Raw genomic sequence first — 144179 nt, forward strand, 5'->3', positions numbered from 1 at the left:
ACTGTCTGGATGGAAAAAAAAATATCAAGCCTTCAAATAATTCTTCCTCATAGTTTAGGCTTATTTTTGTGACAGACATCTAAGTAATTTGGTAGTGGCAGATGCTGAGCAATAGAGAAGGGAGAAGATTAATACATGCAGCAGATTAACACATGGGGCAGATATTTCACAGGAATTAATGTTGATTTTTTTTAAAAAAAGGGAATGGTAACACAGCTAGAATTCCTCAGTTGGATTATCTATACAGTTCAACGGAGAAATACCAAAAGATATTCCATGAAGGCAATATTCAATATGCATAACATGTCACATTTCATGTAACAAATAAAACATTTTCTTGAGTAATAAACCATAAAATTAGGTCATGCAAACATGCTAGGAAAAATATACACAAGTCATGCTACAGAGATAACTGAATTCTTATTGACACTTCATAAATTCTAGTCTTTCTTCTCATCTTTTGGTTTCTAAAATCATTCATTTGTTGTAATGATTCGATGAAGATCATTGTTGACTAAAACTAAACCATAAAGGAAACAGAAAACAAAACTTGCTCTTAAATCATACAAGGATAGATGCAAACATCTATTTAAGCCCAAATTACTATGAGCAGCTAATTAACCTGTATGGGGTAATGGAGAAAGTGCAGGGAGACTGAGCAGAAAGACTGAGGTTCAAATCCACCTTCAATTGTGTAAATTCATGTGGTAAATTTAAGCCAGGCATACTTTCTTAGCCTAGAGTATCTCTACAGGATTGCGGTGGAGATACAATCAAAACTGGGAGTACCAGTATGTAGGTCACCTTCAGTGCCTAGAGGAAATAGAGGATGTAAACGTAATGAATAAATAAATAAGCAAATGAATTGCAAAACAGAAAATATATCTGCTGCACATCTAAGATATCTAGCTCTCTATCCTTGAGAGAATGAGTGTTGCAATGTCCTTTGGTGAAGGCAGTGAGCAAAGTTTAATAATGAAAGAGGAATAGGATTATTTTGTATTTAGCTTTGGAGGACAGAATGCAAACATAGGAAAAACCTGACCCTTTAGGCTTCTAGGTGAAGAGGAAAACTAGCAGATATCATTTTGGCACTTTGCTGTTGAAATTTCCAGTCCATCTGGAATCAACATAAGCCCCAGCATCTAGTTTGGAACAGACATTTTGCTCTGTGCTGGGGCTTCAAGGTCAAGCAAAGAATTCTTACCTTCCCTCATTTTCCAACTCTGGGGGAAATGATAGTCTGTTTCTCATCTTGCAGAAGGATAGAATGCAATGCTATTGACTGCTTTCCATGTCTACTCATAAAGAATTTGGGGAAATTAACCGTGAATTTGCTGTTGCTTCTCAGCTGCCTGTATTTTAAATGTTTTTCTTATTGTTTTAATTCTGTTTTAATTCTGTTCACCACCCAGAGTCCCTTGTTGGGATGAGTGACCTTATAAATTGAAAAACTAAGCTCTACAAGTAAGAGTGAATGGCTTCAGGGAGCACAATAACATTTGTTTCTGAATAATACGAATAAGATTGCACATTGCGCTGCATTTGGGGCAGCAAATCTGGACCTTCTGAAATCCACAAATTGGGATTTATCTGTTTTGAGCCAGAGGATGTTTGTTTTCTTTATCAGTGTTAACTTTAACATGAAGCATGGCATTAGAAATCCCAAACTGATGTTTGTGTAAAATATTTTAATCCTAGGACTAAAAGACAAATAATGGGCATATCTTGTGAGGAAATTCTCAGAATCCAAGGAAAAAGAGGAACAAGCCTATCCAGGTCAATATGTGGAGCTCCTCAGAGCCTTCCTCTGACTCTAATGTCACTCCAGGCCCGTCCTCCTCATCTGATTCCTCAGACTCAGCTGCTGGATCTACTGGCTGGTGAGGAATCACAACAATTCCTTCTGATGGCAAAACTATTGAAATACAATCTTTTCACCATTAGAGCCTATATAGGGCACAGCAGGAAGTGGTAAAGCAGCTTGAAAATTCCCAATTGTTTAATGAATGACTTCTTATCACATAAAGACCCAGCTCAGGATAGTGATTAAACCAAGGATGCTGTAAGTTCCAAGGATAAGAACCAAGAAGTTCTAGGCTTCTCTTAGACACAAAGACCAGCTTCATGCCTTTCTCAGCCCAACTCACCTCACAGGGTTGTTGTTGTGGAAAAAATAGGAGGAGGAAGGAGTATTAGGTATGGAATAGAAAATGAAGAACTAAAGTGCTCTGAGACTTTGGAATTCAAACAGAGAAGCACCTGACACATAACATCCCAGATTTAACAATTGTCAGTAAGAAAAACAAAAAAGTCTGGTTAGTGAATGTTGCAGAATCTAGAGACAACAGAATAGAAGAGGAAGTACTGGAAAAATATCACTAAATACAAAGAACTGCAAATAGAAATAGAATGACTATGGCAAAAGAAAGCAAAGGTAATACCAATAGTAATAGGTACCTTGGGTGTAATCCCAAAGCAAATGGAACAGCATTGGCATTGACAAATTCACCATTAGTCAATTGCAAAAGACAGCTTTACTCAGAACAGCTTACATCCTGCAACAATACCTCTAATACCATCAAACATCAACATCTGTCTACCCCAGGCCCTAGCGAAGGACTTGATAGATTGATAAAAATGCCAAATCCAGTCTACATTCTGGCTGATTGTGTGACAAACCATAATAGAGTTATAAATAATTCTAAGTTGTTTAGAAGAACCCTATAAAATGAAAGGCAGGACAGCCAAAGACTTGGGAACTGTGACTTCATGCTTTTGTATATGTATTACTGCAAATAGTTTCCTATCACTAACAATTTATTTTTCTCTGTTTCCATGAAGTGAACGATTACGTATGACTGCAGGGCCAGCAGAGTCTTTATCTGAATGGCATTTTGGCTGTCTTCTATTGAAAAGCTGGAGGAAATATTCTCTGCAAATTCTCAGGATTCTGAGGTCTGCAGAGAAAAGGATGATCACTGGCTAGCCCCAGACTGCTTTGAAAGAGTATTGTGTAGAACTGATATGATTTGGGAGCAGAACCAGTCTAAGGGAACGAGGGGAGCACCATTGTTCTCAGAGCTGCATCTGAAAAATTTCTGATTCTATAAGATCTAAATCTATTGTGTTATGGTGTGTGGGAGTGAGGGAGTGTGTGCGCATGCACACAAACATACACACTTAAAAGCAAATGCAAGTCTGTGGATTAAAAAAATACTGTTTAAATTACAGCTGAAATAAATAGGATAATTGAACTTCCATGTGGCCTGTTTCACAAAACTTAGTGTTGCTCTCCCAACTATAATAAATTAGGCAGCTAGTTAGTAAAGCTGAGAGAACTTATTGCAGGAGGATGAAAGAATAAGAATATAATAAGAAGGAGGGTTGTCATTATTTAAATAGTTAAAATGGTTGTCACAAGAGATTGCTTCTGTTGCCTAGGATCAGGGCCAGAGACTGGAGTAGGAGAAAATTATAAAGAGGGAGGAAGCCAAGCCAAAGTCACAGACATTTAGCCCTCCAACAAAAACCCTCATCTATCTTCTCACTTGTCTTGTTGAGACCATGGCTCAATTGCACAAAGGAAGACCCTATAAGGTGAAGTCATCTCATGACTGGTTATTAGGGCCTCCCTGTATGTTTACAACAGAGCTGGTGGAAACTGGAGTAAACCCAACTAAAGAATTTGCCTTCATAGATCAATAATCTTATCTATTGACAATAAATGACACTCCAATAGAAAAGAAATAGATTATGCTGGGAGGTGAGGAGATTGAAGATATAAATGACCCTCCAAGTCAAGGCTTAACCATTGGAAATTCTAATGAATCATTAAGATTGGGTTTGCTAATGCTAACAGACTTTTTAGCAAACAGCATTGGGATCTAAATAGCCTAGTTTACACTTACCCACAGAACATCTCCAAGATGAAATCCTTTTTAGCAGAATGTAAGAAAGGATAATTAAGGATAGTAAACTAGAGTAAGTTCTATTTTATTGTTACAAGAGTTACTTTCCCCTTTCTTAAATTGTACCTCCTAATTTGGCTCAGCTTTAATGTCTTTATAAAGCCCAGAAGGACTGAGTCAAATTATTAACCACCACACTTCCATTGAACGCAAGACTTTTTCAGAGTTTTGTTGAAAGAAGATAAGGCTATTTTTACAAGTTTTGTTGAAAGAAAATAAGGCTATAGATATACAGTAACAGCAACTATATTGTTTTCTCTTTGGAATCCAGTAAGGGAGGGCCTCCCTCTATTCCAGTTCTATTGTGACCAAATACTATAGATGATTAAACACTTGATAAATCCAAATAAATCTATAATTAATAACCAATGAAAACAATATATCAAAGAATATTGGAGACCCCAGCATAACTGCATGACTATGAAAGGCTGTACAAACATCTCTCTTGATGCTTCATTCACACTGTCAGTTTGGTAAACTAATGATATCTGTAGAAGTAGCTATGTAATTATTCATTGGCCTTTCCTGGATGTTTTTGGAAAACAAAGAATGGGACTGGGAGTCCCCTATGTTCATACCTGGAAGAAAATGCATTAATCAAATCAGAAGCTTGGAGTGGACATACCTCAATTGGCAATGGTTATACCTCAGGAAACATATTGTCTCTCAAAGCAGTAAGTTATTGTGGAGTCCTCAATGGCTCTCTCTCTCTCTCTCTCTCTTCCTCTTTATCTGAAAGAACAGAATTAGGTTCCAGTTTACTTGAGCAACCCTGTTCCCACCTCTGTTACCCCAAAGGAGCTAAACTAGCTTTCTTCAAACCCCAAACCAGCAGACAAGGACAGGTAAACATTGATTTCTTACAACTGATCCATGAACTCCTAAGATTTCCTCACAGATTCAATCCCTGCAAAACCACTCCAAATAACTTTGCTTTATCCATTTGCTTTCCAACTTTTCCTACAATCTTTGACCATTGTAGCCCAAGGTCTCTGTGTAAGCCTTTACACTGTTAACAACTTCAAGCCTCTGAGTTTACCTCTAGACTGTTAACTCTTTATGTGCTCTCTGTTAGCTTGCCACTTGCATTGAAAACTAAATGATTATTTTACTGCCTTGTATGCCATTATTATCAAATATTTTCAATATATTGTTTTCATGGTTATTGATTACAGCTTTTATTTGGATTTATTATGCCCATTTAACCACCTACAGGTACTCCTCACTTAGCAACCATTCAAAGTTACAACAGGGTCCCCCCCCAAACAAAATACATGGAAACTGCTTGCTTTACAACCACAGCAGTTGCTTTACAATTTCCATGTTCGCTTAACAAAAGAAAAAGTTTGTAAAATCAGATTAAGTCATGTCACAACTCACTTTATGGCCATTACAACTTATGACTGTAATTGCCAAGCTCAACTACAGTCGTAAGTCTGTATTTGAGCCAATGAAAATTAGACTAGACTAGACTAGACTAGACTAGACTAGACTAGAATAGAATAGAATAGAATAGAATAGAATAGAATAGAATAGAATAGAATAGAATAGAATAGAATAGAATAGAATAGAATAGAATAGAATAGAATAGAATAGAATAGAATAGAATAGAATAGAATAGAATAGAATAGAATAGAATAGGTCTTCTAGTCCAGTCCCTTGCTCAAGCAGGAGAACGAACCTATACCATTTCAGACAAGAGACTGTCTAGTCTCTTCTTAAAAACCTTCAGTGATGGAGCACCCACGATTTCTGAAGGCAAGCTGTTCCACTGGTTAATTGTCCTCACCATTATGAAGTTTCTCTTTAATTCCAGGTTGCTTCTCTCTTTGGTCAGTTTCCAACCATTGTTTCTTATCATGTGCTTTGGAGAATAGCCTGAAGCCCTCTTCTTTGTGGCAGCCCCTCAAATACTGGAATACTGCTATCATGTCACTCCTATTTCTTCTTTTCTTTAGACTAGTCCAGGGGTAAGCAACCTTGGCTCTTTTATGACTTGTGGACTTCAACTCCCAGAATTCCTGAGCCAGCAATTGAAATCCACGAGTCATAAAAGAGCCAAGGTTGCCTACCCCTGGACTAGCCAAACCCAAGTCCTTCAGCTGTTCTTCATGTGTTTTACTCTCCAGGCATTTGATCATTTTAGCTGCTCGTCTCAACAATTTTTTATAGTGTGGTGACCCAAACTGGTTACAGTATTCCATGTGTGGTCTTACTAGGGTTTTATAAAGCGGTACTAATACTTCACATGATCTTGATTCTATGCCATTGTTTATACAACCCAGGATTGTATTAGCTTTTTTGCCTGCTACTGGATAGTGCTGGCTCATAGTCAAGTGATTGTCCACTAGGACTCCAATGTCCCTCTCACAGTTACTGTTTTTGAGTCAGGTCTCGCCTAAATGTAAAACTTTGCTTTTCTCCACATTAAAATTCATTTTGTTGGATTTTTTATTTATTTATTTATTTTTAATCCCATTTATATCCCGCCCTTCTCTGAAGACTCAGGGCGGCTTACAATTTAAGCATAAACCAATATGCTTAGCAATAGCCTTCATTCTATGTATATGCCTGCTTATTAGGGCTTTCCCCCCCCCCCAAGCGGCATTATTACAAAGTCAGCTTATTGCCCCCAACAGTCTGGGTCCTCATTTTACCTACCTCGGAAGGATGGAAGGCTGAGTCAACCATGAGCCTGGTGGGATGCGAACCTGCACTAATTGCAGGCAGCTGGTGTTACTTAAGGAGGCATTAGCCCACTGCTCCACCAAGGCTCTGGATTGGGCCCATTGTTCAAGTTTGTCAAGATCTTTTTGGATCCTGAGCCTGTCTTCTGGGCTGCTGGCTATTCCTGCAAATTTAGTATCATCTGCAAATTTGATCAGCATATAAGGAGGTCATATCTTTCACTAATAAAGAAAGGTGCTCTTATATTTACTTCTGCTGGAATCCTGTATTTGATATATCTCCCTTTCCATTCTTTATCACCTCTGAATCAGCATCAAGACAAAGCAAAGGAGATCAATCTGGAGCCAATTTTCACCACAGATGATGATCAGTCTAATTTACTACTTTCTCTACCTTCTGGCATAATGGAGATCCACACAATTTAAATGGTGACCTGCTAGAGAAATTATTTACAAGTGGAGTATATGTTTGTGTGTGAGAGAGAAAGAGAGAGTGAAAAGGGATTTTAAAATACTGATTGATTTCTTTCTAAAATAAATCTGGCATCTCCTGGGCAAACAGCTTCAAATTGAGACAATTTGTTAAAAATGGCGCATCAAAAATCACTGATTCGGGAAATATGCAAAGTTTCAGTTAAATAGTATACTAGGAGGATTAGTATTGTCCAGCCCAATGTCTATATGAAAAGATGGTAGAAAACTGGTATAAAACAGCTTAAAACCTTGGAAAGAGGCAGTCATTTCCCCTTGTTTTTAAATAAATGTATTGATTCATATATAGTTTTTTCCCTTTACCCAATTTTGTGGATATGAAAAAAGAAGTCCACATTAGAAAAAGAGGTTGATACTTTTCAGAAATATGAAATGATTCATAACCCTAGAGGAAATAAACAATGTAAATAATTTATGACTGTGTAGGAAATGGTTCGTAAACAAATCCCTTGCTTGTTTTATAAACAATTGTAGATTTTTAAGCTGGAACATATACATGTAATTTTCCAAACATTTATATGGTAATTGTTAAAAACCATATTATTTTAAGGATTTTAATTTTATTATAGTGAAAAATCAAAACTCTGTGGTATGAAAAACAAATAATAAAAATGAGGAAATATACATTTTAGCAAATATGGGAATTGGTTTACAAATAGAAAAACCTGTTTTATAGAAAATTCCATTTGTTGAGTTGGTCTTGATGATTTCACAGTTTTAATCCATGTGGATTTTTGTTTATTTTCTTATGGTAATTTATCTGAAAATAAACAGCATGGTTAATTCATGTGCTCTAATTGTCTATAAACTTCAAAATCCTATTTGCATCCTCCTGGAGACCTTTTTTTTTCTCCCTTTCCTGATGTCTGATGGACACAGAGAGTATCAGGCTAGTATTTGGTGCAACTCTAGAAGTCTACCTTGTAAATCCATCAGAAAACTCATTTATGCAAGAATCCATCCTTTGGAGGCTATCCTTGACCTATATTTTTAGCAACATCTTACCTGATTATGTAATAAAAATAGCTCTTGATCATTAGAGAAGCCCAACTAGTACTTACTTCCAGTAAATTGCCACTGAGGAAACATTCTTAGTACTTTTACATTTCAGATACAAAGCCTAGCTCATTACTAGGCCATAAATAGTTAAAGAAGATGTAACAGAGATTGCAATAATGGTTCTTGGCCTCACTATAGAAAATGAATAATGAATCATCCAGTTAAAGAACCAATTTCTTTTAACTTATTCCTAACTTCCTGTTGAGAAGCAGTTTGGTATAGTGGTCAAGGCACCAGGCTAGAAAAAGGGAGATTGTGAGTTCGAGTTCTGCCCTAGGCACAAAGCCAGCCTAGGCCAGTCACTTTCTCTCAGCCTAGGAAGGAGGCAAGGGCAAACCACTTCTGAAAAACGTTGCCAAGAAAACTATAGGGATTTGGTTAGTAGTTTCCAAGAATCAGACAGAATCGAACAGAAGGGGAAAAAAAGCTTCCTATTATATGTTGGCAGCATGCTTAATCTACAGCAGAAATATTGTTCTTTATTCTCTAATTCTGTTTCAGCCCCCAAAGAGAAAAGTCTGGAGACTTAATGAAATTCCAGAGAGAGAAAGTTTGGAGGTTGATGAAAACAGCACCAAAAAAAATCATCTATGTTTAATAGTCATTCTCAGGCTATTTCTGAAATCCTCATGGACACAGTTGCCACAGTCACAAAATGCAATGAAAATGTGGATTTTTTTTCCTTTCCTCTTCTGTTCTTTTCTTTCTGTATTCATCCCAAAAGGATATATTGGAAGCTAAAAGGAATCTTCTGAATATGTTGTTCCCTGCCTTAGAAACTACACAAATCATTTATATTTAACTACTTTCTTCTATCTTCATTTCATTTCCTCCTGTGATTTTTCATTTATGGAAAAAATTGAGAAAAATGTATACATTCGCACAAGATACATTGCACCTGTGCCTCTCCTGAATTCCCTCTTTATCCCTCCGGAGGATCCAAATTTGCTTTGGAGCTCTGCAATTCATTTTGGAAGATTTTAATTTTTTTCAAATGAGATGCTCCCAAATTCACTGTACACTACTAATATGTGTCTGCTTGACATTGTTGAAGATCTATGCAAAGGCTAAACTTTTATTGGCTCTTTTCACCCTCTTGTTTCCTTCTCAGAACTAAAAAATATTAGAAAGAGCAGTGGCGTAGCGTGGGTTGTCAGCACCCGGGGCGGGGCAAGACAACCGGAAGCGGAAATAGAGGGGCAGGCGGGCGGTGACGTCACGGCACTGCTGAAAAGACGCGCCCCGCGCGGCGTAGACTTTCCAAGAAGAGTCGCGCGCATGCGGGATGCTTCTGGGTCCCTCTCGAGGGCGGCTGGGCGGGGCTCCGACCTGCAAGAGCCGCTGCATTCAAGCTCGCATGTGAGCCCCGCTAAATAAAGCCACGCATGCGCACGAAGCTAGGCCGGCCGGCCAGCGGGTCTGTCTTCGCTCAGCCAAACCTGCCAGGGCGCCTGCGGGGCGCTTGCGGTTGGCCTGAGCCTGGGCGGAGAGTTGGCCGCTTCTATTTATTTTATTCAGTTTATGTGGCCGCCCATCTCACCTGCCGGACGCATTTCGCTTTGCAAGAAAGAGCAGCTCGAGAGCGGAGCCAAGCCAACTCTGTGCAGCCCTTGGGGCTCCCTGAGCAGCTCAGTGCGAGCGCGCCCCCCCCAGATGTTGCGCCCGGTGTGGCCGGCCCCCCCTGCACCCCCCACGCTACGCCACTGAGAAAGAGGAATGAAATCCAGGCAAAATTTAAGAAATATACTCAAAACCATGACAAATCAACTGTTTTCTAATAGACTGTTAATTCATACTGTTGCATCTTTACATTTAAAAAGCATAGATATGAATATTTTATACATTAAAAAAGCCAGCCTATTCCTCTTCCAAATTATTTACTAGTTAGATAGGTTATTCTAAGAGTGTCTTTCTTGTGGAAACATCTGGAGAAGCTCATTTGTGACAGCTGTAAATTGTGTGATTATTGGAATACATTCAAAGGTTAAAAGGGAAAATGCTTACACTTTAAATGACTGGTAGTCATTTGTGGTTCCTATAATGTTCTCTTAGAAAGCATTATAATTAAGAAAACAGTTGTAATCCAGTTTGACAGACATTTGCAGCTGAAGTTTAACAGTGAAGACAAAATAATAATTTACACTAATAAAAGTGATATAGAAATAATACCTACAAAGTGATTTTTAAGTTAACTTTCAGTGTGCTGATAGTTTTAAATCAACTGTACCCAACAGAGAAGGGTAGCAGTGTGAAATATTAGCTCTTTCTGTCATCATATGACACCAGTTGTATCCTAAGAGAGGAAACAAGACAACATTTGTTTTCTAATTTAGCTCAATATTATTACCACTGGCTCAGAAAAATCCCACAAGCATCATGAATTACCTAGAAATCATGGTTCTAGCCTGAGAAAATACAACTACTGTCAGTCACAAGCAAAAAGAATGCACACATTGTTCTGGGAGCTGAGAATAAAGTTGGCTCCTTAATTAAGGTAGTTTAGCTTTATACTTTGCATTAAGTTTGCAACTATTAATTATCTTGGATAATGGATCCAGAAAAGCCTTGCATGAATGCAATAATATTTCTTCGGCAATAGTCTCATAATTCTTCTCTTCTAGTACCAGTTCAAAAATTTTCTTAATCATCTGTTGAATTTCTGAAAGGAACATATTGGCCACAAGAAAGGCAGACACTTCCAGAATGGCACCATTTCCAATTCCCGAATTTACAAATAGAAGTTTGAAGACAATCTATGAATGCCTTCACTGCCATTCATCTGCCAATGTACTTGCTTGAACTGTTTTACATTCACTTTGCACAGAAGGGAAGTAAAACATAGGGTCATCTTTGGAAGGCCTCTAGGTCATTTACATCTAATAGTTGGTTAAAAATCCAAAATATTTTGTCAGCACTAATATGTATGGTGGAGACCTCTTTGTACCTCTAAACATCAGAACAAATGATAAAAAGCAAATGAGGAACTAGATAATCACAACTGTCTCTGGACCTGTTTCCTACTGGCCTTTCATTAGTTAAATGAGTCTCGGTATTTAAGAGGCAGTGTTTGTTTGTTTTTTTAACTCTTCTGACTTTGAGTCTGAAGAGAATTAGACTCCCAGCTTGCAGGTCAAAAAGCAGTAAGCTCTCAGCCACCTGCAAATGATGGGTTTGATTCACTCCAGCTGTCACCAGTTCAATGATCAAGAGTCAGAGGCTGGGTTTGGGAAAGTACCAAGTCCTAAATCAGACTGCCAACTAAAGAGGGCCAAGCAGGAGAGGCTGGCATGGGTCTCAAATAAGAGAATGCTCCCAGTATTAAGTGCAATCAGTAACTGAAGTGATATAAGTTCATGGTTCAGCCCCTTCTCTTGTTAGAAGCAGATTCCTACTTCTGAGTTGTATTTCTCTAGTGTTCAAAATCCTCCTCTTCTGACTTGTGAACAGACTTTCACTTTGGCTCTGAGACTGAATTCTGTGGACTGGCTCTCTTGTTTGGCCTACAAATTGCCTTAGATTCTCACCAGCATTCGTGCCTCTGAACTATCCAAGCTAGCAGTTTGTGGCCCAACCATAATTTATAAGGCAAGAAATTTCTCTTTAAACTCTCCAAGTTTTTGCTTAAATTACTGGCTCTTAGCTCTGTGCAACTACCAGTGAAAGATTTACAACAGGCTAATAAAAGCTCTCAGAATTGTAACTGCCTTACTATGTGTTTGTGGAAGATAGGTTCTTTCCGATCCCTGTCCTCAGTTAAAAAACTGCTTTTTTGGCCTCATTGGTCAAGATGAAGGACTGCAAACTGAAAATACAAAATGGACAAATCAGCTCTCCAAGTCCACACAAAAATCAATGCCTTGCAATTACACCAAAACCAGCCAACTGCTCCAAATATCTCCTCCTCCTCATAAGTATCCAATCACTGTTTCTAAAACAGGGATAGATCCTTTGACCAGTTTCTAGCATTCCCGGAACACGACAACCTATATATGAGTCTTTGTCCTGAAGATGTTTCCACTGATCAGATCAAAAATAGCTTCATTATTAGTCTATCTGGACCATCTGCAAAAAGAACTATTCCGTTGCTGCAACAAAGCCTTCCGAAAAAACCACCTAATGCCATCTCAGAAAGTTACATCAAGGACATAGCTCAGTGGCAAACTATATAAATTACTTTTAGATAAGACCCAAGACTTAAGCGGAAATGCAGTTGCTTTAATAGATCAGTTCCAGAAAGGTCTAGCAGATAAAATCCTGGCAAATTAACAAATTGAAGAGCCTATTCATATTACATGACCTGACTTATCTCTGTCTGTTAATAGATATAACAGTGGAAAAGTTTTATTAAGTTTCTCCCTTCCTCATAACCTATCTGGGCATTGTATGGCATGGAACTCAGAACCTTAAATGATTTGTTAAATAGTCCAATGAGTGTCAAATCTCTTCCCTGCAAAGAATGCATTCCAGTTTCTATTCCAGGCATCCAGGGGGTATAAGACATAATATATGGCTTAACCCCAAAACATACTGTTTTCGTAGATGTGTTCAGAGAACAAGAGGCGGTCCAGTGTTTGGTACTCCATCGTTATGATTACCCTATCAACGTGATGGAAATTCCTAGTGATTCCGTCTACTCCCTTTTAAAGGCAACATCATTACCCCTGAGGAAATTTATCTCAAAAGAAAAACCCCACAAAAAACCTAAAGAGGGTTAATTTGTCCTTCCACATAGCCATCAGTAGTTCTGCACTTTTTAAAAGAAAAAGTAGAATGAATTGAAGCCCTGCAGTGATTACCAGGCTTTCAGTTAAATCATCATTCAATGGTGTCTTGCCCCTCATTTCTGAACTTTTTAAGAACACCTGTGAAAGATCCATAAATTGACCAAGTTAGACCTTAGGGTTTGGGGCAGGTGACTTATAAGCTGGTACAAAAGTGTAAAGAGATCACTGCTGTTTGGAATACATCTCATCCATATTTTAACATCTATCCAATAATACAATTTTGTGAATTCACAGCATGTAGCTTCCTTTCCATTTTTTTTTCTTGGACTCTGACCAATGTAAATATTCGTTTCAGTTCCTCTCTCATTCCCAGATCCCTAAAATAGTTCTTTCAGCCTTCTCTTAGTTCAGTCTGTTTCCAAAAAAAATCATCACTTTTATTTTTAATTCTTTTCATTTTACTAGATGCTTCTTATTTATCCTCACTTCTAAATCAGCTTTTATTTTTATCAAAATATCTCCATATTTTTTCTGATTCTTTAAATCTTAACATTTCTTTGCTCTTTTTAGACAATGTGCTTTGTAACCTTTTTTTCTGTAAATATCCACTATATACTGTAATAATTTTATCTTCATTTTGCAGCAATCATTCTCTGTTTTTTTCCTCTCACAGCCTCTTTCACTTCATCATACCACCCTTTTCATATTTCATATTTCCCACTAACATGATTCCATATACTTCTGTGGTATTTTGTAACATAATTCTGGCCATCCTCTAACAGGCTGCTTCCACATCCTATTTCTTTATTCCTACTTTCCATTCGCTAGGTTGAAAGATGAATCTATTTTCTACTGTAGTACTTTTTTATAATATTCTTGTCCTGGTAGGCAGCAATGACAAATGCCTGAATAAGTAGCTTCCTTACTTTAAAAGAATTTACTAAAATAATGAAAATGAACTAACCACTCTTATGACAGCAACCCATTTTTATTGAGGAAATTTAATTGATCAAATGATAAAATTGTGATCAGTCCCCATTCAAATACATTTACATTCATTCAAATTTTATTTTCAAATGAAAAATGAACAAATATTTATCAAGAATCAAGGCAATATTCCATGCATGTGATGAAGGGACTGTGGTCCATGAAAGCTTATACAGTATGCATGGATTGTGATCTAGCTGGTTTGGTCTAGTTCCTGATGACCAGTTATTTTGTTGTACTCAGCCTTCATGTCTTCCTTGGGTGCCATGCTGGCTCTTAGTGCTAAGCCTATGCATTCCCTCTGGATCAGGACCAAGTCTGCGCTTCTCAAATACCTTCTATTCTTGCAAGAGGACCCATTGTGATGAGAAACCAGCGATGCAGCTTGGAATAAAAGGACTTTTACTGATTGCAAAAAAACAATCTGTCCCCTTACAATTAAGTGTGGGATCAAAGGGAATTGAGAAGAAATACGCACTATGATAGATCTTCTATGCTTGGCAAGGGCGAGGAAGCTGGAGAACAGAAGCAGATTGTTGTTGTTGTTGTTGTTGTTGTTAGCTGCGAAGTCGTGTCCGACCCATCGCGAACCTATGGACAACATTCCTCCAGGCCTTCCTGTCCTCTACCATCTTCTGGAGTCCATTTAAGCTCACGCCTACTGCTCACGCTTTCAGAAGCAGATTAATTTTGCTTAATGGAGCATATACGAATATTTGGATAAATGATTAAGTCTCCACTGCAAATCAGTGACAGCAGGAAAAGAATAGATGGATAGAACCAGTTATTGCCTAACTAAGATAATATCCAACATATACCATGCTTGTTATCTATGACATTTTATGTGGTTTTACTCTGTAGTTTTATTTCTATCAGCATTTTTTCTGCTGTACTTTACAGGTACATAAAAATGCTTTACTTTGCTTTTGTATGCAATTTTCTGAAATTACCTTTAGAATCTCTCCCAAATATAAGCCTGGCAATGTTTAAATTCATTTCATCTTTGTTTATTTTGATTCTCTAAAATATTTTAAATAAAAGCCACTATAGTGTAATAATTAAATGTTGGACACAGTGGGAGATCAAGATTTCTAGCCATGGGAATTCCCTGGGTGACTTTGAGCTAATGCAGGTGCGAGCCGCTATGGCCTCTTTGTGATCTGTGAACTTCAACTCCCAGCATTCAATAGCTGGCTCAGGAATTCTGGGAGTTGAAGTCTACAGATCATAAAGAGGCCATAGTTGCCCACTCCTGAGCTAATGGGTCTTCTCTTAGCCAGCCTATTTTACAGGGCTGGTGCTATGGGTAGAAAAAGAAGAGTTGGGAGCATACTGTGCACTGATTTGAGCTCCTGAAAGAAAACCAGGATATACAAATACAAATTGCAATAGTAATTGCAATCTCACACATCTTTCTGCCTTTGATCCTTAGTTAAACCAATAACTAAGCAAAAAAACAAATACAGTATGATAAGGTGAGGCTGGTTTTATCTTTTTTGTTTTTACTGTCTCTAGTGATTCTGTTCGTTTGGAGAGGCTGATACAGTCACAGTGATTTTTATTATGTTTGGGATTAGTTTTAATCTCAGTTCATTTTATTGGTTATATAGACTAAGGTGCTGTGAGCTATTTTGATTGCAATGAGATCAAATACGATATAAATAAGTAAATAGTATTTAGTATTTTTGGTGCCCATTGGGCTTGAGAAATTACTTTCTGATTATCAGGAATTCTGAAATATCTTTGGCTTCACAACTGAAGAAGGGATGGTGAAGCTGGTAGAATTGATGGACAAGGCAAAGTTGATAAATTTTATTTATGTTTGGAAATCACTTTTTGATATTTTTTGTGTGAAACTGAAAGAAATGAAAAGTTGATTTGGGGATTTGATGATTAGCCTTATATAGAACTATGGAAATAATCTAGACATATTTTAACCCTAGATCTGGTGTGTGTTTTATCTATCTCTGTACTAAAGAAAATTGGAAGTCATTCTTTTTCTCTCTCTCTTACTTTTTTTCTTTTCTGCACTTTTACTCTTTCTCCTTCCTGTGATTTTTTTCCTTTTCAAATTATCTTATTCTGTTTATTTTCCAATTTTGTACCATTCAAAAAAAGATTTTTTTAAAAAACCAGGAAGATAAAGAATAGCAGTTGATGTAGGAAGCAAATACAGTCCACCTTGGCCAATCTCCCAAGAACAATGGAAGTGTTCTGTTTTTAAGGACCCATAAACAAGGAACATGTCTGCAGCTTCAGTGTATCAATTAGCTGTGCAGCATATTTCTATAACAAATAATCAATAAACCATTACCGAGGTCCTGCAAAAAGAAAAAAAACAACCAATTTCTCCTGTGAAGAATTTGCAGTGGCGTAGATTATTTTAGTGAATGGTTTATAGTTTTGAAAGAGTATCATTTACAGGAATTCTATGTGATCTTTTTGAAAGATGAGGCAGTGAAAACATTTAGGAACATTGAGAGGTTAAAAACAAACTGCAGGACTGGATATGGCTGCACACGTTCCCTGCCAAAAGACAAGAAAAGAAAGGAACGAAAGCCCAGCTGGGTAGCACTTGTGTCAGATACCATATTAGGAAAAAGATTGATTTATTGCAGAGGAGAACATTCTACCCATATAGTAAAACAGCTTCACTTAGCAACAGAATAAAGCAACATACATATCAACTGATCTGTTAAAACTTTTCAAAGTTGTCACATTCACATTACAGCATTTTAATGGCCTATATCAATATGGATTAACTTCTCGTTAAACATCTGATTAAAATTATCACATAATTATGTAATGTCCTGAAGCTATAAGAATCACTCTCTTATAGTACATGAATTTTTGGCAGATTTTCTTTTTAATTACAGTTGTGATGGAATATAAATTTAAAATAATCAACTGATCTCCTACCTCACTGTCAAAACTAGAAAACTTATAAATACCTCAGTAGTGGGAAACATGTCAGAATATCATTGCATACTTTCTTTGTTACCTCTTTTAGAAATCAATACAGAAAGAAGAATTCTCATTTCATACAACTAACTCAATACAAATGTAAATGCAACAGTATATGGTGCAAAACTAATTGGGATAGTTGGTTAACACTTTAAATATCTTAGGAAGATATGATCTGAATAGGAAGTACCATTTAAACTCAAAACTATAACAATTTTTTACTCTTTCAAAGGTGTTACTTGTAAGAAGCTAGGCATTCAAGAGAAACTATTCAAGAATGAGAGTAGAGAAAGGAGAAAATGACATAGTTTACAGAACGTAACAATTTTATATAAGTAGATAAACAGTCCTTCATTTCATTCCCAATTGTTTATCCAAAATCCTTTCTCAAGGATCAATATTTATATTTTAAAATTTCTCTAATTCAGTTATTTCAAGTACAACAAAACTTTCCTGATTTACTCCATTCAACAATACTCATGGTGCTTTTTTCACAGCTGAACTACACACCCTCTGGTTGTAGAGAACATAGATTCCTGTGTGAAGTAATGGACAGAGAGTTGGAATACTAATGTTCCTATCTCATTCGTACAAAGGTTCTTTAATGGGGGCCTGGATCAGAGACATCATTGCAGAAACCTAAACCACGATAGAATGGAAAGTATGGCATGATTGCTCTAGAGCTCAGTTTGCTTCCTTCAGAGATCTAATCTGTGTCTCGTATATCTAGAATGTAACCTTAAATCATGATTTAACAAAGCTTTATTGAATAAATCACATAGACTGAGTTCCTAGAATGCTAAACTATAAAACATGTTTTTTCAAAATACAGTCAAGGACATTATTTGATTTCCTTATATCTATGAATTTATCATTTCCTCAATTGACACAATTACTCAAAAATTCAGCAGAGATACTACTATTCCTGTTCCAACCCTGCTCTTAATACTAGCCAAGGACAGGAAAAGGAAAAGCTAGAAGATATGTATTGTTACTTAGATTAAAAGTTCAGAATGTTGTAGAAATGACAAATGAAATCAGAAAGGCATCAGAAGTAGTTTGAGAATTGATAGGTTCATATAAATTAGAATTATTCAATATGTGTTTCTGTCTTAAGAAGAGTTCAAAGGACTAAATTCTCAGAATGACTGGGCCACAAAAATATTTGGTACGGAGCTGCCTAAATGAAAAGGAAATCAGATATTTATTCTTTATAAGCTACGTAACCTAAGACTCTCCACAGGCTGGCTAGTGCAGGCATGTATGCATGCTCACACCCCCCACTCATGCTAGTACTGTTGCCTCAGGGCGTGAAAATGGGACGATAATGTGCCTTGGGGTATGAAAATGGGATGCCGCCATGCCTCGTGCTGTGAAAATGGGCTGCTGGTGCACCTTGGGGAACAAAAACAGGATGCCACTGTGCCTCAGAGCATGAAAACAGGATGCTGCTGCACTACAAACTGGGCTGCCACAGCACCATGTGGCACAAAAGTGGGATGCCGCCATGCCTTGGAGCATGAAAACAGGATGCCGTCGGACCTCAGGGCGTGAAAATAGGCACCACACAGGAATAAGGCAGGATTAGTGAGTATCACGCACTAGCCCTGCCCCATTTGTATCGCACACGTGTTCGCGGCCCCGTGCACACACGTGCGCACACACGTATAAAATGCTTCCCCCTCCCTTTCCCTCTGGTCCGCCAACTGACAAAGGTTGGTGACCTCTGCACTAGCAGCATTAATGGAGAGAATTTAACAGTAAAAACAGTGTATGCAGAGTCCAAAGCCCTTCACTTTCTCTCATAAAAAAGGAGAAATGAGTACATAAGGAGACCTTCTTAGAGGATGAGGATCCTACTAAAAGAATACTGAAGAATTAATTTGCAGAGATCCTCCTGAAAAGGCAAAATGCTCATAATATTGTTGACCTGTTCTGTATGTTGACCTAGATAGCAGTAAAGACTTACTAACATTAATTATATATGAAGGAAGCGTAAATGTATTAGTAAATATAAAACAGAGCAGCTTCATGCCTATCTATGTTGAGAAGAGGAAAATGCAAGAGAAAGACAATAATTTCTTTTGCTGTTAAATACAGACACATTTTATTAACAGTAGGTCAGGCGAGGCAAGACACAGCAACAGTCAAAATAGGCTGAAAGAGGTACAAAGAGAAGATGTAAACTTCTGTTCTTTCTGAATTCTTTATTGCCAAATAGAATTGGCTCTTCCTCCTCCTAATCACTGATTAGGATCACATTTCACTGCACCTGTTTCTTAATTCTCAGTGGCACTTAAGATCTAGCACAATATTTGATTGTTATTAAATTGATAGGAAACACTGACCCAAGGGAAATTTAATTTAATTTTATATAATTGGAAAATTGTCAGGGAAATCTATCAAGCTCCATTTGACTTTGAAAAGAAAAAATGTTTTCCAAAAACAAATGAACTAAGAGAAGGGGAAATAGTTAAAAAGGAAAATTAAAGAGATTATCTTCCAGAACAGTTTTTTCAAACTTGGCAACTATAATACACACACACACACACACACACGCACGTATATATATATATATATATATATATATATATATATATATATATATATATATATATATATATATATACACACATACATATACATATACATATACACACATACATATACATATACATATACACACATACATACATACATACATATATGCGACCCTATCTGGACCGAGATGCCCTACGCACAGTCACTCATGCGCTCGTGACCTCCCGTTTGGACTACTGCAACGCTCTCTACATGGGGCTGCCCTTGAGGACCACTCGGAGGCTTCAACTGGTGCAGAATGCGGCCGCGCGAGTTGTGATGGGGGTCTCCCGATACTCCCACGTAACACCTCTACTCCGCGAGCTGCATTGGCTTCCGGTTGCCCTCCGGGTGAAATTCAAGGTGCTGGTGATGACCTATAAAGCCCTACATGGCTTGGGTCTGGGATATCTGAGGGAACACCTGCTGCCGACATCAAGTTCCCTTCGTCCAGTGCGCTCCCACAGGGAGGGTCTTCTCAGGGTGCCACCGGTAAGAGATTGCCAGCGGGTAACACCCAGGGGGAGGGCCTTCTCAGTGGGGGCGCCTGCCCTTTGGAACCAGCTGCCAGTGGAGCTGAGGACTGCCCCTGACCTCTGTTCATTCCGCCGGGGCCTGAAGACCTGGCTCTTCGAGCTCTCTGGCCCAGGCTGAGGATTAATTTATTTTAATTGGGGTTTTATTTATACAGGGATAAATTTAATCTTTTTTAAACTTGGTTTTTAACTTTTGTATTTTTGGTTTTTAATTACCCTGTAAACCGCCCTGAGTCCTCCGGGAAAGGGCGGTATATAAATGTAATATATATATATATATTGGTGGCATTCTTATTAAATTCATTGGTTACACAGCTTTAGTCCCTGTTACCAGTTGCCAAATAGGGCCTGTACAACTTTCCATAGGGTAGGGCAGTGGTGGCGAACCTATGGCATGCATGCCAGAGGCAGCACGCAGAACCCTCTCTGTGGGAACGCTGCCATAGCCCCAGCCCCATCTCCCCCCATACCCCCATAGCCCCCTCGTCACCAGCAGCCCCCCCCCGAGGAGAGTCACTTGCAGGCAGATGATCCATCCTTTGTTCTCGTTTGATTCATTCTAACTGGTATTCTACCTTATTTCAAATCCCCAAAGTAGATTATACGCAGCAAAAAAAGCAAATATTTAAGTAAAGGACACCTCCACTTTTAGGTGGTACAGATGTGTCATCTAAGTGTAGATGTACAGTATTCTGAAGCAATACTGCAAAATGAAACAGTAATAAATAGCAAACAACACTATAGTAAAGTAAAAGGATTAAAATATACTGAAATGAAATTAAAAGTGAGAGAAGGGAAATATAATTATACAAAATATAATTTGACACTACCTTTTCCCAACATAATGCTCATAACTTACCACTTAAACAAGCTTGCAGCAACCTCAGACACATGCTCAATCTGGGATATCATAAAGTCACAAAACTTTTGAGTTATGCAAGAATTCTAATGTGCCAGCAATGAGATGAATTTCATCTGCTTAAAATGTACCTCCTTCTCAGTTCAGACTATGTCAACATACATAAGCAATTTCAAATATTACAAAAGATAAAACATCATGATCAGTAATGGAATAAACATAATTACTGATTAAATAATAGGGGTTTTCCTCCATTTTTTAAAAGTGCACAACCATTTAGCCTCAAAAAATAACTAGTGAAATTAGCATCAACTTTAAATATAGATTTTAAGAAAATCCTGAAAATTATTCCCATGCAGTGATAGGAATATTTTCTTTCTTTTTTTCCAGTTTACTGTTAAGTAATTGCTTTATTTTAAACCATATTTACATAACTCTAAGTAATATGTTAAAAAGATTACATTTAATTTGCAAGACTAATTATGTGATTGTTAAAAAATCTGGAGCACAATCATTAGAAGCCTATCAAACTAAAAATTATCAAAATTAGAATGATCAAACATATGAAAGAATAAGGCTTCCTGAGGAGGAACAAAAAGGAACATAGCCTCCACAATAAATCTTTGAGGTCATCAGTACTGTAAGATTTTTTTTAAAAAAAGATGAAGTATAGATGCACATTTTCCACAAAATGGCAGAGGGAACCATAGTGTAGCTGCATAGCTTCATATCCATATCTAGCAGTCACCATACATTTAGAAAAACTTCTCATAAATTCCTTTTTTGATGGATCACAAAGAAATCTATCAGAAGGTGAAAAGAACATAATTTGAAAAAAAAAGGAAAGAGAAGGGAAAAAACTGGCCAAAAAAAAGAAACTGCAACTATTTTTTTAAAAAAAAAAGGCAGAGTAAGTAGTGAAAACTTGATTATTTATTTAGTTACAGGTAGTCCTCAGCTAACAACCATTCATTTAGTTACCATTCAAAGTTACAACAGCACTGAAAAAGTGACCATTTTTCACGCTTACGACTGTTGCAGCATCCCCATGGGCATGTGATCAAAATTCAGATACTTGGCTCACATTTTTTATAGTGCAGTGTCCTAGGGGTCATATGATCACCATTTGCGACTTTCTGACAAACCAAGACAAAGGGGATGCTAGATTCACTTAACAACTATGTTAGTAATTTAAAAACTGCAGTGGTTCACTTAATAACTGTGATAAGAAAGTCATAAAATGGGACAAAATTAACAAGTTGGTTCTTTTCTATTTGGCTTCCAGATTTACAGATTGTATGTCATACCAATATACAACTGTGCACATTTTATTTCTGTCTACATAACTCACACTTATTTAAGAAATCGCAGAAAAGGTCCTGTTAGTATATTAAGTAATGACTATATTTGGAGGCTATATATTTGAAACTGGGTATGTCTAGTCTAGTGAAAAGAAGGACTAGGGCTGACATGATAGCAGTGTTCCAATATTTGAGGGGATGTCAAGGAAGAGGGGGTCAACCTATTCTCCAAAGCACCTGATGTCAGGACAGGAAGCAATGGATGGAAACTAATCAGGTAGAGAAGAAACCTAGAACTAAGGAGAAATTTCCCAACAGTGAGAACAATTAATCAGTGGGATGGCTTGCCTTCAGAAGTGTGGATGCTCCATCACTGGAGAATTTTAAGAAGGGATTGGACAATCATTTGTCTGAAATGGTATAGGGCAGGGGTAGGCAACCTCGGTTCTTTTATGACTCATGGACTTCAACTCCCAGAATTCCTGAGCCAGCTTGGCTGGCTCATGAATTCTGGGAGTTGAAGTCCATGAGTCATAAAAGAGCCGAGGTTGCCTACCCCTGGTATAGGGTCTCCTGCTTGAGCAGGGGGTGGACTAGATGACCTCCAAGGTCTTTTCCAACTCTTTTATTCTGTTTATTCTGAGGTTCCTAGGATTTTCCCAGTTTTAGTCCATACCCTTTCAAACCATTTTTCCAGTAGGCATTTAAGAAGAGTTTGTTTGTTTAATTTATATACTTCCCATCTCGCTATATAAAGTGATTCTGGGCAACTTACACTCAGAGAAGCTCTTCTAAATCAAACAAACCAGCTAACTTGGGCCATTTGGAAAGCTCAAAGATCTGGTCTGAAGAACAACTGGAACCAATCATAAGATCTAGATCCATTTTTAATGAAAATAAAATATAGTAGAATGTATATCTGCCACACATTATTTTTGTAACCCAAAAAGTCCTGGGGTAAAAAAAATATGTGTAATGGTATGTAATAATAGTTGAAATACTAGTAAGAAGGATTAGAATTTAAATAGAACGTGGATTCTGTAGTGTGGAAAATTTAAAGATTCAGGTACATGATAGTTCAGCTTCATTATATTGACTTTTCTAAATTCATCTTTTAGATCTTAGTTCCTGAAGATTTCCAAATGTAGGGGCAAGATTACTACCGTGTTTCCCTGAAAATAAGACCTATCCCAAAAATAAGCCCTAGTTAAAGTCCTTCCCATCTCTTCCCTTTCACTCTCCTTCTGAGCCAGACTGCTGGCACTTTCAGCCTCCTGGCCCCCTTTGCAGCTCTCACCACACAGCCACCATAGCAGCAGGCAGAGCCCCGGAGGGTTGGGTAGGCAAGCAGGCGTCCTGCCTACACTGCCCATGCCAGCTGCCCCTTCCCCACTAAAGCTGGAATGCTGCCGCATTTCAGTAGATGCCGGCCTTCCCTCCGTCATGTTTTTCCATCAGGTTTCTCTGTCGTGTTTCTCTATTGCCTTTCTCTGCCACAAAAGAAGTTTGTGGGACTAAAAAAAAAATAAGACCTTCAATCAGACGTTCCAACTTCACGAGATCTGAAAAGCAGGCTAGCGAAGAAGTGCTTGGGCATCTGGGCGGTAGTGGGCATGTTCTCTAGTCCGCAGCAGCAGAGAAATGTGACAGAGCTAGAAAGCAGGTGGCAAGGCAAACCCCCCAAAGGGGGCCAGACGCTGAAATGGGCCCATCGCTCTCCAGCAGCTGCCCAGGCCCGCCAGAGGGAAGGCCAGCATTTACTGAAATGCAGCAGCATTCCAGCTCTGGCAAGGAAGGGGCAACCGGCATGGGTGCTGCAGGCAGAACACCTGCTGACTTCAGCACCCTCCCCAACCCTCCGGGGCTCTGCCAGCGCTTTGGCCCTGGGCTGCCACCTTCCCGCTCACCTCTTGGGTGGGCTGGGCCAGGCCAGGAAAGCAGGCCCCCAGCATCCCTGGGCAAAGGCCCCCCACTGCGCCAGGAGGAGCATTCAGCCTGGCTGCCCCCACCTCGGCACCCTTCCCGCTGCTGCCCAGCATGGACAACTCAGGGCTGCCGGGGCTGGGCTGGCATGGGAAAGGCTTGCTTGCCCCCCCCTCCTGACCTCTCTCATAACTTTAGTTGGTCCGCCCTCATGCTCTGAGGTTGGCCCAATCACCACTGCACTTTGAAGCTCTGCATCTCCACCCCATGCACAGGCCCCATCAGCCCCTGTGCACTTGCTGCCTGCTGTAAGACATCCCCCAGAAATAAGACCGAATGGGTGTTTTGATCCAAAAAAAGACATAAGACCCGGTCTTATTTTCTCAGGGAAACAGGGTATATAAAGAGAAATCAGATAAGAAAAGAAAAAAGTGTCAAAATATCCTTTTACATAAGTCAGTTGGTCTGTGGGAATCATGCATCTGCACATTATGCTAACTTAAAGAAGTACAATTTCTGTCCAACATGGTCTTTATTTGAACGATGAAAAAAAAATCAGATCCTACAGAAAAAGCTTTATTAAGTTCATCTGCTGAAGAGATACAATTGCCTGCTATGGCAATAGTAACGAGATCCTCAGCATTATGCAGTTGGTGAAAGAAAATCTACCAGTGAACAATAGAAATTATCTTCCCACAATAATGAGCTTCTGCAGTGCTGATCATCCAAAGCAATCTGAGATGAGAAGGAACACAGACGCTTTATTTCATTCTGCAAGAGTGCAGAGAAGAAAACAGGAGCAGCCTCTTAATTTCTCTCACAAAGTCCTTTCATCATCTGGAATTCTACCTCAGAGTAGTCACGGCATTTTTTTCTAATTCATGGGATCAACCAAAAAATATAAATTATATTCAAACACAGAGACACACACACACACACAAACAAACAAAGCAACAGATCTCTCTCAGAGAAAATATCACAGAAAAACTGAGTTTTTCAACACTGGTTGCTTATGTTAAAAAAAAGAGCAACAACAACATTCTTATGTTGTACACCTAAGCTGCAGAGTTCATCCACCAATACACAATTGTACATCATTAGTATAGGACAGGGGTAGGCAAACTCGGCTCTTTTATGACTCATGGACTTCAACTCCCAGAATTCCTGAGCCAGCTCTGCTGGCTCAGGAATTCTGGGAGTTGAAGTCCATGAGTCATAAAAGAGCCAAGGTTGCCTACCCCTGGTATAGGAGATGCTTGCTATCAATGTCCCAATGAAGCATTTAGAGACTGTTGCTAAAAATTGCTGGAATTATGATAATCAGATTGAATCACTTTTCATTTTGGTGGTAATGCTGTTCTGTAAAGCCTAATTCCAATTTGGGGAAATGATTTACAAATAGAATGAAACAAATTGAATTCTTTCAACCTGCATTTTCGTTTTTGTTAAATGTTTCTGAAACTCTTTATTTTCACAAATATACAAATCGGCCTTGAATGCAATAGCAGATGCCAGAACATTTTTCTGTGAAAAATGAACAACTATCACTCTAAAAGAACAGCAGATTGAGATTTTGAAATATCTAATTAAAAAACATTTTTAAAGAAGCTTTAAAGATGAAATGACACCATGAGTTTAGGGGTCTGTGGAGAGCATGTTGTTCTTTTTATTATTCTGTAATTTAATTGTATTAGACTTTGCTAATTTGTTCTTAATGGTTATATTGGGAACTGTCAAAAAAAACTTACTGGGTCTATGTAGATTGAATATTAATTCATTTGCAAGCAATTTTATCCTCAATTTCTGTGGACATTCATGGCCTCTGATTAGCAGAGAAATATGGGAATTAATTGCAACCAAAGAACACTAAAATAAGACAGCTTTCACCAATTACATAAACACTATAATTATATTCATTATGTAAGCATTTTTGATAGAGGACAAATCCTAAGATAACTAGAGACACATCTTCAAGAACAGAACAGGTGAAGAATAAAATTAGAAACATCATATTAAGTTTCTTATTTATCCATGTCACTTTCTTAACCTTTTGCAAAAAGTGATGGTTTTAACAAAAAAAAAGATTCAGGAAAGTTTCTCAGTAATTATTCTATTTTTCATCACAGCTGCAAAAGCACTTTAGTAGCCTTATTATTGTTATGTTGCATTGTTGGTTTTTATCTGCAGGCTAGATGTTGTTTTGTCTGTGTATAATCCCTACACTGAATAGCATCACCTTTATCCCAGTATCATCAAATCTAAGGCACTGATTGCCAAATCAAGGCAAACAAGATGGTATGGATGTGCATCAAACCTATATGTTCCTGAATTCATATATGCAGCCGGGAATTGTAATAGATCTTGTCATGGCCCATGGCTGAGTTTTCCTTATATCTTGATCTGAATTTCCATAAAGGAGCTTTCAGATGTTGCAGAACTAATTTTAGAAAAATGTTTCTCAGACAACCCTCTGCCCCTCCCAGAGTCAAGGATAGGAATACTTCGGCTAACCAGGAGAGAAGATAGTTATCTTTGAATAAAAACATAACATACTGTAGACCATGTTGATTGGAATATGCTTATTCCCAACTAGGGTCATGTTTGTTCTGAAGGACTCCTCTTCCATTTCATCTAGTAAAACTTTGGGAGGCATGCTACTATATTTAGAGCTTTAGCTCGCAAAATCTATGTGACATTCTACATTTTGCTTCAGAAGAGGCACCACATGTAGTTAATAATGCACTTCTTCCTAGCAGTGTAACTTAACGACTGCTGTGGTTACTCATCTGCCAAGCTCCTAATTGGAAAAGCTTTAGGTAAGGATAAACTCTTTCCTCAAAAATTCTCCAAGGTGGAAGGAATTACAGTTCAATAGGTTTATACATCGGGCTCTTCCTGTCACCATAGGACCAAATACTTTTCATCAGTTCCACTCATTGGCTTGTATTACACACTGCAGTTTGCCAGGGGACCCATTCTGTTGGCATCTTTAAACTGCAGATTATTAAACAGGTTTGTGCATCCCAGAAATCCAAAAATGAATCTGTTTCATAATTAATTTATTAACTAACATTTAAGACTGACAACGTGGTACAAAGAACAAACTTAGCTAACACAAAGCAATCAAATACAGGGAGTCCTTATTTAATAACTGCCTCCCTTAGCAACCATTTGCAGTTACAATAATGATGAAAAAGAAATTTTGTGACTAATCCTCACTTCTATGAGTTTTGCAGGTCTTTAAAAAAAAGGAAAGCTGAAGCAAGGTCGTAAGCCCAATCAGAGCTACAGTTAGTGACTGCTTTGCTTAATGACCATTGCTGATCCTAATTGTTATAGCTAAACAAGGACTAGCTGTAAGAAGTAGATCTATAATAATTTAGTGCATTATTCAATTAAAACAAATTGCATAATGATCTATCCACTCTTTCTTCAGATCTCCTAATGATGCATTCATTGCCACTGTAACTGAGTCCATCCATCTTGCTGGTGGTCACCTTCTTCTCTTTCCTTCCACCTTTTCCAGAGCTGGGTCTTTGTGTAATGTGTTCAAAGTATGATAATTTGAGCCTGGACATTTGTGCTCAAGTAAGAACTCTGAGTTTATTTGTTCAATAATCCATCAGTTTATTATCTTTACCTTCCATGATATTCTTTGGAGGTTCAAGCTCTGTAGCAGTAGAAGTTCTACAATTGTGCATAGGTATCTAAGCTAAGTGGGGAAAATGATTAAAACTAACAAAAAGACACCAATAAGATGGCCAAATATTGTGTTAGTCTATCAAGAGCTTGAGAAGTCTATCAAGGGCAAGAGAAGAAGGGGACGACAGAGAATGAGGTGGCTGGATGGAATCACTGAAGCAGTAGGCGTGAGCTTAAATGGACTCCAGAAGATGGTAGAGGGCAGGAAGGCCTGGAGGAATGTTGTCCGTAGGGTCGCAATGGGTCAGACACAACTTCACAGCTAACAACAACAACATCAAGAGCTGAACACCTTTAAGGTGTATACTTAGATGAAGCCATCTGCTGCCATAATATCTAAGCTGCCATTTACCAAATTGGTAAGGTGGCCCAACTGCATAACTGTTCTGGGAAAAGTACACAAAATTTCAGTTCCTGGTGCCCTTAGTGTTTCAGTATATTTTTTCCATGGCAATCTAGTTTGCATGGAGTCCATCAGATGTTGAGTATTGCTGTCTTTCCCTCAAAAATTAAAATGTTCTATGGTGGCCCAGTGATTCAGAGTGCTGCCTCAGGGCCTTTCTCATTATTCCAAATTTGTTAGCAGTGTGATCTGAGGTCTCCCTGTCTCTTCTGAATACAACTTTACATTAGTCATTTATCCTCCATTTATTCTAGACTGCAAAAACTCAAGCATTATCATGGTAGCATATGAGATAAATGAAATAGTTCATTAATTTAACCATTATTTATATGCCTTTATATGTTATTGAAATATGAATTGATACTGTATTTCCTTGGCCACATTGTATATTCATACTGTGTAGAATCTGCAAGTAGCACTTTAATCTCATCATCTTCTAGTAATTCAACAGGTTGAAATTTCATCATTTCTTACACTTTGTTGTAGCAATCTTTTCTAAGGTTCATTTAACATTACTGTCAAGTTTCCGACATATGGGCTTTTAAAGTGACTCTGAGGCAGTTTACCTTAAAAGTCCTTTATTAGCCTAATACACCGGAAAGAAGCTGGAATCTGAAATCTCCGCCCCTTACACAATATATTAAAACACAATTCTCCACCTTTCTAATTTTGTCATTAATCATATTCTCCAATTAATTTAAAGAATCAGTTTCCCTTCCCTAAGAAGAACAGCAAAGCCTTATCTTCTTTAGAGAGACAAATGGCCTTGAAAGTGCATTCCTACTCTTCCCTCCTCCCAAATTTAAACTAAAGCTATACATAAGCAGGGCTTTTTTTGTCATAGAACGCTCAGAACGGAGTTCCGGCACCTTTTTTGGATGGAACCTTATAGGATAGGCAAGGCATTGTATGACATGTGTGAGTTCCAGCACCTTTTTCTTTTACAAAAAAAGCACTGTACATAAGTCTTAAAGCAATACACAAGTTTAACATATGAAATAGCTACTTCTTCATCTCTTGTCAAGCAATAACATTCGATGTTAGCAGCATTGACAATTACTTTCCAAAATACCTGGCTTAGTAATCAAACATTTATACATATCATTTTTAGGATCTTTTATTTTTTTGCAGTTCATATATCCTATATCCATCTCTTTGTGATATCTTCAATAGTCAATCTTTGCTTTGTTTTTAATCATGCCTACCTTGCATTAAAGCAGGGGTCTTCAAACTTGGCCCTTTTATGATTTGTGGACTTCAACTCCCAGAATTTCTCAGCCAGGAATTTTGAGAGTTGAAGTCCACAAGTGATAAAAGGGCCAAGTTTGAAAATCCCTGCATTAAAGCTTCTCTTGATTTTTACAATTGTCTTAAATAAATCTCTTTAAAATTTTCTCTTCTGTTGTTGCCCTTGAAACTGTTAGCAACAGATAGTCCTTGCTTAACATGAAAGTGCTGAAAAATAACTCTAGACCTGGTCCTTGCATTATGACTATCACAGCATCCCTGTGGTCACATGATTCAAACACTTACAACCAGCAAGGGTTTATGACCATCACAGCATCCCACAGTCACATGGCTGGGTTTCACAGCTGGCTTCCAGCAAGCAAAGTCAATGGAGAAGCTATCAGTGAATCACAAATCGCAGTCATAAGATGTCTCACTAAATGACCCATGGTGGTTCACTTAGTGACTTTTGCAGAAGTGAGGGTGTAAGTCCATTGTGGTCTCATGATGCCTTGCTTAATGACCATACCGCTTAATAATGGAATTGCTGGTCCCAATTGTAGTCATTAAATGATGGACTGTATAAGATAACTTATTTAGTCGGGTGTAGTGTTAAGGTGCTGGCCTAGAAAACAGGAGATTGAAAGTCTCAGTCATGCCTTAGGCTGTGTGACCTTGGACCAATAATTCTCTTTCAGCCCAATCCACCTTGCAGGATTGATGTATGGAAAATTTCAGTAAGAAAGGAAGTATTATTTACGTTCACCATGTTGCTTATACAAATAAGCACAGGATAAAAATCTAATAAATCAATCAAAATATTATAGCAGGACATAAAATATTTCCATCACCGTAAAAATTAGGAGACATTCAAGAAGGGAAGAGAGAAACCAACTAGCAAGTTATCCACTTTTCTTGCCAAATCTAGTAGTGATGGTATTACATATTCACAACAACCCCTCATGGGATCAATTTGGGATATAGATGACTACATTATTGCAGATTAGACTATTAAACTATCCTGCCCAGGGCTGTCAATCCAGAGTGGTGGAGACTATCCACAATATACCACAGGCTGCAGATGTTTGGGACTGAATCTGGAATTTCCCCATGGATTCTGCTACTCAGTGTGAAAATTAGTAATCACACTCTCAAAAGTAAACAGCTTGATACTAGATCAAGCTGTTATCAAAATAGAAACAGATGGAAACTGTCCTGCCCAAAACAGAAGTGCTTCTAGCTCTTTAAATATAGTGGGCAGGACAATGAGGACCAGGTAATTTGCACAATGTTTCTTTTAACTAAAGCTTGCATTTGATAAGCAGTGGACACTGGAAATCTTTTATAATAACTTCATAATTTTGCTACATATAAAACTACTTATTTACAAATCTATTTCTGCAGTGTTTTTGTTACGGGGTGAGAGAGACCCAATATTCTGCCTTAACCAGCTAACTTCTGTTTTAAAACAGGAAAACCTACCATTTACCATAGAATAATTAAATTGGAAGAGACCATATAGATCAGGGGTTTCAAACTCACAATGTCACTTTTTTGCCATTGACAGCAATGGGGTGGGCACGGTTTTGCTATGATGCATCCGGCCAACGGACCGGCAATTTGACACCCCTGATATAGACCAACAATCCAAACCCCTAATCTCTGCAGGAATGAGTAACTGGGAATGGGCCATGCAGAAAGAATCAGCGTAACTCCTTTCAAAGGTGGAGCAAATAAGTGTTCATTTTTAGTTGCCCCACCTGATTTCTTTGGGATCATTCAGAAAGAAACCTTTGCTATAGCATTAGCTTAGGCCAGTGGTTTTTACACAATGGTGTAACCTGGGCTTATCCAGGGATAAAGGATTAATTCACAATTTCTTGTAAATCAAGGATCCGGTTTAGGACTGCTGCTGCCAAGGTACTTCTGTAAAGCAACAGGCTGTTTTTGTGTTGTTGTTGTTTTGTGTGTGTGTGTGTGTGATGTCATCTGATTCATCCTCATACATTCAATTTTTAACTTGGCTTGTTATAAAGCCAATTGTGTGATCCCAGCCAGTGGTTTCACTAAACCAATATTAAGCAAACAATAACTTAGCTGTATGAATCCATATTTACTCTGCTAGTCTACTGCAAAAGAAATGACCGTTGTCTTGAAGTTGCCTCTTTCCCACTCCAGCTTTAAGAGCTGAAGGATTTGTAGATATGTATTAAAACTGTGAGCTTTTTACATTTTTAGGAAGCTACAGGCCATTCCTGCTGTGGAAAATTATTAAATTATTGTTAGATTATTGTACTAGTAGCTTAATGTCTTGTAAAGTAATCCCCTTATTATAGAAGGAAGAGGAATTTCTACCTCCATAAAACTTTCAGTTCATAAAAGTTCTTCAATTTTCCTTGCTATAATTGCAGATCCCCAAATTTTTAATGTGGTCCTTAGGTTGACTAATGTATAGTACTTTCTTGATTAGTCATTAATTTTAAAGTAATATTCCCAATTGCATTATTTCTTCCTATTGTACCTTTGTTATAATTATACACTAATTGGAGACTGCATCAGGTGACTTAAACCAAACTGTCTAGCCTAAAAAGCAGAATTTTGCATGAAGAAGAAGCTTCAATGAACCCCGTGTAGACCTCATCACTTCCCTAACCCAACTTCAAACTGCCACTGAAAAAATATTCATAATGCTGGTTCAGTTCTTGAGGAGCATACTTGGAAATACCATCCATCATTTTTTAATGGAGAAATGGAATAGTATTGCCTAGTCCCAGGTGATTCATCTATCTTTAGACTACTACGTATACACTCAAGACCTAGGGGAGCCTCACCTCCTTCTGGAAATGTTACAAAATTCTCTCCCTAAGAAAATCAGGTTAACCTATTCTTTGAATATATTTTGGCAAATCATATACCAGGCTCTTATATGCCAATGACTGGAATTATTCCTAGAGCATAGAAAATCACACCACAGCACATGGCTTTGAACTAACCATTCTTTCAATCAAGAGAATTGGAAAAATCTCAAAATCCAGCATTTCCAAAAGTCCAAAATTTTATATACATAAGGAGTACCCAAATCATGAGTAATTTTATACCTCATTATCAAAGGAGCAGCTATGCCAACTAGCATTAAGGATATTTTCCCTATTTGCAAAATCTGCATAGATCTCTACCTGAACATTATAAATAATGTATCTATTTTCTGTAACCCCCTTTCAAATCTACTGGTTCTACTCTATTTAGTCTCAGGGTGAAGAAAATCATGCAGAGAAAACGCAATAGGAGGAGGGGAATCATTAAATTCTATTTTCACATCTGATGAAAAGTCATTTTTCTTTAGCTAGCAATGCCAGCCTCAGAGCCTATTTTATTACCGGACAGTGTTAAATTCTATTACAGAGCTGGAGCTGCAAGGTGGGGGGAAGAGTAGGTAGCTATTGCACTATAGCTACAGCAGCACACATAAACGTAGCAGATAGAGATCACTTTCTTTCCAGTTATTATTTCTTTTCTTTTACCTATAGCAAAGGGTCAAAGAGTTATTAACGGAACTCAAAGCAATAAGGCAATATCTTTCTGTTTAAAAAAAAAAGCAGCCAGCAGCCATTTCTACAGGCTTCAAAGAGGAATACCATCTCAAGGTCAAAGAAGAAAAAGTAACAGCTAAATAAAATTTAAATGAGTGTTATTCTATTCTTTGCCCTTTTTAAAAGATAAGTTATGTTTTGTCAGCACAGCAATTTTTAAATATTTACTAAATAGAAGAAAGAGGAAGACATCATTACTTTCCATAGAAAACATAGTCCATATAGTTACAGGATCTATCAAAAACCTCCAATCCTTTCTCCAACCCCCAATTTAACTACATTCTTCATGCTGTGGGACTTCAATCTCTCTCCTAATTTCTCAACTCAACAATCATTACTCCTGCCTTGTATATCTCACTACTGTGTAACAGATTTATAAATTTGAGTAAGTGAGAAACCACTGCTGACTGCAATACTGTAATGTCAACTATAATAACTTAATACTGCGATACAAGTTGTAAGCAAAAAAGAAAACACTTATTGCTGATCTGTGTCAAATTCTATTACTCGGTTGCTAAATTTGATTCTGTCCAAGTGCTTCATCATTTGTAATTCATATAGAAGTATGCATGTATATATTAACTATTTAGATTACCTTGCTAGGCCCCAAACATGGGACAAATCTTTATTTCCTGTTTCAGCCTAACCGAAGGCCATCGACAGGCAGTAGTCACAACATATATATATAATTTTTATATATATATAATTTTACAAGTACTATAAAAGTGCAACAGATAAGTATATTTTGAATTGTATCTGAAAAATCCAAATTAACAACTGCAATTACAACTAAAGCCAATTTGGTCCAGTGGTTAAGGCACCAGGCTAGAAACCAGGAGATTGTGGGTTGTTTGGCATGAAAGTTGGCTGGGTGACTTTTGGCCAATCGTTTTCTCTTGGCCCAATCCACCTCACAGGGTTGTTGTTCTGGGGAAAAGGAGGAAGAAATATCATGCAAGTTTGCCACTTTGTTTTTCATAAAAATAATAAAAATGGAATAGAAATCTAAAGAAATCTAATAAATAAACCACCTAAAATGTCCTTGTCTCATCAGTGTGTGTGTATAAAACTTGTCATTTGAGAAAATTTACTGTTTGTTAACTTTACAATTTAACATCATGCATTTTTCTACTTGTGAAATAAAGAGCAGGAAAGGCCCCCAGTATCCGATATGCAAGAGTTTCAGTGGTATATTAGAAAAGTTTCCTTCAGTTCATTCTGATTTCAGATGTGTTCCATTGCCTTTTTTTTTGAGTTCTTATAGTTCTAGAAATACAATCGTATCCTCATCAGTTTACACTTCAGTGAAAAAGGCTATGGGAACAATATGAAACAGATGTACTATTTTTTCATTTGCAGAGCATCCAGCTATGTATCTAGGGTGAAAATCTGGCAAGCCAAGTTTAGATATATTTTATACTGAATATAAATTGGAAGATGATGAGATTTGGTCCATTTAAGGTATTCATTCTACCAGGCAGAGTATGTGTGATTTGTGATGATGTTATTTTTGGAACATGGTAACATCACACATATTTTGAACCAGAAACAGTTTTCATTTCAGATTATCTTCTCTCTTTTTTTGCTGGTAACCCTGGCATTCCAATATAGCAATACTCCGAACTTCTGCTCAAAGTACAACACTTCTGCATGTTAATAGCACTGTATGGTTAATGCAGCAATTTAAAATCTTAAGTTTAGTATCTCCTTAAAAATCATTAAAACAGGCTCCACTGCTCATTTCGAAGAAAGTCATGTAGCCCTGTTGCATTACCTTTATGTACTTTCAATAGGAGGAACAGTATGAACGGTGCTAAGAATCAGGTTTGCCTTAATAATGTAACCCTGAACTCTCTTGATCCTCAAGAAAAGATTTCATTGGAAAAAGGAACACTTCCGATTTTTATGTAATGAAAACGTTCTATCTAAACAAGACTGCAGTTTTATTAACATTGCTATCCATTAAGCATTTTTTTTAAAAAAAATTGAAATACAAGGTCCAAATAAACATTTGATAAACATATTCATCCATAAGCAGTAAGAAAATGCTTCAATGCACCTTTCCGTGTGTTTCTTTTGCTGATCTTATATGATATATAAGAACCAAGACATTCTACAACATATAGAAATTATTTAACCCAAATCTTCTGACAAGGTTGCCATGTTTTCCAAGTAAATATTAAAGACACAGGGAATTTGACATCTCTAAGGCATCTTTAATCCAAAAACAGCTATTTTCTACACTGCTGGCTCAGGGATTGGCACCACTCAAGCATGGCATTCCCCAGAAAATATAGAAAGGTTGTGAGGTTGACAATATCAAAAACTACTGAGAAATCCTGGAGAAATCTGTCATTCCCAATCTCCCAAGGTAAATTCTTCATACATTTAGAGTGGAAGAGGAATGGCAGAAGCTGACATGAGATTGAACCTTCATGACTCTAAATGTCAAACTGGATTGCCAGTGATAGTTGTTTAGATGAGCTGAATCCACAGCTGACACCCCATCCCAGGTGGTAGAAGACACAACTGTGCTTTTCGGTGCTTTTCAAGAATGATTTTGTAACCATAACACTCAAGGTATCAGATGGCCTTTGGCAATTTTATCAAGCACAAAATGCAATAGTTCTTCTCGTTGGCCAAAAACCCAATCTGCATCTCCAAGTTGCAAAGGCTGAGACAGAGATATAGACAATATAGATAACATAGATATAAATGATAGATATAAATAATAGATACATAGAGACAGTTGATATAGATGATAGATATATAGAAATGAAAGATTGGATGGATGGATGGATGCTGACTTGGATATCAAAAAACCTAAATAATTTTTTTATGTCTGTCTGTTATCCCATGTCAGGATATCCATGGGAAGATTTTTTTTTGTTCCCTCCTGACAAACTGGATTTAAAAAAAGTTAAGTAAAAGTAATAAACATGTCCCAACTCAGTGGGGGCAATTACCTCCAATGAAGCCTTTTTAGCCCAATTTTAATTTAGTCCAACAATCATTCTTCCTTCAGATGGGACACTCTTCAAAATATTTTAGCAGTGACTCTCATACATGGGTGTAGCTACACCGTGTAGGTCAGATCAGGAAACAGACTCTACAATTGGGACTGGAATTATGTTTTATTGTTTTCATTAGAGTAAGAGAATCTTGAAAAGTCTGGCTGAATTTTCCCCTTCTTCCTTCTGTGCTTTAGTGAATTAGGGAAGAGTCAATCTCAGCTTACTTTTTCATTTCTTATTTCTAACTGTTTCCTGTGTTTATCCCACTTAATGGAGTAAGATATGTATTATCTTACGACTATTGGAATTCTAACAATGCCTTCTTAAAAAAAGTTTTCCTGGCTTCTTTTAATGAAGGTCCCATAACTTATGATATTAGCTGGAAAGATCCTGCTGAACATCCAAGCTGTCATCCAATATTGTTAAATGTTGGTGCAAAAATATCAGCATTTTATTACCTTCTCCTATGTCCTGCACAATATGTTTTTATAAGGTTCCCCCGCACATGCGTGCTAGTCGTTTCCAACTCTAGGGGCCGGTGCTCATCTCCGTTTCAAAGCCGAAGAGAAAGCGCTTGTCCGAGGACGTCTCCGTGGTCATGTGGCCATGACTAGATGCCAAAGGCGCACAGAACGCTGTTACCTTCCCACCGTAGTGGTCCCTATTTTTCTACTTGCATTTTTATGTGCTTTCAAACTGCTAGGTTGGCAGAAGCTGGGACGAGTACCAGGCGCTCACTCTGTTACGCAGCACTCGGGATTTGACCCGCCAAACTGCCGACCTTCTGATCGACAAGCTCAGCATCCTAACCCACTGAGCCACCGTGTCCCTTATGTTTTTATAAAATCTCATAATCAGATGGCTACTAGTATACTAATTGTTACCTAATTGATGCATTTTTAAAAAAGCTCAGAGGTTTTCTGGTGGTTCAGAAAACACCCTTGATATGGTTCCATGATAAGTTTAAAATAAATGTTGCTTAAGTTCAAATTTCTTATCCTTTTAATAAGTGTATCAATATGTGAAGTCTACTTCATTTTTCAAGATGATTCATGGAACACATTAACAATGTCCTTTATCTCCTCTTATTTTTAACTTTTGGGATAATTGGCCTGTTTTATCACACAAACAGAACATTTACTCTTAAAATATCTGTCAAGCTGGCAAGCCAAAGAAGAAACCACCACACAGATTTCAGAAAAGCATTTTAATGGTCTGAGATAAAAACATAATCTTAAAAACTCTATCTCCAGCCAGACCTGTAGTAAGTTAATTAAAAGGGAGTCTATTTCTTGCCACTGCTCTATCATCTGAATTGGATTGCCTTTTCCCAGCTAAATTGTGCTCCTCCTCTCCTTCCTCCCCAGTCTCACAATAGCCCCATGATGTGCCTCGAAAACAACAAAATGTATTGATATTGTGCAAGTTTCCTTACTAATATATTTATCCCTAGGAGTCAGTGCTGCCTCTTGGAGGATATCTAGTCACTGCAATTTTCTTTGCAAGATTTTCAGAAATGGTTTGCCACTGCCTTTTTCCTAGGCCTGAGAGAGAGGGTCTGGCCCAAGGACATCATGTCCAAGGTGGTCTCCCAATTTCTAGCCTCACAACAAACCAATTATTTCTTGAATTATTTTAAATATCTCAGTGTAGTTACATCAAGGAATCTTTTTTTACTGTATTTGTGGCTATAAATATTCACATTTTAAATTGCGGTGAAAATTGACAGTTGATTAAAAATCACATTGATTTGGTGGGAAAGATAAATGTTGCAATTATTTCAAATTTTATACATTTGGCAGCATTCTACGTTAAGATGCTAATTCCTTTAAATTGCCTGTAGCAAAAATGTTCAGATATTAAGACTTTTTGTGGTAACAACAAACCCTATTTTTTTCTAATTTTCCCAAGTCTCAGCTCCATTGGTGGGCATATATTTTCACTTTACATGAATAGAATTCAAGTGATCAAACCAATAAAATATTTTATGCATATTTTAAAAAATTATGAAATCTCTTTGGCATCAGATAAAGCTTGGGTCTATTTTTAGGTAAATATTCACCTTATTTCCTAAATAAAAAACAAGACATATCTGGAAGGTATTAGGATGAGGGTATAATTTTGCCATAATTACTCAAGTGATAAATTTGCATTCTAATATAATCCCAGTTGGAATATAATAGATATTTATTTTTACACATGATAGAGGCATTCCCACTATTGCTCCATTTTTGTTAATATGTATATGATTATAAATCATTTCAATATGGTTTGAATATGATTTAAAGATGTAAACAGCTTAGTTATATATCAAAAGCTTAGAATTTATCACTATGAAGATTTATAGGTTTTTCAAGCATGGAGAGGTATCACAAATGTTTATTCTTTAACAATGACCAGACAGCCACCAGATTGACACCAGATTTATCATCCTGGATGTGAGATTGTATGATTTGTGTTTATGAATTGGCTATTTATGTCATGAAAACAATTGAAAATATTTTTCATGTGGTAAAGATCTAACAATACCTTCAAAAATTAGGTTGCACGATTCTTTCTCTCTCTCTCTCTCTCTCTCTCTCTCTCTCTCTCTCTCTCTCTCTCTCTCTCTCTCTCTCTCTCTCTCTCTATATATATATATATATATATATATATATATATATATATATATATATATATATTTCTTTTGTGGTTTCTTCTTCCATCTCTTTTCTCTTTCTCTTTTCCCATTCTTGTTTCTTTTTTGGCACCTTAAAGCAAAACCAATTCAATTTTCTAGATAAAGTAATTTATTGCTCAAAATTAAGGGACACTAGATACACTAAACAAATGCCAAATTATTCTTATTTCATTCAGTTTAAAGTCAATCTAAAATCTGAATAATGCAGGACCATCAACACTGGGAGAAAAAACTATAGATGGGCTTTCCATATTGAACAAGTAGAGAACAGCAACACTGACATATTCTCAGTTTCTTACTGCATAGATCCTTCCAAATTTCTGAGACTATTACTCTGCATAGCTTTTATAACATAACTTCATGAAAATTAACTATATTTAACTTAAAGCAGCATATTACACATGCACTGATATTACAGAATGTGAGGATTCTTGGTGAAAGTATCTCAGCTTCAAACTGGGGTTCTCCATGGAAATCAGTCTACTCTGCATCGCCCTTGATAACAAATTCAATTAACATTCAGCTGTTGTTGGTGTAACATGAACATACAGAGTCTTTGTATTTAAGACCTTCATGGAAGTCTCCTTTGTAACCTCTAAAAAAGAGAAGAAAAAGGATTATTAGCAACTACACTTCTGATTTTACTATGCCTCACATATAACTTTGTGGATTCTTTTCCAAATAACACTCTGCTCTCCCCCTCCCATCATGTTGTTTATTAGATTAAATGTAATTGCTGGGAAAGACTGACGCGTCTGAAGGGCTTTTGTCACCAACATGTGGGCAGCACATAGCTTTATTCAGTTTTATTTAATACTTGAATTACATGGCTTAATTATATCAAAAGAACTAACCTTATATTAGGTAACCTGATTTAGTTACATTAGGATAATTAGGATGTGCAAGGGATTATTTCAATATTCCACAGTTGGGAAAGCTATCTTACATAGTCAAAGGACCCTCTGTGTCATGCACACCAGTTTTAGAATGCCCTTGCTATCTCATGGCATTAATCTCTGCCCTGGTGGCACAGGGGTTAGAATGTAGTACTGCAGGCAAGCTCTCTTCATAGCAGGCAGCTCGATCCTGACCAGCTCAAAGGTGACTCAGCCTTCCATCCTTCTGAATCAGTAAAATGACGACCCAGATTGTTGTGGGCAATTTGCTGACTATGTAAACCACTCAGAGAATGCTGTAAAGCCCTATGGGGCAGTATATATAAGTCTAAATGCTTTTGATATTTCTATCTGCACGCTTGATACCTAGCTTTCATTCTCGCATTCAGGATGAAGTGTCCATAACTGAATCACACTATTTCTCCCCTAACTGCCTATCTTTCGGCACTGTTACCACAATTGTCAGGCTTGGTCTCCACTGATCTCTTAACCCCTTACCAGGAACTACTTTACTATAGAAGGTTTGCAGACAGTAATGAAACCATCTAATACAGAAATTCTATCTACTGCAGTCAAAGTCAATGTAAAGTAAAGGTATATACTCCAGGATTTAAACAATAATCATTTTTTGGGTCAAGAATTTGGGCCATTCCCTTCATAGCCTTAAGGATGGGAAGTACATGAATAATGCTGGTCTAGGAATGAAGCGTCAGCTAGCAATGATTACTGTATTTCCAAATTAGATTATTATTTGTTACCTGGCTATACTTTCCTTATTTTACAGATCTAATCTGCTATAAAAATTCTCTGGATAACAGGCAGGCTATATTATATTACTAAACAAATTATGAAATAGGACAGGGAGTTATTATTGCCCTGAGTTCTGAACAAAGCTTCCTCTGAAGCCTCTTTGGACAACCTGCTTCATCAGACTGCAGCTACAAGGAAACTTGTTCAAGGGTTACACCTATCCTGCAAGGCCTGGAGCAAATTCTAGCTGGCTCCCAGGCACTATTCAAAATACAGTTAAGGCATTAAGAAAGGTTTGCAGCAAATACTGGTAGCTCCTACAGCTTATACAAATACCTTGTGCCTCTGCATTGCAGCTAAATTTGTTTAATCATATCTCAGACAATGAACTTTCGTCTTAATTCTAATAGTGAAAGTCTCATCTTAACCTCTGTTGAATTACTAAAAGTTGAAGAAAATCAAGTACTGCAGCATGACCACAGACTGAAGAATCTGCTCTTTTATAACCAAATCATAATTAACAGAGAATTTCAAAAGGCTCCTTAGACCTTCATTATTTCAGGTATAAGTACATATACTCACTATTCACAGCAGATTATCAATAGATTTCGGGTGGGGGTCTGGAGAAATACCTCATATATGTATGTTTATCCCATCTTACTGTGTTTAATAGATTTTATGTTTTAGCATTACAAGATTAATTTTATACTGGATTCTCTTTTAAAGTAAGCAATTAATGGAAAACATAGTTACTTCACAAAGGGATCAGATCTTGACAGTTAAAAGTAAAAATAAAATAAAAAATAAATATACAAAATGTGCTGGTGTTAATTATATTCAGCTAATTTGGTGTTTATACTGTGCAGATATTAAAATGTTTACTCAAGAAATTAGTTGAGACTGAGTAACAGTAATAGCACTGCAGTAGTTAAGTAAGACTAGCTTTTATGTAAGTATATCCAAAGATTGTAGTTAGAATGCAGGAAAGTTGGAGATTGGGGGTGGGAACGACCTACAGCACTCAGGGTTACAAATAATTTGCATTGCAGGACAAGTGCAATTGCTTCATAAAGCAAAGCTGGGCATTTTGACATTTATTTCACTGTGCTTTAATGAGTTCTGTCATACTAAGTAGACACAGCATCTACAACAGATCAATTACATCATCCTGCTTCTTTTATTCTGATAGCAAATATACAGAAATCTATCTGCTACGAAGAACAGTTATTTTCATCCTACAATATAAAAAAGACCCAGGAACCATCACCAATTTTTCCTAATACTCCCAATTTTTCCATGCATAAAGCTAATTTTCCAATCAAAACTGACACAGTAGGAAGTAGTAATATTTGCTCAGGTATTGAAAAGGTAAAGGTAAAAATAAAGGTAAATTGGTTCTGGAAGTTGATTGGTAATTCATGCCATGACCTCAGTGCCATAGGTTGTTACACTGTTAAACCTGCTTCCTCTTGGAAGAGTTGGGCTGCTGAAGTTTGAACTAAGGGCAGCTTTTGAGTTACCCTCAAGATCAGCCCAGCATAAAACATGTCAACATTTTATTTTGTTAAACCAAATGTCACGTGTTAAATTTGCTTCTGGCTTTCTAAATCACAATCTGAAATAACATATGCTTAATCACATGATTGATATGAGCATTCAAGTCTTGAGCTGTTAAATATTTAAGATCCTCTCCCCTCCCACACACGATATAATGTTGTATCTTTCCCATTTTATCTCTTATTTGCAATGCAAATATCTATCAATCCAGAATAGATGTGCCAAGAATATTATGTTATAACTCTTGGAAACTCAACAAGGGAGAGGGGGCAGGGGGGAGGGAAAGGGGAGGGGAGGAGAACATCAGTGGAACTCTTATCATTATTAACAATTTTCTAAATACTGCTTATCTATCATATTACTGGGAAGATACTGTTTTCATTATCTATGATGCCACGGTTATTATGGATCTCCTGTCTAAACCAGTCACAAAAATGTCAATATGACAAATATACTTAAATGGCATGTGTCTATGCAAGAATATCTAAAATTAGAACAATATTTAAGTAGGTTAGGGGCAGGCTCAGGCTCCCTTTGGGCTGAGCTTTGGGGAAAGACATAAATAGCAATTATGGTGCTGAAATTAGCTTTCCCAATACTTGCTCCATCTCTTCACGCATGCATCAAGCTCCCTAAAATTCTGTGTTAATTATTCATACTTGAACAAGCTGCCCTCTAAATGCACTGTGGTGTACAGAGCAATCAGAGTAAGGAAGTACTCATGAAGAGACTGGAGGTGATCTCTCACTTTTTGCTTGCTAGCTAAAATAGTGGCAAGCAGAATTTGTCAGGACTGAAACTACATTTAGTCGCTAGTGGAGACCATTCCTGCAAATCACTAATCTGCCATTCCTTCGCTTTATAAATGACATTCAATCCACAGTACTGTAAATGTTTTCCTCATTTATTAGAACATTTGTGATATGGGTTGCTATGGTTCAAAAAATGTTATGAAATCTTTTAAAAAGATATTCAAGCAAAATGCATCACAAGCTATATCTATCCTTGCTAGCGTTCTCAACCTCTTTCAATTTAATGCTGGGTTTTAATATTTCTGACTTAAACCAGATTACACACGCTAAATCGATAACACTATGTCCCCAGAAACCCTAGAAATCAGGGCAATACCAAAACAAAGCATTTTAGAATTTAATGCAGCATGTATTAAACATTTAACACTTGATCATTCCATATTAGCAACATAATCTTAATAGCAAGTAAATAATAAAATTACTACTAAATTACAGCTATTAAACTAATATAAAATCAAAATATCATCTTTTTCAGATTTATGAAGCAGGCAAAATGCTGCTTCAGGCTTTAGGCAACGGCTTTGCTTGATAAGAATCTCTTTACAGAATTGGAATTGGATGAAATCTTACATGACTCTATAATGTCTTCTTCTTCAGTTATGTTTTAATAATAAGATAATAAAATAAAAGGCATTAATAATAATCTGCAACAGAGGCATTTTCTGATCTACTTCTAAGGCCAATTCTGTTTAAAATTCCATGAATCCTCTTTCTTTTCTCTGGACAATATTACAATTTAATTACTAATATTTTGGCAACAGTACCATACAGAACAATACTAATAGAACAGAAACAGAACTAATGAAGCAATATGAGCCAGTGATGGATGAACACCAAGCTTCCAAGAATTTCCTAGCATTTTTGGATTTAGCTTAGTCTAAGATGCTCACAGTTTCCCATCTGTTCATATTTTGTGAGATTAAGGAGTTCTCATCATGCCTTATAGGACCAACAGACAGAAGATTATTCCTAGAATTCATGGAAGTTTGGTATTCAGACAAATCAGCCTTCAATAGACACATAAAGATAAACCACATTTACATACCATTCAAAAGAGCAAGATAAAAGCTAAGAAGGAAACAAAAAGACCAGAACACATCCTCTCCAGCAGTCATCACCTACATAAACTCTACACAAACAACCAAGCAGAAATCAAAGAATCAAATCAAGGAACTGCCAAGAAAAAAAGGCACATCCTTGTAAGACTGGCAAGGCAAGCTATTAAACAAGGAGCAAACTCCCACACTCACCAGCACTCATAATCTTACCTAATCAGGCAATGAAATATTTGCAAGCAAACATGCTCAGAGAGCACTAAGGACTCCACAGAACAATACTAATAGTATAAATGTTAATATATACTGCTCAAAAAAATAAAGGGAACACTTAAACAACACAATGTACTGTATTTAATAGTAGGATGTCTTATTTTCTGTTCCCTTTATTTTTTTGAGCAGTATATATTATTGCCCTTTATAGTTTAAAGATTTCTTATTTTATATTATGACGTTAAAACACACAAATCTGAGAATTTCAGGATTACAGTAAGTCAAACACTAAGTCAAAAGTTATATTATCTGTAATAAGTAGCAATTAATTAAATTTATCTAGGGAGGGCGCCATTCAGGTATAATAAAAAAATGGAATCCTCACTCTAGATTGGATCCACTGAAGAATGAAGTTAAAAGACTCTACATCACATAATACAATCTCCTTTAAGTAATATTTCTGGCCTATTTTTTAAATAGGAAAAAAAGCTGTTGTAACTAAGAGAAAATGTAGGCTGACTTAGGATCTCATCTTAGAAGCTAAGCAGGCTATAATTCAATACACTAACAACATAGTTGTTTTCTCAATTTATGTACTTACCTTTTGTCAACGCTTCATCCAAGAACAATTTTAGCCTCCTGCTTCTGAGTCCAAACATTTTTCCTGTTTCATGCAGAAGCCCTTGATATGTTAATCCATTTTGACCAACAGGATTTTCCATAAGAAGGGTTCCCACCATTCCATTTAGACACTCTGGAGAAAATGAACGGTTTTGATTTTTAGCAATTCACAATTCCACAACATAATTTACCTTGTGCCCTATAAGGAGGATTTATTTTTTTCTTTCTTTACAACAAAAGCAATCCCATATCTACATCTGGTAAGTCAAGCTACACTTCAGAAGAGGTTCAGTTTTAAATGTTAATAAAATGATCTACCATAAGACAATTAGCATTGTGTGTGACATACCTTGTGGTTTTGCATTCACAAGTTGCAAATTGATATATTCACATAAAAAGTCATCAAGATTGTTTATAACTGGCAATGCCCCTGCAGTTACGTGAAGCTTCTTTCCACTAAGACTCAGCAAATCTGATTGTTTTTTTACTTCTGAAAACAAAAACAAAAAAAGGTTGTTAAAAAGAAACTTTGAGCAATATCACTACGCTGCACACATGAATTGAACTTTCCTTTCTAGAATATATTTCTTGAAGATTTACATCCAAGCTAGAAACATGAACAGTGACAATTTGTATCGCATAGTATTGAACTGGCCTGAATATTTCCAGATCAGTGTTTCTCAGCTTTGGCAACGTTAAAATATGTGGACTACTGGCTGGAGAATTCTGCAGGTTGAAGTCCATATTATTGTTGTTGTTGTTGTTGTTATCTTCCTGTTTTACCGTTTCAAGTGTTGAGGGAGATACAAAGTTCTGATTCTTACTCTTCTGGCAGCCTCAACCATTGTTAATTGATGTTGTTGTAGTGTGTCTTTGATGTTGTCTCTCCATCTTCTTTTGGATCTGCCTCAGGTTCTTTGACCTCATTTTGTATATGCCTCTTACGGTATGGAATCCCACGACATCCTCTCCAGGTGAGCAAACCACTTTATATGCTGCTTTGGTATGTACTTTAAGATTGGTTCTATGCCAATTCTTTCTCTTATGGTCTCATTTCTGATTTTATCTCTTCTGGTCACTCTAGCAGCTTTCTTCAAACATCTCATTCCCATAGTAACTAAGTTTCATTTATGTTTTCTTGTAAGTGTCCATGATTGGCATTGGTAACATAGTGTGGGGATAAATATGTTTTGTATGAGATGCTTCTTTGTGCTGATTGGTACTGTCTTATGTTGTAGGCGTGGAGAAAGCTGTCCCAACAGCTGTCCCAATAATCCCAATACCTCTCAAAGTCCAACCCCACATCCATGCTGTGTAAGGTAGTAACGAAACAAAGTAAGGGGTTGCTAGAATTGGGCAAAGTATGGTGTGCCTTATGCCACAGGACCACTATGACAACTGTGAAGGCCATCCTGGGTCACCCTGAAATTTTTTTATTTTTTATTTTAATTCCATTTATATCCCGCCCTTCTCCGAAGACTCAGGGCGGCTTACAAGCTTAGCAGTATGACGTGGCCAAAGGGGCTCTGGTGAAGTTGCGACAAGCCCAGCAAGTCAGCAATGGATAATATATTGCTACAGAAATTATAATGAGACATAAACAGACTACTGAACTCCATGCATCTTAAAATTGCCAAGGTTGAGAAACACAATTCTAGATTGATGCCTATGACTACAGGCTATATTAGAAAGTATTTGTTTGTCTCAAAGTATCTCTGGTGCTGCTTCTTGTATAAGATGCTGCAGATCTCCAGTTACAGTAAGTTTATGCTGCTCTAGGATCATAGCCACGATGTCTTTGAATATTACTGGAAAAGGTCTATTCCTTTCATTCATCTAGGCATCTGATCAGCTGCTGGGGGGAATTAGATCAGTCCAAACCAGGCAACTGAGGGATTCAGTAGGATTTTAGAGGGACCATGGAGTTCTTCTCAAGGGCCTGAGAACTGGTTTTCCTGAGTCCTTAGACACTGCTAGTATGGGCAGGTGGGAGAGACCTTATACAGGATTGCTTTTCTCTGGCATCTCATTGTGTGCTGATCCAGAGGAACTCAGGATGAAAGGCCAGAAGAAACTCCTAGAACATCATTGGAAGGAGACAAAGAATGAATCTAGCTGAACATGAGCCCACATCAGGGGTTTTATTTTCTCACTCTTGAGATTGCTAACCCAGTCACTTCTTTATTAGATTCTGGCCCTGCCTGGCTTGTTCAGTTTTCTCAGGAGGAAGAATCTACTCAATCCGTACTACAGTATCTATAGTAATAAGCAGCAAAACGTCTCCAACCAACAAGAAAAGGTGCATCTTCTTCTCAAGAAGCTGTTGCAGATCAACAGACCTGAATGATTTCCATCCAATCTCCAATATTTCCTATATAGTCAGTCAAGTTTTTGTCACCTCAAGGCTCAATCCCTGCAATCCACTTCACATGAAAACCACTTGGAAACAAAACTTGATCCAGAATGATGCAGCACCAGCCATAGTGGGCCTGCTTTAGCTTGCCCACATGATTCCTTTCCTTCATGAGCTACACTGCTTACAATATGCTTCCAAGTGTGATTCAAGCATGGTGTGATCACCCTATAAAACCTGCACAACATGGGACTCCTTATCTGAGGGACTGCCCAGTAAGAGTCAAAAAGTGGGCATGCTACAGCCCCCCTCAATCAAATAATATCACATTTTGATACACAGGAAGCACATATTCTCTATTCATGCTGCCTAACCTCTGAAATGAGGATCCCTCCCTCCCCCAAAATTTGGACAAATCCCATCTTGATGTATTCTGGAAAGCCTAAAAGATCTGGCTGTTTTCCCAGCCTTTCAGTTACAGTGGATGGAATCCCTTGTTAAGACTGCATTGGGGAGAGAAGACTAGGGGTCATTAAGTGAGGTGATCACATGGGTGCCTCGCTTAATGAACATCATGACTTGCAACTGCAATGAGAAGGTTCCATTACAGTCATACTTGTACACAGGTAGTCCTCATCTTACATTTAATGACTGTTCCAAGTAACAACGGCACTGAAAAAAGTGATTTATGATCATTTTTTCACACTTGCAGCATCCCTACGGTCACATGGTCAAAATTCAGATGCTTGGCAACTGACTCATAGTTATGACAGTTGTAGTGTCCTGGATCATGTGATCACCTTTTGTGACCTTCTGACAAACGAAGTCAATGGGGAAGCCAGATTCACTTAACAAACATGTTATTAAATTAACAAATGCTATGATTCACTGCTATGATTACGTGTCTATTAACTGGCAAGAAAATTCATAAAATGGGACAAAACACTCTTAACAAATGTTTCACTTAACAACATAAATTTTGCACTCAATTGTGGTTCTAACTCAAGGATTACCTGTGTTTTTCTCCTGCAAACCAAGGATAGTAATATCAAGTTGATAAAAGTTGTAATGTCCCTTTTCCCCACTTGACATCTCAATTCTTGTTTTAATTTGTTCACACCATTGTGGTAAGCTGACACAAGTCCTAAAAGTTTACGTGTCTATCAACTGTCATGTTTCGTGTGCCCTACTTTTGTTTGCATGAACCAAGAATTATGAGCAAGACAGACTGCTTTGGGGAAAAAAAGTCAGATAATCCAAAAATGTTGGCAGCCTTGTTTATACCAGACAACTAGGCACTATTTTCATTTTATGCTTTGTCTATCATCAGAGGCAATCTGATTTGTTATGTGATGATACAGTTGCTGGGAAAAACAACTGATCTGGGGGGAAAAATGGTGTCAACATTAAATCAATGAAAAGGCTCAACAAAAAATGTTCTTTGTCACCAGGACAAAGTGAAATCTTCCCAAGAGACAACACTAGAAATTATAGCAATAAATAAGCATCCCAATGTTATCAAAATTTGAAACACTCTCATAATTTATTTTCTGTAGCAATTGTAAAATAATTTGCTTTTAAAATGAATTGATTCTAAGACAAAATAGCTCTCTTAGATTGACAGTTTATAGAAATGGAAGCAAAATAGGCTTTTCTGTTTAATCTTCCTTTGTGGTGAGGAACTGCCTTAAATTCAAAGTCATCTTATTTCTGGGTAGAAGCAACAAACAAATGGTACTCTAAGAGGCATTCTATCTAACATACAACAAATTTATCATGAAAACAGCTAGCATATAAAAGTACTAACCAGAACAACTGTGAACAGCGCGCTTGGAACTGGGTGAGAATATCGATCTTCTCTCTCCTATTTTGTAACTGATTTCTTGGAAAAGATCCCCAAGAAGCAAAAAAAATCCTCCAAAAGTGAGAAGGGAGGGTACTATATCCCCACTCTTCCATAGACAGAAGCAGTGAATTAATGTTTATGGGGGATAGAAATATATTGAAATGAAATTAATAATACTACAGTCTAGATAAATCTGAAAATTATGAAAACTGTTAAGATTCCACAATTGAGAGTATTGATGAAATTATAAGAAACTAATTCTTTGTCTTAAAAGTTGGGAAATGAATAGCTACTGACATCTAGTGGAAGATTAGAGCATAAAACTACAGTTGCTTTGACTCAGAAATTGGCAAGATGCCCAGAAATACAGAAAAACATGTTCCTTTGAAGCTCAGAGACTTTTAGCCAAATAAAGAACAGCTGGGAACAGAGGAAAGAAAATACACTGGGCCATCTACTACAGAGTGAGAACCACATTTGTTTTAAAAACTGCTGACCTTCTGGGATTATAAATACTTACTGAGCTGTAATTTCTAAGCTTAAAAATTGTTTGCAGAGAAAAAAAACTTGACTTTTGGCTAATCTTCGGGGGGGTGGGGTTACTGGAAAGCTCTTAGGTGGCTAAACATTCTGGACTGCAGTTTTGGCTGGTTGATAATTGTAAGACCCCTGAACAGAAGAACTGTTATAAAATACTTTCAATGGTGCTTTGACAATTGGAAACGCATTGGATTACAAAACCCATATATAAAGATAAGAACTATATAAGATTTGGTTGTTTGGATTTTAAGATTGGCTGATTTAACAAGGCTAATCATAGAGACTATGGTGAAAGACTATCTTGAGGGGGGAGACAAAATGGATGTTGCATACCTATCTAAAAGTGACAGGAAACCAAACCTAATATTCCCTTCTGAAGGCACCAACCTGGAACATCAGACATCTGCAGGAGCAACACTCCAAGATAGGGCAAATACTTTCCAGGAGGAAATGTATGCAATGCTGCGACAGATTCAAATGACAATTGTTTCAAATCATGATGAGATTAAAACAACTTTGATGACATAAACGAGCACATCTTTGACCTAAACTTACAATTAAAAAACTCAGAAAATGATGATCAAGAATGAACAAACAAATCAGATAACAGAACATAAATCAGAGGAAAGTGACCCAAATAGGGAAGTACAAATGAAAAGAACTACAGCTTAATACAAACAAAAGAAAATCTGCAAGATTTTGCCACAGCAATGAAAATGAAAAACATATTTTATCTTTCGGGACTTCAAAACAAACTTGAGGATAAGAAAGAAGATCTAATAAAATGGATTACAGAACTGCCAGAAGAATCATTAGTTTGGGAGACAAAAAACGTACATCCTACTTAACCTGTCTTTTCCATTCCCAACAACACTCACAAAAATACAGGAAGAACTCCCTGGCAAGTGGAACATACTGACTTGGAAAGTTACCTGGCAAAAGAAGCAGCCCAGAGTTAGATTCAGGAGATTTGATTCAACTTACCAGATGGAGTACTATATGATTAAACACTTGTTTTAATTTGGTTAAAAGAATAAATAAATTTTGGATATAAAGGGGCCCTACAGTAAGAAGGATAAGATATATAAGTAGTATAGTACCTTTTATAATATATGAAATGTAAAAATATTGGGATGGTGTATGTGAACGAAAAGTTTGGATATTTAAAGGTAATTAATTTTGAGAAAATTATGACTGATAAGAATGGTTGAATAAGGGGAAAATAAGCTTAAAAAAGAATATTGAAAACAAGACACATAGTGACTTAATGACTTTTACAAATACAATTGAAACATAAGCCAACCAGAAAAGATATTATATGTTGATGTTATTATTTGTACAAACACAAGAAAAATGTTTATATCCAACCTTATATGTATCAAAAATATTAAGAATTATATTTGTTTAATGTTGACAAAGGAGAATACTACTGGAAAAAGAGATCAAGGAAATGTATCATTAACTAATATGTTGATTATGGAATTATAGAAATTGTTTTTAAATATATGAATCCAGACAACACGCTGTTTACTAAGCACTAAAGATTGCTATTGTAAAAAAATCAATAAAATGTATTAAAACAGCTAGTATAATTGGTTTTTATAGCATATATATCTATTTCAAGAGTGTACAAATTTTTTTTTGTCAGACTTGGTAAAAAGCAAATTGTGAAACAGACCTATTTGCATTTTTTTTTAAAAAAATCACACACTTAGGGTACGTATCTATCATTCTGAAATTCTACTTACCTTGTTTTCCACTATAAATTGCTACTTTTGATTTTTCAAGACCAAAAATGCACGCAATAGTATTAACAAGTTTGGTGAAGTCTAATTTATTGTCTCCCTTTGGATTTTCCAGCAACACCATACCATCTAGAGAGAGAAATATATATCAGAAATTTTAATAATTTAATTTTGTTTTCTTCATTAGTTAACAATAGGTATGTGCAGCAATATAACTGTTTAGTTCTTTTGGATCCTTTGATTCCACCCTAGCATTTGGTAAAATACTTTGTAATATTCTGATTAATAAGCAAGCTAATGTGGGTAGGAATTAGGTGGCTGCTTGAAACTTGTAGCAAAAGAATGCTCTTTAATGACTCCTCATGGGATCGTAGGAGGTATTGAGGGGGACTTTATAATGCTCAGTCTTGACCCTACACTCTTCAACAAATTTATTCATCACTTGGAATAACCTTAATCAAATTTGCAGATGGCATAAAATTGGGTAGGCCACTTAATATAAAGAAGGTAGATATAAAATCCAAAACAGTTATGCTATATTAGAGAAAACAGTCAAATGCATTTTTTTTCACTCATGGAAAAGAAATCCAAGGTGCAGCAGTACAAAAATTCAGAAGTACTTTCATGAAAATGATCTTGGAATAGTAGTTCATGACAAATAGAAAATAATTTCAGCAGTCTGATCTAGCTTTAACAAAATGGAATTAAAATTTTAGAGTGTATCAACAAAAGTATAGTCCTTAAATTCCATTCCATTTAATCATAATCCCAATTATGAATTATGCAATATTATGCATCATTTAGGGCATCACATTTTAAAAATGATTCAACTAAACTAGAATGGTGAGGTGGTTAGAAAATAAGTCTTAGGTGGAAAAATTGAACAAATAAATGTCCTTGAAGAGAGGATACTTATCAACTACATGAAAGGAAGTCACCAAGAAGAAGAAAATCTATATCATTCCAGAGTACAGGACACAGAATATCAGATTTATTATTACAGGAAAAAGGGCAGTGGTTATTTTATTTATTTTATTTTATTTTAATTCCATTTATATCCCGCCCTTCTCCGAAGGGTTAGACTGCCCTTTACTGAATGTGATTAACAGAAGCTCAAAGTCATCTATGGAGTCTCTGGTAGTCTTTGAGCTTAGTTGTTTCTTGCAGACGTTTTGTTACCCAACTAGATAACATCATCAGCTTGTCATCTATCTAATCATCAGTCATGGATCTCTTCATCTGATTTTTGTCCTGACCAATTTCTCCCTGATGGGCTCCTTCAACTGTGTATTTCTATGAATTTGACACAAAATTCGCTCCCACAGGGTCGGCCTACTCAGAGTTCCATCAGTTAAGCAATGCTGACGACCCCTAGGGGGAAAGCCTTCTCTGTGGGCGCGCCGACCCTCTGGAATGAGCTGCCTCCGGAGCTGCGGATGGCCCCCGACCTTCGGTCCTTTCGCCGTGACCTGAAGACATGGATGTTTCAACAATCGGGCCTGGACTGACTATGGTTTTAAATTTGGTTTTATGGGGTTAAATTACTATGTATTGAACATATCTACTGTTTAATTCTTTTTTAAATTTTGTATTTTCATGTTCTTTTTTAGTTTTTATTGTTGTGAGCCGCCCTGAGTCCTTAGGGAGAAGGGCGGCATATAAATATAATAAATCAAATCAAATCAAAATCAAAATAGTTTAGTTTGACTTGACCGAGCACATTGGCACAAACTCATAATGCTCAGGAAACTGAAATTTAACTCTCCATAGCCACCAACGAAAATCCATAAACAGTTATATCCTTATTACATCTTAATAAACCAGAATGAAATCTGTGTATCTCTCATAAGCTTCAACTCATTCTAAGCTTCAAAATTTCTGACACTGTTCCTACAGCTTCTGGAAACTATCTTTAGTTTCCTCCTAAAGTGTTACAATCTGAGTAATATCTCATCAGGTTTCAGTAACACCTATCAAATCACATTTGTCTTCTGAGTTGGATTTCTAATTGTTCCAATTTATTTTCTATACTTTACGAGGAACAATAAGCATAGAGGAACCTATTAGTAAACAGCCTTTTGAATTACTGAAGGTGAAGTGTAAAATTTTGGGGAGTAAGCATTCTTTAAATATGTGCCTTCTAGTTGTTTTTTTGAAACAATTAAATTACCAGTTCAACTCTGGATTTAAATGAATATGATGTACACTTCTATTATCAAGTTTACTGTATTTATACTGAAATGTATCCTCAATATTAACCAAAGATCATAATTTCTTTCCTCTTATTCTGAATCAGCTAAGTAGCTGTATCTTAATTATATCCATCAAAAATAAAAAGTAATCCTCTATTTTTAAAATTTTATAATAAGGAACCAGCCACAATATTCAAATAATTTAAATCTTAAATACATTTGTAAATCTTAAAAAAAGAAAGTTCAAACACTTCAAATGTAGATTAGGCTCCAAAGATCTGTAAGCCTCATTTCAAGTAGCCAAGTAAATGACTGGAACAATGCCATGTCTGTATCACTTCTAAAGTAAACCATACTAGATGCAATACTGCGTGGCTAATTCCTAAAAATACGGAATTGAGAATGATGTAATTTTCATTCCCATTTGTTACACAGACTCATTGCATATTTCTCCAACAGGCTCTCAGATAATGCAATTTGATATCTGGCTACTTCTTGAATATATTCGTGTAGGGTTTTTTTTTCTAATAGCATAGAAGTAGTTTGTCATTGCCTTCTTCCACGATGTTTAATTTTTTTAAGTTCCTGGTCTAATTTCTTGGGTAATCTCTCAGGCAAATCCTGATCCTGCTTAGTTTTTCAAGATTCTCCCAAATCAACATGATGTTATAAAGACCATATATTATATTTTCCACAATCATGTTTAACTACTAGCTGCATCCATTTTGCTTAGCAATTTTACAAGTAGTACAAATAGTTCTAGCTACACCAGCATAGAGCCTCCATCACGTTTTGTAGCAGCGGTTAAAAGGCAAGAATGACAAATTAAAAAGTAGATTAATACAGACATACCTTGTTCTTTACCATTAATGCAGATGTTCAGAGTGACATAAGCGCATGCTGGCTCAGTACTGTGATGTACAGCTCCTTTGGCTATTGTAATTTCCAGTTCTGATCCCTTCAGCTAAAGAAACAGCAGTTACATTTTCTAAATTATTCTTCTAAGACAAGACCTACACACACTTTCCTCTCCAAGCTGTTACAATTTGGAAATACTGCCAGGAACCCACACTGTCAATAGATGAATATTAAAATCTCATAAAAATAACTGGGCAAAGTACTTCACGTAGCATATTAAAAACACCTCATTTGCACCTTCTAAACCAGCATACGAACTAGAACTATAGTACAAATATCAAGTGCACTTTCAGCGGGAAATAAATGGAAAGCAGTAATGCCTATACACGTAGACAGAGGACAGATCTCACAACACAGACACTTTCCTTAGGACCAGGCAAGGATATCCACTATTATGTTACGAAAATGTTCGGCTTATTTTCTTCCCTGCTATGGCCCCAGCTATTCTATTTTAATTGTTATATTTTTTAAAATCTCACTAGCCTCCCTGAGACTTTTATGAGTTGATCACTGTAAGATCTGCAATTAAAAATAGAAACTATGAATCAGCGTACAGGCTAAAATGTAGCTGCCTGATTTGTCATTCAGTGTGCTTTCAAGGATAGTTGATGTGGTTAAGATAGTGTTCAGTGTGTTTTGTGAATGCAGACAAGAGTTAATTCAGTAAATTATACTTTAGCTAATTACGGCATGGCATGTTGTTCAAATATCATCCAATTTCTTTCTCTCCCTGACATTATGAGTCCCAATGGGCAATTGTTTCAACTATCAACCACCTGAAAGCTGACAAACAATATGCCAAATAGTGGCTATAGGAAAGAAAAAACAACAAATAATATATTAAATGAAAAACTAAGATGATGTCAATACAGCTTCTTGTTGTTTACTCTTGTTATTTATTTTCAACTGGTAATTGTTCTTATGGCCACTGGCAAAAATTAATGTTAACGTTAACAAAAATAAACTTAATAACTAACGGAAGGTTACCAGTCAGCAACTACTTATCTTACACTTTCCTAGTAAAAAAAAACTGGTGGTTGGAGGGGGTGAAACAAACTCATCTTCCGCTATATCATTTTTTTTCCTAGAATGCAGTCATACGTAGTTATGGTGAATGTTTGACTACTTTGATAAAACAGACGTTTATCAAAGCACTCAGGGTTGCTTCAAACTGTGAGATGGGTGGCAGGTAAAGTTTATAATAATTTTGATAGTAATGATGACCAAGTTATTAAGAGTAATTCCTGACTGTTCTAAAGAACTTATTTATCTCATTTAGATCAACTATCTGTATCTAAACTATTAAATTACCGTATTTTTCGGAGCATAAGACACACTTTTTTCCCCAAAAGTGTGTGGGGGGGGGGGGAAACCAGGGTAAGTCTTATGGTCTGAAGGTGATCCGTATGGCCAGCCCCAACCTCCGCAAGTGGAAAGCAATGGAGATTGCCAGGAGCACGAATCGGCACGTGCTGAAAAACGCCGATCTCACGCTCCTGCAATCTCCCTCGCTTGGTTTCAGCTTCCCTTGCTACAAGAGAAAGCAGGCTGAAATGGAGTGAGGGAGATTGCCAGGAATGCGAATCGGCTGATCTCACACTGCTGCAATCTCCCTCGTTTCAGCCTGCTTTCTCTTGTAGCAAGGGAAGCTGAAACCGAGTGAGGGAGATTGCAGGAGCGTGAGATCGGCAAATTCGCATTTCTGGCAATCTCCCTCGCTCCGTTTCAGCTTGCTTTTTACAAGAGAAAGCCGGGCCGCAGGGCCGCCACCGCGGGTACTGCTCTAATGCAGAGAGGGAAGGACAAAGAGGGAGGGAAGGAAGGAAGGAAGGGACAATGGGAGAGGGAGGAAGAGAGAAAGAGAGGGACAGAGAGAAGGAGAAAGAAATAGGGAGGGAGAGAAAGGGAGAGAGAGAGGAGAAAGAAAGGGAGAGAAATAGAGGGAGAGAAAGAGGGAGAGGGAAAGAGAGAGGGAGAGAAAGAAAGGCTGAGAGAAAGAGGGAGAGAGAGAGGAAAAAGAAAGGGAGGGAAATAGAGGGAGAGAGAGAAAGAGGAAGAGATAGAGGGAAAGAGAAAAAGAGGGAGAGAAAGAGGGAGATGGAGAGAAAGGGAGAGAGGAGAGAAAAAGAAAGAGGGAGGGGGAGAGAGGGAGAGAAAGAGAAGGAGAGAGAGAAATTAAATTAGTAACATGATTGTTAAGTGAATCTGGTTTCCCCACTAACTTTGCTTCTCAGAAGGTTGCAAAAGGCGATCACATGACCCTGGAACAATGTGACCATCATAAATATGAATCGATTGCCAAGCATCCGAATGTAAATCACATGACCCTGGGGATGCTGCAACAGTCATAAGTGTGAAAAATGGTCATAAGTCACTTTTTTCAGTGCCATTGTAACTTTGAACAGTCACTAAGTGAATCATTGTAAGTCAAGGACTACCTGTAGTTTATCTTTTTTTTCTTTATTTTTATTTTTTTTGGTCAAGTTTTTGACACCTTGCTGGGCGACTGGTGGTACTCGGACATTGCCTTGTCCTAAAAGTGGTACAATGGATGAAAAGGTTGAAAAGCCCTGTTTTAGTATACCGGTACTATTTGGTTCAGAATATTTTTTTTCTTGTTTTCCTGCTCTAAAAACTGGGTGCGTCTTATGGTCAGGTGCGTCTTATGGTCCGAAAAATACGGTAATATAAAATGTATTTTATCTTGTTGGTTTTTTGTTGTTGTTGTTGTTAGTTGCAAAGTCATGTCAAACCCATCGCGACCCCATGGACGTTCCTCCAGGCCTTCCTGTCCTCCACCATCTTCTGGAGTCCATTTAAGCTCATGATTACTGCTTTAGTGACTCCATCCAGCCACCTCATTCTCTATCATCCCCTTTTTCTATTGCCCTCAATCTTTCCCAGCATTAGGCTCTTCTCCAGTGAGTCCCTACTTCTCATTAGGTGGCCAAAGTATTTGAGTTTCAACTTCAGGATCTGACCTTCTATAGAGCAGTCAGGGTTAATCTGCTCTAGAACTGACCGGTTTGAACGCCTTGCAGTCTTAATGTTGAGTTTCAAGCCCACTTTTGCACTCCTCCTTCACCTGCAACAAGAGGCTCTTTAGTTCCTCTTCACTTTCTGCCATTAGAGTGGTATCATCTGCATATCTTAGGTTGTTGATATTTCTCCCGGCAATCTTAATTCCAACTTTTGATTCACCTAGCCCTCCTTCCTCATGATGTGCTCTGCATATAAGTTAAATAGGCAGGGCAACAGTATACAGCCTTGCCAGTCTCCTTTCCCAATTTTGAACCAAACAGTGGTTTCGTGTCCAGTTCTCACTGTTGCTTCTTCACCTGCATATTGGTTTCTCAAGAGACAAATGATGGTCTGGTACTCCCATCTCTTTAAGAACTTGCCACAGTTTGTTGTGATCCACACAATCAAAGGCTTTAGCATGACAATGAAGCAGGAGTAGATGTTTTTCTGGAACTCCCTAGCTTTCTCCATGATCCAGCGTATGTTGGCAATTTGATCTCTAGTTCCTCTGCCTCTTCAAAATCCTGCCTGTACTTCTGGTAGTCCTCATCCACATACTGCTGAAGTCTAGCTTGTAGGATTTTAAGCATAACTTTACTAGCATGTGAAAGGAGTGCAATGGTGCGATAGTTTGAACATTCTTTGGAATTGCTTTTCTTTGGAATTGTAATGTACAGTAAACTGATCTTTTCCAATCCTGTGGCCACTGTTGAGTTTTCCAATTTTCTGGCAAATTGACTGTAGCACTTTTACTGCATCGTCTTTTAAGATTTTGAATAGGTCAGCTGGAATACTGTCACCTCCACTAGCTTTGTTGTTGCTCAGATTTCCTAAGGCCCATTTCACTTCACATTCTAGGATGTCTTGTTCGGGGTCAGTAACCACCCCATCGTGGTTATCTGGGATGTTAAGCTCATTCTTGTATAGTTCTTCTCTGTAGTTTTGCTACCTCTTCTTAATCGATTCTGCCTCTGTTAAGTCCCTGCCATTTTGGTCCTTTATCATGCCCATCTTTGCATGAAACGTTCCCTTCATCTCTCCAATTTTCTTGAAGAGATCTCTGGTCTTCCCTATTCTTTTGTTTTCTATTTCTTTGCACTGTTCATTTAAGAAGGCATTCTTATCTCTTCTAGCTATTCTCTGGAATTCTGCATTCAATTGGGTGTATCTTTCTTTTTCTCCCTTGCCTTTCGCTTCCCTTCTTTCTTCAGCTATTTGCAAAGCTTCCTCAGACAGCCATTTTGCTTTCTTGCATTTCTTTTTCTTTGGGTTGGTGTTAGTTGCTACATCTTGTAGAATGTTGCGAACCTCCGTCCATAATTCTTCAGGCACTCTGTCTATCAGATCTAATTCCTTAAATGTATTTGTCACCTCTACTGTGTATTCATCAGGGATATGATTTAATTCATACCTGAGTGGCTTGGTGCTTTTCCCAACTTTCTTCAGTTTAAGCCTAAATTTTGCAACGAGAAGCTCATGATCTGAGCCACAGTCAGCCCCTGGTCTTGTTTTTACTGACTGTATAGAGTTTCTCCATCTTTAGCTGCAGAGCACATAGTCAATCTGATTTCTGTGTTGACGGTCTGGTGATGTCCATGTGTAGAGCCATCTCTTGGGTTGTTGGAAAAGAGTGTTTGCTATGACCATCGTATTCTCTTGACAAAATTCTGTCAGCTTGTGCCCTGCTTCATTTTGTACTCCATGGCCAAACTTGCCTGTTACTCTGGTTGTCTTTTGGCTTCCTACTTTAGCATTCCAATCCCCCATGATGATAAGAACATCATTTTTTGGTGTTAGTTTTATAAGGTGCTGTAGGGCTTCACAGAACTGGTCAATTTCATCCTCTTCAGCACCAGTGGTTGGGGCATAGACATGGACTACTGTGATATTGAATGGTTTGCCTTGGATTCGAATCTTTCATATAAGATTATAATCTTATTCATATCCATGAAAAGTTACATCAACAACAACTTTCAATTTCTCCTCATTTTATATACATATTCACTTTGCATAATCTGGTTTTCCAAGTTATACTGGAACTACGATGCCAAAAATTATAGAAAGCAAGTCCATGCAACCTTTAAAATTGACACATTCTGTGACAAGAATGCGCAAAACATTCTATGCAGAGTTTATCCTATAAATACAATAAGCTGTTCAAAGTGCCCCAAACTCAGGTGGGATTCTGAGGCACATGCATTTATTCTATACCCAAATTTAAAATACACATGGAAACAGCACTTGCATATCAGACACTTGATTATCTGTACAGTGATGTGTGGTAGGCACACTGGATATGCTATGTTTGGGCAGAGTCAGTGGCCTAGATATATACACTTTGGTAGTGATAGTAACAACATAAAAATACATCCATGAGACTGTATGTGTCATTGTTAGACAGAGATGGGGAAACCACAGCTTTCTACAAATGTAGCTGTGTAACAATTTTGGAATAATTCAGATTCACTGACTTCATGAATTTAAAACTAGTCTAGTCCAACAAACATTAAATATGAATAGTGCAATATTTAGATCACAGTGAAGGTGAATGTTTGATAAGGAGTTATATTTGTACTTACCTGAGTTTTTTCTTGAATAAGCACTTCCTCCAAGGAAGACACTGGATATGGCTTCAAAGCAGCTTTTATTGTGGCAAAAATAAAATCTGTATGTTCCTTAATAACAGTATCAAGATAATCACCTTCTGGAGATGCCTGATAATATACTGTAATCTCATCTGTAGGAACCAGATTGCGCTGAAATAAAATTAATAACACTAGTGACTATCAAATATTATCTTATGGTCAATTTTTATAATAAATTCTCTGTCAGTATTTACAGAAGAAATTAATGTATTAAAAGTACCAAAAAGCAACAAAACTGTGCCTATCAGTGTGATTTACAAAGAAAAATATCTAAATGCCTAAATTGTCACAAGTTTTCTTTCTAATCATGGTCCACCATACACATAACTCACTCATCCTTTGCTGGGTAAAATGAAAATAAATGGTTTGCCATGTATCATTGGCCTTCACGGGGAACAGCATTTCATGAATTTATGGTTAATAAACAAAGTTCAGATTCAAGTACTAACAAAATTAATGAGTTATTTGGGAGTGCTACACTTACTTTGTGTGTAGAGGTTACTCTTATTTATAGACCTGTCATCTTAAAACAATGAGAGAAGTCACCTTCATGCACAATTACCTACATCATGTTCAATTTTTCTCCTCTCTTCTATTCTCTCCTTTTATTGCCATCTGTTCTCCATGATGCATTCCAACCCCATCAAGCACAAAGTTATTTCTCTTCAACACATTCTTTTGATATTTAAAATATTGGCTTCTTTCTTTTCACAGCTTTCTGTTGTTATGACTGGACTAATGGTTTGATTTTTTTTCAGTATTATAGCTGATTTATCAACAATTATATGTTTTTACAAGGAAACCAGCAAAATGAACAGTCATTATCACATAAGATAAGAAAACTGCAGGCTTCTGAAGTTTAAGGAAATTTTTTTTGCTTAATGCTCCTTTTATTTCCCAATTTATTTCAGGGTTGCTGACTTGATCATAAGCAACATTAATCAGCACAGCAAGCTATCTGGATCAAATTGTTTTAGGTAATATTCTTTAAATTAATGTTTCTGATTTTTAACATGATTTACACTTCATTTTTCCATTCAGGTGCAAGTAATATCAAATACAGTTGCACAGAGTATCTTCAGCTATGAACAGCATTTATACATTAAACAGACACTCATGCATGCTATGGCATGGAAGGGGCTGGGATTTGTTTCTTACAGCAGGGAAATTCAACCCAATCCATAGTGACCAGTGGCAGACAGTATCTTATTCATCTTTTGTCATTCAAATTCACTGTTTTCAGTTTAAAAACTCAAAAATTGCAATCTCTAATCTAAATCAAAAACTCATCATTCAGATAATTTATGTTTTATACATTAATATTCATTAATACTTTTGGTCTGAGTAATACTGCAAGTATTACTAAAGGTACTTAAGATTAGTTGCTACAAACAGGATTAGAATCAAAATCAGAGTAAGTAACCTTTAGATCTCAGAAGGTGCTAAACTTAAATTCCTAGTGGCCTATGGTTTAGGATTCTGGAGTTCTAGTTCAATTATCTTATTGTTTGCTATTTTTTAATTTAAAAAAAATCACTCCTAACATAAAATAAAGGCAAACAATAGTACAATCAATCTATGTATACAAATTAGTTTTTGATAAATATCTTAAACAATAATTAGTTCCATAGAAAAGTTCAGGAAAGTCTTATTTATTACTTCAATTTATATGACTATCTCATGTTCATAACTCTGGGTAGCTAACTGTGTTAAAAAGATACAAGCAGAAAAAAGCAACACTCAAAAAAATGAACATTGAAAAAACAGTTGTAGTAAAAACAGATCCATCAATCACAATTAACATAAGAAATGGGCTGACTCAGCCCAACCTCCTAACCCATTAATCCTGGTATCAAAACCAAGTCTTTAAGGCTTTGCAAAAGGCTCAAGGGGTTGGGCTGAATCTGCTCTTGAGGAATACTGTTCCAACAGGCAAAAGAGAAAGAAAGCAATAAAAACAACAATTTCTTCCAGAAAACCAGGCTTTGGGTATTTTGGGGAATTACCGAGTTTTCATATCAGTATAATTTTCAAAGCATAAAAATTAACAGTGGTATTTATTTGCGTACCTATTGGCCCTCAGTAACACTATTATCTAATTTTGAACAATCTTGTGAGAAGAAGATTCATACAAACTGGATCATTTCAGAAAAGAGCAATTAGAAACTATATAGTCTGAAGAAACACTGAAGTGGGAATGTTAAAACTGAGGAAAAATAAGAAGAATACGATAGCATTTTTCAAGGACCTGAAACAAAATCTGATGGGCATGATCTAGACCTGTTCTGTAAGACCTCAAAATGCTGAATAAAGAATAATGAATTTAAGATATGAGAAGTCAGAATTTGTTTGAATGTTAAGAAAAAAATTCCTAGAGGTAAGAGCAATGTGATAATGGAACCAATTACCCAGAGAAGAGGGTGGTGAGAACACTGGATATGTTTAAGCAGAGGCTAGACAGAGATGCTGTAATATGGATCTCTGCACAAAGTAGGAACTGGGGTTCTATAACCTAAGTGTCCCCTCTAAGATATAAATTTGGAGATTAAGGTTAGTTTAATCATAAAGCATATTGTTTTATTAACAATAAAAAGAATCAAGGAATGTGACCCCAGAGACATTTTTAGGAAAAATTTCTTCATTTGTAATCCTCCCCAGATTTACTTACCTTCTTTCGAAGTTTTTGGATGCGATTTATTACTTCACGTGCAACCCCTTCATCAACCATAGACTGATCAGGAGTAACATCTAAGAGAACTAAAACCTAGTGATAAATAGAGCAAAAAAATTGAACAAAACTTTACATTGTATCTTTTATCATTAAAAGAATGGTGTTTTAATAAATGAGAGTTAATTATAAACCATAGTTAATTGTTCATTATTTATTCTTCATTGCTTTTTAAATGGGCTACAACTCAAGATCACTTTTGGAAAATGCTGGGTGGATACAGTCCCAAGGAAAAATGGCTAGGATTGCACACACCTAATTAGACCCACGTTCAGTATCTTGTAGTATCTTTGAAATGTTTCTAAAATTTCAAATTCATTATTCTTCTCTTTTGGGTTACAATATAGCTATCAGATGATGATGATGATGATGATAACCTTTATTGTCATTTTTTTCCTGTGGGCCCAATGACACACATTAAAAATGAAATTTAGTTGCTTCTTCTCAAAGTGTACACATATATAACACACACTTAAAACATACTATATACAACATAAAGTGGTTTCTACTTTGTTCCTGGAAAGGATGGTAGTGTCAAGAACGGTGTCTAAAACGTTTTTTCTAGTTATATTATGGAGTGACCAACATGCAAAGGCAAAGTCTCAAAAATGTGCCTCTCCCTGACCCAAATGCATACTTCTATACTGTACTCCCTGTACTCTTCTGATGCCTCTGCCAAATGAAGTTAGGCAGATTGCTTCAAGGCAGAGCCTTCATTTGTGGCATTACATTCACTGAATACCCATCAAGCGAGACTATCTGACATCTCTTTGATGTCAACTATGATTTATTTATTTATTTAATTGGATTTATATACCACCCTTTCCCGCAGGACTCAGGGCGGTTTACAGGGTATTTAAAACAAGAAATACAAAAGTTAAAAACAATTAAAAATAATTACAACAGTCCCTGAAAAAGTAAAAAGCCCCAATTAAAATTAAAATTAAAATTCTCAGCCTGGGCCAGAGAGCTCGAAGAGCCAGGTCTTCAGGTCCCAGCGGAATGAACGGAGGTCGGGGGCAGTCCTGAGCTCTACGGGCAGCTGGTTCCAGAGGGCAGGCACACCCACAGAAAAGGCCCTCTCCCTGGGTGTTATCCGCCGGCAATCTTTTACCGGCGGCACCGAGAAGACCCTCCCTGTGGGAGCGCACTGGACGAAGGGAGCTTGATGCCGGCAGCAGGTGTTCCCTCAGATATCCCGGACCCAAGCCATTTAGGGCTTTATAGGTCATTACCAGCACCTTGAATCTCACCCGGAGGGCAACCGGAAGCCAATGCAGCTCGCGGAGTAGAGGTGTTACATGGGAATATCGGGAGACCCCCATCACGACTCGCGCGGCCACATTCTGCACCAGCTGAAGCCTCCGAGTGGTCCTCAAGGGCAGCCCCATGTAGACAGCGTTGCAGTAGTCTAAACGGGAGGTCACGAGCGCATGAGTGACTGTGCGTAGGGCATCTCAGCCCAGATAGGGTCGCAACTGGTGCACCAGGTGAACCTGGGCAAAAGCCCCCCCTGGTCACAGCTCCTATATGATCTTCAAAATTGAGCCGCGAATCCAGGAGGATGCCCAAGTTGCGAGCCCTATCAACGGGGGGGGGAAACACCTCACCCCCCATCGTTAAAGATGGAATGGTCTGGTTAACCCGAGACGCTGATATGCACAGCCACTCAGTCTTGGCGGGATTGAGACGAAGCCTGTTTCTCCCCATCCAGACATGGACTGCCTCCAGGCAACGGGACATCATGGCGAGGGCATCGCTGGGTTGGTTCGGGGTGGAAAGAAAAAGTTGGGTATCATCAGCGTACTGATGATACCCCACCCCGAAACCACGAATGATCTCACCCAGCGGCTTCATGTAGATGTTGAACAGGAGGGGCGAGAGAACCGACCCCTGAGGAACTCCACAAACAAGAGGCCTCGGGGTGGATCTCTGCCCTCCCGTCAACAATGATATTTGATTTTTTTCAAAATGCTTTATATTTCATTTTTAAAGGGTGGAATGGTGACTTATTTTATTTAAATAAAAAAATCAATGTTTATTTTATTTAAAATAAAATGTATTTTATTTAAAATAAACATGTTTTATTTTTGAACCCATTTCTGCTACAGTTTAATTTTCTACTTGTTTCTGTCTCCCTCTCTCTTTAGTACTTGTCCTAGGAACTCTCTTTAACAAGCGAAGTACCATTTGTACTTTTATATTTCATTATTTTGACCTTGTTACACTACTGTAGTAGCACCTATTTTCTACAATGGAGCAACACAGATCAGCATTTGTGAAACATCTCACTACATGGACTACAATGGCATAAGACTAACAAAACTGTAGTGGTAGAAAATGCATGCCTCACAGTTATGGACCAGGATACTTATCTGTGCAGACTACTTCCTAGAGAAAAAGGACTTCCACACCCTCCCCCATCATACTGTTAATATTAAAAAAGTGAAACATTTTTTCCTTACTTTTAGCCATTTTTGAGTAATACTCTTCCTCTCTACTTTAGAACTACATATAATGGGTTAGGGTTGGGGTTTTAATACATCTTAATTATTGTTTTAACCTTGGGCATTTATTTAATCGTTTTTAACTTTTGTATCCTGTTTTTGTATTTATTGCCCTGTACACCGCCCTGAGTCCTTCGGGAGAAGGGTGGTATAAAAATATAATAAATAAATAAATAAATAAATAAATAAATAAATAAATAAATAAATAAATAAATAAATAAATAAATAATGAGCCTCATTTTTACATTCCTGAAATTGCTATTAAAGTAACAATATCAAGAACCTATACAATGTGGTAGGAAAGTTGCCTGCTTCCCTATTTAAAGTCCTACATTAACTTTAAAAAGCACGAAACTTTTTCATGCTGTTATCTTAAATCAGCTATTCAGAAATGAATTCTACACTGCCATGTAAGAGACAATAATTTGCAAAAGGTAGCATTAACAAAATGAGTATATAGATTCAACACTTTTTATATTCAATACCTGAGAATCAGAATGTGCTTCAAACTGGCCATATCCCCCTATAGTCTGGTCAAAGGTGTACATCAGACGGAGATCTTCCTCATGCAATTCATGCCCTTCTACAACAATTGTGCCTAATTTATTTAAACAAAAGAATTCTGTATTATATGTTAAAACGTGTTGATTTGATTTCAAAATAATCTTTTGTTCTTTCATTTGAAAGATAAACATACCTAACAATATGCCTTTCTAACTTTGTGTTTATCCTTCTAGTAAACAGTGCACTTTTTCCATCCAAATACTTTGTTTTACTCAGCATTAGATAGGCCTCAATCAGGAAACCGGTAGCCCTTGACATATGATGCTAATGGAGACTGTCCATTACAGTCAGATGTCATGACAGTCATAAAACAGGTCAATAAAGTACCTGAGCAATTTGACTTTTTTTGCAGTGGTTCTTAAGCGAAAGTGGCAGTCATAAAGTAAATATACAGTAGTTGTAAAGTGAACACTGCATTCATGAAGAAAACCAATGGTTCACTATGGATGCGATTTTGCCAAAACAAGGAGTAAGTGCTGGGTTTTGGCAATAGCATTGTAAAACTGTGATCATGTGACTGCAGGACACTGCAAGCGCTGTAAATGCAGCTGTGCTGCCGAGCACTTGCAATTCAGTCATATGAGCACAGAGGAGGTTGGACTGTTAGAACCTGTTAGATCCAGATTGTAAGACTAAAGGTTCACCTGTACTGGAAAATCAATATAACATTAACGTTAAGAAGGCCGCCAAGGTCCCTTCCAACTCGGTTATTCTGTTATTCTGTATCTTACATTTATGAGGCAAACCTATCCCATTACTCCTAAATTCTTTTTAACAATGCCTGCTAAACTTGGCATGCTTTTGCACTCCCAAGTTTGGATGTTTCTACTTTGGCAGGTCTCCTTTTAGAATTTTATTTGTTAAAAGCACTAACACTGTGCAGGCTCTCTCTATTCATTCTTTTTAAATTAAGGCCCTTAATGACAGGGCCTGAGTATCCTACTCCAAGAAGAGCAGCCAAGTTGTTACATAAAAAGGAATACTGTAGCTTTTAAATACTCCCAATCTATTAGTACATTATAATATATCCAAGAAGCTAAATAGGTTGGTTTGCAATCCAAGCATGAAAATTCTTCTGCCATATCACAGTTTTATAACAATGCTGAATGTTTACCAACCTGTCTTCTGAAATTCTTCCAACAGCTCACTTGGCAATTCTTTGATAGTAGCCATTACAGATTTGAAGGCACCTTTAAGTCGCTTCCCAAGCACCATATGATCAGGTTCTGCTCTCAAACGGATTCCGTACTTATCTTTATCAGTTGATAAAGTCACTTTGCGGACATTAAGTTCCTTCATATTTTAAAAAATGCACATAACCCACCCACCCCAAGGAAATAAAAAGAACAAAGAAGAATACATTATGATTTTCCAATAGCAACAAATGTTGTATAGAAAAGACAAGACAAAAATATCGAACAACTATCTACTACATAGATTTGTCTGTGAATAATTCTAACCCTGTGTGATTATATTTAAGGAAAGAAAGGAAGTCTCAACCCATTCAACACAAGAAAAACCTTTACCAAAATATTATCCAAACATTCTGATGTATACCTACTTCTGCTTTAATTTTGGAATTAAACTTTGCTTATACTAGTCATCCCTCTATATTAGACAAGGCCTCCCTTTTTCCAGTTCTACAGTCTTTAGTCACTTTGGAAAGGCAACAATCATGTAGAAAGTAATTAGTTGCCTTAATAACTAAGTCTTCTGCAACTAAGCTTTAATTAAATATGTTTATATACAGTACAATATTAGAATATGATATTTAATTCAGCCTAGTGAAACAGAATAGATAGACGCTATATTACAAATGGAGCTGTCTGTTAAATATACTTCATTTCCTATTTATATCCCAAAGTTTCTAGCATACTTATGCTGAAATGCTGCTCCTGTTAGGAGATCCTCTGTCTGGCCAAGCAAATGTATAAACAATACTTATAAGAGAGCATCTATGACTTTTATGGCCTTTAAAAATTTAATACATGTAGTCTGGTGGAGTACATTCAAATTTCTAAAGCAGATAAAGGTCTCAATTGGCTTACTTTCCAAAGCAGAACATCAGTTTATAAGCTGATATTTGGAATGCTAAGGCTTAAAACACAAAATATTTCTTGGTGAATTCTGTCCCTTTAAATTTCTGCAGAACTTCTGAAATCTACACACACACACACACACACACACACACACACACACACACAAACACACAAACATTTAAAAGTTTGTGAACCCTTTTAAATTTTCAATATTTCCATCTAAATGTGAAAAAGTTATATATCTCTGTGTGGCAAAAGTTATGTGAACCTCTAGGATTATCAATTCATTTGAAGCAGAAATTAGTGTCGGGTGTTTCAATGAAGGAGCTGATCTTCACAATACATGTAGGTGTTTTATGGCTTGACTAAAGGAGATTTCAGAGAACCTTCAAAAAACAGTTGATGATACTTATCAGGCTGGAAAAGGTTATAAAACTATTTCCAAAGGGTTTGGACTTCACTAGTCCACTGTTAGGTAGACAGTCTACAAATACAGGCAATTCAACACTATTGTTACTATTCCCAGGAATTATCAACCAAGATCATACTATCAGCAAAGTATACAATAATCCAGGAGGTCTCAAAGAACCCCAGAGTAATGTTAAAGAACTAAAGACTTTTCTTACATTGGTAAGTAGCAGCGTCCAGGAGACCACAATTAGGAGAACAAAGCATAACAATATGGCAAGGTTGGAAGTCACTACTCTCCAAAAGCAATATTCTGCCCATCTACAGTTTCTGAAAGATCACATAGATAAGCCAAAACCTTTCTTTGCAAGAAAGTTCTGTGGACAGCTGAAACCAAAATAGAATTTTTGGAGTTAAATGTGTTAGGTTTGCTAAAAGGCAACACTGCATTCCAGCATGAGAACTTTATCTCATCTGTGACACAATGGTAGTAGCACCATGGCTTGGCCTGCTTCGCTGTCTCTGAACCAGGAAGGCTTGCTATTATTGATGGAACTATGAATTCTAGAATTCTACCAGCAAATTCTACAGGAAAATGTCAAGGTATCTGTCCTAGAATTGAAGCTCAAGAGAAAGTGGGTCATGCAGGAAGGCAGTGACCAAGAACACGCAAAGTCCATACTTCACATACTTTTGCCACACATTTTCTTAATAAATAAATGAATAAGTACAATGTTTGTGACTCATTTGTTTAATTAAGGACTTATGTGAAAACAGGTAACATTTTAGGTCATATTATGCAAAAATATGGAAAATTCAAAAGGATTCAAAAACTTTTAAGCACCACTGTATATACTGCCCATTCATGAGCATTTCCAGCAATTGTATAGTATTAAAAATTCAATATAATTCAATATAATAACCATAATTGATTTGCTAGTGCCATCTCAAATGTTACCATAAATAAGAATGTTAATATAATGGACCTAGTGCTAATTAGATCAGTACATATATGTTTTCAGGGAACAACATTTTCAGTGATATAACTGAAAAAGCCCTCTTCCTGACCAACTCTACGTTAAGAACTACGCCATATGGCATAATCACTAGGACTTTTGATGAAGATAAGAATAGTCAGGCTGATTTATTTGAGAAAAGGAGTTATCTTAGGTATTGTTTTTTCAAACTATTTAGGGCTTCACAGATTAATACCAGAATCTTAAACTTGGACAGTTAGTTAGCAGACACTTTCAACAATACTGTTACAGACAAGGGCTCCTCCCATGAGACATATTATTCTATTAGTTCTTGAAATAGAATTATTTTTAATCCATTCTCTTTGGAAAACTCTAATTTAGATTCATGTTATATGAAATTTCTAGTCAACAATGCTAATTGCTCCTTAATCAAGATTTGACATTTTTCCTCTGTTTTCAACCATCTATTTTAATCTAAACAAAGTCAGGTTACAGTTGATTAGGACATATTCCTCCTTTTGATCCAGCAAACTTTTCAACAGATAAGATTTGTTACTTCGGACATACTGTACACATTTAGATAATTCTTTAATTATCCTGAATCTACATATTTAAAGCTGGACTTCTAGAATCTGTGCAATACAGACAAAGCATTTAACAGTTGCTGATCATTTGAACAAAGGACTTTTTTATATACTTGTTCATCTTACCTCAAGTATATACTTTTCCAAGGATTTGATGTCTTCCAGTGCCTGAGAATCCTGATGGATGATCACCACTTCTTTCAATGGATACTAAAATCAAATTCAAGAACTTCAGTCCCAAAGAAAAAAAATGAGGAGCATTGCAAAATGCCATATTGGCTATTTAATGTATTTCTACATAATCCACATTCTGGAGCTCATTGATTTACTTCTGAAAATAGAGAACATCTTACTTTTACTGGAATGGTTTTCCTATCTCTGATTACACGTCCAAGCTCAATAACGGATTGCATCCGAGAAACAGCACTTTCTATGTTTTTGTCGATCAGGTCTTCTCTAGATTGAAAGAACAAACAAATGTTTATCTCAATATATGCAGATATATATTATATCTTATATATGCTATAAATTGGACATATTACTCATTCAAATAGCACAGAAAAAAATAAATAACAAACTAAAGACATTGCAAAAGTAAAATAAAGATTTACATGCTCAGGACCAAGATTTTACAGACAAGTCATGGTTAAAGATGTGGAGATAAAGAGAAATAGGATGTTCATTTCTAATATATACCCAATTATTAGAGGAGGGAGGACCCTTGCTTTATTACAAATTTTCTATTGAAAACAAAAGTCAAAGGAAGTCAATGTACAGTACGTTTTACGGTAATTATTTTCATGAATGGTAATAATATTAGGCATCATTTATTGAAAAAATAAGGCAATTGGAACTCCACAAATTAACTTACTACTCTATAAATAACCATGGAGCTTTCTACCGGTAATACACATTACACAATAATATTCCAAAGGCATTTGAACAAGCTACACAACATAAGCTATATACACTGTGGCAGCCATCACCATATTTTTATGCTTTTAAAATCCACAATATTAACAGATGAAATTTTTCTTTTCAATAAGATCCTTTTACCATCTTGAGAAATTCCTTTAGTAGCTTTCATTACTGACTCAGACATGCAAAACAAATAGCACAAGTAAGAACGAGACACATCCAAATCAAACAAATCCTTTTTGCCAACCATGTCAATGAAACAAGCATCAAGGTTTCAGGCAATTTTTCCCAACAGCTTTACTTGAAACAGCTAACATCCTGTGACAACACGTTTACCACCATCAGATAAAAATCATTTGTCTATCCCAGGGGTGGAACTTGATAGGTGGATAAAAATGACAGATAAAGTCTAAATATTTGGACCAAGCACAATAAAGCTTGGCCATCGATGTAGCTCAGCCTCACCTTTCAAGGCAACTGGTTTTGCTGGTTGACTTCTATACAGGTCCCAAAGGGCAATTACTAGAGCTAAAAGAATGAATAAGCCAAGCTCCCAGGTACTGTCAATGATTTCACCTTCTCTAAATTGATGCTTTGAGCCTAAACAAAGTCCTTATTTTTTTTAACATTTCCCCACAATATAGGCACTATCTCCATTATAGTCATCAGGACTGGATATGGAAGATGTAATCAATAAAAGATTAGGGTTAGTTTTAACGTATTTATTTTTCATTTTCTTAGTCGTTCTTGACTACAGCCCTGCAATATATCTTCTATAATTTACCATACTTGATTATTTGATTAATTGAAACTGCCTTCTGCCAATCAAAATGAACTGTCAATGATTTACATACTTTATATTGATAAAAATGCAATAAAGCATCTAAGCTTTAAAAGTAATTAATCAATCAACATTGCATTTTATTCAATCTGTTAACGCTAGATTGCACAGCTGATACAGGAAATACCAAAAGTAAAAACTAAATGAATCCTATCCCAAAATGTGTCCCCCAAGATTGCCTATATTATTATTACAACTGTTAAGCTATTGTCTTTAGCAATGATTTATTTCAAAAAATTTAAAAGGCCTCAAAAGATTTTTTTCAGGTTATCAGTGACAAATGCACAGAATTCCAACAGTACAGAATGAATGCAAGTTAAAACACTAAAACAAGCTGATAATTACACAGTCGCTCACCTAACTTGAGGAAGCATGAGGTAGTGAATGCTATCAGTATTCTTCTCCTGAACACAAGCAGGATCGATAAGAGTCTTCAAATTCTGGTACATTAGTTCGGTAATAAACGGAGTATAAGGTGCCTGAAATGACAATATTGTCTCATCTCCCATTATGCTGCATATTCTAAATTCTTGACTGATTATAAATTTTTACTGAGATGGTTACTGAATGTCATCTATGTCATTTCTACAATGAATGCTAGTAGAATTTACACAATGGAAAGAAAATAGTTGTGCCAGCAATCGAAATTGTACTTTAGTCATCTCTTTTCCTCCATCAGAAACCGTAAGACAGATGGAGATACGGTATATTACATTATCTTTCCTTCATCCAGTGCCTGGACTCCAAGTAACATAAAGCAAGCTAATGAACAACATGAGAACACAAAATGTTATAGCTTATCTGATAGTACCTGGTTCTCTACAACTGCTCTGCAAGCAATCATCCTGAGAAATCAGCAAGAGCAGGATGTACATTTCTTCTGTTTTGTATCAGCTAAGATAAACTAGAGGAAGACTGGTCCTCTTAACTTCCACTTTATGTTGGAGAGCCGCAATTATTTCCTGCAGAGGCCTTCAATTGCCTAACAAGATGTCCAGAGCTACTCCACACTTACACACACATATATATACCATACAGCTACATTCCCACTAAAAGGGAAGAGAAAATAACAGCAAAACTTTTCCCTCTCAGAAATCTTTTGTACAATTGCCGTTTCTCCTGTGGATATTAGAAGTACAAATGCAATTTTTTCTTGTTCTCCAGTGACTTCTGACATAACCATTATTTTTCCTTTCTCGTTTCCCTTCTCATTTCTTTGCTATTTAGTTTCCTTTTAGCATTGCTTATTTAGACTGTAGTATAGAAACTCTGCACTCGATTGTTACCAGGCATGGTGTTTAAATAAAACTCAATTTTAATAAAAACAAATTTTGTCATATAGCCATAAACTATACTCCATCACAATCACTGAATATATATGTAGCTATGGCTACAACCTCCTCTATCTAAGCTAATATTAGAATTAATGAAGATTATAATATATTCTCACCATAAGTCTGCACATGGAGTAGAGGACGCTGAATAATGTTTCTAAGGCCATAATACAGTCTTCTGTTCCATTCTCACCCTGCCCATTTAGAGACAAGAGAGTAATTAGATATTTTTATTGATTTGATTTGTTCACATATTTTAAGCAAAACAGCAATCAGTTTTGAATAAAATATTAATTCCATCAAAAGCATCTGTTTTTTAAGTCACTTGGATTTATTATTTATCTAAATGAAGCAACATAAAAGCAATTCAAATTAAAAAAAATGTCAGGAATCGGGAAAAAATTAGCTTACCTTTAACCTCCTACGATTCATTCTGACATACCAGTTGGTTAGAATGTCTACAAACTTAACCAGTCGAGGAACTACTGTATATAGTCTGTAGGCTAAAAATTAAAGGGAAAAATGTGTAATAGTTTTCTTTTTCATTTCAGTCTCTTTTTCTCGTAGAATAATTTGGTTAATACTGCAACAATTTTGTGACAAAAAAATTAAAATATAGGAAGCTATTTTTCAAACTTAACTTTGCAAATCTGCTCCCAATCCCAGATTCAAACTTGCGTTAACTATCGTAATAGATATGGTTACATACCCAAAGCTAATTTTTGCTTATGATTAGTGACAAAAGAATAGAAATTAAATCTACACTGAACAGGAATATGGGGGAGTAATAATAAACTGGGGATTCATCTATAGGGCAGTTTCCATCAATCCAGCAGTCTCTGGGAAAATATTCCCCTGAGTTCCTGCCGAAACCAAAGGATTTGCATTTTCTTTATTGATATCTATGTCGCAATGAAGGGATACTCACAGATACACAAACAAACAAACAAACAAACAAACACACACACACACACACACCACTGTTAGAGCTTTAAATCAGTAAGACTTTTGTGATTAAGCAAAAGGCAGAAATAATTATCACATTGTGGGATGGATTTCTACTTTCTGCTTGTGACTGATATAATAAATATTCCCCCCCCCCAAAAAAAAATGCACAAAAAATTGATCAATTTCACTCAACATTCAACAAACTTGTATAATCTTATGCATAACGAGACTGAACAGGCATACAAATCACCAGGCTAATTTGATTCTGAAACACAGAGAAAATGTACACACCTGCCATCTCAGCCCTGAAGAACTGAATCAGTGATTGTGTGAAGGAAAGGATCCATTTATCCATGATGTTGTTGCTTTCTTTAATTGCATTCTCGTTGTAAAGGAATTCCTTCTCATCTTTCTATGAACGTGGATAAAAAAATAAAACAAGGAATATGGCTTTGTTGAATGGAAAATATTAATTAGAATTTTTTTGGGCTTAGCCAAGGGTTGAAAACTGGCACAGATTTTTGCAACAAATATACATAAAAACGTGACTCCTGATTCTTGCAACTAAGTAGAGCCAGTAAGAAATTTCACTGCTCTTAGGACAAGTTCTTCTACATGCAAACAACTGCAGATATTCTATATATCTGAGAATAAAAGATATTCCTTGAATGACATTCAAAAGTACTGTTTACATTAAAAATTATACGATCATGCCATCCTAGGAGAATAAAATTTTCTATATGGTACCATCAGTTCAAATAGTTTGGCAAGGATATCATATTAGATTAATAAAACTACAGACTTTTAAAACTAGTTTCATGAGAAATAGATCCTTTCAAGTTTCTCATTTAAGGACTTTCCATCAGGACTTCACTCCCACTATAACATTTATTCATAAATAAATAATTTTAGTGGCATAATTGCCAAAGCAAATCACTTATACAAATACATTTTCTAGGCAATGAGCACAACTGTAATGAGACCAAAATTTTGGTAGCAAAATATAGTTCAGTAATTTAATAAAAAAAATATTAGGGCAAACTGAGTTGCTGTATTGTGAACAGTGCCTGGGGAGACGCAGAAATAGCTGATTAATTATAAAACTTTGACGATCTGCCTGTAAAGGTGACTGCTAAAAAAGTAAAGCAATTTTGTTTTCTACTTTTTGAAATCTGTTGCCTTTATTGCAAGGTCTCCAAAGTTAGTTTGAAAGCTCAGATATTGTAAGAGGTGTGTAATTACAAGCTGCTCAAATGATCAATTTCCCACAAGCAATACTGTGTATTTGAGAGTATCTCTCTGATAAAATATTCCCTACCAAATAACCATCCGTTAGTTTCTCTGTACAATGAATTTTCTGAAATGTAATAGTAGCTGAGAGAACAGATTAAATTTTGCAACAAACATAAACATTCATTATACCAGGAATCGTCAACCAAGTTCTCAAATACAGTGAAGCCAATATTTCATTACATTATGATACAAACAGTAGTTGTTGTTGCTGTTGCTGTTGCTATTAAATTCCAAAGACTGATCCCAGAGGCAGAGAGGACATATACCTATGATATTGGTGGGATGAGGGGCAATTTGCCATTTACGTGTCTTGTTGGTTTCTCGTGGTGACAATAATTTTCCTTTATGATAGTTTTTAAAAACAAAATTCATCTCACTGGTTACTACAAAAGATATTATCAAGTTATGCTATTTCAAAGATGCCAAAATTATATCAATTAAGGACTGTGATAAAGAAAGAGAGGGGTTTAGGTTCAAGTAGATATACAAAAAATTTGGCCCTCCAAATTTGGATCATGAAGTTTCAGAAACCTCTGAAGACCTTGATGTATTATTATATTTAACCAATCTAGGACACAGGTAAGTTTAAATTTAAATCCTACAAGTCTAAAAGCAATTATTCCAAAGCCATACTCTCAAGCAACCCAATGAACTACTTTTAAATCCAAAGTACTACTTCTGATGTTCTGCTCTCATGGGTCCTTCTATTATTTAGATCATTGCAGGTATGCTTTCATCATTTTGGTGATTAAAAAAAAATCAGGAACTTATAACATAAAAGGTAAAGGTAAAGGTTCCCCCGCACATGCGTGCTAGTCGTTTCCAACTCTAGGGGCCAGTGCTCATCTCCGTTTCAAAGCCGAAGAGCCAGCACTTGTCCGAGGACGTCTCCGTGGTCATGTGGCCGGCATGACTAGACGCCAAAGGCGCACGGAACGCTTTACCTTCCCACCGTAGTGGTCCCTATTTTTCTACTTGCATTTTTACATGCTTTCGAACTGCTAGGTTGGCAGAAGCTGGGACGAGTAACAGGTGCTCACTCTGCTACGCGGCACTCGGGATTCAACCCGCTAAACTGCCAAACTTCTGAGCAACAAGCTCAGCGTCCTAACCCACTGAGCCACCATGTCCCCACTTATAACATATTGGTTTATAAATTCACTTCAGAACTACCTTGCTTAGGTCCAATTGTGATTGTAAGCTGAGGACTACCTTTAAATGGTCTAAAAACCAAGTCATATTAGGAATAATAAAAGAAGTGGGCATGCTTAAGAAAAGAAGGCTAGATGGCTGTCTATAAAAATCTTTTTAAAAATGGTCCCATGCAGGTGAAAGGGACTTAAATTTCCTGACAGAACAATTAATCAGTGAAACAACTTGACTCTAGAAGCTGTGAATGCTCCAACACTGGAAGTTTTTAAAAAGAGACTGGACAACTATTTGTCTGAAATCGTATAGGATTTCCTGCCTGAGCAGGAGGATGGACTAGAAGAGCTCCAAGGTCCCTTCCAATTCTGTTATTCTATGTTCTATATTCCTAACAGTGAGAATAATTAATCAGTGGAACGGATTGCCTCCAGAATTTGTGGTTGCTTCATCACTGGAGGTTTTTAAGAAGAAACTGGACAGCCACTTGTCTGAAATGGTATAGGGTTTTCTGCCTAAGCAGGGGGTTGGACTAGATGACTCCAACATCCCTTCCAACTCTGTTATTCTATTCTATTCTATTCTATTCTATTCTATTCTGTTCTATTCTATTCTATTCTATTCACCATCAGATTAAAATTAAAAGAAATAAAATAGCATTATAGAATATTAGAAGACATTTTAACTCTCACTTCTGGAGGCTCTAAGCTGGAGACTGGATGGCCACATGTCAGGTTGAGTTTTGTGGATTCTTGCACACACTAATAAAACCAGGTCTGGTAACACCTATTTCAACTAACATATTTTAGTTATTTCCAGCTAACAAATAAGTTTTCATGAACTGCATCCCACTTCATCAGATGCATAGATACACTCTAACATGTGTTTCTTCCTACCACAATTCAATGAGGAAAGTATTGGATTAGGTGACCTTTTGGGATCCTCAGTGATTCTACAATTCTTTACTGGTTTTTCATCTTCTAACTAGCCATGATTGTTATTTATGTTCCTGGCCCAGAGTTCTTCTTAGACATAAAAGTGGCATTGGGGACTGGTGCTTTGCTCTGTTAACTTCTCATTAACCTTTTAAATTAGATTTGAAAAATTGAACTAGTCTGCTATACCCCAACAGAGATCCCCACAGTTACCATTATTAGGAAGTCATCCTTAGCATCTGACATTATATATTTAAAACAGAACAGACTATTAAAAGCAATAGTCCCAGACCCAAGTATATAGTGTTGGTTTTACAACTGGGTGGATCTAAATGTAGATCTCCATATACCATGTCTGATATTCTAATCATTGTGACAAGAGCAAAGATAAACTACATTTCTATTTAATTTTACAACTGTGCTGATGCATATTGAGTGTGGTTTGATGAAAACAAGTGAAGAAAACTGCCCAAAGTCTCTGGGAGCCAAGGGGAGTATAAACATCATCAACATTATCATATCATCATCATAACAACAACAATAATAGAAACCATTAAAAATAGAAAGCAGATAGTATTTTAAAATTCCGTTTAATAATGCCATAAACATCCCCCAACGTGCATTCGATGGCAATATTTGACAGTTTTATACCTTGAGTTGCAGAATGACAACATTCTGAATCAGAAAGCGATATGCGTTATACCAGGGGAGGAAGACATCTTTCAGCACATCTCTTACACCTTCCTCCTTGAACCTTAGATTTTCTGCTCTTACCACTGGAGAATTGATAAGATACAACCTATAGAAGCAAACAGAAATATAGAGGGTTGTTTTTTTCCTGCTATCTTATGTTCAGCAGCCACTTTAAACATCTGTACTTTAACGTTCTGACAATTCTTTAACTCATACCCGGGAAAGATAGGTTGATGTTGCTTAGCAACTTTGTTAACATACAATGTTCCCTATTAAAACAGCAGCCTGAATCACTGGCGTTAATCTAATTGCAAGCCTTCCTCACAAAACCTAGCTACATAAAAAATTATCAGCATTTATAGAGCAGCCTAATAGACTGATATTTTATTAATTGCAATCCTATCTTATCTGCTGAATGCAACTTTAGAAATACATTTGAAAAGACTTTGTTCTCAACTCACTTTCATTCGTTTCACTCTTTTCAAGTATTTTTTCATGCTTTCAGGCAAAGCTTTCCCCAACTTGATTTTTTCCAGACACACTCCCAGAATTTCCAGCTAACATAATTACGGAAGATTACCATGAAGATAAATTTTAGGTAAGATTCAAAATATTTTTAATAGCTAAGATACCAAGGCATATCACTGATTCAGAAGATAAACTTATTAGTTATGTTCACTTGACAGAGCTGACCCAGCTATCCTGGGTTCAGTCAACTGATTCATCTTGGTGCATCAACAAAATGCAATCTACAATCCTCAAAATAATTTTGTGCATTTTTTTCTAATTTTCTACTACTATAAACTTATATTTTTAAATATAAAGAATTATTACCAGCCAACGTGGCTGATAGCCATGCTAGCCCAATACATCCTGAGGGCATCAGAGACTCACAGAAATTAATGAGGACAAGAAGAGAAGACCAGCACATTCATACCTCAGTGCATCAGCTCCATAAGAGTTTACAATTTTTGTTGGATCTGGGTAATTCTTCTTTCGTTTGCTCATCTTTTGCCCATCACTAGAAGGGATTAAACATAGAAAATGAAACAAAACACACCTTTTTAGCAGTTTTCACATAAATTCAACCACCCATGAGAAATCTGTTCAACATTTGGCAAAAGACAAGAAGCATCTCTATTTTAAAACGTTGATAATGTGCTGCAAAATACAGATGGAAAAAAACAACCATTACTTTGGCAATCCATATTTAATAATTCAGACTTGTGGTTAAGTCTCATTACCATTTTTTTCAGTTTATTTTCCCCTTCTGAAATTATAGTTGAACTTGAATCCTTTCTGAAGGAAGTGTTACTTTAGTCTGAGGAGCCCAGTGAATACATAGCTTATGACTCCCACCCTCCTGACCTTTTGCAAGAGCCTGAAGACCTGGCTCTGCTAATCCGCTTGAGGCCCCAAGGGGGGGGCTGTACCACGCTGGAAATGGCTGATCAACTAATAGCAGCTCCCCCTCACCCTCCTTAAATTCTGCTCCTTTCCTCCCCATCTTTTAAAAGGTAAAGGTAAAGGTTCCCCCACACATGTGTGCTAGTCGTTTCCAACTCTAGGGGCCGGTGCTCATCTCCGTTTCAAAGCCGAAGAGCCAGCACTTGTCCGAGGACGTCTCCGTGGTCATGTGGCCGGCATGACTAGACGCCAAAGGCGCACAGAACACTGTTACCTTACCTTCCCGCCGTAGTGGTCCCTATTTTCCTACTTGCATTTTTACGTGCTTTCAAACTGCTTGGTTGGCAGAAGCTGGGACGAGTAACAGGCGCTCACTGTTACGCGGCACTCGGGATTCGACCCGCCAAAGTGCCGACCATCTGATCAACAAGCTCAGCGTCCTAACCCACTGAGCCATCGCGTCCATCTTTTAGTTTTAGTTATAATTTGTATTTTCATTACAATTTTATTGGATTTTATACATTTGTATGTGTACATATGGTTTTAGCTTGATGTTCTAAGCCGCTCAGAATCGCCTTGCAGCAAGATGGGCAGAAACAAATTTAACAAATAATAATAATGACCCCAGGGATTACCCAGAGAAAAACTTTCAACATAGGCAGCAGAAATTTAATAAGTAACAAAATATTATTATACTTGCCTGGCAAGAACTAGGCCATTTACAATTACATTTTTGAAAGGAGGCTTTCCAAAGAGCGCTGACGATAACACCAGCAAAGTGTAAAACCTGGGGGGGGAAATGATACGAGTTGACTCTAGGCCAGTTTCTGACAAATAATATACTTCCATTTTTGTAAACTTATAAACTTATAGTACATTTGAAAGCATGGAGATATTAAGATTAATCTAACTCTTCATTGCCCAAAATATGAACTTGAACTATTATTTTCCAATTACTGGCTTCCAATATACATGTATGAAACATTTGTATATGTTCACTATAAATAATATTGATATATTTATATATTTAAATTATTGTATTCTACCCATCTTATGTGAGCCGGGAAGCTTGTCTGCCATCTGGAATAATATTCACCCAGAGATCCAGATGGCTTCATCCAAATGCTAGGCAGGAAGATAATAAAACTGTAACTACCATATTCTTCTAGCTCTGGGGCAAAGTGAAGTTCAGCCTATTGGATTTCTTTAGTTATATGTTGTTTTGGGGGCCATTCATAATTCTTTTTTGTATTTTATACTTTTAAACTTCCCAGAATTATTGGGAGTCAGGCAGCCTATAAATTAAAAATAAATTAAAAAAACAATCCCTAGCCACCATATTACCATGACTGATGCAGGCTGTTTAGTTTGGCTCAGAAAAAAGATACTTTTTTTAAAGAAACAAATTAGTGGGAAACGCAAATGGTCTGAACAATGGTGCCCCTGTAGCCAGCCAAATTGAGAGGGGTGAAATTAATTCTTGTGGCTTGCCTAGTTAAATTTAACCTCTGTTATATCTAGATAAGGTTTCTCTTTTTATTTTCAATACTTGTCCTCTTATCACTTCCCCTACCCGCATCTTCAATTTTATTTTCTCCTTTTTTCTATCCAACCCATCACATTATTTCCTTTTCTTCTCTTTTCCTGTTTCTGTTGGAAGGAGAAAGATTTTTCTTATAGTAATCTTTACATGAGGCAAGGCTGATAAAGCCAGATGTCAAACCAATTCATTGTATGCATTTTATTTTAATCAGATGTCTCAAACAGATTTGACAACTGGATTTGACATTTTTATTCATTTTTACTTAGTTTTCACAAGGGCCTGGGAAAGATAGATGTTGTGTGATGGTGTTAAATATATTGTTGCAAGTGAAATGGTATAGGGCCGTGGTGGCGAACCTATGGCACACGTGCCACAGGTGGCATGCAGAGCCCTTTCTGTGGGCATGTGCAGCATCGCCCCAGTTCTAGGTCTTCAGCTGGGTTTTATAAAACCTTTTCGCTTTAGGCCTCTGCTGCCATGTGCAAAACAAAACAAAAAAAGGTTCAATCAATGAATTTCAACTTCTAGCGGGGGGGGGGGAAAGATCTCGCAAAGTTGGAATTGATTGAACTGTTTAGTCCCAGTCTGCCGTTACCACTGCAGCCACGCCCACCCAATGAGCCACACCCACCCAATGGGCCACACCCGCCCGGCACCCGACAATACATAAGTGGGTTTTTGGTTGCAGTTTGGGCACTCGGTCTCTAAAAGGTTTGCCACCACTGGCATGGGGTATTTCCTGGTATTTCCTGCCTGAGCAGGGGGTTGGACTAGATACCTCCAAGGTTAATAATAATAATAATAATAATAATAATAATAATAATAATAATAATAATAATAATAATAATAATAATAATAATAATAATAATATGTTAAGCTACAAAACTGCTTTTTGCAATTGACTGGTGATTTTGTCAACGCAATTGGTGTTTACACCACAGATGTTTTGATATTATTATTATTTATATTATTATTTATTTATTTATTTATACTTCCTTTTGAAAATGTTGTCTTAGATTCAGGATCTAAGCAGTGCTATTTTAAGATAAGAATTCTCTACTACACTTATAAAGTCTTGTGTGGAATAAATAATAAAACTGTTACCATCCTCTGGTTTGGTCAATGCCTTCAGCTATGAAATCAGCAGGAAAAGCATCTTCAAATTCTCTCTTATTCTCAAATGGATAATGGACTTGGGCATAAGGCATACTTCCACTTTCAAACCAGCAGTCAAACACTTCTGAAACACGATGTAAGACACCTTTGCCACAGCATGAAGGAATAGTTATGTGATCAACACTAAAGAAAAAAGTAATAATAATCTAGTAACTGATAGAGTATATTTATTTCAAAAGTAGTAATGTAGCCCTCACTAGAACTTTCTCATAATATTTTTCTCTACTGTATAGATACTACTGGTTTCTATGGTTTTATTGTTTCAATTAACACAGATATTGTATTATTCATACTGTTGATGTTTGCTTTCAAGGAAAATAGCTGTGAATCAATTCACTGAATGTGTGTTAATTTTAATAAATAAATAAATGGCATGACAATCCCTAAAGTCAGCCCTAATGCAAGGCAGCACTTGAAAAGAGCTGAGCAGCAGAGTTTGTGGGACTCCGTAAGAGGAAAAAGCATCAACTTCCTTAATCAATCAATGCCAGGGCTTCTTGAAACGGGATGGCTCCTTTTAGGTTTGCTCTTTGTCAGAAAAAAATTCTCTCTTTCCTGAGCTGTATTGTACTAGCTTCAAGTCCCTAATTCCTTTTGACTTTCTGAGCTATAAAGTTATCCCCAGATTTCAACCCTTAGACTTTTTCTTAATATGACTTTTGCTGCATCACACCAATTCATTCCTGTTTGTGAGGCTTGAACAGGAACGATCACTGAAAGTTACCGTTGTTAACTCATTCTTACTAGAAATAAACAATATTTCTCACTGAATCACCTCTTTTTATATTACATGAGAACTTCTCCCCGGTGCAATCTTACGCAGTTCAACTCAGGCCCAGAATCAATCTGTCATCCAATAAAAATTATGAGTGGTCCAATATCAGGATATTATTATACAGGTTTTGCCAGAAAAATAGCCACAGATTGAAAGGTTCATTTTTGAGGTGCAATTCTAAGCATTTCTCGCGCTCTGCTCGTTTGAATTTATTTGAAGGTAGAAGCAGACTTAACGCCAAGTGTTGTAGACTGGCAATTAATTAATCGTAGAGTGCAAGAGTTTGGAAGGTGTTTACAGACTCATCCACTGCCCAGTGAAGGAATCCGCTACTGCAGCAGCTAATTACTATATGCCAGCCAATATTGACTTGGCCGATCTAAAACAGAAGCAGGCAACCGTTTTTGGGAGAAAGGCCATATTGTCCCCTCTGAATGGTTGGTAATAAGGACCACATAAGACAAAGGACAGGTAGAGGCATACAGTTACCATTGGAATCTATAATCTTACTTTTCTCCATCCGTTATTATCAAATTACCATGGGAGTAGACAAAAGGTGCTTCTTCCTTCTACAATACCAATTTATGGAAAAACTATGGAAAGAGAAGTCCAAACCTTCCACTCTCCTCCACTGATACCAATAATAACTTTTCTTCTATAGTGACAGCAGCAATTCCAACAATTATAGTAAGACTATAATTAGCAAGAAGGAAGCAGTGCAAACGTAACTTCTGGAGGAAAGGGGAAAGTTTTTAATCTTGCCCATCTCCCTATAAATTCTTATTCATTTGTACTGAACAAGAGCATGAGAAAGATTATTTTCAAACACTTCAAACACTTTGTCCACCAGTACATCCAAACTGATAAAAGGACACACCAAGGGTGATTCATACATGATGGCCCATATATGTTCCGTAATGAAGATTATGGGGTTTTTTAAAAAATAATGATTCAAAATGGACAAGTGATAAACTTGATGAATCGTTACTTGCTTCTACAATAATCACTAACCTTTCTCTGTGGAGATCAGTGATTTTCACTCCTGATAGTTCTTCCAGTTCTGCTACAGACCCAATACAAACCACCTGTCAACATTCAATATATTGGATATTTATTCATTTTTTAAAAAGTAAAAAGTTCTCTAAATTTAAAGTAAAAGCAGTGATTGCAAAATAGGAACTGATGCCATCAGTTTAACCAGTATGTTTTAAATGTGTGCTTAATTTTATATCTGAAAACATCATTTTTCAAAAATCCAATACTGCATCCTTTTAAAGAGAATTATACAGGTAATCCTAGACTTGCAACAGTTCATTTAGTGACTGTTCAAAGTTACAACACCACTGAAGAAAGTGACTTATGACTGGTTTTCACACTTACAACTACTGCAGCATCCCCACACTCAGGGCTTTACAACCAGTGATACAGGTACCACCTGTGGTACATTGGCACCTGGCAGGTGGTATGTGGCCATCCTAGAAAAGTGGTAGCGGGGGAGGGGAATGAGCTGAACCGGTGGCAGCACCGCACAAGCCTGAGCGAGAGATGGCTGGAGCTGCAGGGCTCTCAGGGCTCAGCGGAAGCGCCAAGATCAGCGCCAGGCTCCAGCTTGAGCTTGGCACTGATCCTGGCATTTCTGCTGAGCCCAGAAGAAGCACCGATCAGCTGGAATGTTGCAGCATCTCCAGGGTTTTGTGATTTACATTCAGATGCTTGGCAACTGATTCATATTTATGCTGGTCACAGTGTCCCAGGGTCATGTGAAGTGACCAAAACCTGCTGCAACCACCCAGCAGACGGGGGGTATAATAATCAAACACCCCACCCCACCCCACCCCCGCTTCCAATCCTCAACAGAAATGCTCACAACAATGAAAACCTCGGACAGGAGGAAGAGCGCCGCCGGGCAGGCAGGCAGGTGTCTTGCTAGGCTGTAGGGGGCACTTTTTTTCAGTGCCATTGTAACTTCGAACAGTCACTAAGCGAACTGTTGTAAGTCGAGGATTACCTGTACTTCATCACTTTTTTCCTTTTTGGGGGGGTCATCAAGGTTTTGACAACTTGCTAGGCAACTGGTGGTACTTGGATGTTGCCATATCCTAAAAGTGGTACAATGGGTGAAAAGGTTGAAAAGCCCTGCCCACACTCATGTGAACAAAATTCATATTTTTGACAGTTGCAGTGTCCCAGTGTCATGTGATCACCTTTTGCAACTCTCTGACAAGCAAAGTCAATGGTGAAGCTAGATTCGCTTAACAATCATGCTACTAGCTTATCAACTGCCGTGATTCACTTAACAACTGTGGCAAATAAGGTCATAAAATGGGGCAAAATTCACTTAACAAATGTCTTGCTTAGCAACAGTAATTTTAGGCGCAAGGACTCGAGGACTACCTGTACTGATAGTCTGCATTGACAAAGGCTGGCTAAGATATTAGCAAAAGTCTCCGATGGCTGCTTCGTCTGTTGCAAATGAGCCTCTTCTCAGGCAAAACTCAGAAATTAAAGGCCCAAAAAGCCACTTACAGTTGGGTTGCCTATCTTTATAAAATGGATCCTTCAAGTCCAAACAATTTATACTAATGCAAATCAACAGGAATCTCATGTCTGAACATGAGCAAGAAATATAAAGTATATTTATGTTTACATAAAATATATAAAATAAATAAAATATATTATTTAGTTCATAAGGATAACCTAAAGATCATAATAAAGTTTAGTCTTGTATAGCCTTTTTTACATACCTCTTCAAAATCATCACTGACCCACAAAGGAATAGGTGTTCCCCAATAACGATTTCGTGAAATAGCCCAATCCCGTGCATCTCTCAACCAGTTGCCAAACCGCTTCTCTCTCACGAAGTCAGGAACCCTAACCATATTAAAAAATTCTTATTTATGCATGGTTATGTGTACATTCTCAATCGGGTTGGTTGACATTTTCTGCTCATTTAAACCATAGTTAACTGTCAGGAGAAATCTTCTCTCCTACTCCTAATGAAATCTCATCCCAACATCCTCAGCCATTAAGACTTACATTTCTACCAACCTTGATTCTAGTCCCTAAGGAGCATTATCCCAGTGCTCTATTTGTTGTTCTTGTACATCTCATTTTTTCATTGGTAAGCGTGGTCTTGTTCTGTAACCTACTCGGTGGCCCTATGCAAGTTTCTTAATGCATGCCTGAATGTTTATTTTTATCTCTTAAAAAACCCCATTTTCCAATGAATATTATATGAATATATTTAGTTTTCTTGGACAAGAATCACTCAAAACAGCAATTCATTCCACATTTCATTTTATAAAATAAGAGTTTAAAATGCTGCACATTTTCTTGATTTTTCTATAGAATTTAGGTTAAGAGCTGTACGTATATTAAATATTAAAATCCTGTTGGTAGTTGTGTGCATGACTATCTGCATGCATATAATTGTATTAGATGATTCAAACAATTTAAAAATTCATGTTTCTGACCATATTCATGCCCTAAGAGAATGTAATTGTCTTCAAAGATTTTAGAGCATGAACTTATTACAGTTGCACTCTTAATGTTGACCTTAGGAGAATGTTTAAAATCACAAATGGAATACTGTATTAAGATAAAAGAGTAATTGAGCACACCGCTAATGTGAAAAATGAACTTTGCAACCTTGCTGTTTCATACAAAAGTTTTCTACTTCAAGATATGGATGGGTGGCATCTTCCTTTTTGAGTATATAAAAATATTCCAATTAAATTGGCTAAGCAGAAATTCAGAAAGGAAACGATATAAGCAAAATTATATATTATATCACAACATGGCTTATATTTTTTCAGAGTTTGAACATCCTTACTTTTTAAATCAAGCATCGAGTACAACACAAAATTATTAAGCAAAATATATAGCACTTATATACCCTGCTCAGAGAAAATTCTTGAACAGCTGCAACATAAAATATAAAATATAACAGAAAATTCTTGAACAGCTGCAACATAAAATATAAAATATAACAGAAATTCCCTGTAAGGCACTATAAAGAATAGACTGCTGTTCTCTGATCAATTGATTATGTATTATCAAGCTGTTTTCAACTCCCAGCAACCATGTAGGGCAGACATGTCAAACTCATGACGTCACGTGACGTCATGCAACGTATCGGGAGAATTTTGCCATTGCCGGCAATGGGGTGGGCGCAGCTTCCGGATGACACATCTGGCCCACGGGCCGGCAGTTTGACACCCAAAAGGGGATTTAATACACGAAAACATTCCTGGATACAAAGTCCCACCAGCATCAAAAAACCAATGCAAATCCACACCATGACATGATTATTACAGCCTTTCCCAGCTAATTATTTTTCCAGACTCATCTTCAGCCAGCTGAAGTTTCTATAGCATTTTCAAAATGCAACTTGTCTCACCCATCCCAAAGGGCTCTCTTAGAACATGGATCTATTCTATCTTAACAGAGCTTTTTAAAAAATCAACTGGGCTAGATCGTTCAATAGAAGTTGATTATCAATTGTATGGGCTGATCTAGTCTATTACCAATTTCAAATTACTGACACATATATCCACTGCCACAGCTAGGTTTAATGAGAAAAAGTACAGCTGGGTATCATCTATGAATCCTACAGCCTGCATTTCACACGTGGTATTCTTATCTATAAACCCTGGTTTATACAATTATTAGAGTAACTTCTATCAGTTATTCTCAGATGTAATGAAATCACATGAATAATTTGATTCTTTCCATCTCCTTCATCCACTACGTACTAAACTGAAATGAGGCTGTGTAGTTTGCAGTGCAGCATGGTATAATTGCACGGTATGAACCTGGCCATCATATCATGGCAATTAATTGTAATAACATGGCACAGCCATTACATGAATGTAGCCACTGTATTTTGTTAACCTGGTTTAACAAGCTGCATGAACTTAGCCACCTACTAACTCACTGAATATATATTTCCCAGGTCTTTCGTCTCTCTCTCACCATACCCAGGAATGTTACCTTGACTTTAAGGGCTAGATCAAACAATGTCAGAAGCAACAAGCATGAGACCAAACTCTTCTGATACAAAGTGTAACCTTGCCTGATAATGAAATACCTGCAGGAAAACAACAAAGCCCAGAAAACACCATGAACCCACTAGTTCAGACATGTCAAACTTGGGACGTCAAGTGATGCTGCATGACATATCAGAGCTCTTTCCCCATTGCCGGCAATGGGGGGGCGGTTTCGTCGTGACGCATCCAGCCCGCAGGCCGGCAGTTTGACACCCCTGCACTAGTTCAACCCTGAGCAACCTCTTATATTACATATGGGCAAAAAAGGTTTCAGAAGGCATGCAAATAGGAGAAATGGACAGGCAAACCCTTATAATAATGAACAAGAGAATCCCTGCATACAAGACAGACAGTGACAACCATTCAGCTCTCTCTTATCTTTTCTCCCTTTTTCCAAATACCATTTGGATTTTAAAACAAGAAGCTCCTGAGCCCTCAACATGAAATCCCAGAAGGATCGTAAACTCACAAGAACTCTTGGGAAATCTCAAGGTCTGGCCCACTTGTAAACCTGCCAGGAATCATTTTTTTAAAAATTATACACCTAGTATATTGAATTTGACAACCAGACAGTGTAAATTTATTTGCTGTACCCTTACTATGGATAAAAATCTGACATTGTAGCATTGGAAAGATAAATGTATGGCTTCATTGATTCAATGGATTGAAGACCCGATTGTAGTTGTCACTCACAAGCAGATTGCCTTTAGACTCAGACTTTGTATAATGAAATAGGAGTCTCATTTACACAGAATACAATAAACAAAAAAATTACCTTACCAAATAATTATGGTTACTGTATACTTTACTTTTTACAATAGTTAGCCAACCAAACAAGAAAGCAGTTTTAAAAAAGGACATATTTACTGCACAAATTTTGCAAGTTTCTTAGCCCTGTGGGGACATATATAAAGAATGTATGAGCACTTCTGGTTTTATATCCCACCAGGAGATACTTTGGAAAAGTAATTATTGCATACTGCCATCTAGTTTTACAGTCTTGTTACGGCTTGCTTACAAGATGTCCTTTTGGAACAGTATAATCAGACCATAAAATCTGTCCAGTTCAATCTGCACTCAGTTGGTGGGGTCCCTATTAGCCAACTCATCACTTACAATTTATTTTGGACCTTAGGGAGGTGCCAACAGAATCCAAGGTGTGAAGAACATTTCAGCTGTACCTTGTTACAATAAATCCACTTTTCCAAAAGTTTCATTGCATTGTTTTCCTGGTTTGTGTTCATTTTGGTCTTTGGATTTTTATTGGAGGTACATACATTTAAACTGCATTCAAAGGAGGCATGTTGGCAAAAAAAAAAATACAGGAAGCCCTGCTTAAATTAATCACATTACAGAACTCTAACCTTTCTCAGATAATGGCACATCTGGGAAGCTGAGAACATTTTATAACAACTCTCCAAAACAGATGCTATTGGAGAAGTTTGCCCTTTCACAAAATGATTCTAATGGACAGCAGATGCAATGGAAAAACACCCAATTAATCAGTAAGTCAACTGATGAGGAAAGTGCCTGTCCCTTTTTGTCTTTGTTTTTCCCCCAAGCCCTTTGGCTGCTTCAACTTACGCTTAGCTTCTCTTTTCTGGGAAGAAAGACGCAATCTCAAGTAAAGGAGTGCACTGCCACCAGTTGTCTTTTTTCCCCCCTAAGAATAACTATTAGCTCAAAAGCATTTTTGGAGAGAAAAATACTGGAGGTGACACTTTGCTCTGGAGAATGGTAGCTTCATTTTAAGAAAAAAAAATTACAAGAAACTTTTAAAAATGAGTGGGCAGCCATACTATTGAGATATTTCAGAGCCCATGGGCACTACGCTGGGAATAATAATAATAATTTGGAAGGGACCTTGGAGGTCATCTAGTCCAACCCCCTGCTCAGGCAGGAAACCCTATACCATTTCAGGCAAATGGCTGTCCAGTCTCTTCTTAAATACCTCCAGTGTTGGAGCATTCACCACCTCTGGAGGCAGGTTGTTCCACTGGTTAATTGTTCTAACTGTCAGGAAGTTTCTCCTTAGTTCTAGGTTGCTTCTCTCCTTGACTAGTTTCCATCCGTTGCTTCTTGTCCTGCTTTCAGGTGCTTTGGAGAATAGCTTGACTCCCTCTTCTTTGTGGCAGCCCCTGAGATATATGTTTTAGCCTCCAGTCCCCCAATCATCTTTGTTGCTCTTCTCTGTACCCTTTCTAGAGTCTCAACATCTTTTTTACATCGTGGTGACCAAAACTGGATGCAGTATTCCAGGTGTGGCCTTACCAAAGCATTGTAAAGTGGTATTAGTACTTCACTTGATCTTGATTCTATCCCTCTGTTAATGTAGCCTAGCACTGTGTTGGCTTCTTTGGCAGCTGCAGCACACTGCTGGCTCATATTGAAGTGATTGTCCACTAGGACTCTGAGATCCCTCTCACAGTTACTACTATTGAGCAAGGTACCACCTATACTATACCTGTGCATTTGATTTTTCCTGCCTAAATGTAGAACCTTACTTTTTTCACCATTGAATTTCATTTTGTTAGATAGCACCCAGTGTTCAAGTCTGTCCAGCTGTCTATTCCTGCCAGCTTGGTTTCATCTGCAAATTTGATGAGTTCCCCATCTATCCCCTCATCCAAATCGTTAATGAAGATATTGAAGAGCACTGGGCCCAGAACAGAATAGCTCAGTCCTTCAAGGTAGACAAGCTCAAGAAACAAGATGCTGCAGAGACCTAAAATTATTCTTATTAGAATGGCTATAGTAATGGAACCTTGCAAGTCTGAATAACCTTTTCTTTCTCTTTTATCTTTTTGTGACTTAGAAGATAGATGCCTGTCTTAAGTTGTTTCATAAGTCTCTCTCTTTGTATGGGCTTAACCCAAATTTATCTGTTTGTTGCCTCGCTCCATCAATGTCTTCCTTAAAATTTTAGAATCGTAGGCACAATTGCTCTTATGGATAAGGAAACATAACTTCAGAGATGTGCCATTTATAAAATAAGCACTATTTATGTAAAGCATTTGTATATCATTTGTCATTTTATATATTCCAATTTGTTTATTCGGATTGCTTAAACTCACCATTTTAAAGAAATCCTTTTTGGTTCTTTCTCTTTGACAGTTCTATTTAACTTAAGATTACAGACTAGTTGCACTTTGTTTCTTCTAGTTAATAGTTAATTAGAATCTTGATATTAGTTAGCAAATTTCTAAATATAATATAGGGGGGGAAATCAATATATAAAAAACAAATTTTATAATAATGCAGTAGCCTATTACTAGAACTTACATTTATTCATTTTTAAATGATCAGCAAGTTCATAGTTTGTCATAGTTTAAGATAAATTATTCCTAAATCTTAAAATATGTCAGTTCAAAAATACATTAAGTTATCTCATTAAAAACTAATTAGCAACTTAATTATGTTATAAAATTTGCCAAATCATATTCAATCTAGTTCATCAGATAAAAACACCTACAAGGAATAAAAAGGATTGCTAAGAGACATTAAGTCCTAACAATCAGTAATTATTCTATAGTTCAGACATGTCAAACACAAACCCCAGGGGCCAGATCCGGCCCGCAAAGTGGTTTCATGTGGCCCACTAAGCCATCTTGGAAACAGTGAGGGAACGGCCCCCGCTGCCTTGGCTCCAGCCCAGGCCGTCAGGAGCCAATGTATAATTTTGTGGTGGTCATCTATGCTGAAATACATTCAGTCTTAGCTCCACAAGGCCATCTGGAAACAATGAGGGACCGGCCCCTGCTGCATCAGCCCTGCTCCCTGGGCGTACGCTGGGGAGCTATCACCCTTTGTGAGGAATGAAGAAATGTACCATCACCTGGAAGTGGCCAGCACATGGCCCTGCCTACTTCGGGCAGGCTAGGGGCTGGGCAGCGTTGTGCTTCTCTTCAGATTTGTGCCACCCGGCTCAGCCTCTCGGCGCTGTGAGGAGAGGGCCATGTGCCGGCCACTTCCAGGCGATGGTGCATTTCTTCATTCCTCATGAAGGATGACACTTCCCCAGCTGCGTTTCTTGCCTGTTTTTCTCCCTCCCTCATCTCAAATATTTTCCCATCACTCTGTAGGAAGGAAGGAAGGAAGGAAGGAAGGAAGGAAGGAAGGAAGGAAGGAAGGAAGGAAGGAAGGAAGGAAGGAAGGAAGGAAGGAAGGAAGGAAGGAGAGGGAGGGTCTGAGGGAAGTCCTGCCTTAGTCCTTCCCTGCTGCCCTTTCACCATCCCCTTGCCCCCTCCTCCTGGCCTAACCTTGGTGGTCTCCCATCCTATTGCTAAGGAAGCTTTGGATACAAAGCCAGGTCTCCTCACATGGAGAGGAAGTGGGCCTCCCTCTTGATGTTGCCCTCATACCCATCATGAGCAACCTGGCTAAGGAGAGCAAGCACAGCAGATGGGCACCCCCTTGGGGATGTGCGGGTGGGCTTAGTGCTGTGGGTGCTTGAGGGCTAGGCTGGGCATTTGACTTCCGCACCACCGTCCAGCCTCCCCCCCCGGATGGCCTGAGAGGAACAGTGAGGTTCCTCCAGTGGACCATACCTTGGCACTTGCCCCAGTCCCATCTCCTTCTGCCAGAGACCCTCAGATTTGTCCCACTCCTGCCCAGACCCCACAGGCACCATTGACGCGAACAATGTAGAGCTGGCCATGCCCACCCAGTAGGTCACACACACTCCAGCCACGTTCACCCAGTAGGCCACGCCCACCCTGGCCCCACCCACCCGGTCCCTCAAGGGTAACGGCAATGCTAATGCTGCCTCAATGAAATTGAGTTTGACACCTCTGCTATAGTTCAATGCAAGCATCATAATAAATTCCAAAGATTGACAGAATCCATAAGTCTTTGGTCCTCCAGAGTTTTTATATTTAGAACACAGCAAATTACTCATGAGTCTTGACTGAATTAACAGACAGTAGCCTTGTATCTTTAAAGGTAAAGGTAAAGGATCCCCCGCACATGCGTGCTAGTCGTTTCCGACTCTAGGGGCCGATGCCCATCTCCATTTCAAAGCCGAAGAGCCAGCGCTTGTCCAAGGACGTCTCCGTGGTCATGTGGCCGGCATGACTAGACACCAAAGGTGCACAGAACGCTGTTACCTTCGCACCGTAGTGGTCCCTATTTTTCTACTTGCATTTTTACGTGCTTTCGAACTGCTAGGTTGGCAGAAGCTGGGACGAGTAACAGGCGCTCACTCTGTTACGCGGCACTCGGGATTCGACCTGCCAAACTGCCGACCTTCTGATTGACAAGCTCAGCGTCCTGGTGCCAAATTGGAAAAACTGTAGACATTTTGAACATTCACAAAAAAGTTGATGACATCTAGTCCAAACATCAAGGTATACACATTTAAAATGAATGTTTAAACATAAAACACATCTAAAATATCATATTAAAATTAATCATATTAAAATTAAAATGTGGAAATTAGTCTTTTCTGATCAAGGTAGCTCCCAAATCATAGCCAAATACCTATAACTGTATATATCTCATAAAAATAGATGTTCATTAAGACCTTAATGACAAAAATATCATTTGCCAACAGAGAATATTTTCAAACCTTAAAGCATGATATAGATGCCAATTAACATATAAGATAGTTTAGTACTGTTATTTTTCCCGTTAGCACATTAGCACTGCAGTCAGTATAAAAGGCTTTACTTTCTAGAAATAAGATTTCTATAAAATCTTGGGTCATTCATCTGCTTATCATAAACCACTGAGTAAAAGTTAACACAAAAGATTGGTTTAAATTTAGCTGAATAAAAAGTTTATATCATTATAAGATGCTATCCTCATCCACAGATGAACTTGTAGATAAAAAAAAACCTTCCTTAATGTCATGAAGCATAAACTGCAATTTGATCCTCTTCCATTATCTTTCCAGATCCAAAACAAACATTATGCTATAAGATTTGAGCAGCAAGATATCACTGAACAAGTTCTATTTAGTAAGACTACTGCCTTTATTTCTCATATTTTTGATAAATAGCACACACTTTTTAATTAAATTATGAATTGTCAAAACAAAGATAGATTTTTACAAAGCTTGCTAAAAGACATCCTACTGGGCTTTCTCAAGTCAAGAATTCAACTGCACAAAATTAAAATAAGGTGAAGTTTAAGTTCACTTGGCAATATACACATATCACATTCCCATGCCACTGACTGCCGTGTAAAAAAAAACGGAGGGGAAGACAGCAAGTTTTATATAGTTCCACAGGACGCAATATCATGAAAGTATTTTTGGGAGGGGAAAAAAACCGTCCCTATTAACTTAATGCATGAATGCTGATTTACTGTGTGCAGATTGCAGGCTCAGAAGGTCCAAGCATTCCCTAGAACATGTTGTTTTTTTACCCACAATGTTTCATTTTAGGTTTTGGGAAGGATGGTTCCTTATTTCTCAAAACATAAATCTTCCAGAACAAACAGTGGTTTATGGTATTGTAATTGCTGTCTGGGGCCATGATGGCTCAGCAGTTAAAGCTGATAGGCTGCGTTCTAGATCCAAGTGCTGCATGACAGGGTGAGCTCCATTACTTGCCCCAGCTCCCACCAACCTAGCAGTTTGAAAGCCTGCAAAATGCAAGTAGATAAATAGGTACCACTTTGGTGGGAAGGTAACAGCCATTCCATGCATTTCTGTGGCCATATGACCACAGAAAAGTCTTTGGACAATGCTAGCTCACTCCAGCTAAGAAACAGAGATGGACATGACAGGTCAAGGGAAACCTTTACCTTAGATGTTGTCTAAACCTGAAAGTCATTCTAATTCTTTTCTAATAAGAGTGACTTCAGAAATGTCAAATGTCTATTTATTTTGAGGAATGTGATCATTTATTTAAAGTTATATACAATACTATAAAGCAACTCTTAACATCCTAGCATTCATTAGAATGTCAAGGTGATATTATGAAACTGGGTGGGGCTAAATATTTCTGACCAATTCTTTCATTTATCTTTATGTCCCGTCTTTCTCTACTTTCCCGACAACCTCTCACAGGAACCATCTTTGAAGAGCTGTAGGGCGGCCTTTATGAACTCGGCATTATCTGTTGATTAATGCACCACTTTCCTTCTTCAGTATTAGTTTTGTCAATACGTGAATAGTTTTAAAAATAAATAATGCATGTTGGTGGATATATTAAGTCTGAAGACATATTATTTCTAATCTATGTAGGAAACTTAAAAGGAATGAAGGATAGAGAACCTATACCAAAATGCAACACTTAAACCCTTTTAAAATTCCTGCTAAAAACAATTAAAAAGGACACTCATAAGAATATCAGGGTGGGAGAAATCAATGAACACCATGCCAACATAGAACTATCCTGAGACCTTAAAAGAATAAAGCCTGGTGTAACATCATCACCTTTGGAGAACTGTGATTTTGTTAAAGATTTTTATGATTTAGAGCACATTATACTAGTTAAGGCAGAAAAACAAGATGAAAGGAGAAAAAACATGAGCTAAAAAACCAAAGAATGGCATTATGAGCTTATCATAATGAACCACTGGCAATGTATCTTTAAAAAGGCATCTGACTGCAACCAGACTTTAGATTGACTAGATATTTAAGCAATTCATTGTTAAACAGAAAAAAAGAGATCACAGTACCAATAACATTGAGAGTTGTTTTCCAGCAATTTTTCCACCATGTGTTCCACACGAACAAACCAGCTTGGAACTGCTTTGTATATCAGAGGTGTATCTGACCTGAAAGAAATTGAATAGACAGAGCAAGGTGTTTTTTTTTAATTATCCTGCAGTCTGAATGACCATATTTGGTTTCCATCTAAAAGTTAATGGATAGACTCCAAGTGATTTTGAGTGGAATGTTATTGTACCTGTTGCACCCAAATCTAACTAAATTGCTTATATAAAAATGTTTTAGTACATCATCAGATACCCTTTTAGTGAAATCTATCAAAGGGCTTTATACTAACCTTAGAAATATTATTCACGTATTTTATACCTTGCAGACAAATATATTTAGCTACAGCTGTCTAAATTTCATTGCAACACATAAACACATAAACAAACAGACCCCAGTTCCCCAATTTTCTATGTCTTGCCCATGATTATCTTCAGTTCCATTCACATTACATGTTATTACTAGATGACAAAAAGCTCTTAAGTTGCCTCTTGTCTCATGAATAATTCTGAACCTTTTTTTAAATGAGAAATGAAACTTGTATACTGGAAGCAGAAGCAGTAAATATTGCAGGCAAAAGAATGAACCTTGCAGAGAAAAAAATATGAATAAGCTAACTTGGGAATGAGTTAGAAAAACCCACAGTTTTTCCTGTCCTTCTTTTCACTTCCTCATTATTGGAATGTTTAATTTTGCATTCTATCCCATCAACAAGATTGTTCAAACCTCCCCACGAATAGAATTGGCTGTGCAGTCATTCTGATAATCATTTGGTGTTTGCCTAAGGTTAAGAGGCCAGTGATGGGGAGAGGAGATGGTAAGCAAGCAAGAAATGGTCATGTTGACACTTCAGGCAGTCAGAATATTTCCCTCTGTTAGCAGTCCAAAAATTGAAGGCAAGAAATCCATGGCATACAGTGACAATGGTGAACCTGGTATACCAATAGTGCACACAACTCCAAAGCAAATATTTATTCTTTTAGCATATTTATAAGGACGTGGATCTTCAAAAGAACTCTGGGCAGCAAGCAGATGATAGAACAAAATAATTATCTAAATAATTCCCCTAACCCCTTTGGAAACCAGTGTAGCTCACAGATGCCCTATAAGGCACATTTCACTGCATACTAGGCCAGCTGAAGCTTTCAAATGCTTTTCAAATCCAGGCCTATGTAGAATATGTGACAATAGCCCAAATGAGAGGTGACTAAGGCACCTGTACCTCCTGATCTAGGCAAAACTGGTACACAAGCTGTAATTACAAATGTTTTCCTAGCCATGGCTTTTGTGAAGAGAAACCACATATCCAGGACAACCCCCAAATTGCACACCAACTCTCCCTGCAGGAGTTGTACCCCATTCAAAAACAATGATGAAAAATCCATTTGATTTTTTTTTTTGGGGGGGGGAGAACCTCACATTAAAACTCACAGCTAATCAGACTTGTCAGTTTGAGCCAAATCCTATTCTTCCATTTCCAGACCCACATAATATCTAGACACCAGAGAAAAATGCCTCAGTGGCATCACTTGAGAGCCAGAGCTGAGATATATGCTGATTATATATACTTGGCCCCATGCTGACAAGATGATCTCACCCAGCGATTACATGATGATGCTAAATTTTATGGTTTATGCGGCTCGGGAGGGGACACGAGACTGGTTCCAGGCAGTAATAACTGCTTCTTTGAAGGAGGGTGTCTTCCCCGCCGCCTTGAAGGAGGCGGTGGTGAGACCACTCTTCAAAAAGCCTGCCCTGAACCCGGCTGTTTTAAATAACTATCGTCCAGTCTCCAACCTTCGCTTTTTGGCGAAGGTTGTTGAGAGCGTGGTGGCACAACAGCTTCCTCTGTTCCTGGAGGAAACTAATTATCTGAACCCGTACCAATCGGGTTTCAGGCCCGGGCACAGCACGGAGACGGCACTGGTCGCGCTGGTGAATGATCTCTGGCGGGCTCGGGACAGGGGTTGCTCCTCTGTCCTAGTCCTACTAGATCTCTCAGCGGCTTTCGATACCATCGACCATGGTATCCTACTGCAACGTCTCAGGGGGCTGGGAGTGGGAGGCACCGTTTTACGATGGTTCTCCTCCTATCTCCTGGGCCGCTCACAGTCAGTGTTGACAGGAGAACAGAGATCCACCCCAAGGCCTCTTGCTTGTGGAGTCCCTCAGGGGTCGGTTCTCTCGCCCCTCCTGTTCAACATCTATATGAAGCCGCTGGGCGAGGTCATTCGTGGTTTCGGGGTGGGGTATCATCAGTACGCTGATGATACCCAACTTTTTTTCTCCACCCCGAACCAACCCAGCGATGCCCTCGCCGTGATGTCCCGTTGCCTGGAGGCGGTCCAGGTCTGGATGGGAAGAAACAGGCTTCGTCTCAATCCTGCCAAGACTGAGTGGCTTTGCGTACCGTCATCTCGGGCTAACCAAACTATTCCACCTTTAATGATGGGGGGTGAGGTGTTACCCCCCGTTGATAGGGCTCGCAACGTAGGCGTCCTCTTGGACTCACGGCTCAATTTTGAAGATCATATATAAATGTAACTAACTAAATAAATAAATAAATATACGAACCGTGACCAGGGGAGCTTTTGCCCAGGTTCGCCTGGTGCACCAGTTGCGACCCTACCTGGACCGAGATGCCCTATGCACAGTCACTCATGCGCTTGTGACCTCCCGTTTAGACTACTGCAACGCTCTCTACATGGGGCTGCCCCTAAGGACCATTCGGAGACTACAACTGGTGCAGAATGCAGCCGCGCAAGTTGTGATGGGGGTCTCCCGATATTCCCATGTAACACCTCTACTCCATGAGCTGCATTGGCTTCCGGTTGCTCTCCGGGTAAGATTCAAAGTGCTGGTGATGACCTATAAAGCCCTAAATGGCTTGGGTCCGGGATATTTGAGGGAACACCTGCTGCCAGCATCAAGTTCCCTTCGTCCAGTGCGCTCGCAGAGGGAGGGTCTTCTCAGGGTGCCGGCGGTAAAAGATTGCCGGCGGATAACACCCAGGGAGAGGGCCTTTTCTGTGGATGCGCCTGCCCTCTGGAACCAGCTGCCCGTAGAGCTCAGGACTGCCCCTGACCTATGCTCATTCCGCCGGGACCTGAAGACCTGGCTCTTTGAGCTCTCTGTCCCAGGCTGAGAATTTTAACTGGGGTTTTATTTTCAGGGATAATTTAATCTTTTAATTCTCTTTTAACTTTGTATTTTATATTGATGTGATTTTAAAATGACCTGTAAACCGCCCTGAGTCCTTCGGGAAAGGGCGGTATATAAATCTAATAAAATCTAAATCTAAATCTGAATAGGAAACCCAAGGAGAGCAACATTACAAGTTTCTGTGTGTGCACGCAAGTGATGCAATTGCAAAATACCAGCATCTGTTAATTTGGTTCAGTCTGTTGGTTTACAGTATTTGTGCCGTGCGCATGCATGACCTTGTTTCCTTTTGAGGCCAAGATTCAGGATATTGATGCAGTGAAAAGGTAACCTTCAGAGGCACAAAATACCCATGCACATCTACATTGACTGAGCCATCATTAACACAGTATGTATGTTTGACTTTAATGCCTCTGTTCATCTGTTTTCATGAGGTACATTGTGCTGTTTTGTTTGTGGAGGAATCAGAATAAATTCTAAAATGTGAAAGTCTACACCAGTTGTCCTGCTGAGCTCGGTGGACTCGCTGTGGCTTTCTATGGTGCGCTGTGCCACAAAGACTATAAAGAACCTGTTTTTTCCCTGATTCTGTTTTCTGCAGTTTTCTTTAGCAATGCAAATAGAAAAAGAAGAGTTGTTTTGATCAGCAAGAGTGTGCGCATGACTCATCACTGTTCTTTTCCTCGGTATGCCACTGAGTATTGAAGATGTACATGCAATTTACATTTAGAACATCAGTGCTGGAAGCTATGAAGGGAGGGAGTAATAATTTTTTTTGTTTTATTTTTGCAGGACCTCTTCTCTCTTAGGCATCAGCAGCTCTTTTTTTCTATTGTACCAAGAGGAAGAAATTGCACAGGGTTTTTTTTTTGGGGGGGGGGGGCAATCAACCAGGATAAAATGAGAAGTCCTTAAATACCATGATGGAGGGAGACAGCATATCTATAAGGCTAAGTTTAAGCATACAGAACATAGTTTTAGAAGTTTGTTTTATTTTTACCATTTATTAAAATTACCCTTTAATAACTGGAATTGATGTAATGTTTTCTACCAGGAAGCCCTCATGCCTTGGAGAAGGTAACTAACTGAAAAGGTTAGCTGTTGTGTTAGAAATCAAAAACAGAGAGACAGCTTAGTTATCCTCCCCTCATACTCCTTTCAGTTAGTACAGGGGTCCCCAGCAGAACTGGCTGAGGAATTCTGGGAGTTGAAGTCCACAAGTTGTGAAGTGGCCAAGGTTGGGAACCTCTGATTTACTATATCTGTATTTCCCTGGTTGGTCTACTACAAAAGGCAACAGCAAATACTATCAGATTTGGGCTATAAAAAATTAGATTCCATGTGTTTAGTTTGCAGGTGGGGATGGCGTCTCTGCTCTATTCATCAGGATCTCATTTCAATATTTTTACGCCATTAAATTTAGAAAGTTTAGTATTTTCAAAGTATTTTGAAACCTGAAGTAATACGAGAACCCCAAAATAACCATAATGTTTAGACTGAGAGCAGCTTCATTTTTAAAAAATAATTTTAATTTTAATTTTTTAAAAAAAATCTAACTTTAAACGTATAAAAAGACTTTACATAATTTTATGTCTGGATGATATTCTTTGAATTCATGAATTTACATGATCTCTGGTTTATTTATCTCCAGATGTTAAAATCAATTGGGTGTAAAATTCCACATGGCCATTAAATGGCTGGAAAGTTTTGTTTTGTTTTGTTTTTTGTTTTGTTTTTGGTTTTTTGTATCTCTGCTGCTGTCATGTGATCATCCGGATTTTTGCAGGCAAGATTCTGTTTCATATAGGAAATGGGAATTCCAAAACATTGTTTTGTTTCAGCTGAAGCAAGAATAAACAAATCATTCTAGGTTTTCCTCTACCTAGACCAGGGGTCAGCAACCTGAAACAGTGAAAGAGCCACTCAGAACCGGTTCCCTCACAAAAGGAAAAACTGGGAGCCGCAAAAAAATGTGTGCGCATGTGCATACATGCGTGCATGCGCAGAACAGGGTTTGACTGAAGAGTGGAGCCAAGGCAAGATATGCACCTACCCTGCATATTTGAATTGATTGGTTGAACTTTTTTAGTCCCACTTTTTTTTTTTTGGACTACACATAGCAAAGAACTGGGAGCCGCAGGAGACGGCTGAAAGAGCCGCATGCGGCTCTGGAACCGCGGGTTGCAGACCTGTGACCTAGACTATGGCTGTCCCAAATCATGTTGGCATTTCTGAAATGCAATATTTTATAGCCAATTTGAGATAAAACTGTAAGAGAGCCGGTTTGATGTAGGGGTTAAGGCATCAGGCTAGTTGGATAGCATTGGCCTCACTTTCAGCTCTAAGAAGCAAGCAATGGCAAATGACTCCTGAAAAACTTTGTCAAGAAAACTGGAGGGATCCATCCAGGCAGGCACCAGGAGTCAATACCGATTCAACCCACAAGCTTGGAGAACAAACCTTCACCTTCATCCTACATCTGAGCTAAGATATTCATCACTATTGCAAATTGACTCAAGGGTATTTTCTCCATCCGAAGCACATTTTCCATTTCATGCACTCCTATACTAGTATTCTACTTGCAAATGGGTACATGTATTTGAATACAATTTTTAATTTTTGAATAAGAATAAAGTATGATTTTTTTTCAAAAATATATGATTAGGTAGGATGCTAGTGTTGCATTAAAATTTCTTACCTCCAGCAGAAAGGATAGCTGTGCTTAAAAGTGCTGATATGAACCAATCTTCCTTGTTCTTTTAGAGCTCTGATTATATTTTTATCAGCATCCTAACAAAACAAGTTGTTAAGTTTAAAATCAAGCAAGGTATCTCACGGAGAAAAAGTAATTTGTAAATTGGTAGCTATTTCCACTGTAATACGCAGTATTCCACTGTAATGCACAATATTTCTGCGACTTACTGAAAGATAGTACTATGTGGAGAAAATCAAATTCTGAAAAACAGACACTTTAAAGCTGATTCAAGTTCTTGAAGGCAGGTAAACTGAACTATATCTCACCCAACTATTTCCTCACAAAGTGTTTGGGTTCATACATGCTACATAATGGTTTAAAATCAATGACATCACTGTGAATGATTTTAAACATCCCACTAGGCCAAAAAGAAACATTATGTGCAAATTTTGTAAATGTAAAGGATCATTTATGAAGCTATTGTTGCATAGCAGATAGATCTGGTAGTTTGTCTCAAGAGCAAGAGATCAAAGACCTGGTCATTTAGACTGGAACTAGGATATGAAACCTAAATATGAAAACACAGAAGATTACAGATGATTTTTTCAAGCAAAATTCCTAACTTATTCAGGATCACTAACCTTGACGTACTGCCCAGAAAAGTCTGTCACTTCTGCTGTGAAACATCCTGAAGCATCAACAGGACAAACAGGCACTGAATCCTTTTGAATAATATTAAAATCCATGCAGACCCTGTAATCATCCTGTAAGATTAAAGGAATACAAAATAACTGAGATTTTTGATTTTGGCTTTTGAGATAAGACTTCTATAGTTCAGAATGCTAACTAAATTCTCCAATACTCTCATAGGTAATATTTTCTTTACATTGTAAAATTCTTTTGTAGAACTAAAATGTTTTTTGTAAAAGTTCTGTTCTATATATTTAATATTTAATTATATCAAGAACTGATTCCACATGTACATTTTCACTTTTCGGGTGCAGTATCAAATGGTGACTTGAATGTGTCAGTAACTTGTCACAAGTTTTTTTTTTTTAATAAAGCCACAACTGTTTGAACATAATACACTGAAACATTTTAATTTTTGCTTGGTTTTAGCTTGATAAACTAGATAAACTAATTTAAGATAGCTTTCTATGTATCAAGAGAATAAGAAACATCTCTTCTAAATATCCCATGCATTTTTCCTTCTTGACATGCATATGTAAGGCATACAGGGTATAGCATCTGACCATTATATTTGAAAATACACATCAGATCAACAGTCACATTCTATATTATTCTACGCAAATGCCCTCTGCCAAAAATCCACCCCAGACCTATGTACCAGGTAATAAAAAATTGATTAACTGAGTGACTGAATCTATCCACCATGCTATTAGTTGTCCTCTTCTCTTTCTTTCCCCGCTTCCAGCATTACATCCATCCTATTATTTTACACATCCCATTGCTACTTGGTTCCTTGTAATCAACAAGGAGTATAGATCCTGAGTCACTCATAATGGAAGTCCCAACCACAAGCATTCTTAAAGGCCGAGTCTCAGTGACATATAAGCATATATCTATCTAGCTAAGATAAATATGGATAATTTTTGTACAGTATCAGTAAAAGATAGAAAAGAGTTGAACAGAACATGTTAGAAATTAGTAGTTCAAAAAGAAATTCTGAATCTCAATAAGGAAGTACCAGGAGAGCTACAATAAAGTCACAAGCAATTCTAAACTTACAGCACCAAAGTAAGGAGCTTGATGTACAACTCCTGTTCCTTCTTCTTCCTTCACATAGTTGTCAGTCACCACAGAAAAAGCACCATTTTCTCTGCACTGGAAGAAAAATTCAGAAGTTTTCAAAATGTAGAAAATAACAATATAGAAAAGATGTGAAAACATTACGGAATGTCAAGATCCTGATTTCTCCATCTGTCTCTTCCTTGCTGCAAATGTAATTCTAGCTTTTTAAAAAATATGGATTCTTCTAGATATTTAGCTATATCATTAGAAATAGCAAATGATTAACCATTAGTTTACCTTTATAAAATAATTGAAAAGAGGCTTGTATTTCTTCCCTTTTAGTGTAACACCAGGAAACCTGAAATACAGTATGTCAAATTAGTTGTCATTTACGTCTTTTAAGTCTTTCCATTATTTATAAAAGCTTTTCTGCATTTTTGGAACTCCAAAAATATCAAAACAATAATATAGACATTTATATATCCACATATACACACAGGTGTGTGTGTGTGTGTGTGTGTGTGTGTACATTTAAATTCAATAATATTAATGTCCAATCACCGAAGTAGCAACAGATGGAATAGTCATTAGCTCATACAATTCTAGAAAAGTTTCTGAAAGCTCATGGAAAAATTAAACTATACAGTTTCTTAATAAAACAAGACACGTGGTTTAAAGTAAAATAACTGCTCTTTAGCTCAGATTTAAATATTTGTGAAATCCAATGAAATATGAGTGCAGTACTTGTAGCAGATAACTTAGTAGTATTTTTTTAACATTTACTTAGTTATTAAATTGATATGTTCTCAGTGTAACAGTTAACTACTGCTAAAAACATTAACACAAGAAAACAGCACAAAGCAAAAAAGAACGAAGATGGCAGATAGAGGAAACTCAGAGCTCTGTTTGTACAGATTTCCTTTTATTCTTTTTTTCCTTTTTTTAAAATTAGACTACATCCCAATTTTGTCTTGTAAATACCAGAGAAAAATAACGGGGAAGGAAAAACCGAATAGTGCCGCAGTTATTCTTTACAAGCAGGGGCAGCTTCACATTGCTTTAATAGACAGTACCTAAGACTCCTTCATTAGGGTTAGGGTTAGGGTTAAAAGAAACGTTGCCCCAAAGAGAACAAGATAGATCCACAAGAGAATTATTAAAGATAGAATCGAAACTGTAAATCCCTTCAACTCTATTCAGCAGCATCTATCAGGCAAAGGGGGAGGGGGGGGAGATGGTTCAGAATGACAGAGATTAATCACATGCTGAAATCTGATCCATCTGTAAGAGGATGTGATGAAAGCAACAAGTTTAATTGCTGCTGCAGACACTACAGTTCCTATTTCGTTTCCAAAAGAAACGTCAACGCTTTAATGGGATTGATAGTAGATACATGAAGTGAAGTCAGCACTTGGCTACAGATAAAATTTCCAAGTTAATGAAACCTCAATTCTGAATATCAAACCCTTTGAGAGAATACAGAACATACAGGTTCTTTCATTACAGAGCAGATAAAACATTACTTTTTGCTTCACTTGCCGTTTTCATAGCAATTACTTATAAATTGCACAATTTAAAATGCATACAACAATCTACTGACTTGCCTGTCAAGTACTTCATATTCACTTTCAGATTTGTAGAGAGATGCCAATCTAGCTTCCATCAGTATGAATTTTTTCCCAGTATTTTGGTCTGGAAAAAAATGTTAAGATTCAGTTTCCGCACTATAATAGAAATAGCAATACTAATTTGCAATGTTCATGTTAATAATGGAATACTATTAAATCCCAGGCTGGCAACAAAAAAAATGGAAGTGTAAATACTGACATCAGGATTACATTTGTATTTAAGCTTAAGCAAGAATTTATCTTTATTCTATTTCAGGTATGACCAAAAACGTTACACTTATCATGCTGTTCAGACAATACCTAGTTTGTTTTTCCTTTATGTTTAGCTATCCTTGTCTTCACCTCCATGAACTAAGAAGTTGGCTGGGAGGACTAAAGCAGAAAAAATCCAAGATATTTCATTATGTCATGGTTCAAATGAGTAATACCTTCAAATCATGTTTTCAAATTTGAATTTGTCGCTAAAAAGTAGCCCATCTTTGATACACAGTTGACTAAAGACAATCAATGCAGCCAGTTTTGGAAAAAGAAACACTACTGTGATATAGTATGATTTTAAAAGCTGTGATTGGTGTATTATTCATAATGGAACTAGCACCGTAAAAGAGCTGAATAATGATTAAGAGCAAAGGAGAGAGATGGAGAGTCAATAATAATAATAACAAACAACAACAATAATAATAATAATGAAAGGGACCTTGGAGGTCATCTAGTCCAACCCCCTGCTCAGGCAGGAAACCCTATACCATTTCAGACAAATGGCTGTCCAGTCTCTTCTTAAAAACTTCCAGTGTTGGAGCATTCACCACCTCTGGAGGCAGGTTGTTCCATTGGTTATTAGCTATTCCTTAATCAAAAACCACGATTTAGGGCAGATATACAAACCAGCCATGACATCTGACGTAATGAACCTTAACAATGGCTTTCTCTACATGCCTGCAGCACATGAATGAGGCTTTTGTTGGTGACTTCTTTAACTCATTAACCAGGATTAAGTCCTTGTTGTTTCCTCCCTTCAGAAAAGCCTCTGGATAGAAATCAAGGTACAGCAACACTCTGAATTCAATGCAATAGATTGAAATCACTGAACATGTATTTATCAGGAAAAGCTGTTTCCTTTAAATCAATGTTTTTCAAATTTGGCAGTTTTAAGGTGTGGGCCTCAACTTCCAGAATTACCTAACCAGCATCCTGAGAGTTCAAGTCGACACATCTTAAAATTGATAAGTTTGAAAACTATTGCTTTAAAAATATTGTAAAGGGGGAGGCTCAGCTAATCTCAATGTACACATGTTGTACTTTGATGATAAAGGTTTATTATTATTTATTATTAACACTTCTAAGGAGTACTTATGTAGGATGTGCTTGAAATATGATGAAGAATTAGCAGTTGAGAAGGCCAGACTATTGGTGGGATTCAAGCAGCAAAGAAAAGTAGGACAAGATAATTTCAGATGTAAACAGAGGAAAGCCAAGATAACAGCTGATCTGAGAACTGAATAATTTTTTTTATTATTCCCTATGATTCTTTTACTGTATTCTTAGTTTCCTTTGAAGCAAGCTCAATTCATGCAGTAATTGGCAAGAGGACACAAGTGATTTGCTATGTTTCCTCTGAAATATTTTTAGAAATCCAATTCTGGCCCTCTGGTGGTCACCTAACCAAGTATTAACCAGATTCAACTCTGTGTAGTTTTCAAGATAACCAAGGCTAATTAGGTGTTTCCACTTGTAGAAATTGGTGGTATTTCCTCCAAGTATAAAAGAACAGGGGAGTGGCCTTAAGCTAGGCCAACCTTGACCAAAGCTTAAAAGTGAAATGCTTTAATTTTCTATAATACAAGCACTGCTCCTCAAATATGAATACTTTTTTCTCATTTTTGCAATTTGAAACTGTTCTCATCACTTGTATTCCTCAATTATATGCATTCTAAAACTGATTATGAGAGGTTTATTCTATTCTGCTTATTCTTGAGCCATAATTTGCAAGTACTTGAAATGATGAGTATCAGCTGTTCATTGTTTTGTTCAATGTATTTAGTGGACAAAAAAACAATCATACTTGACAAGAAGTCAAAGTTGTTTGCTCCTTTTGTGTCATCACAATGCCATCTGAATCATCATGAACGGGTTAATCAGAACGTGTTGAAGGAAACCACTTTATATAACTATTACTAATTTTCTACTTTTCTTAAGGTTTATTATGATTATCAGCTAGAAGTTCCTCAGTGAAAGGATGTTAAATGAAGATGACAGAGCAAGTATATAAAGTCAATCAGCCTTGAAGTTAGCTACTTATCTATGGAAACAGCCTTTCCTCCTGTCAAACAGTAACTATCCATTGATGGAGTACAGCCATCCATGAAAGAAAGGATGAAAAACATTTTTAAATCAATGGATTTAAATAGCAATACTGACTTTATTAGAAATATTCCAGGGCTGTTCTGATCATTCCAGGTGTTCCAAGCACAAAACAACCATATTTTAAGTTTGAAACGCCTATCTCAAATTAGAAACAGGGCTATTTCTAGTTTAGAACATTTCCAGAATAGTCGGCATAGCATCTGAATGCTGGTAAGGTTGGAACAGTCCTTTTCAAACTTGAAACAACTATATTGTGGGTTTTAAGTGTAAGATACTGTATTTCAAAATTCCACATTCCAACTGGATTGTTAAGTTACTGCCCTTAATACAGTATCTAGAATCTTATACTCTCTTACTTGATGATCAACTAAGTAGGATATTTTTTCAAGTAAAGATATCGTTTGCATATACTAGAAGAAACCAATAATTATATGCCATCTCATGTTTTATACTTGCCTTTCACTTTCACATACTGCAAATCTGGATTAACACACAGGGCTAAATTGCTAGGCAGAGTCCATGGAGTTGTTGTCCAAGCAACTAGAGAGTTACTTTCATCATCTTCCAATGGAAAGGTGACAATAACTGAGGGATCTTGAACATCCTTCAATATAAAAATTTGGAAAAGGTGAAATCAAACAGAAAAAAAAGTTTCTTGCACTTCAGAAAATAACAAAGAAAAAGGTATTGTTACAATCAATAATATTTGCATTATTCATGACTATTCATGAATCATATCAAAGGCAAACAAAATTTTAAAAAGTGTATTCAATTGATGGCTCTGTGGTAAAATAAAAACCTATATTAATTGTCTAAATATTGACAGAATTTTCAAACTGGAAGCAAAAATAATAATTTAAATTACAGGAATAGAAGTTTGCATTGATTTAAATCTGATTTACAACATAAATCCAAGAAATCTTTGAAGGTGTACTACTTTTTCTAATACATTTCTTTTATGCATTTTCTTTTTATTTTTAAATTACCAACTTGAGCTGCAAATCCACCAGGTTTTTTTATCCCATAAATTCTATAACATATCAACAAAAGAATTAAGAAATATTCCTTTCCTATTTCTTGCTAAGAGATTAGCTAGAACAGCATGTCTTCCAGCAATTTGCAATCTTATGCAGTAGGTTTCTTATAGATTCCTGTTATTAGTTGTATACTGTATATGTTAGTTAGAAGGAAGCTGAAGCCACCAGCCTGAGGATGACGGATGGGATTCCGTCGAAACGTTGCTCCTACACCTTCAATTCTACGCGGGGAAAAACCCGAATGACCAGAGATCCACATACAAACACCCGCGAAAACCTCAGAAAACATATATGTTAGTTGTTTATATATTTGTATTTCCTTCCTTTCTTATAATCTGACTCAAGTGTTTCAAAGTAGGTGGCATATAAATGTAGGTATAAATAAGTGAATAAGTTCATTACAAAAGCAACAATGTTCTCCTTTTGCAAACTGCATGTGTTTTCTGTTCTTGATCTAATGCAACACTGAGAAATCGAGAGTATGTTTCTCCTAATCACAATAATTAAAAATTCTTTAAATTAAAATCTCTGTACCAATGCCAACAAGTAAAACTGGCAGAGAAAAAGCATTTGGCCAAAATCCAAATTTGTCCAGCATCTCTATCATTTATATCAGATCTTAAATGTGGCCAAAATATAAGCACTGGAGCTTTACAAAGGCAAAAATGTTTCATTGCATGCAAAATGCAAAACTCTCACTTGTCTGCAACTCCTTTAAAGCAGCTGTGACTTTTCTCAGGCTTGCAAGCTGCAGTGTTATCATGCTGGCTGCTCAGATCAGAAGGCATTGAATAACTCATTTTGGGAAGGTCAAAGACATCACAAGCTCGTTGAATAACCTCATTTGCTATTTCATGGAAGAAAAACCGGGCAGCAATCAGGCGAGCCCCTTTCTTCCCTTCTTCTTTTCTTTCCCTCCAAGACTTGCTGAGTTAGCTGGTCTCTGCCTGTTCTCCACTTATTACAAGAAAAGCCCTCCAGACCTGGAGGCGGGTATGTAAAAAGGTGACGTTGCGTATCTCACGGGTTGAGAGAGAAGAGGAATAGTCAACTTTTGCCAGCACAGGTTGCAGGTGAGACCTGAACAAATCCAAAGATTCCCAGTATACGTTTAGCTGGCTAAGGGATGGGACCAGAGCAAGCAGCACAGGCACATAAAGAAACAAGAGCTGGGACAGAAGTACAGATAACTCCCAAATGAGCAGAGAAGCAGAGCCTGGCACCCACGCCAACTTCTACAGAACTGACAAAAGCCAGCCAAGAGTTTCTATACCCAACTTTTCCCTCTCTTAGCCAGAAATTGAGAGGTGCAACATCCCAAGAACACTTCAGGCCAGAGACAACCAGCACCTAGTACCAAAAAAAGCCTAGAGAAGGCGGGCTGGCAGCAAAATTGGAGCAACTGTAACTTAGGCAGAGGAGAAAAGGACTTTAGTTTCTCTGCTCTTTGCATCAAGAAAAGCTGTGAGCAATAGAGTGACAGAAAAAGTGAGATAGAAAAGGCAAATAGAAGTTTATATAAGTTATACCTACAGACATGGTAAAAAAAACCAAAAAACATAGAATAAGATATTTCCAGCCACTGGGTTGGGAGATTTTGTGAGCCTGTTTGGATTGTTGTTTAAATAGTCTCTAAAGTGATATATTTTTCTTTTTTAAAAAATCACTCATACAAACATGTTGTGGGGGTTGCTATTTGTAGCTTTTAATAGTATATGCCACCTGAATAAATGGTAAGTAAGCAGCTGCATACATTGAATATAAACTAAATATGAACTAAAATTATTTAGAAATGTATAGAAGCATAAATCTATAGAAAATCCAGAGTAAGATGTTTAGAGATAAACAGAGATAAGGTTTAGAAAATACGATAGATAAGATATCCTCAATTTTTTAAATTAAATGTTAATTTTTTTTCCAGCAAAAAAGAAAAGTCAAAACCTTTTGCTTCTTGATTATGGTCTCTGCCATTTACCCAAAGGAACTTTTCACAGTTTTATAAGAAGGGTATTTTTAAGCAAATAAAAGATTTTTTCCTCCCAAAATTAATTGAAAAAAATATGTTTAAGATATTCAGTTCAAGCACTTGAGGCATTTAGGATCAGTTCACAGGAAATCTTATATTAAACAAACTTTGATCGGCACACAGCAGTCCTCGCTTACTGACCACTTGTTCAATGACTATTTGAAGTTACGACAGAACTGAACAAGTAGTCCTTACAATCAGTCCTCAAAGTTCCAGATATGCATGTTATGAATATTTGCAGACAACTTCCATCTGAAGAAAGGCAGATCTACCATGAGCGGGCAGTTCAAATTCATAAAATGGTGTCACGACAGGTAGCTTCTCACAACCACAGTTGTAAAACATGTTTTCTAGCACCTGTTTTAGCTTGTTATATACTCTTTCTGTTCATCATAAATTTATCTTTATTTCTCCATAAATGAATAGGCATACCTCTAAACAAATCACTGGATTGCAGCACTTTAATAATGTTCTCTAATAAGGCCTCTGGGGCCCATTAGGCACCCTGAGGCATTGTTTTAAATCAAGGTGCAGCTAAACATTGGCATTTTGGTTTGAATATGCCATACCTGTATTCCCATTCCATTTTTAAAAAAAACAAGTCAGGCATTATGGTTCTCTAACACAAGACTGCTATCAATACTTTTAACTTAATTAAACGTTCTCAAAATCACAATAAAAACCCAACAGATATAACTTAATGAACAAAACAAATAAAAGCAATTTATTAAGAAACCAGAATTCAAAATATGGGAAAATATAAAGGCTATGCATTAAATGAAAAGCTGGAATAATTTGAATCAGTCTTTAGGTGATGTCACAATTGACACAACAGTCACTGGTTTAGAATCTAAAACCGCACCTTACCTAAGATAAAACTGATTTAGGTTTTCTTCTTCAGTACCCATCAGGAGAGCCCTGATGGTCTATCTAGCTCTTTTAAGCTAGACATCAAATATCTAAAGGTGCTATGTTGAAGTACTTTCAAACAGTGACAGTCAGTCATTAATATAAATAATGCTTTTACCAGTTGATTAAAAAGGAATGAATATACTTTCCATCCTTACAAGGCTATTGAATATTTTCAAACTTATATTTGGCTTTGCCACTATACAGTTCCATTCAAGATATAAAGCATTGTACCTTATAATTCTGGTGAGACTCAAAGTTGGAAAGGGGTGTATTACATGCAGTTGAGAAGGGCATAACTTTAACTCCTCGGTATACCAATCCTTTGTCATACAGCTGTTTGAAAACCCACCTACGAAAACATAATTGAAGAATTCAAAAATAGAGATTTGTCAGCTTAAAAGAAATAATAAAGTACAGAAGGCAAACTCATAATCTCTTCCAAGAAAGTCTCTTTCTCAACAGATTTAATGTGAAGATTTTCTTTAAAAACTGCATCTTTCAGATCAGTACTTATATGGTATCTTCAGTGCCATATCTTCCAGGCCCCAGAAAGAACAATCCTAATATTGGGTATGTAAGAGCCAGGGTAGCGTAGTAGAGAAGGCACTGGACTAGAAGTTCAGGTGGATCCAAGTGAGCCATGGAAACTCTCTAGATTACTTTGGATCAGGCAATCCTCTCTCAGCCCAAATGATTTCACAAAATTCTTATGGGGAAAAGTTGAGGGGAAGGTGTGTTGTTGTATGTTACCCAGAATTTTTGAAGAAAAAGTAGTATATAAATCTAACACATGTATAATAATTTTGAAATATCTTAAATGAAAGTATGAGTACTATGAACAAGATGTCACAGCAACATTTCTCATCTTACAATGACATGATTTGAGCTATGGTCAGGAAGGACTTTGTTTTTCTTAAGAAAAAGTGCCATTGTTTTATCAAATGTAAATGTTTTTCCTCATTCTTCCGAGCTAATTCTATAGCCTTGGGTGGAAGTGTTCTCAACTCCATGCCTATTTCAATTTTCTTCATAGCTCACCGTGAGTCCTATCACACTCCTTTGCAGAACTGGTGATTTGCCATCCATATCTCAATTTTCATTTCACCCTTAAAAAAAAATTCTGCTACCTTTTGGCTTGCGTAGAAAAGCATATTCCCACCTGCCCTCTGTAGCCATCCTAGAATGAATTAATGGTAAAGATAACCTGGCCAAATTTAAGGCAGCAGAGGACATTGTTAAGAGGCTCCCAGTTTAAAACTATGTTAGGTAAGCCAGAAACATGGCTTTTATTGCTGGCACATATAAAAATGACAAAAGAATCTGCATAAACCACTTTTAATAAGTGTTACATTAAACATTACTTTGCATTTATTATTCAGATTTTATTTAATGAACAGAGCTGATAATGATGATGACTGCCAACTACAGAAAGGTAATTCAACTGTTTCTTCTCCTGGTGTAATGCTCCCAAAAGTAGAGATCCTCCAAACTCAAATTGTATTATTCTCTTTGGGATTCCACCCCCCTTAGGACCATAGCTGGAGAAACTAAATTCCCTTTCCATGCTGGTTGTAATCCAGATAATGATAAGCCTCCTACTGTTTAATACTATTTGCATTTGAAATGCTGCCCCATAAAAGCACACTTAGCTGTTTTATATTTTGTTAACCACACTCTGCAGCAGTAAATTACCATTCCAAAACAATATAATCAACACAATCCAATATACATTTATGAAATATGAAGGTAATTTTATGTCCTTTTTCCAAAGGATAAATGGCTACTTCAGTTAAAATAAAGGCATAATATAATAGGACACTCACAGACTGAAAAGTGGGAAGCTGCTATGCTAAATTTAAATCAACTAGTCCCTCTTGTGGAATTTTCTCCAAGTACAAGAATATGAAATTCCACACCAACTTTTTTCAATTATTTTAACATTTGAACTCACTTGTAATATACAGGATATATTTATAACAATAACAGAATAAAGTCGTATTTGCGAAAACAAGCTGTTTTGCCTAACTCTGACAAAGACAGAGATATGAGAGCCAATTAAAGCACCAGAAATTAGGAAACTGTGACCTCTAGTCCCATCTTAGGCCCAAGAGAGCTTGGTGACTTTGGGCCAGACACTGTTCTAGGAATGAAGCAAGGGCAGCAGGAGTCAACACAGACTCAAAGGGACAGACGGACGGGGACACGGACACACACACACACACACACACACACACACACACACACACATATTTGTGGCTATCCCTGCAGTTTTCTTGACAGCATTTTTGGAGGTTTGCCATTGCCTTCTTATTTGTTTCAATTTACAAGTAATTTGTTTGTTTATATATTTAATTTCTTAACCAGCCATCTCCCTCACAGAGAGGCTCTGGGAGGTGAACAATACAATACAATAAAACACTGAAAATCGAATAATTTAAGATTAAAAATTTAAAAAGGGCAAAACGACATTATAAAATTGCAAGACAGAGAGAACCAAGATGAGGAAAAGAGTTGTTAATACAGGCAGGGAGAGGGACTCATGGGGCCAAAGAGCCCTATGATTCTGTGGGCCCGTGTCCCCCAGGCAAGGCTACACAGCCAGATTTTGACCCCTTTACAGAAAGCTAAGAAATTGGGGTCTTTCCTCGTATCTGAGAGCAACTTGTTCTACAAAGCAGGAGCAGCAGCAAAAAAGGTTCTCTTCCTTGACCTGCCAGTCTGAATTCTCTGACTGATGGGGCCTGAAGCATGCCTTCCCTGCCTGAACCAGTGGGTTGGACTGATGTAATGGGACAAGGCCGGTTCGATAGGTAACCTGGCCCTATGCCATATAGGGCTTTATAGGTAATGACCAACACTTTGAATTGGACTCAGGAAACCCAGTGCAATTTGTGAAGCTGAGGTGTTATATGTGCCCTTCTTTGGTTCTAATTTCTAGTTCTCAGTTAACTACAGCAATTGAGACTGGAATTTCCAACACTAAGCAATATGATCATAAAACATAGCATGTGACTGTGTTGCTTCGTGACAGCTGTTCACCTCCCCTGGTTATTGTTGTTAAGCAGATCGCCACAGGTCACTAATGAGGATATTATGTGGTTACTATTTGGCTTCCCCGTTGACTTTGCTTGTAGGAAGCTCGCAAAGAAGGATGCAAATGGCAGACATGTCATCATGGTATGCTGCAACATCAGCTGAGCCCCAGATCCTAGAAGCAAACTAGCAGCCAATATAGCTTGTATAACAGTGGTATTACTCTAGGGGGCCTCCAAAACTGCTCACACCGCTGTTTTCTGTTTGAATTGTAGCTTTTAAATACTCTTCAAGGGTAGCCCCATGTAGAACACATTACAATAATACAAACAAGAGATAACTAGGGCATGAGTGAATGAGTGCAGGGCCTCATGATCCAGGAAAGGGCACGTGGTACACAACACAAAGTTGTGCAAAGGTTCTCTAATAATAATAACAATAATAACAACAATAAAATTGGAAGGGACCTTGGAGGTCATCTAGTCCAACCCCCTCCTCAGGCAGGAAACCCTATACCATTTCAGACAAATGGCTGTCCAGTCTCCTCTTAAAAACTTCCAGTGTTGGAGCATTCACAGCTTCTGGAGGCAAGTTGTTCCACTGGTTAATTGTTCTAACTGTCAGAAAATGTCTCCTTAGTTCTAGGTTGCTTCTCTCTTTCCATCCGTTGCTTCTTGTCCTGCCTTCAGGCGCTTTGGAGAATAGCTTGACTCCCTCTTCTTTGTGGCAGCCCCTGAGTTATTGGAACACTGCTATCATGTCACTCTTCATCCTTCTCTTCATTAAACTAGACCACAGGTCTGCAACCCGCGGCTCTGGAGCCGCATGCGGCTCTTTCAGCCGGCTCCTGCGGCTCCCAGTCCTCCGCCATGCACAGTCAAAAAAAAAAGTGGGACTAAAAAAGTTCAACCAATCAATTTAAATATGCAGGGTAGGTGCATATCTCACCTTGGCTCCACTCTTCAGTCAAACCCTGTTCTGCGCATGCGCTCATGTACGTGCATGTGCACACATTTTTTGCGGCTCCCAGTTTTTCCTTTTGTGAGGGAACCAGTTCCGAGTGGCTCTTTCACTATTTCAGGTTGCTGACCCCTGAACTAGACATACCCAATTCTAGCAACTATGACTGCCACGTGCTCTTTGAACAGGAATCATACAAGAAAATAACCCCTCCTTTCTCTATTACCCAATTATCTGAATTCACAGGACTGCTTCTGCTAATTGTACTTTCCCTTAACAGAGAAGCCATCAAGCAACCTGTCCCAGAACATGGCTGATGGAGGAATTTGGCTTTAAAAGGCACATAAATACAGCATAAAGAGTTCAAGAGGTTAAAGAATACTTACCAGACTGACTCCATGAATCCTGGATAAAGAGTTTTATAATCATTGTCAAAATCAATCCACCGCCCAAGTCTTGTAACACTGGTCTGAAAAGACATTAAATACAACACACATCACAGCTCAACATAGCATGGACATAGCATGTATGCATAATTACTTTTTGTTCATTTCTGCTAAAGAAAAGGGGGGAAACCAATTTTCTTTGGTGGTAAAACGAAAATATTTTCAGGAACAACTTTGTTCTAAAATGTTAAAAAAACAAATTCCACAAGATATGCAGAGTTTGCAGAATCATACTATATTGCAGCATAATACTTGAGAGAGGAACAGAATGATACACAATGGTATTGTCCTGCTGAAACTATTACAAAAAGCATTCTGATGCCATAATAATTAATACCCAACAATCAGAACTCAATGAAACTGAACATGGATTTTTAACAACTGGATAATTCTATGCAACCAGAGGTTTTTGGTCAGTCTCTCTCTCTCTCTCTCTCTCTCTCTCTCTCTCTCTCTCTCTCTGTGTGTGTGTGTGTGTGTGTGTGTGTGTGTGTGGTGTGTCTGCAGACGTGCCTGCAGAGTTTAAAATTTAGCAGCTTATGGTTAGCTTTTTAAAGCAGGGAGGACTACAAAAATAATCAGTCTTCTATTCAACATTAACAATCCATCCAATTTAAGCTATGCTACTTGAATCAGCTAATCAACATCTAAACTAGGATAAAGAATAGAAAAAAACCTGCAATCTTCTTAACTTACTCTCCATTCTTGGGAATACCTCATCACAATTCCTCGACAGTTGCGATTATATTCTGCGATTCCCATTTTTGCAACATCTTCTGGCCCTTTGATGCCTAGTGCTTTGTCAATTTCATACTCCTAAAGAAATGAAAAGCATGATTCCTTGAATGAAAGACAGAATAATCAGACAGACACAGACAGAATTAATATAGATAGGGATGGATGGATGGACGGACAGACAGACAGATGTCAGAGAGACAGTAAAACCTGCTAAGTATAAACAAAATATTTTTACCATTTTTTTGCAAAAAAAAAAGAGACTGCAAACACACAGGTCATCTAGCACATAGCTTTTATAAAAGACTAAGCTAAGTTCAGACTGCATAGCAGTTTGACAAAGCTGAAATAACTACAAAATCAATAAAATTTTATTTTTCAATCCAAAGACCTTTAAGAATGATCTATCTGAATTAAGCAGACTTAAGCAGAATACAAATCATGGGTGGAATGGATTCCCATTCCTTCACCTGAACTTTCCCTAAATTCCTTACAGATGCCCCTAAATGTAAGCAGAAAGTTGGTAAAGTATCAGGAACAGATAGTAAGGGCTGGGCATAGTGGGTAGTAGAGTAATGTAAAGGAATATTAAAAGTCATAAAAACAGTGAAAATGTTACCCAGTCCAGTAACGAAATGTCTGCAAGCAAACAACCAAGCTCAAAGAACACCAAGAACTCCACAATGTCATAAAAGCCCTATTATGAAGCAGTGGATGTAGCTGATCCTGCCAAAGTTATTTTTGAGACACAAATTGAAGCACTAATTGTAAACAAATTTCAAAGTAGTCCTTTCAAAGATTTATTTTTTCCAACCTACAAAATTATTATCAGATTAAGGAATCAAACTCTGACTGAACTGGCTCCATTATGTAGGATTGCTGTTGCTATTTTTATAGAGACTGAACTGACACAAAGGCAATTAAGTCAGCCTTTCTGGGATGAGAGCAAGTCAGTTCAATTATCTCTATCAGTGTAGTTACAAAGCTTGAATTAGATGACAATGGATAACCAAAAGAATACTATATAGAAACAAAGATGTTGTACATACCACAGGCAAACCATGGCAATCCCAGCCAAATCTTCTGTCAACGTGAAACCCACTCTGATGAGCAAATCTAGTTACTATGTCTTTAATGGTTCCTGCAAGTATGTGGCCATAATGTGGAAGCCCTGTAGCAAATGGTGGACCATCATAGAAGGTAAACCTAAGAAGCAAAAAAAAAAAATACATAGCACATATTTAGAAGCAGGCATCTTTCACAGTTTAATCAGCTTTTTGGTTATTATTTCAAAGAAGTTTCTAGGTTTCTAATTTGAGAGCCCAAAAAATATATTTGAGTTGTATCACACAAATTCAGATATTAAGCTTCAAAAGAAAATATCTATGAATAAGGATATTAGCTGTGGTCTGTTTATAAAAGTTATGGAAATCTAGGAATGTACGGTCTTACCTAGGTCTATTTTTGGACTGTTTGAGACATTCTTGAAAGCAATTGAGTGTGTTCCAAAGCTGCAGTATTTTCTCTTCTTCCTCTGGAAAATTTATGTTCTCTGGGACTTGCTGAATCATCCTCTTCCTACCCGAAACAAAGCAATATTTAAAAAGTTAAAATATCTCCAATTGCTGCATATCATCAAGTAAATTTACAATAATTCAGAAATGTATTTCAAACTGCAGCATCACAGAACATGTCTAATCAGAGTAAAGTCCTACCGTATATAGAATTAATTACTGACTATTCATTCTTTCTTATTGTCTTTCTCCTTTAATGTTTAGGACTGCAATTCCCAAAGTGGGCAAAATGAGCTAACATACAGCAAGCAGGTAATAGCATTCTGGTTAAATATTATATGCAAAAAAGCTGGAGTACAGTACTTAAAACAACAACGCTGAATCTGTTACAAGGACTCTCCCGGCAATCTATCTGCATGTACTGTAATACAAAGCCAGCATTATTCATTGTAAATATGCACCATTCCATTCAAAATCAGTACTTGTTATGAATCAACAAGTGTATTGAGTCCTTTGGGAATAGGGCGGTATATAAATTCAATTAATAAATAAAATAAATAAGTAAATGCTGCAAAATCACTCCAACTTGGCTTTTCTAGTGAGTAGGAACACACCTAAAAGCAATAATCTGCCCATCTAATGATTCTATGCACCTCTAGAGCTCCATCCACGTGTTGCTAAGATGCTGATATGATTTGGCACCGTTTAACACCAACATTCAGATAACAACATATAAGGCCAAATAAAACTGCCATAGGTTTCCCCCACATGAATGCTCAAGTTGTTCACCAGCTTTCTAGCATGACAGCACATACTGAAAATTAGCTAGATCCACCCACTTCTACATCATGCCCCCCACAATAACAAGTCCAGGCATCAGCTGCATGTTTCAATACTAAATAAAATCAGGAAATCTTAAGCACTTTTTTAAAAATTATTTCATGCAAACTAGAATTCCAGGTCTGTCACTTTCAAAGTTGCCAGAAATTGGTAGCAAAAGTCAAAGGCTGACTTCATATTCCAACTTCTTAGAAAATAAATAAGCCAAGTGTTCAAGTTGAATGCCAAACGTATCAGAAACGAGCAATGGAAATTTCCTGTTTTACTGCACATTTGCAGTGACTTTAGCACTGCACACCAAAGCAAAGATGATATTCTTCCCACAGCATCCCTTCATTATAGTTTTTAGATCTACTGGTTTTGTCTCAAATATCCCCACGTTGCTTACTGAAAGGATGTTTTTCCCTTCCTGAAGAAAAAGCAAAAAAAAAAACCCGGAACACACTCAGGCACAGCTCGAAGTGATTCACTGTTCTTGCTGCAGTAAAGCACTGCACCTGTAACAGGAAAGCAATGTAACAATGACCGGGCTATGGAGGCTGCTAAAATATCAAACTCCATGCATATGCCAGAGTATTTATTTTTGGCCCATTTCTACCAACTGAAACACTGTACTGAGTCAACAGCATTCAGTAACCACAGGGCACATTTTGAATATATCAATCTAATCTAATACAATCAAGTTAAGCACGGTGCACTTTAGTGGAACATTTGACGTTTTGGGTGTGGGTGTGGGTGTTCCCGGGTGTGGGTGGACCCCAACCCCTTGCGCCACTTTTCCCTCAATCCAACGCCTCAGCATTTTTCATTCCCATCATTTCCGATCGGCACGATTGAAGAATTTAGGGGTTGGATTTAGCAAGAAGGTCACGACTGGACTGGACTGGACTGGATTCTCAATCAGGAACGAAATTTCAGCTTCGCTTCCAACTGTCTGAAGAGAGTGTTCGAATTTTTCTAGAAACTCGGCCAGCGCCCCGTAGCACCAACGGCTCCTCAGCATTTTTCAATCTACCTTGCGTGACAAAAGGGGCGCCTTAACCCAGGGGTCTTCAAACTTGGCCCTTTTATGACTTGTGGACTTCAACTCCCAGAATTCCTCAGCCAGCAAAGCTGGCTGAGGAATTCTGGGAGTTGAAGTCCACAAGTCATAAAAGGGCCAAGTTTGAAGACCCCTGCCTTAACCGACGGCACAGATAAAGGAAAAGACTACTGCCGCCGCCCCCTTCCCGTTCTCCTTCCCCTTCCCCGCCCTCTCTCCCTGTCTGCTTCCCCAAATGCTCCTTCGGTATCGCCTCACCTGCCTCGAGGCCCAGCAGCAGCAGCTGCAGCAGCCCGCGACCGGCTAGAAATGATGCAACCCAAGAGCAAGAGAAAGCATGACAGGAAGTCGAAGAAGGACTCCACGCCTCTCCCCTCGCGGCTGATCCAATCTCTCCGACCATAGGCTGCAAAGAAGGCGGCCTCCGATTGGGTAGGACGAGTCTCCCCAGCGACCGTAACTCCCAGCCAAGGGGAAAGGGCATCAAACGGCGGCGCGCGGCTCAAAGGCGGCGGCGGCGGCGGCGGCTCCTCCTCCTCCTCCTCCTTCCATTTTGCTCGCCCAGGAAAACCGGTTCGCCGGAGGCGCGTTAAAAGAGGCGAGCAACGCGGCAGGTGGAAGGTGGAGACATTTGGAGCGTTCCTTGCTGAAAGGGGAGGGAGGGAGGAGAGGTCTCGGGTTTCGCTCACATCATTTCACCATTGTCAGGACCCACCCCAAACCACATCTTAGGAAGACAAAATTCTTGGAATCAAATCTATTCCAAAAAGAATCTTTACTATGACATGCTTGGTTGTAGGAAACGAGACAGGACTTAATGTTATTCCACGAAGTAAACCCTTATAAAGAGTTCCTGGTTTAACCCCCCCTTAACCCCATTTGGTCAGTCCCCCATCCTTTATCTCGTATCATCCCTCTCCTGGGAAAAAGGAACTTAGGACCCTTCATGTTTATTGCTCTTTTCCGTGACACAAGCCAGATGCTAGCAACCCCTTTTTGTTTCCCCAGTTCAAAAGGTGTCTCCTTTCATTTGAAATGCCTAATACTGGTTCAATACACATCCATTCTCTTCTCTTCGGGAGATGGCAGAATCCATGGAATAATGTTTGAAACATTCCATTTATGAATATGATATAAATGGATTCTGACCACCATCCTGATTACCAGTGATAAGTCTTAAATTCTGTGATTTATCCCCAAATACAGTCGGTTTAGTGACCGTCTGAAGTTACAACGGCACTGGAAAAAAGTGACTTATGACCACTGCTTTTTTTGTAAAAGAAAAAGGTGCCGGAACTCACACACGTCATACAACCTGCCTTGCCTACAAGGTTCCATCCAAAAAAGGTGCCGGAACTCCGTTCTGAGCGTTCTATGAGGAAAAAAAGCCCTGCTTATGACCATTTTTCACACTTGCAACCGTTGCAGCATGCCTGCGGTCACGTTATCAAAAGTTCAGATATTTGGCGGCTGACTCATATTTATGACGGTTGGAGTGTCATGAGGTTCCCCTTTTGTGACCTAACAAGCGAAGTCAGTGGGGAAACTAGATTTACTTAACCCGTGTTACTAACTTAACTGAAGTGATTCACTTAACAAATGTCTCGCCTAGCAACAGAAATGTTGGGCTCGTTTGTGGTCGTAAGTCAAGGACTACCTGTATAAAGTGCCCATTTTCTGGATTGGTATTTAGAGAAGTGAATGTTATTCCAATTTCCACGATAAACATAAGCTGGTAAAGAAAATGACACTAAGGGGGACTTTGCCAATGGAAGTGATTATTGTACAGGGAGGCTGTATTTTCCTTTGTACCAATTTTCAATACATTTAGTTATTCAAAAAAATGTTTTGTTTCAACCATCAGATGAAATGAACACAATTTTTGTCTTCAGTGTGATTACTTGGGTAAAGAAGTTCATTGCATCACACATTTGTCTAGGGTTCTTAATGTAGTTTGTTTCAATTGACCCAGTATTAGGCTAGCATACTATCTTGAATCATCAAGCAGCCAAACAAGCTTCTCTTGCACAAGACACAGACAAAAATGTGGTTCAGCTACTTTATGATTCCGTGTTTCTTTTACTTAATGCCAGTGTTTACTTCTAACTATAAAAGCATATTTGTTTTTGTCTTTTTTTTAAGTACTGTGCTGAGGTTTAGGAAAAAATAATCTCTCCTGAAATATAACACTTACTTGACTGAAAATGTTAACAGTACTGTAGAGAATTTACAATATCAGCATCAAGTACTGTAGGAACCTTGTCAAAAAATAAATCTAGCTTTCTTATTTTTATAATTCATCTGACACTCATTAAACCATGCTTTTGCTGGATACATTTGCTACTTTTCCTGATTTCTTTACATCAATCTCATTTTCTATTTGCTGGAACAAGCAGTCTATGGCTTATGTTGGTATTTAGTTTTGCTCTAAAATCAACTTCAGAAGTTATATCTCTCTCCCTGCATTACACCTGTGCTGATTGTTGTAAAATTTCTTTCATCAGAATTAGGTGACTTATTAAAAGATTTAAAAGTAAATTGTGCATTACTGAATGTGTGTCTATTATCACCATTAGAACATTTTTCTGTGTGCTTGCACATACATGGAACTACCAATAGAGGGTGTATTCTGAAGAGTTGCTATGTGCTACTGTCACTGAGAGTAGAGTATTAACATTTGACTATATTATTTGCCTGCCATAAACTTATTTATCTCAGCACTTCCAGATCTTCTCCATTTGTCACTTCAGGACAAGGAAATTTTGAAATCATAGAATTATTTCCATTTGCAATATTTTCAAAATATTTAGCTGTTCTAAAAATATGTTTGTTTCAAATGCATAGAATGAAGGCTACTGCTAAGCTTGTAAGCCGCCCTGAGTCTTCGGAGAAGGGCGGGATATAAATGGAATTAAAATAAATAAAATAAATAAATCATCACAATTCAAACACAATGATGTAAAAAAGACCACATTTTTATTTTAAAAATTGTTTTTTCTTCAAGGAATGGGGAAAGGATGATTAACAGAGATGGGCATGATTAACATTTTAATGGTGATGAGGAGCATTTGGAGCAAACATACACCTTTCAGCAGGTGTATATTAAATTTGGCTTTTCCTAAGCTGTTGCAGAAAAAGATGCAATTTCTTTTAAGGTGCTATGGGAATGTATCCAAGTGCTCCATATTCCCTTTCTTCCTTCAAGTTCAGATTGCTGCCCAACCAAAATGGCTTTAATATGACACTCAAGACTAAAGCTTAACTCCTGTACCTCACAGGCCAACGGTGCAAATATTGTACCATGCCAAATTTAATTATCTTATGCAAGTTTTGCTTGGTTTAATATGTAGTAGAACTGGTTCAATAAGAGAGAACACCTTGCCTTATAAATGTTTTAAAAATAAATACATGTCTAAGACCTCAGAAGAGTAATCTCAAGAGAAATTGACGGTGTACTTAAAAATGCCAGATATGTAAATGCACTGTAAAAACAGTGACATAATAAAAACAAAAGCAGTCATTAAATATAAAAGAAGCAGTCATATTTTTTATCATTGCTGGCTTCCTCCTACAAGCAACAGAAAGTTTGAATCATGAGGAGTGCAACTCTGAAACAATTTCTATGCTTGTGGTTCATTTAATCCACGCATTTGAGGTAAGTACAGATAATGTACAGAATAAAATAGCATAGCAATCTTTTTTGTGGCAATAAATGCTTTTGATTCAACCAGTTTTCAAGACATTGCTTAGTAGAAGATGGGGAAGACATATACTACATTCTCCACTTTCTGATTGATAAAGGGGCTTAGCATTTTGCACACAGTTACCTAATTTAGATACATAAATGTTTCCTGCTGTGGTCTTACAATTTATATATTTAAGTTTCTGGAAAATGCTGAAAGCTGCTTTGTTACAGAAAAGGCCTTCCAAATGTTAATTTCCAGTCTTTCTGATAGGAGTACAGTGTACACTCTGCTTTGTGGGAGGGATTAAGACAGAATAGTTATAGCACTTAGGCTTATATACTGTGTTTTCCCAAAAATAAGACCCACCCAGAAAATAAAGCCTAGCCCGATTTTTTGGCGTGCACCTAATATAAGTCCTACCCCCAAAATAAGCCTTAGGAGCCCGCCCACCATCTGGTTGCTGACTGCAGCAACGGGGCAGGAGAGAGCGCATCATACCAGTGCTGCCACGAGGTGATGCAAGGCAGGTTGGAGTACCTAAGGGCCCCCACAGCCAGGCCACTCCCTGCTCGGCAACCTCCTCCAGCCCGTTCAATGACCCGCCTGCCCGCCTGCCTCTTCCCTTTCACTCCCGAGCTGGACTGCCATGCTACAGAGGATGGTCAGGGGAGGCTTAGTTGCCTTACCCGGTCCCCCTCCAGTGTTTTGGAGCCAAGAGGGAGTGATGGTGAAAGGCTGAGCAACCAGCGCGCAATAGCCATGTCTGCTGCTGGATGGGCTTTCTTTGGTCCCGGCCACCCCTGCTTCACTCTGTCGATCACCTACCTGGCGGCAGCAGCCTCCTTCTCCACCAACTCTTCTGTGGCTTGTGCTGTGACCAGGCGGCGCAAACCTCCCTGCTGCCTTCCTCCACCTGGCAGACACCCACCAAAGCCTCCTGCCTGCTCCCTCCCACCATCTGCTTGCCTGCAGCTGCAATGGCTTACAGGGCTTCCCAGGGCAGACACTTGGAAGTGAGGGCAGTGCTAGTGGAATACACTTTCACTTGAGGAGAGCAGCGCGGACAGGCGGGGCAGTCAAAGGACCGGGTGGCACAAACCTCCTCTGCCACCCCCCTCAGACACGCAAGTCATGGAAAAGTTGGTAGAGAAGAGGCAGCTGCCGCTGGGCAGGTAATCTGCGGGGCAAAACAGGGCAGCTGGGACTGAAGAAAGCTCCTCCAGACCTCCCTCCAAAATAAGCCCTAATGGGTCTTTTGATCCAAAAATATATATAAGACCAGGTCTTATTTTCAGAGAAACATAGTATGAACCCATAATGCTTTACAGCACTCTGGGCAGTTTACAATGTCAGCATATATTGCCTCCAACAATCTAGGTCCTCATTTTACCAACCTCAGAAGGATGGGAGGCTGAGTCAACCTTGAACCCTGTCAGGATCAAACTCCAAGATGGGGGCAGAGTTAGCTGCAATACTGTATTCTAACCACTGCACCACCAGGGCTCCTGGCTCCTGGAAGTAATGCTATTTTTTACCACATAGTTTAAATAACATTTACATGAGTAATCTAGCTAAGAAAACAGATCATTAAACAATTCAACCCAAAGTTCTCACTTGACCAGGCTCAAATGATCATACTTCAGATGCCTTATGCAAACCCTTGTTTTTTCTGGTCAAGGTGGGAAAGGTAGAAGAAAAAAACCAGTAAGGTGGACAGATGTGATTACAGGAGTGATGGACGCACCATTGGAAGACCTGAGGGACTAGGTTGAGAACAAATCATCCTACAGAAAGTCTATCTTTGTCATTGCTAAGGGTTGACCTAACTTTATGAAACTGTTGAGTAATTGATCTATATTCATTGCATCTCCCCATGAGTACCTATAATATATATAATAATTATCAAAACACCATTGAAAAAAATCTGTACAAAACCATTTGAAATGAAAATGCAACTTTCTCCTTCTGAGTCTTCCATTTATTCAGTTCAGACCTAAGACTGAGAATCCTCCAATGGAATTCACTTTGAAATCTCTTTCTTTGAAAGTATTTTCTACAGTGAGATAATTTGCACCTTCCTTGCTACTCAATACACCTGGTTAGCGTTAGGGTTAGTTAGGATCACGTGAGAGCAATCCAGGCAACATGACCACAACTTTGGAAGTTTCAATCAGATGAAGGTCTTGCTTAATGATCCGCATGGTTCCTGTTTAACAGTAGCAACTGATCTTCCTGGAATTGCTACATGATGTGGTCATGTGACCACACTTTACAATTATGTTGCTTAGTAATGGAGTTCTCAGTCCCAACTGTCATCATAACCCCAGGCTTATCCGTTGTAGCACTTCAGAGCATAAGTAAAACATAGAAGTACATAAATGTAACATCCTAAATAAACCAAAACATGGAAGAAAGGATGCTAGTGTTATTAGAAAGTTTATTAATTTAGCATTTTCAAAATGTTCATAAATTATTTTGTCACCTTCCAATAAAACTGATTAAACCTGATGCCATTCTGCAACATAAGAATTATTAAAATATCTCTGTTCTAAATAAAAAAAGAAAACCAGCAGAGGGCAATATTTTCAGGGAAAAAATATTCAACTTTAACTAGATTTTTTTTTCTTTAGTCTTAAGGCTGAATTTATTATTTATTTGCTTCTTTGTAAGAGAAGAAAGGAGTAAAGTAGGTTACCAAACATAGAGATACACATGGCAATTGTAGCATTTTTTATTTGTTCTTGATTTTTTTCCTTGATGTGACTGTGAAATTTAAAATTAATGTTAAAATTTTTGCATACTATCCAGAGTTTTTATTTATTTTTATTAAATTTTATTTATTTATTTGTATTTTTAATCTTATTAAGGATATATACAGAAGGAAAAAGAGCAACAACCATTTAAGATCCCTGGCATGAGAACACGGACAATGACCAGAGTTATGGCTACAACACATGGAGCTATAAACAATTCACTTTTAACAACAGATACCCAGAGACAAATACATCCCAAAAACGGATGCGCGACAACTCGAATATGGCAGACCTCAACAAACAGATCTGAGCGCGCTCTATGAGCAGAGTGCAGACACCAACAGTATAAATGGAATCTTCCCACCCCAGCATCTCCATCCTGACAACTTTGGCAGTTGGCCAACGAAAGCTTGATTTTTTTAGCAATAAAAACTGTTTTAGTTTTTAATTCTATCCCAGTGTTCATTTGTTTGAATCTCAGTAGGGTATGGCTGACTGATGAGAACAAATAAGTTTGAAATGATCATATCAGTTTCCCTTTAATTCTTTGTTACCAATCCCAAAAAATTTACTAATAATAATAATAATAATAATAATAATAATAGTAATAATTTTATTTGTATACCGCCCTTCTCCCGAAGGACTATATATATATATATATATATATATATATATATGTGGATCCTTGGTTTTTCGGGTTTTTCCCCGCGTAGAATTAAAGGTGTAGGCGCAACGTTTCGACGGAATCCCATCCGTCATCATCAGGCTTCTGCTTCCTTAGAATGAAGACTAGAAACTAGAAACTAGAAATAGAACAAAGAGCAGCCCCTCGTGCAGAGGTATTTATGGGGGGTCTTGGTCCCTCCCTGACCATAAAACTCTCTCGCCAATGGGGCTGTCGGGGTCTGAGACCCTTGGCTCATCAGTGGAAGCAAAGAAGCCTCTTTGCCTCCATCTGATGACCCTTTTGGGGAACTGCCAATGGCTGGCACTAATCATCTAACAATTCCCCTTCTTGCCAGCCATTCTAAGAAGGAAGCAGAAGCCTGATGATGACGGATGGGATTCCGTTGAAACGTTGCGCCTACACCTTTAATTCTACGCGGGGAAAAACCCGAAAAACCAAGGATCCACATACAGGCACCCGCGAAAACCTCAGAAAACATATATATATATATATATATATATATAAGGGACGCAGTGACTCAGTGGGTTAGGACGCTGAGCTTGTCGATCAGAAGGTCGGCAGTTGGTGGGTCGAATCCCGAGTGCCACGTAACAGAGTGAGCGCCTGTTACTCGTCCCAGTTTCTGCCAACCTAGCAGTTCGAAAGCATGTAAAAATGCAAGTGGAAAAATAGGGACCACTAGGTGGGAAGGTAACAGTGTTCCGTGCGCCTTTGGCATCTAGTCATGCCAGCCACATGACCACGGAGACGTCCTCGGACAAGCTCTGGCTCTTCGGCTTTGAAACGGAGATGAGCACCGGCCTTTAGAGTTGGAAACAACTAGCACACATGTGCGGGAGAACATTTACATTTACCTTTAGGCAGTATTTCTCACTCTTTTTTCTTCCCTTTGTATACTGTAATATTGCTTAGTCCTGTAAAAAGTATGATTGTTATGCAGATTTTATATTAATGTTAGCTTGGTTTTTTCAAGCATTTTTTTCCTTTCTGACAAATATTTAGCACTTTTTAAAATTTCTGGAGCTATGTAAAATTAATTTGTTCCATAATTTCTAATAATTTTCACATTCTATACAAATTATAGACAGAACTGTGATTGCTGTATGTTTTTTTCATATCCATTTTAAAATGAAGTATATACATTTCCAGAAACACTTTCAAGCAATATAGTTCAAAACCCATTATCTAAAGATCAGTAATAGTTTCATTTTGTGAATACGTGTGTTGCAGAATTTTAAATTTAATGTAACTCCCAAATGCACTGACTAGTTGTGATAATACAGCTGATTATCATATTTTTGCCTATTGAAAAATACTTGCCTTGATAGCAAATGTGCAGTGTTTGAAATACTTTACTCTGTTCTGGTAAGCTAGCACTCACTCAGCATTACAAAAGGATCCCACACCACTACCATAATGCAGAAAGTTCTCTTCACCCACCCACATCTAGGGGGAATTGCTGTGTGTTAATATGCTCCCTAGGGTGAATACAATTCCTGCTTCCTGGCAAAAGCTGCTGAGAATATTGGCTGCTGTTATTTCAAGAAGCAGGAAGTTGAAGTAGCATCTCTAAATTAGAGTAATATGACTGCATGTTTTGGAAAAGCCAAGCTGTATCATATAATGTCATAGGCATAGGGTTTGTTTTAGATGTTTGTGCTTTTAATGAAATGTTTATGGTTGTAGGATATTATACTTGTTCAAATGTTGTAAATCACCTTATATCTATGGAATATGTGGAATGCAAGCAACTGTAATATACAGAATAAATAGGTAGCCTTGTCAGCAAATCTAAAGATTCCCCAAATTCTTACAATAAGAACATTAGTCTTCCAATAATGATACCACAATTCAAGTGATAGTTTTAAGCATTGTTACAAAAGGACAGGGAGTTGAATTTAGACTTGCAAAAAGTGTCATACAGAGGTCAAGGTTACTTTAAGTTTGTACTTGGTTTTAGAAGATAGATTAAGACAGAGCTCCATGATAAGCAATATACAAAATAATCTGAACATGCTTTTATGCATATTCCTTGTTGCTTACTTTTCAGGATTTTAACTAAACAGTTTTTATGAAAAAGTCCTGTCACAAATTAAGCCCCTGCTTTTTCACAGCAGGAATGCTACTTGTTATTCAATGTTTATGTCAGAAAAAGAATCCTTTAAAAATGTGATTTACAATAATGGATTGTACAAGTAAAATATTTGGAACTAAAAATGCATTAAACTTGAGGTTAAACACCCTGCTTTCAAATCATAGTATATTTTGATCAAATTACTCAAACATGAAAATGTTTTTCAGAATTCTAATGCAAATATGTCTTAGAAAATGAGGCATGACATTTGAACACCATCTATTTAAACAGCAAATCTTACAAAGTTAATCCAAATATACACGGCAAATAGTTATATTTTTGCTCATATCGTATCAAAATTTATGCTTAAAATCTGTATGCATTCCTGTATGCATTTATGCATCTGTATGCATAATAAAGCAGGAGTCAGAGTAGTTTAAAAGTTTCTAACCATCAAATATGTTTTAAAACAGGGATGGGGAACTATGGCCCCTTTATGATCCGTTGACTTCAACTCCCAAAATTCCTGAGCCAGCCATGAGCAATTCTGGAATTGATCCACTGGTCCTAAAGGGGCCCTAGTTCCCCACCCATTTTAAAAAGAAGACATTAGAATGCCAAGAAAAATAAAGATATCTTTGCTTGGCTACCAAAAGGTAAAGATAGTGCCAGCCAAACATGAAAATTACTCTCCTGAAAATGTCCACTTCATGCCTTGGCACAGGTGTCATTCAGAATGGGCCTTCTGAAGATGATAATCAGTTTCTATAATACAAGGCAGACCTGAATTACTGCTAGGACTGACTTCAAGGTCAGTACTGAGACATTTATGAAATACCAGGATTCAGGGCAAATGAGGTATGGTCTTTTTATGTGCATAAAACTTTCTCCCTTTGTAACTGAATACTGGTTCTCACATTTGATTTTTTTTGTATTTGATTTATGAGAAGCTGTGTGTGTGAACTAGCTATTGACAAACAATGTGATTGAAGTGATAAGTTATTTCTATGATGGCCTATTCACACATGCAAAGTGTTGACTATCAGTCACCTGATGCAAATTCATGTTACCCCAGGTTGCTTTCTTTGTAGTTTACTTTCCCTTCCAGTTGTCATTTTTAGCACCAAATACTAAGGCATAACCATAATCTTCATAATTTTTAATATGTATTTGACAAAGCACAATGTTGGGGCTTTGAACCTTCCACCATAGTAAGTAATTGGGTACTTAATGACCTTCATATACTTACTGTTCTATAAGAATAATCTTATCAGAGCAGCATAAAAGATACTGTGATAGGGGCAAAATGCATTCAATTTTTCAGCAAATGATTCACTCGTGCTGCCTTCCATCAATCTCTATATTATTATGGTTGGCCATACAGTCAGACAGATGCTTAGATTGAATTTGGCATTCTATTCACCATCACTGTTATCTGTTCACGACAATAAGAAACCACAGCTGCCAGTTCTTTAATTGGTGTTGGCCTTCACATGCAATGAGTTCTTCCCAAGAACCTAGGATGTCATAATGTATTAGCATAGCATATAGTACTGTATGTGCAGATCCAAGTAGTGTGACCTTTTGTAATTGACAGATGGAAATTTTGCAGATTTTCTAAGTGTCATCCAAGCCTTTTTGGTATGTCATTCAGTGGGCTAATAATCACTGGGACCAGCATTTTCGGTTTATGCCATAATCCTTCAACTTCAATTTTCAGATCTTCATACTTCGTGATCTCCAATACTTTGTCTTTTCCTGGTATTGCCATTTCAATTATCCAATTATTATTACTTATAAGTTTTCATTCAGCTATTTTGAGAAGGTACTCCTACTTTTTTTTTCTTCAGGATTTTCTACTTTTGCAAGCCTTGAGTTTTTCTCAACTTACCCCACTTTTTGCATAAAAATAATGCCATTCAGGCTACCTAGAAATAAGCATTAAAAGACCAGTCATTGTTGGTCACTATTACTGTATAAAAATATATCCTTTCCACTAGAAGAAAGCAAGACTGTCTTCTTCGCAGTCAGCTAGCATTTGTGCCTACAACATATGTTCTGAAGATTGTATTTTCCATTTGGGATTTTAGATGTAAGGGCAACTGTCCACTCCTGGAGACATTAGAGCGCTGAAATTTCCTTTTATGTCTAGAAACAGCTTTCCCTTTTTCTTCTAAAAACGCTACGCAGTTGACAAATCCACCATTTTTTCAGGTGATTTTCTGTCAGTGTATCCACTCTATGCTGAATGATTCTTACAAAACAAAACATTCAAATACAATAATGATAATGAAACAATATTACCTAAAGGTGCTGTTCACTGGGGTAGCTCAGTCCTTATCTCTCATCTCCAAAGAATTCCCTAAAGAGTTATACTGTATATGCTTTCTAGGCTCTTCAGACACCCAGAAAGAGGGCAGTCTAGGTGCAGCGTCGGGGAGTGGGGGTGGGGCGGGCATCACTAAAGAACTGACCCACAGCCAGCACAGATAAATAGGGCAGAAAGACACACTCCTTTTTGCCTGTTTCACTGTCTCCAAGGGATGGGAGAAATATAAAATAACAGCCCTGGGGAAAAAACATTTTTGAAGGTCACTTTATTATCTCCCAAATAGTAAATATACTTACTGGAAGGAGCACACTAACAACTGTAAGGAGGTGGGGAATGAAGGAGAAAAAAGAGAATAAGTCTTAACTCATTGGTAGCTGTTATGTATCCAGGTACAAGCCATCTGCATAGCAGCAGCCACCAGGGGGTGTTTGGCCTGGACGGTTTTGGCAGGAAACCCAGTTTCGGTGGGAAACCTAGGGCCAACCCCATTGGCTAGCCGCCTACCTGGCCAGGTATATAAGGAGGCCAGGTAGCCCTTGTTCTTCAGTACGAACCCCAATAAACCACAATAAAGAGCTGAACTCGTACTCCGGCTGGCGTCTCTTCCTTGCATCGGACTCACTACATCACAGTGGCGACGAAGGTGGGATTCTGCCGACAGAAGAGCTGAAGTCACTAGGGGGAACGCACCTCACACGCCCAACCTGACAATCACACCCCAGAAGAGGCCAGACCAACTAGAAACCACACGGACCCTGAACCTGAGGAAGATGGCCTCCTACAACCAGCCCTGCAGCAGCAGGGCATCATTGGCGGCAGGAACCTGGCAGCCGGACCTAACCCAGTGCAAGAACTTCGTGAGCCAGACAGGAGGGGCCAGGGAGTAACCACACCCAGACGGTCCACCAGGCCCCACAGGACACCTGCATACCTAGCAGACTATGTGTGCAAGTGACATCCACGCACAAGTATGCATCATGTTGTGCTGTAAATAGTTATGTGTGTGTTATAGTTACAAGGTGGTTCTTCTCTAAGGGAGGAGGGGTGTTATGTATCCAGGTACAAGCCATCTGCATAGCAGCAGCCACCAGGGGGTGTTTGGCCTGGACGGTTTTGGCGGGAAACCCAGTTTCGGTGGGAAACCTAGGGCCAACCCCATTGGCTAGCCACCTACCTGGCCAGGTATATAAGGAGGCCAGGTAGCCCTTGTTCTTCAGTACGAACCCCCACACACACAATAAAGAGCTGAACTCGTACTCCGGCTGGTGTCTCTTCCTTGCATCGGACTCACTACATCACAGTGGCGACGAAGGTGGGATTCTGCCGACAGAAGAGCTGAAGTCACTAGGGGGAACGCACCGCGAGCTGAAGGGAAGCGGCATCTTTCCTTCCTTCCCCCCCGACACGACCACCAGCCACCCACACCAACGCCGGTCACCACAACTGCAACTCTAAACCCACAACTGACCCAGCGATGGCACGGGCTGGACAACCCCGCGAATTCGACACCCGCCACCCCGAGAAATGGGCCCGGTACCTGGTGCACGCCGAGCTGTACATGCGTTTCAACCAGATCTTGGAGAACGGCGCGAAGGCGGCAGCCCTGCTCTGCATCGGGAGACCCGCACTCCTAGAGATCGCCACGAACCTGTTCGCCCCAGAAGCCATCGATACCGTCTCTTACCAGGACCTCGTTGCCAAGCTTAACACCAACCTCCGGCCCCGGCTGTCCAAGTTGGCTTCAAGGTCGCAGTTCGAAAGGAGAGACCAGCGTCCCGACAAGTCCGGAGCCAATTTCATCGCCACCCTACGAGAAGCCGCCATCGCCTGCAAGTTTTCGAACTTGGAGGAGCGGCTACGAGACAGGCTGGTTTGCGGCCTACGAGACAGGTGGCTGCAAAAGCGCCTGTTCGAAAAGGAGGTTTTGCTCCAGGAGGCCCAAGACGCCATCCTGGCCCATGAAGCGGCCTGCGGGGCCGTCCAAGCAGTCCAGGAGACCCAAACCAGCAGCCAGGCAGCCAGCATCCACCAGCAGGTCGCCACAGCCAAGGACAAGGAGGATGAGCAGAGCATCGACCTCCTCCGACGGAAGTCGACCCCCGACCACCGAGGCGGATGCCCAGACAATCCCAAGCCGGCGAGCAACAACCCCAATTCACAGAAGTGCGCAGGCTGCGGCGGGAACCACGTGCACAGCCTCTGCAAGTTCCGGTCGGCCACGTGTCGGGCCTGCAAGAAAACAGGCCACATAGCCGCGGTCTGTCATAGCCGCCCCCGAGAAGAAATCCACGAGCTGCGCCCGGAGGAATCGCCGTTCGAAGGTACTGGGGCCCCAACCAAATTACGAATTGGCTACGTTGAGAGCCGGCTGGCCATCCACCATACAGGTAGCCGCCGGCTGCTCAAATCAAAAATTAGACTAACAATCCACTTGCAAGGCATTCCTTGCATCATGGAGCTTGACTCCGGGTCAGCGGTCTCCGTCATCTCGGACAAGACCCTTAACTATATCAACAGCCGGAGCAAGCAGCGGATTAAATTACGGCCCACAAATTTAACCCTGACCGACTTCCAGAATTCACCAGTCAAGGTAAGGGGGGAGGCTACCGTTTTGGTGGGGTTTAAGGGTCGCGAAGAGCACATGGAGGTGGTAGTGGTAGAGGGCCAGAGAGCCAGCCTAGTCGGCCTAGACTGGTTCGAGGCCCTGGGAATCACAGTCTCCGGGATCCACCGGATCCAGGGAGACTCCGTCGAGGCCATCTGCAAAGAGTTCGCAGACGTCTTCGATGTGATGCTGGGCAGGTACACAGGGGCCCCCATCTCGTTCAAGCTAAACCCGAACGTCCCCCCCATTAGGGTCAGGTCGCGGCGAGTCCCCTTCGCGCTCAAGCACAAAATTGAGTGCGAACTGGATAAGCTGGTGGCCCAGGGAATCTTAGAACCCATAGATGGGGGGGAGTGGGAAACCCCGATCGTCACCCCGCTCAAATCCAATGGGGAGATAAGGATCTGCACCGACTGCAAGTGCTCGGTGAACCGCGCCCTAAACCCGCACACTTACCCAGTCCCCACGGTCAGCCACGTTCTCGCTTCCCTCCAAGGCGGCACCATTTTTGCAAGGCTCGATCTTGCGCAGGCATACCAGCAACTCATGGTTACCAGGGCAACAGCTGACACCCAGCCTATAGTAACTCACGGGAGCGTTCAGGGTGAACAGGCTGCAGTTTGGGATCAGCGTAGCTCCTGGCATTTTCCAGGAAATTATGGAGAAAACACTCAGGGGCATCCCAGGAGTCTGCCCTTATTTCGATGACGTCCTGATTGCAGGAGCATCAGCAGAAGAGCTGGCAGGTAGGCTGAGGGAGGTACTATCCAGGCTGTGCACTGCTGGCCTCAAACTAAGGAGGGAGAAGTGCAGCATAGGTGTTCCATCCACAGAATTTCTGGGAGTCAGGGTAGATGCCAAGGGAATCCACCCCACAGAGTCCAAGGTTAGGGCAATCAAACTGGCACCCACACCCAAGAACAAGGCAGAGCTACAGGCATTCCTGGGCCTGCTCAATTTCTATCACACATTCCTCCCACACAAGGCAGCCATTGCAGAGCCACTTCACAGGTTACTGGACAAAAAGGCAGCATGCGTCTGGACTTCCGTCCATGATCAAAGCTTCAGAGCATTAAAAGCGCTTCTGTCTGACAAGTCCACAGTAACACACTTCATCGAAACAAAGCCCATATGCATTGCGTGCGATGCATCCCCTTATGGCGTGGGCGCAGTTCTAAGTCACCTTGAGCCTAATGGGGCTCAAATTCCCATAGCCTACTATTCCAGGACGCTGTCTGGAGCAGAGAGGAACTACGCCCAAATTGATAGGGAAGCCCTGGCAATCGTGGCAGGAATTAAGAAGTTCCACGATTATCTGTATGGTAGGGAGTTCACTGTCTACACGGACCACAAACCACTCCTGGGCCTGTTCACAATGGACAAGCAGACACCCCAAATTCTGTCTCCCAGAATGCTCCGGTGGTCCATCTTCCTTGCAGCTTACAATTGCAAGCTGGTGCACAAGCCAGGGAAGGAGATGGGCCACGCAGACAGCTTAAGTAGGCTACCCCTTGACACCAATGAACGAGACCCAGCACCAGCAACACAGATCCTAGCTCTGCAGGAATTACCAGAATGCCCAGTCCATGCCAAGGACATTGCCAGCAACACAGCCACTGACAACATCATGAGCAGGGTACACTCATGGGTTTGCACAGGGTGGCAGGACAAGTCTCCAGGGCCTGAGTTCCAGGCCTATTTCACCAGGCGACATGAGCTCTCCACGCACAGGGGTTGCCTCCTCTGGGGAAGCAGGGTCATCATCCCCACCGCAGTCCGGGGCAGGGTATTGGAATCCTTCCCTGAGGGACATCCGGGGGTGGTTAGGATGAAGGCACTGGCGAGAAGCTACCTCTGGTGGCCAGGGCTGGACAAGGACATTGAGGAACGGGTCAAGGCCTGTTACACGTGCCAGAGATCCAGGCCAGAAATGCCCCAAGCACAAGTACACAAGTGGGAGGCCACACACACACCCTGGTCCCGCATCCACATTGACTATGTGGGGCCATTCCAGGGCCAACTGTTCTTAGTGGTAGTGGACAGCCACTCTAAGTGGCTGGAGGTAGTCCCTGTTCCCAACATGACCTCGGCTAGGACAATCCAGGTGCTCAGAGCTCTCTTTGCCACACACGGCCTCCCCGACGTCATTGTATCCGATAACGGGCCTCAGTTTACCGCTAATGATTTCCAGGCGTTCTTGAAGGCGAATTGGATTAGACACGCCACCTCCGCGCCTTTCCACCCATCGACTAACGGGCAAGCTGAACGGATGGTAAGGACGACCAAGGACGCACTCCAGCGCATCATCAGCGGGGACTGGCATCACAGACCAGCAAAATTTCTGCTCGCCCAACACACCACACCGTGTGTTGCCACCGGGAAGAGCCCAGCAGAACTACGATGGGGACGGCGCCTCATCACCAAGCTTGACCGTTTGCACCCTGACTGTGTGGCAGCAGAGACGGACAGGCCCACATCACATAGGGTACTCAATGTGGGGGACCTGGTTTGGGCAAGGAACTACGGGGCAGGACACACATGGATTCCAGGGACAGTGGTTGACAAAACGGGGCCTCTAGCCTACATCATAAGGGTGGAGGGGGATAGACACATCAGGCGTCATATAGACCAGCTCAGAGGAAGGGTCCCTGAGTGCACCTCACACGCCCAACCTGACAATCACACCCCAGAAGAGGCCAGACCAACTGGAAACCACACGGACCCTGAACCTGAGGAAGATGGCCTCCTACAACCAGCCCTGCAGCAGCAGGGCATCATTGGCGGCAGGAACCTGGCAGCCGGACCTAACCCAGTGCAAGAACTTCGTGAGCCAGACAGGAGGGGCCAGGGAGTAACCACACCCAGACGGTCCACCAGGCCCCACAGGACACCTGCATACCTAGCAGACTATGTGTGCAAGTGACATCCACGCACAAGTATACATCATGTTGTGCTGTGTGTGTTATAGTTACAAGGTGGTTCTTCTCTAAGGGAGGACGGGTGTTATGTATCCAGGTACAAGCCATCTGCATAGCAGCAGCCACCAGGGGGCGTTTGGCCTGGATGGTTTTGGCGGGAAACCTAGTTTTGGCGGGAAACCTAGAGCCAACCCCATTGGCTAGCTGCCTACCTGGCCAGGTATATAAGGAGGCCAGGTAGCCCTTGTTCTTCAGTACGAACCCCCCCACAATAAACAGCTGAACTCATACTCCGGCTGGTGTCTCTTCCTTGCGTCAGACCCACTACATCACAGTAGCGATAGGAATTTTGTCAGGTCCCTAAAGAAATGTTTTCTTTCCCTTTGCACATTGTTGAATAGGTAAACCTTCTTTTTGACCTGCCATTCTGTTGGGAGGGGGGAGCTTTTGGGATTGCTTTGCACTGTCCTGATATGGTGCCCTTCCCCCAGGGGACGGAATGTCTCACCCTTATCTCAGAGATGACTTGCACTTGGAGCCAGAAGCAAACGAAAGCAAGGGAGACCCTGAATGAGTGCGCCAAAGAACTGAGTTACCAAAACACTATGCCACCTGTGGATTCAAACAAACACTGGGACGCTGAAGGGAGAAGTATTGAATGCTGCTTTTATTATATTGCTTTTGCAGGTTCTTCCCCAGACCTTGCTTTGATTCCCTGCTGTCACTAGCCCCTAACAATGCCTGTTTCAAGAGTTCTGCTTTCTTGGGTGGCTTAGATCGGGGCTTTTCAACCAGTGGTACGGGTACCACCTGTGGTACATTGGCACCTGGCAGGTGGTACGCAACCATCCTAGAAAAGTGGTAGTGGGGAGGGGAATGAGCTGAACCAGTGGCAGCACCGCACAACCCTGAGCAAGGGATGGCTGGAGCTTCAGGGCTGTCAGGGCTCAGCGGAAGCGCCAGGATCAGTGCCAGGCTCCAGCTGGAGCTCGGCGCTGATCCCAGCACATCTGCTGAGCCCAGAAGAAGTGCCGATCAGCTGGAATGTTGCAGCATCTCCAGGGTCTTGTGATTTATCAGCTTGGCAACTGATTCATATTTATGCTGGTCACAGTGTCCCAGGGTCATGTGAAGTGACCAAAGCCTGCTGCAACCACCCAGCAGAGGGGGGGAAATAAAAACCAAATACACACACCCCACCCCACCCCACTGCCAATCCTCAACAGAAATGCTCACAACAATGAAAACCTCAGACAGGAGGAAGAGCACCGCTGTCTGGACAGGCAGGTGTCTTGCTCGGCTGTGGCTTGGGGAGCACTTTTTTCAGTGCCATTATAACTTCAAACAGTCACTAAGTGAACTGTTGTAAGTTGAGGACTACCTGTACTTCATCACTTTTTTCCTTTTGGGAGGGAGGGGGGGGTTCATTAAATTTTTGACACCTTACTAGGCGGCTGGTGGCACTCGGATGTTGCCATATCCTAAAAGTGGTACAATCGATGAAAAGGTTGAAAAGCCCTGGCTTAGATGAAGTAGGTCCTTACATAAGGCAAGGTCTGCATAGTGCCCAGCCCGGAAAGGCAGCTGCCCTACTGAGATGGGTCGCAACCAACGTGCCCCTTCCTAATGGAAAAGTGGAAGAGGGTGAACTGGAAAGCTGGAGTGGAGATATAGCTCTGGCAGAGCTGGGGGAAAGCACTTCCAGGGACCTGGGAGTGGAGGAACCTCTGGCAGAAGGTGATCGAGCCGGGTGGAAGCTCAGGGTCAGAAAGAGAACTGGGAAGGAAAGGCTCCAAAAGTAACTCTCACGCGAGGCGGAGGAAAAAAGAGAGCAAAGAAGAAAAATCCAGAGCCTACCCCTCCTGAAAAGGAACTAGTCAGTCCAAATTTGGAAATGATGAAAGCAATCTTAAAGCAGACAATGGAATATGTGCGAGAGTCCTTTGAGGAACTAAAAGCCCAGCTGAAAGAGCAATCAGAATTGGACGAAAAAACAGAGGAGGAAGATGGTGAAGAAGAGCCAACGGTGCCCAAAGCAGCAGCGGCTGCCCCCCTGCAGCAATGGCATGACGGGCACGGCCGCCCCAAAGACCCAGGTGGGGTTATACCCCAACCAGTGGAGGTGAAGCCAATTCCGTAGGGGGTGAAATTTGATGGGAATCCCAAGAGATTGGGGTTCTTCCTAGCCCAGGTATTCACCTATGTGCAAATAAACGGGAGAATGCTGCCTACAGATGAGGTCAGAGTGGTCACCCTAGTGCTGGAAGACATGGCTGCTGACTGGATGGTGACCCTCTACAACTGCAATGCTCTGTAGCTAAGAAATTTTAACTGGTTCACGGCAGCCCTCCAGCATCCCTTTGAAGACCGCCTTGCAGACAAGAAAGCCCACGAACACATAAAGACAGTGAAGCAAGGGTGACGACCAGTAGCTGAATACACAGAGGAATTCCGAGAGTTCGCCAGCCACTTGAACTGGCCAGATGACATCCTGGTGAGTCGTTTCCAGGATGGCTTGAATGAAGACCTGTACAACGCCTGTGTGGCCCGTGGAACTCCAGGGCGATTGTACAATTGGTGTCTCTTGGCAGGAGTGGTGGAAATAGATCAGCGCAAGCACCAACACTGCCCAGTGAAGCCCACCTTCAAGCCAACACCTGAGAGGAGAAGTGAAACTGCCTGGCCATCGCTGACCACACCCCACTCCACTGCGTGCTTCAAGGATGGAAAAGAGGGGCACCGAGCAGTCGACTGCCGTAGCAAGAAGCCAACTAAGAGGGGAGCAAGCCGCATTAAAAAAAACTAAAGAAAACTAAAGAAGAGTTCTGCTTTCTTGAGTGGCTTAGATGAGGTAGGCCCTAACAAACTGACTGAGTATTTTGTCGTCTGAGGTTTGACATCCTGGGCTGAGACTGACTGGGCCAAAGTTACCCAGTTGGCTTTCATGCCTAAGTCAAGACTAGAACTCACAGTCTCCTTGTTTCTAGCCTGGTACCCTAACTACAAGACCAAATTTACTCTTATAATTAATAATAAAAGCCCACCATGCTGCAACTTTTGTGGTGGGCATATTTTGATAGATTTTTAAATTCCTGTAAATCTCACAAATACACACAGTAAGACTTTTAAATATTTTCTTTTAATCTTAATTTTCTTTTTTCATCTTGGACAAAATAATTGTGGCCACACTGCCCCAAGAGAGCCAAGTTTTCCTAGCTCCTGTTTGCAGTGCACATTACAGCTGAGATTTGGAGGGCCTTTGTGCAAACCCATCTTGTGAGACAATTGCACCCATTTCTGGATAAGCAGCCTTACTCATGGTGACTTATGCATTGGTCACCCCTTGTCTGGATTACTGCAGTGAAGACCATTTAAAAGCTACAGCTGGTCCAGAATGCAGCGACCCAAGTTATCGGTTGCATTTCAGTAGGCCCACATAACACTGCTAGTTTATAAACTGTTGGTTGCCAATAGATTCCAGGTACACTTCAAACTGCTGGTTGTCACTGTACAGCTTCTCGTGGCAGCAAGCTATTTGCAGGATCACCTGCCACTCATTACCTCTGCCCATCTGCTAAGATCTGATAGAGTTGCCATGGTCCAGGGGCCATCACTTAAGCCAGACATGTCAAACACAAGGCTCGGGGGCCAGATCCGGCCCGCGAAGTGGTTTCATGTGGCCCGCGAAGCCATCCTGGAAACAGTGAGGGAACGGCCCCCACTGCCTTGGCCCTGGCCCAGAGACCCTCCTTCTGCCAGAGACCCTCAGATCTGTCCTACTCCTGCCCAGGCCCCCATAGGCACCCTTGATGCGAACGATGTAGAGCTGGCCACGCCCACCCAGTAGGCCATACGCACTCTAGACATGCCCACCCAGTAGGCCACGCCCACCCAGGCCATACCCACCCGGCCCCTTGAGGGCAACCACAATGCTGATGCGGCCCTCAATGAAATTGAGTTTGACACCTCTGATCTTAAGCAGTGATATCTGGTGAGACCCAAGAAACATGACTTCCCTGTTGCCATGTCTTCCCTAGGAAAGCGCATTCCCCTGAAATCTAGAATGACCCCATGATGTAAAATGATGCTAGCTTCAAGGCTTGTAATAAACCTATGGTCTGTGTCATTGTGAAAGAGCTTTTAATGCAATTATGTACAAAATGCAGACAATTCCAAACGCAATGGCTCAATTTAAAAGTTCATTTTAAAATTATGTAATTATATTATGAAATATCATACGCCATGTTTCCGTTATTATAATTTGTCTTAAAAAAGAGAAGAGAGCTTTTCTATTAATACTGATCAGAGCGCATATTCAGTGTTCTGGGAGAAAAATAGGAAAAAGGAGCACAATATGAGGCTTTGAGCCAGCGTACAAAAAAGGGAGGATGTACACCCAATATATGTTATGTGTTTATTTCAATACATGTTATTAAAATAGGGAATTGGAAGAAAGGAATCAGATGGAAGAAAAGGTTTATTTTCCTTTCTCTCATCCTCCCAGCACCTCCCAAAATCTTCCAAAAACTACCCAAATCACTACAATAGGATCCAAAATCAGCTGGGCCACTTATCATAACATTCAGCAACCATAAATATAATTATTCTTAAAAACGTTTTGGAAGACTTGGACTAGAATGTGCAGCAGAACAAAGCAAAGGCGAACCTGCTCTGCTGCCTTCCTAACTCTGGAATCTCCTGCGAGCTTGCTCAGTTTGTTTACTCCTCTTTTTGGGGGTGGGTGTGTGCAAGAAGGGCTGCACGTGATAGGCATAAACACAGACAGACTTGTCGAGGCTCACGTCTGCTCGGGTTCACCCGGCCTCTTAATCTGAATGCTGCTTCCTATTCCTCAGCCTTTCGCTGATAGCGCCATTACACGGATCTGAGGGTGACCAACGATCTTTACAAATAACACGTCTCTTTTGTCTAACCAGGAGAAATAGCCAAGCACATTTCTGTCTTTTTAAACGCAGTTGGTCTGTCCCGAGACCTACAACGTAATGATTTCCTTTGCGGGAGAAACACCCACCCCCCTTGCATAGACTTACTCTGTTTTAGGATCCTACAATCTATGGGGAAGCCTACATGTTGTTGGGAAAGAAAAATCAAGGAAACGTGGGGGAGATTGCATTTGAATTAACCATGTTTGGGAAGATCGTTGAATTTCATTCTCTGAACCGAGAATACCGCCATTTCAAGCCCTATTTAAACGTAAGGGGTGAAATGAAAAGGCAGGCTGCGCGTCCATGTTCATAGGACCGGGGTTTGGGTGAAAACAGTCCAGCAAATATGTCTGCCAGGAAGAAATACAATCCACCATTTTTGTTTCATCCAAGACGCAAACCCACCCACCCAGTTCTTCCTGGGATCCCTCGCACAAGAGGCGAGGAGGAGAATTGGACTTAAGGCCGGACTCGCGGTCCTGTCCCTGAAAGTTACTGACTTCGGGGATCAGTTATCTCGTTTTACAGACGAGGCTCTCTACTGGTCGCCCCTCTGAATACCCGCTGCTTCTCAAATGTCGGGATGAATCGGTGAACTTTCGGGGACCCCCTTCGGTCTCCCTCTGCCGAACACGAACCCCTCTGAGTCACGTTACCCGCCCACCCTACGATACTTGTTTGCGCTTGTACCGTCGGTTAAGGGTGATGCGGAGGAGAGCTGGGGGGAAAAAATCAGGAAAGAGCGCTGTCGCAAAGGTGGTTTGTGAATAGGAGCTCCCGTAAAAACCACTTGTCTGACAATGTGCTCAAACCAATATTTGACGCCGAACCAGATCTAAGAAAGAGAGCTTGTATCGCCTTCATACTAAAACTACAGCTTCCGTTGGTATGACCCGGGTTGTTTGGTTAGTTTAATTCGGCTCAAACAATGGGAAAAGGCTTGATTTTAGAGCAAACCACGCTCCCCTCCTCAGAAACCAATAATGGTTTATCCCAATGGTATATATAAGTGGGCGAGGCATCACGTTGGACACTCACAAACAGGAGGTGGTGAGGCGACTGTGGAGCAGTGGAGAGGCACAATTCAGTGACGTTTTGCTCTTTTTCTCTATTCTCCTTTTTTCCTCTTTCCCCCCTTCCGCCGCGTCTCGGGCATAAACCCCATTTTAAGCCCATTCTTGCAAATAGGATTTGGGACCTAAGTTAATAAAACCGCAAGGAGAGGGGGAGAGAGGAACCCGCTCTCGGACCCAGGCAGCCTGAAGCCGATCAAGCTGCCTCTCCGTCAGGCGATGCAGTGTAAAAAAGCCTTGGTCAAGAAAAAATCGGAACGGATTGTGAAAAGGTAGAAGGAGACAGGTAGAAGGCCCGCTGCTGTGGGGATTTTTGTTTGTTTGTTTGTTTTCCCCGAGGGGCTCTAAGCTCCCGAGAAGAAAAGCCGGAGTAGGAAGGTAGGAGAGCGGGGGGAAAAGTTCGGAAGGTTTGCTTGGCATCGGAGTCCCGCGACGGCTGTCTAAGTCCGGGCTGTCCGGAGTATGTGAGCAGCCAGCCCTTTGCTATGCTGAGAAGGGAAGAGCTGCTCATGTGTGACAGCCGCCGCTGGGAGCCCGACCCGCTTAGGAGAGACCGAGAGGGCTCCTCCGAAGGGGCGTACCACCACCACCCTCACCCCCGTGCGCAGCAGCTAAAGGACGGGCAGCCGCCCAAGAGGGTCTTCGGCAGCGGGCGGGGACGGTCCGGCTGGCACCCCAGGAGGCGGGGTAGGAACCCCCACTTCGCCCGGCCCCACTGCCGCCAGCACTGCTCCCAGCAGCAACAGAAGCCGCAACCGACTTGGTCCCGCTGCTATCGACCCACCCGGGCCCGGCTGCTGCTTTCCCTCCGCCCCGTCAACATGCTGGGCATGCGGGCGCCCCGCAACACCAACCAGTTCCTGATGCGGGAGAAGTACCAGCTGATGCACCTCCGCTCTGACTCGCTGGGCACCGAAAGCGGCGGCTCGGATTGTGAGATGGACCCGCTGGGTATGGACTCGTACTTGGGCGTGCTGGAGAACGCGCGCGGGGCGCTGAGGGACTGCCCGGGCGCCGAGGAGTCGTCGTCGCCGTCGCCGTCGCCCGCCTTGCCCCTCTCGCCCTTCCCCGCCGGCCTCTCCAAGCAAGCGGCCGGCCTCCGCTTTTTGGGCGGCTGCGTGGAGGCCGGCGTCCTCCAAGAGGAGAGCTTGCAGTATTTTCCCTCGGAGGACGACGTGATCGAGAGCGAGATCTTCATGGAGAGGGACTTCCACGAGTTTTGTAGTACAGTCGCCTGACCCGCACGGGTGGGAGGAGGAGGAGGAGGGGGTGGGGGGGTGAATCGTATGTGATTGTCTTACTTTGCCCTTAATCCAGGGGTCTTCAAACTTGGCCCTTTTATGACTTGTGGACTTCAACTCCCAGAATTCCTCAGCCAGCTTTGCTGGCTGAGGAATTCTGGGAGTTGAAGTCCACAAGTCATAAAAGGGCCAAGTTTGAAGACCCCTGCCTTAATCCCTTGTTCCGAATGGGTTTGAGGAACTACTGAGAGCCTTCGGGGAGAGTAAATCCGTAGGACTGAATCGTGCTGGATTTTAAAAAACGCCCCCTTGAATTTCCTTGCATCT

The 144179-nt window shown here is 38.9% G+C and overlaps 1 protein-coding gene across 2 annotated transcripts; it reads right to left on the reverse strand.

Annotated features, from left to right (window-relative positions):
• Positions 1 to 38703: 38703 nt before the first annotated feature.
• On the reverse strand, positions 38704 to 119972 carry IARS1 (isoleucyl-tRNA synthetase 1). Of its 2 annotated transcripts, XM_083353873.1 has the most exons (34): positions 119795 to 119972; positions 117593 to 117718; positions 117190 to 117346; positions 116102 to 116221; positions 115346 to 115428; positions 111198 to 111315; positions 107448 to 107595; positions 104604 to 104691; positions 103297 to 103357; positions 102997 to 103092; positions 101889 to 102011; positions 101251 to 101342; positions 95354 to 95452; positions 85424 to 85550; positions 83691 to 83764; positions 81833 to 82027; positions 79886 to 79972; positions 78716 to 78799; positions 77737 to 77884; positions 74003 to 74123; positions 73175 to 73266; positions 72880 to 72957; positions 71787 to 71908; positions 70024 to 70126; positions 69797 to 69880; positions 66781 to 66955; positions 65584 to 65696; positions 62532 to 62627; positions 59798 to 59974; positions 54132 to 54243; positions 51091 to 51216; positions 44953 to 45093; positions 44584 to 44736; positions 38704 to 39294 (listed from the first exon to the last, which is right to left on the reverse strand). In XM_083353873.1, exons 2-34 carry the CDS (start codon positions 117709 to 117711, stop codon positions 39212 to 39214), a joined length of 3795 nt encoding a protein of 1264 aa, XP_083209999.1. In that variant the 5' UTR covers positions 117712 to 117718; positions 119795 to 119972; the 3' UTR covers positions 38704 to 39211. The 2 variants fall into 2 exon arrangements, 1 of the variants encoding a protein (XP_083209999.1); XR_014491353.1 differs by lacking the exon at positions 38704 to 39294 and having other exon boundaries at positions 44953 to 45090; positions 51087 to 51216.
• Positions 119973 to 144179: the final 24207 nt, after the last annotated feature.

The sequence above is a fragment of the Vipera ursinii genome, assembly GCF_947247035.1.
Source record: "Vipera ursinii genome assembly, chromosome: 2".
Taxonomy (NCBI): domain Eukaryota; kingdom Metazoa; phylum Chordata; class Lepidosauria; order Squamata; family Viperidae; genus Vipera; species Vipera ursinii.

Excerpts from the sequence above, each read along its gene's own strand:
- IARS1 (XM_083353873.1), bottom strand. The coding sequence starts at position 117,711 with ATGATTCAGCAAGTCCCAGAGAACATAAATTTTCCAGAGGAAGAAGAG. Across the intron at positions 69,881-70,023 it reads GGAAAACCATTCCAGTAAAA|TATCCATTGAAAGAAGTGGT; the intron begins GTAAGATGTTCT and ends ATTTGATTTTAG. Across the intron at positions 59,975-62,531 it reads TCCAAAAACTTCGAAAGAAG|CGCAATCTGGTTCCTACAGA; the intron begins GTAAGTAAATCT and ends ATTTTATTTCAG.